The following is a 124,650-nucleotide window of genomic DNA, read 5'->3' as shown; positions in this document are numbered from 1 at the left end:
GCTTCAGTTCCCATCTAGTTTAAAATCAAAGGACAGTCTGAAGATTACATAGGTCTGAACAGTAGTTACTTGTATCTGAAAGTTAAAGTGAACGATACGGATGGTAGCTATCTAGATGCCGATGAGCCAGTAGCTCCTCCCAACAATTTCTCCTTGTTCAGCGAAGTAGATTTGTACTTGAATAACAAACTGGTCAGCAGCAGAATGGATACTTACCCGTATCGAGCGTACGGAAAAGAAGCCAAAAACACTCATCTGGATGCTTGCATGGTACGGAAACCTGACACAGCGGGCAAGTTCGATGAGGTGGCAGATAAAGATTGCACCAATAAGGGATTTGACGCATGTCAAAAGAAAATTGCTGGAAGTTTAAGTGTAGAAGTGATGGATCGCTTGCATTTGGACATGTGGTTATAAGAGAAGTATTTGCTGAACGGCGTAGATATTCGCCTGAAGCTGAATCTCAGCAGTACCACTTTCCATTTGATGGCTGGTGCAAACGATTACAAAACCTTCATCGAGGAAGCCAGACTCTACGTGCGACGTGTGGAAGTGTTATCAAAGGTGGGAAACGACATTAGTCACACTTTGAGCAGAACGACCGCTAAGTATCGGATACGACGCGTGGAAGTGAAAAAGTTTGCCATTGCCACTGGACTCCGATCCAAGATCATCTGTTCCAAGGACAGTTACCCAAGCGATTAATCATTGGTATCGCGAGCAATGTATCCTTCAACGGAGTCCACAATCAAAATCCTTTCCAGTTTAAGCACTACGACGTGTCCAAGATCGAAGTCAGTCGAGATGGCAAGACCTTGTGTACCAGACCCTTCGAATCTGACTTTAGTGCCAAGATGAATTACATGAGGTCGTACTTATCCATGTACGAAGGCACGGGACAGTTAGGAAGCAACACTAGTCATGGTATTACGTATGCAGGAGGCTAAGCTTTGTGTGCTTTTGATTTCGATCCAGACCAAATCAGGCCAGATTCGAGTGGAACTTAAGTTTGCTAAACCTCTACCTGAGACAGTGAACGTCCTCCTGTATGCCTAATTCGATAATACCATAGAAATCAACAGTTTGAGAGAAATCGTTCTCGACTATTAGAAGCCATGGAGGACTGTTAGCCCTCTTTACATAGTGGAGAATCTTTGGACAAGGAATGTGAGGAGCCTGTGGAAGCAGAATCCCAAGACAAAGACGAAAAGGACATCGTGATAAAGTCGAAATGGCCAGAACAAGAACAGTATTTAGTCTCCTGTTTTGCCAAACACTTGGCAGAAAAAAATTACGGAATTGATCAAGAAAGATTGCTATGGATGTCAAAACGATCATCCCAGTCAAATTCAACACGATAAATGTCTGATTCTGAGTCAAGAAGAAAAATTGGACGAGTATCTGGACAAAGCTTGGGGTCTCGTCTCGGAAGAAGCCGTGTTTCATCAGTGGTATAAAAGGCTTGTGTGAACACTCTTGGCCTCAGTTGACGCCTCTGGAGATCCGTCGCATCGAAACTCTCTTGGACCAGGGTACGAAGTCGGAGCTAATAGCCGTTTACTTGTTAGACATTTTCCAAGAGAAAGTCCAGATTGAATTGATCACTTATCATCACCTGTGAAGAAAAAACAAGAAAAACAAAAAACAACAACATGGATAACTGGGAACTGCATTACGTTTTGAACCACAGTTCATACACTGCTTCTTGGAATCCTGTCGTATGTGCTAAAGATGAACTACCTCATCGCAAACCTCAAGACCATCAAGCTTATGTCATCAACACGGACGACAGTCATCTCCCAGGAACCCACTGGGTAGCCGTCTACTTTCCTAAAGAAGGATGTATGGAATATTTCGATTCGTATGGATTGCCTCCTCTGGAAGACGATGTCATTGACTTTATGAGAAGAAATGCTCATAACACACGATTCAATAATGTGAAATTACAAGACACAGATTCCTTGGTGTGTGGACAATATTGTGTGTATTTTCTGCATCAACGCAGTCTAGGCTATTCTTTAGAACGTTTAGTGACTTATTTTGATCGTCATTCTTCTACAAACGATGAGAAAGTAGATCGATGGTTTTGTGACCATTCTGGTTATCTTTTGTCTCTAGCTAGGAAACCTAGTGTAAATCAATGACTTCCAACAGTTGAAATCTCAATTTAATTCACAACGTTGTCAACCATGTCCAAAATAAATGGTTATTGAAAAAAATGCTTGTTGTTGAATTGAATTGTTAATTGTTTTTTTCAATTGTTAATTGTTAGTTGTAAGTTATTTGAATAAAAAATGTTTTGAAAAAAATGCGTTTGTCGTTTGTTTGCCATTGTTATCATGAACCATGCTCTTTGACTTCTCTCTATCCCTCACATCAAAAACTATTTGAGCGTTCCGACTCAAAACCATATAGGCATGTTTTCGTTCATGTCCGCGCTTTTACCATAAAAGCGGAGGAGGCTCCAGTCTGACCTCGGCCATACATCCAGATCGCTAGGAACTAAATAGTACCTCGATCTGACGGCCTAATTAATAAGTGTTACATGAACACATAAAAGCCTGGGGGATGTGGCTCTTATTTCTTCCCCCAGGAGTAATTAAATAGCACGTTGTGCGTGCATTAAACAGTGACACATGCTCCATTGGAGCGAAAATCACTTTAATCCAAGTAAGTAAGTAAGTAAGTCTGACCACTCATTGTCGACTCATCCTCCTACGAAGATGTACTCAAGATTAGCCAGTCTGAACGAAGCTTACGTGAATTTGCATCGTGTCAGACAGTCTGATACCAAAGCCTGAAGAAATAGAGAATGTCAGAATGTTAAAAGTCACTGAAGACCTAATAGAAGAGCTCTTCAGAGAGAAAATAATAAGGGAAAATAAGAATGGACAGAGAAATACAGTCTTCAGAAACAGCAGAGAGTGCAGCAGGAACCTGACAGAGGTTTGTTTTTTCGACTGCCGTATCGACACTAAAAAGAGTTCTTCTTTTTCCGAAGAAGCAGACCCTATCCTGTGGGAAAGGCTGTCGCCAGACGAGGTCGCAATCTCAGATCATAAAAGATCGCCATAGCTCATTGTTCACAACAAACAGCCCTTTTCAGGGCTATCCAATACTAAAGAAAAGAAATAATCATTCAATTGCCAATGGTATGTTAGTCAGATAGAAAAAACAGAAGTACGTCTATAAGCACATTATTTATCTTGGTTAGAAAGTGTGACTCTAAGTCGTTCGTTTCAGTCGCTTGTCAAAAATGTTCAATGAGTGATTATTAATAAAAAAGTGAGTGTTTCTTTTACGTCCGCGCGTTTTTGGTGATAATATGGGTAATATAAATTTGGGTGTCACAGGATGTTTTCCTTCACGTCCGTTCTTAGTGGATATATAAAGAACGCTCGTCAGTCTGGCTACCCATTGTCAACCAGGCAAGATTGAAAAAATGAGCAGCAGAATCGCCATGTCAGACGACTCATAGAGGAATTAGCTATGGATGAGGATAAGGAAATGAAGTTAAAAGAGGAGAAAGAAGAGAAGAAGAAGAAGGAGGAGAAAGAGATAATTCTCTTGATAAGGCCCATTTGTAATGTCAAACCTATAAGAACAGAGAAACGACCGCCAGTCTTCGCAATTCCTAGCACAGAAGATTGGTATTGGGAACTGGAGCTGGAAGCATGCTGGCCCCAACACTAGAACAGACTTGAATTTTTAAAAACAGCCCTTTTCAGGGCTACTCCAAAACTCTAGAAACGAAACTATGCAAGTTGCCAAATGGTGTAAATTTGCAGTAGTGTGATTTATAAACACTCACTCTTTTACTGATGTGATTGTCAGAGTGTGTGTGTGTGTGTGTGTGTGTGTCTGTGTGTGTGTGTCTGTGTGTGTGTGTCTGTGTGTGTGTGTGTTGGTGTTGTGTATGAGCTCACGTACGTTTGTGTAGATAGTAGAATATTGGGATTTGTAAGCACTCAAGTACGTTTGTGTGAATAGTCGATTATTGTTATGTTTTTGCTTCTTTGCGTGTGTGGATAGTAGATTATGGTTATGTTTTTGCTTGTTCTTTTGTGTGGATAGTAGATTATGGTTATGTTTTTTGCTTCTTCGCGTGTGTGGATAGTATATTATGGTTGATTTTTGCTTGTTCCCCTGATTGGATAGTAGATTATGGTTATGTTTTTGCTTGTTCGCGTGTGTGGATAGTATATTCTGGGTTTGAGTTTGCTTCTTCCCGTGTGTAGATATTATATTGTAGTTATGTTTTTGCTTCTTCCCGTGTGTGGATAGTATATTGTAGTTATGCTTTTGCTTCTTCACTTGTGTGGATAGTATAATTGTGGTTATGTTTTTTTCTACTTCGCGTGTGTGGATAGTAGATTATTTGGGTTTGTTTATCTCCTTCCCGTGTGTGGACAGTATATTTTGTGTTTGGTTGTTTTTATTTACTCATCACCTCTGTGTGGATAGTAGATAATATGTGAAGAGAGAATTAGGGGATGTTTTCCTTCACGTCCGTGCTTTACATATAAAAACTCAAAGCTTTCGTCATTCGCGCCATTCCAAGGAATAAGCGAAAATAAGATGGTAGCAGTCACGTCTTAAAAGACAGTTGGTATTGGATGGTAGATGGCTATTATGCAGTGGAAAAGCTTGAACATGAATGGAGGCATCCAGTTACAAAAGACTCTGTGAGAAATCAAGTAACTAGCCTCAAGGTAGCCATGGATCTTGTGAAAGAGATAATAAAGGAAGAAGTAAAGAGATTAAGAGGCTTCATTAACCCACAGTATGTGAAAGTATGTAGCTTGAAAGAAGCCATTGATCATATCACGACAGCCAGGTGCTTCTTAGAAGATATCTTGGAATGGACAGAGTGGTCTTTTGTAAAGTGGGGAGTAGGTCAGCTCAAGAAAGCTAAAGAAGTGATGAGAAATGTATTGAGAGAAGAAGTCAAGAAGATCAAAGAAACCTGGACTAAAGATCAAACAAACCTGGATCAAAGACCAGGAAAAATTCAGAGTGATAGGCCATCCTGATTGGATGCCAGAAAATGAAGAAAAGAAGAAGAAAGGAATATTAGGAAAAGTCAGGAGCTCGTGGAAGAAGTGGACAAAGTAGAAGAAGACGAAGAAGCAGAAGAAGCCAAAGGCCCTTTTCAGGGCCACTCATAGGCCTCGAAAAGAAATTGCTTTCTTGCCTTACAATTTTTTAAAATAAATTTTGTATAAGTGTTTGTCTCTTGTCTGTTGTCTATTGTCTGTATTATATAAATCTCCCATGTGAAATTCCCATTTTCCCTAGACAGTCCCACCATGTTAAATTCCTATTGTCTCTAGAAAGTCCCACCATGTTAAATTCCGATTGTCCCCAGAGTGCCGGTCCTGTATTTCCCATGTTAAATTCCCATTGAGGCTATAGTGGCCCAGGGTGTACTTAAACGTCTTGAGGCTATACAGGCCCAGGGGGTCTGTAATGCTAATTCCCATTGAGGCTATAAATCTTGAGGCTAGAGTATTATCCCATTGAGGCTAGGGTGCCCCACTATGCTACTAACGCCACTGCCACCAGAACAAGCAGTGGCATCGCTAGGGGGGTGCGGACCGCACCGGGTGACACCATCTTAGAAGGGTGACACCAAAATGAAAACTTGCAAATTTTACAGAGCACACACTGCTCGATCTAGTCGGATTTCATAAGCGGATAACCGATCATAGTTAAATACATGACTAGCAGGCACAGGGTGCCACCATGCAGGTCGGCAAGTAAGTTTAATGTAAAAATAACTATAACTTAACGTGGTTACAGTTCTTAAATACTTTTACCTTCTGACCTTCAATTAATTTGTTTTTGTTCTTGTCATTTTAATACTATGGACTGATTTTAAGAAGAAGAAATCCATGGTGAAAGTCTGGAGGGGTGACACCATGAGTTTACCGCACTGGGTGACACCAACCCTAGCGACGCCGCTGAGAACAAGTAACAACACTGTTGGAGTTGTGCTTGAAGTACACATATTTTGCGTATTATGGAAGTTTCTACCTTCAAATATATGGAGCTGCTATTGGTTCACCAGTTTCCCCTATAGTGTGTAATTTGTATCAGGAACACTATGAGTTGTTAGCTCCCCATCCCGGTGTCCATGTTACTTATATATTGACCACACACACGCTAAGCAGACGGTAGAATATGTAACGGAATTTACAGACCACATTAATATCACTAATCCGGATATAAAATACACCATCAAAATGGAACAAACTGCTGGATTATCTTTTTTGGACACAAACACCGTCGGCACTTTGAAAATTGCGGTTTATCACAAACCTACGCACACCGACCAGTACCTTGATTTTGACTCGTACCATCCATTAGATCAGAAACTTGGGGTGGTTAGAACACTACATCAAAGAGCCAAAGTCTTTACATCAGGTCCGAAAGATTCAAAACAAGAACTAGACCATGTCCATGCTGCCCTCAGAATGGGCGATTAAAAATGTTTCCAATATGCTCATTGCTAGTCCTAATGACAATACCCGGGAAAGTAGACCAACTGGGAGAATAGTTTCGAAAGGTAACGTCATCCTATCATATGTTAAAAGGACTTCCGAATGCAGCGACACAAAATTAATGTGTGTTTCGAACCGTACCGGACTGTAAAACAGATGTTAGATCACCCTAAGGATAAGTCTGATAAGAGATATTTCTGGACCTATCACGTTAAGTGTGAAGGACATGGTGAAAGCCAATGGCACCACGACTATATTGGGGAAACTGAAAGGACATTGAAAGCGAGATTTAATGAACATAGAAGACCTAGTTCAAGTTCGTTTGAAGTATAACGGCACATCCACAATGTTTGCTGTGGCCATACTGTAAATTGGAGCTTAGTAAAAATCCTAGACTGAGAACAAGCCTGGTTTGAACGGGGGGTCGGGAATAAATCTATATCCGTGCGCACAAACCGACGCTGAACATGAACGGGGGCCGTTACAACCTGCCGCATATCCGGAACAATATGTTAACATCGCTCACCATTCCATCGAGCGATGTCAACAGTCAGTAGAGAGTGTATGTGGTTGAAAAGTTAAAAATATTGTCAAATATGAATTATTTCGACCCCAAAAGGTACAATGGTCTTCGAGATGCAGTGTTTGGTTTTGTAATTCTAATAGCAAATTTAATTATCTACAAAAACAAGTGATGGGATACATGTCCTAGTTCTTCTTACTCATTATACTAAAGACGGAACTTGGCCAATGAATTTATACGATGCCTCGCATTTATCGGGAGAAAATTATACGTAAGTTAAATATTTTGCACATTTTCCTCCGTAAATGTAGGAACTCACTATGTAGGATTTTTTTAGATCTACAAAGCAGTGAATGCAAATTGGAACATATTATTACCCTGTGAGATACAGAGATTATATTTACAATTTTAACATAAAATTTAATTATCTACAACAATTTTTTTTGGATGCATGTCCTAGTTCTCTCAACACGGGATTTTTCTGCTGGTGTTTGGCAAAGAAATTTACCGAATGTCTCGCATTTCATGGGAGTACGTTATACGTCAACTTATAATTTTTGGACATTTTTCCTCCGTGAACTAATGCACTAACCACAGTTGTTCACTTCGTTTGTAATAATAATAATAATAATAATAATAATGAGGACTTTGTATAGCGCCTAATCTTTAGAAGCTCTAAGCGTTTTACATTAGACAACACCTATAAGATAAAAAAACATATAATAATATTATTACAAAAACAAACACCATGAAATTAGAAAAACATTAAAAAATAAAAAACATGCTGAGGATATTTCAGGTAGGAAACATTATTAGGTCTTTAAGTTTGTTCTTGCAGTCAAAATAAGTTTGAGAGCCCTCTTGAATGGGATCACTGTGTCTTTGTGTCTAAGTTCAGTGGGCAATTAATTCCACGTTGCTGGGCCATGGTATGCAAAAGAACGCTGTCCATATGACTTTGTTTTCATAGTGGGAATAATGAGTATACAATTGTCAGAAGAGGAGTGTAAGTATCTTGCTGGTGTGTACACATGGGTGAGGTCGGATAGGTATGTTGGACTTGAGTAGCACAGAGAACAAATTTTGTGTTTGATTCTGGATCGAATGGATAGCCAGTGTAGGGTACAGAGCAGCGGGGAGGTCTGCTCTGATCGTGGTACTCTAAGTATGATCCGAACAGCTGTGAGTAGTATGGTGGGACGGTCTAGGGACTACGGGAGTTCCATGTTAAAAAGATGATATCCACTCTGGGGACTACGTAAATTTAACATGGGAAGCAATATCCACTCTGGGGACTATGGAAATTTAACATGGGAAAAAAAGACATCCACTCTGGGGACAAGGGAATTTAACATTGGAGAAAGGTAATATCCATTCTAGGGACAATGCCATTTAAAACAATAGAAAAAAATATCCATTCTAGGGATAAAGGCAATTCAACAATGGGAGAAAAAAAAATAATATCCATTCTAGGGACAAAGGCAATTGAACATGGGATTTTTTTTTTGTTTTGTTTTTGTTTTTTTTAAAATTTAAAAAAAAATAAAATAAAATAAAAAATAAAAAATAAAAATAAAAAAATAAAAAATAAAAAGGGGGTAGGCAATGAAAAGTCATTCTCTTTTCGAGACCTATGAGTGGCCCTGAAAAGGGCCTTTGGTTTTCTTCTTCTTTTTCTAACTCCTTAACTTCTTTATCCATCCCTTTATCTTTGCCAAAATTCCCTTCTTCTTTCTCTTTTCATTTTCCGGTATCCAATCCGGGTGACCCATGGCTCGGAACTTGTTTTGGATTTTCATCCAATTGTTGTTAAGCCGCTCAAACTCTTCCTTTTCTTTTTGTTTTCTTTTTCTTTTCTTTCTACAGTCCAAATGTCTTTTATTATCTTGACTTGTTATCACTTTCCTCATCATCTCCTCTGCTTTCATCATTTGGTTTAAACCCCATTTCACATAGGACCACTCAGTCCACTCCAAAATATCTGTTAAAAAACACCTCACTTCAATAGCATAATCAAGGGCCTCTTTCAGTTTACCTACTTTCACATAGTCAAGTTGTATGAAGCCTCTTAACTTTTTAACCTACTCTTCAATCATGTCCCCAATCAGATCCCTGGCAAGTTTTAGACTCGTCACTTGATTTTTGACAAAGTCTTTAGTAACTTCATGCATCCACTCCTTCTATAGCCTTTCCACCACATAGGCTGCATCTGTCATCCAGTACCAACTATCCTTTAGTTCATTAAATAGTTCAATACTCATTTTCTTGGGTTATTCCGTAGAATGGTGCGAACGACGAACCTTGTGGGTTCTTATAGTTAAAGTACGGACGTGAAGGAAAACATCCCCCTAAGACATAAAATTAATATTACCTAGATCATGACCAAACAACGCGCGGACGTGAAGGAAAACATCCCCCTACTTTCTCATTTCATATAATATACTATCCACATAAGTGAAGCAACATTTAAGAAACCCCAAATCTACTATTTACACACGCAAATCATTAAAACAAAATCCATAATCTACTATCCACACAATCGTGCCCAGCGAGTTTCAATTTATAGTGAAAGCGCGGACGTGAAGGAAAACATCCCCCTAAAAACATAAAATTGTTCTTACCTAGATAATGACCAAACAAACGCGCGGACCTAAAAGAAACACTCACTCACTTTTTTATACTACCCCATACTATTCTAAAAAAAAATTTTCATTAATCACTTCAATATACTATTCACATACGCAAAGCAATCAAACCCCAAATCTACTCTCCCCAAACCTCAAACACCAAAAAAACATGATCTTAATCTACTATCCACACCAACGTACGTGAGCACTTACAAACACATACTCTCACACTATAAAAAAGAGTTAGTGTTTATCTTCACACTACTCTACCTACACACATTGGCAAATCGATTGTTATTTCTTTTCTAGAGTATTGGGTAGCCCTGAAAAGGGCTGGGGTTTTTTTGTTTGCTATGGCAATCTTTTAGTTTCTAAGAATGCGACGTCCTTTGAGGATAGACTTTCTGACGATAGGTCTGCTTCTTCGGAAAGAGAAGAAAAACTCTTTGGTGTCGATACGACAATCGACAAAGCCTCTGTCAGGTTCAGCTTCTGCTGCTGCTGCTGCTGCTGCTGTTGTTGTTGTTGCTGTTGCTGCTGTCTCTGAAGTCTGTACTTCTCTGTCCATTCTTCTTTCTCCTGTTCACTTCTTCTCTGAAGAGCTCTTCTATCAGGTCTTCAGTGACTTTTAACATTCTCACATTCTCTATCTCTTCTGGCTTCGGTATCAGACTGTGTCTGACCCTATGCAAATTCACGTAGGCTTCGTTTAGCTTAGCTAGTTTGGAGCACATCTTCGTAGGAGGATGAGTCGACAATGGATGGTTAGACTGGAAACTACCCCGGTTCTTAAAGTCAAAGCGCGGACGTGAAGGAAAACATCCCTGTACGGTTTTCGAGCCGCAACGTTCAATGAGTGTCATGAGAGGGATAGTAAGAAGTCAAAGAGCATGAATCAACATTCTTATAGCCAAACAAACCACAAAGGCATTTTTTTCAAAACACAACATTTTTTATTCAAAAATCACTTAACACTAACCAACAACTCTAACATTTTTTTAACAATAATCCAACCATATAACATCAAACATTTTTTTTTTCAAATGAGAAACATTTTTTTCAATCCACACCCTACTTTAAACAGGGCTGACAACGTTGTGAATGAAATTGTGATTTCCACTGTTGGAAGTCATTAGGCCATTGATGGACACTACGTTTCCTAGCTTGAGACAAAAGATAAACATACTGGTCACAGAACCATCGATCTACTTTCACATCGTTTCTTGAAGAAGAACGAGGATCAAAATGAGTCACTAAATGTTCTAAAGAATAGCCCAGGCTGAGATGATGCAGAAAATACACACAATATTGTCCGCACACCAAGGAATCTGTGCCTTGTAATTTCACATTATTGAATCGGGTGGTCTGAGCATTTCTTCTCATAAAGTCAATGATATCGTCTTCCAAAGGGGGCAATCCGTACGAATCGAAATATTCCACACATCCTTCTTGAGGAAAGTAAACGGCTACCCAGTGGGTTCCTGGGAGATGACTGTCGTCCGTGTTGATGACATAAGCTAGATGGTCTTGAGGTTTGCGACGAGGGAGTTCGTCTTTAGCACAGACGACAGGATTCCAAGAAGCCGTATACGAACTGTGGTTCAAAAGGTAATAAAGTTCCCAGGTATCCATTTTTTGTGTGTTTTTTTCTTCTTCTTCACAGGTAATAATAAGTCATCAATTCGATCCTGACTTTTTGCTTGAAAATGTCTGACAAATAACCGTTTCTTCGCTTCGTCTCCTCACTCTGATTCAGGAGAGCTTCGATACGATCGATCTCTTGAGTGGTTAATGGTGGACAAGAATGTTCACGCAAGTCTTTATACCACTGGTGCAACACGACTTCGTCCGAGATGAGACTCCAAGCTTCGTCCAGATACTCGTCCAATTTTTCTTCTTGACTCAACATCAGGCATTTATCGTGTTGAATTTGACTGGGATGATCGTTTTGACATCCACAGCAATTTTTCTTGATCAATTCCGTCATTTTTTCCACCAAGTGTTTGGCAAAACAAGAGACTAAATGGGCTTATTGTTCTGACCATCTCGACTTCATCATGACAACTTCGTTGTCTTTGTCTTGGGGTTCTCCTTCCACGGTCTCCTCACATTCCATGTCCAAAGTTTCTCCACTAGGTAAAGAGGGATAACAGTCTTCCATGGCTTCTAATAGTCTAGAATGACTTCTCTCAAACTGTTGATTTCTATGGTATTATCGAATTCGGCATACAGGATGACGTTCACTGTCTCTTTCAGTGTACCTGCAAACTGAAGTTCCACTCGAATCTGGCCGGATTTTATAGGGTGAAAATGTTCCTCGTCACTGCCTTGGTCTGGAGTGAAATCGAAAGCCCACAAAGCATAGCCTCCTGCATAATCCTCGTACGTAATTCCGTGACTTGTGTTGGTTCCTAACTGACCGGTGGCTTCGTACAGGGACAAGTACGATCTCAAGTAATTTTTGTTGTCAAAGTCAGGTTCGAAAGGACTGGTACACAAGGTCTTGCCATCGCGACTGACTTCGATCTTGGACACGCCAAAGGGTTGAAAGTTGAAAGGATTTTTTTCGACAGCTCCGTTGAAGGCTGCATTCTCGACCATACCAACGATTAAACGTTTGGGTAACTGTCCTTGGAACAGATGATCTTCGATCATGGGTCGCTGTCCAGCAGGAATAGTGAAAGTTTTCACTTCTACACGTCGGATCGGATACTTGGTGGTCGTTCTGCTCAACGTCTGACTGATGTCGTTACCCACTTTAGGTAACACTTGCACACGGCGTAGGTAGAGTCTGGCTTCTTGGATTTTGGTTTTCGGATTGCCAGCAGTTTCATCAACCAATAAATGGAAAGCGGTACTGCTACGATTCAGTCTCAGGCGAACATCCACCCCGTTCAGCAAATATTTCTCTTGCAACCACATGTCCAAATGCAAACGATCCATCAGTTCTAAACTCTTTCCATTTTTGATTCTCTCTCTTCGTTCTACAAATCCCGCATTGTGTTCTTTCTTTGTATCAATTTCGAATTCTTCAAACTGGCCTGCATCGTCAGCTTCCCATACCACACAGGCATTGAGATGAGTGTTCTTGGCGTCTATTCCGTACGTCAAGAGATTTTCCAGGTACGCTCGATAAGGGTAAGTATCCATGCTGCTGCTGACTAGTTTGTGATTCAAGTACAAGTCCACTCCGCTAAAAAAGGAATGCATGAAATTGTTGACGGGAGCTACTGGCTCAGTGTATATAGCATTTCCATCCTTATCTTGAACATTGACTTTCAAGTACAAGTAACTGCTATTCAGATCGATGTAATCTTCGGGCAGTCCTTTGATCTCAAACTCGATGGAAGCGGAATCGGCCAGTGAAGAGACGGGGTGAAATTCTACCCATTGGGATTCTTGCATGGTCATCATGGTGGGTGGCATGGCAAACAGGTCCAGTTCCGACTTGGAACAAGCACAAGACTCTCGGTGCATCATTTTTTTGTTGCTGTTTCTCAATAATCGAAAACGTCTAAGTCTCGAACGGTTCTTCTTTTCTTGGCCTTTATAGCTTTAGACGTGTGAAGTCTGGTGAAAGGGTATTTTCTTCGTCGTCTCTTTCTGCCTTGTCCTTGCTGAATGCCTGACTCGGTAGAGTGCAGGGCATTTATAGGTGTTTCTGGGCGGCCCAAAAGGTCTTTACCCGCTTGCAGCAAGATATTTTTGCCTGCCTTCATGAAGGCTTCTTTGGGGTTTTGTTTGTCGCTGATGACATTTTGGAGAAATTCTTTGCCTTGCGTCAGTGCCGCATCTTTCAAGGCGTGCAATCCGCGTGTCACCATCGGTTTCAACACCGGGGCCACCGAACGAAAAGCCGATTTTAAGATATCTCCTAAACCGTGTCCTCGCTGTCGAGCAACGCCTCGGTACACTGGATACATGACTTACGAGTCGTGAGAGAACCGTTTTCGAAAATGGAGTTTCACCGTGACTTTTCCTTTGGTGAATGGAATATTTTGTCCCAGATCTCCTTTTATAGCAATGTTGACCGTGTCCAAATACGACTTGCTGACAGTCAAATAGTGAGGATGTACAAATTCGTGGTGGACGTGGTAAGTGTTTCCACCTTCCTTGTCAGCGACCGTGGCAGAATCCACTTTGAAAGGAATGACACGCAGTAACGGTACGGAGGTGTGACCCACCACGTTGTACTCCACCACATCGGAGTACACAAAGATCAAATTCAGTCCTTGGTTCAGTTCTACCGGGTTTCCAAAAGCTTTGCAAAAATCCATATTACTGTTGATCTTGGGGCTCCAATTGCTTGCGACCATTTTTGCATGTCCACCCAAAATTTCAAACAAACTACCATTGAACCTGAGGGACAACGTTTGGTTATCCTGAAATTTGATCAGTAAGCGACGAGCTACTTTATGGTACTCCAGGGTGACACTTTGATTCTGTTCAGGACTTTGCCAAAGGCTACCTCGAACCTGGAAGCAATGGTATCCACCAAATGTTGGCCACTAAAATAAAACCCTGGCGAAAATTTCAAGGTGTAGATACTCAAGGCTGAATTGTTGGCTGGTCTCGTGATCCCTGAAAACCCGATGTCATTCATGGTGCCTTGTAATTGTTGGTTCATGATTTCGACCTCAAAAAAGTCTTCAGTTTCAGTGATGTTTTCGATTTGTGTAGGGGGAATCATTTCCACTAAAGCCACTTCCCAATGGGCTTCGTGATCTAATTGGATGGCCTGAGGTAATTTGGCCGTGTAACAGCACATCGTGTTCTTGGGAAACACCTTCATGGAGCTGTCACTAGGTAAGGTTAAGTACAATTGGTTTTGGTGACTCATAATTCCAGAGTTCTGTGGCTATCCGAGGGGTTACTGGAAGTCAGAGGCGTGTCTCCGCCTAAAATGGGGTTCTGGTTGTGGTTGTTGTTCGAGTGGTGACTGACACTGGCACTGGACACAAGGTTCCCGTGGTTCCCGTTCGAGGAGAATTTCAGGGAGGGATTAGGAAGCAGGTAACCGATGCAACTGCTCAATAAAATGGTCCACAGTTGTTTGTCTCTTTGTTGCAAACTCAAATTGGCGATGGCTGCTCCGATGACACAATACACCACGAAGATTTGGCAGAAAAGGACGATTTGTGTTTTAGGCACACGTTCTCCACACCACACCCACAAGGGTTGTTTTTGTAAATCTTGCACAGAAGAACTAGATGAAGGAGTGGTCGACGTAGCTGCGTCTGTGTGAAAGGGCATGATGGTCACTTCTTTTTATAGTCGATGACTTGCGAAGCGTCGATCCAAGAATCAAAACTGGGTGGATATCCTTTCCAACGCACTTTAACTTCTTTGATACGTCGTTTGCCCACTTTACGGGTTCTGCGTTCGAGAATGCTTTCGATGTCGTACACGTCGTCTTCTTTTTTGGTGACACGTTGCAACTCGGGCAAATAAAACGTTCCTTTGAGCACTTCTCTGTTCATGTCCTCCAATTTATAGACGGCAGGATGACGGCCATGCACTCGTCCAGTGACGCGAAACAATTCGGTCGTCCAGTTAGGTAAGTAACCTTTGTCGAAAGTGCGTTTGGTTTTGCCAATGCGCACCCAATCTCCTACGGCCAACTCTTCACTTTTCTTGGGGACAGCCCTCGTCGGGGACGTACCAAACAGGCGCTCAAACACCAACACTTCGTTGTCGGGAGTCACTTCTTGCGGGGCACGTCCGATGCTTCGATGGTAAGATTGGTTGTACGCTTGCACCAGGTGCGGTAAGATGCCGATGTACTTCAGAGTGTGGTGATGCGTAAAATATTTCCACATGCGTTCTTTCAAAGTGCGTTGAAAACGTTCCACGATGCTGGCATTGGTTTCGGGATTCTCGGTGGTAAAAAAATGAATGTCACGTTTCTTTAATTCTTTTTGGAAAGCTTGGTTCAGAAATTCGGTGCCTTTGTCCGTTTGCCATCGAAGAGGGTGACGACCGCTTTGTTTCAACACCAGTTGGAGTAGCTCGCACTAACTCGTTGCTGGATTTGGAAGTCAAGGGCACGACCCAGGCAAATTTGGAAAAGACGTCGATGGCACAAAACAAATATTTGTAGCCACGATTGTAGCTAGCCAAATGAGAGACATCGGCTAAATCGGCTTGCCATTGATGATCGATGCCTTCCACTCGGGTGCGACTTCTGGCAAACTTGCATCGAACGGGTTTGTGTAAAGTGTAGGTAGCTTGTTCTTGTAACCATCGTTGCACTTGAGGTAAACGGAGACTTTTCAATAGAGTTTTGGCAGCACGATACAATTTTTGAACTCCTGCGTAACCTGCAGGATGGGAGGGGTCGTAATAAATGCTGCTAAGTCTTTTTCCATTTTTGTGTTTGTTTATGTGTTAATAAGTCACCCACTGTTCGGTGATGCTACTTTGGGTGGGTCGAAAGGGTGGTTTAGAAACGGATTTACGTGTCCGATGGGCTACGGGAGTAGAAGTCGAAGGTAGTGGTGGTGGAGGTGACAAAGGAATGGCTTTGGTCTTCTTTTCTTTTTTCACTTCTGGTTTCCCTTCTTTCTTTTTCACTTCTGTCGAAGGAGGAGTGGACATGATCTTTTTAACCCAATCTTTCATTTCTTCTCGTTGGGGTGTGGGGGACGGGGTCAACAAGGATGCTGCAATCTTACTCGAAATGGGAGCTGCTGACGGTGTTGGAAACACTTCTCGCATCTCTTCTTCCTCAGGTCTTCGTGGGGCAGCATCTCTGGTGACCCCTGGGGATGGTAGTAGTGATGGTGGTGGTGGTGGTGGTAGTGATGATAGTGCAGGACTTTTCATCAAGTTCTTAAAATCTTTCAGAGTGGGTAGAGCTGTTTCGTCTAAAGCTTTCTGGTGAAAGAGTTGTAGTCGTTGCAAGAGTTGACCGTACTTTTGAGATTTTTCTGTTTCGGACAAATCTTGGCGATCCATCAAGGACTGCAATTCGTGTTGTAACTGGGACATCTCGCTCAAATGGGGATTGGGAGGTAAAATCGGGGTGCGTTGTTCTTGCCAACGATGGTATTCCATCCATCGTTTGTAAGGCACTAAAGCCAGTTTTCGTCCTTCCATGGGGTTGTCAGGGGTCGATTCTGAGATCTTGGGACTTCCGAGGGCCTTTTTATCTTGCTCCCACCAGTCATCCCAACATGGTTCCCAACACTCCTTTCAGTAAGGGACCTAACAAGAGGGGTAAAATGCCTCAACGTTGGACCAACATCTTGTTCTTTTGACGAATGGGAATTTTCTTTTGAACCATTTGGCTAAGAACGTGACGATGTTTGCCTAAGCATTGTTTCTGGTGTTTGGACAAAGGGATCGTGCCTTTCAAGACGTTCAAACAACATTCACAGACGGTATTGATGACCTCTTTGGAGGCCGATTGAATGAGTTTTTTTCGTAGAGGTGGAGAAGCTTTGCACAGGATAGATAACATGTCCCCATGTTTGACTAAACGAGGAGGCAGTCCTTTCCTTTTCTTTCCTTGGGGTTTTCTGGAGGGTGACATCTTTGAGTCTTCGGCACCAAAAACACTGATACCCCCCGACTTGGTCACAGGCCTTTTTTATACTGGAACGCGTCGCCACTGATTGTCTTTACGGCGTATCAGTTTGAGGACAGGCATAACGCGTCGTGCAGGGGTACGCAACGGACTAAATCGAGCCAGTTCTTGCTTGGACAAATCCAGTAAACTTTGTAACATGCCCGATCTCTCTTGGACTTTGATTTTGGGAGAAGGTATTTTGTGAGCAGCAGCCACTGCCGCTAAATTGGAGGGTCCTGCCACTGGGGAAGTTCTTTTTGGGGTCATCAACGGAGAAGTTCTTGGTGTGATCAACGTCTCCAAGTACTCTTCAGTTCTTGGTGTCATCAACGGAGAAGTGGATGAACGTGAGGCTGCCGGAGGCGCAGTCACCGCCGTGGCAGGTCGTGGTTTGCGAGTGTAAGGTTGCGTCCTGGCCGAAGAATTGCCTCTCTTGCGACTAGTTTTCTTCTGTGGACTTTTCTTTTTCTGGGGACTTTTTCTCTGTTTCTTTTTCTGGGGGCTTCTTTTCTTTTTCCGGGGTGGTGTCTGGTAAGAGGAGGGTCCCGCCACTGGAGAAGTTCTTCTTGGGGACCTGGTCTTTTTCTTCTTCTTCTTGGATCTTCGTTTGACATTTTTCTTGGGGAGAAGTTTGGGGGCATTAGGATCCCATCTTAAGAGAGAGCGAATGATGACCCCTCCTAGAGTACCGCTCCCTCCAGGTTTCAAAATGATTTGTTTTTTGGTTTGAGTGTCGATGCGGGGATCGGCCAGTTGGATCAAAGCGACTTTGTTTCGATCGAAAAAGCGTTTGGTTTGATGAGGAATCTGAATGATCCCTTGGAGTAATTGACGTGCCGTCACCGTGAACCATCGTAAGACTTCTTTAAGACTAGCTTCTAAGACACGAGCTTGTATTTGTGGATTTTTTTCTCGACTGATGCCATACAAAGCATGAATCAATTTGACGGGAAGATGCAACTGAAGGGACGTCATGTTCAAAATGTGTGTGAGACAGACGAAAAGGGTCTGAGGTTTTTATAGATTTTTTTGTGGAATGAAATTAAGTCGAGGACGGAGACGTGTACAGGACAGGCCGTCCGTCTTGGCACCAGTGGTGAAACAAGTGGGTACGAAATGGCAAATCATCGGGGGTCGTAGGTTTCAAATCGACGAGTAAATAGGCGTGTGGAGTGGCATCGTCGTACGCCTGAGTCAGCCAAGGCGTTCCTAACTGTTTGGCTAAGACTTGCACTTGCGATTTATCTCGAGGGCTTTTAAACAAGACCACGTAATGTGCATTGAGACTAATGGTGCGATGGGCTTTACTTTGTTGAAACAAATTTTGGGTGATGTAAACGACACTGGCATTACGGTGATGCCCTTTGCGCGTGAACCACAGTTTAATTTCTTCTTCGTCTTCTCCTAACATGTCGTCAAAAATGACCAAATGGGTTTGACTGCAGTCAGAGACGATGACGTCGTCTTCTTTAGGAATGCCTTCCACAAACACGATGGAATCGCCTTGACTTTCTCGCAAGAGGCTGTACGCCGATTGCCACTCTTTGTAACACCACACGATCCGCTGAGGTGGCCGATCGATCAAATGATGTTTATGTTCGATCAAACGTTTGACGAATTCGGTTTTGCCTGAACCGCTAGGTCCAGCAATGAGCATGTTAAAGGGATGGCGAAGATACAAAGCCTCCCAACTGGCACGATCTAAGTGTTCGTCGATGACTTTGACAGTAGAGGAAGAGGGAGCAGAGACAGCAGAGGTAGCCATAGTGTCAGGAATGTCACTTGTGACACGAAAACAAACAAGACAAGAGTTTATATACTTTTTTCAGAACACGTTTATTGAATGTTTTAAATATGAATACGAAAGACAAAAATACATAAAAGCCAAAGGCTTAAGTACAACGATAAAAGGCACATGATACCCATTAACGTGGAATAAACACAATTGTCTGTACAACATGTTTTGGATAAAGTTCTGACCAGTGCTATAGTAGGGGGTAAGGTCACACAAGTGTCCTCCCGAAAAGGTCTTTCAGGCCTGTCCACGACAGTCCTGTCCTGGGTGACGGGTTCTTCTGGCACCGTCACTAACACGGGTTGAAAAGTAACTTTTCTCCTTGAACGACTCTCGTGCATACTGGGCCACTTCTTGGGTCCAAGCCTCAAAATCCCATTCTTTCCAGGCACGGACATCTGTCCAATTGGAGTGTAAGTCACAAGCTACACACACATCGTCATACACGTCTTGGCTAGCTAAAAGTTGACGAATCTTTTTTTCCCGTAGAGGTCGAGAAGTATCCAGATGAAACCGCAAGGCTTTGAGCAAAAGGAGTTTTTCGTGACCATTTAAGGCCATGGGGGTGTGGTAAGTACTGATCGTAAAGAGTCCACAAAGAATCGGCTGGTAAAGGAAATCCCAGAAAACAAGTCACTAAGACACACACCACTTGTCGACCCAAATTGAATGGATACAGTTCTTGTAATAATCGATGGTAATGATCCACGGTTTGAATATGGTCATTGAGTTCCTTCCACGGAATCTCTTCAATAACATGTGACATAATCCGTGGCATGGCAGCCTGATTTTATAGTCTCTTTGTTTCGGAAGCAATAAAGGTAATTTCTAACTAGACATCTTCGTTCTCCAGTAGGGAATTTAAATGTTGCATACTATAACCGAAACGTCAGAGTTTGTCTAGATGTTTCGTCTTCCGCTAAGCAGATTCCACGTAAAATATGTTGGTAATCCTTTACCTTGTCTTCCTCAATACGGTGCAGTAGGTGAATCTAGAAGTAACCAAAATTACGAACGTTTAGTTCATTCACTAACTGAAAGTGTTCAACAAGGTCTGACCACTGAAACAATTTCTGACGAATCAGTCCTCTTATACCATTCAGGTACCAGTGGTTAAAGATCTGGTGACGTAACGGATGCAATTGTTCTTTACGTTTGACTTGTATTTTCACCAGCTCTCGGTAAATCCTTTCTCTCAACTCCTCAGGCAAGCCCAAAATGTTCTCTTGTAAAGTATCCATAAGTATATACACTGTTTTTGGAATCACTGGGTGGTGGTCAATAGCCTCGATTACCTTTGTGCCTGATGTAATATCCACTCATAATCAGTCTTCTTATACTTTGGAACAGAGCATAAAATTAAAAACGGATGAATAACTCTGAGTTTGCGTTTCACTTGTATTTTGATCAGTTCTCGGTAAATGCGTTCTCTCAACTCCACAGGCAAAGCACGAATGTTCTCTAGCAAAGTATCCATGAATAGGTCATACTGAATCCTCTTTTGTCTGACACAAGAAATCTACCGTTTGCACAGACATGGTTTTACTTCAATGTCGAATTTAAATCGTTTAGTTACTAATTTACACATTACAATTCGTTCAAAAGTTTCCTCTTTCACTAAGTTGACATTGTGTACAAGATGGTGGTAATTCGTTAACTCTTCCTCTGGAATTCGATGCAGTAAGTTTACAATGAAGTAGATAGAATCATCAATAGCAAACCAATCCGTTTTAAAACTAGGGGATCGTTGATCAGTGTCTGTCCAATGGAACACTTTCAACTGAATCAGTCCTTGTATAGCATTCAGGTACCAGTGGTTCAAACACCGGTGACGTAACGGATGCAATTGTTCTTTACGTTTCACTTGTATTTTGACCAGCTCTCGGTAAATGCGTTCTCTCAACTCCACAGGCAAAGCACGAATGTTCTCGTGTAAAGTATCCATGAACAGATTATGGTAAGTTACTTCAATGGCTCGGTCCCACTAAGGGTAAGTAATGACAATTCGGTGACCATCGAGCATGTTCTACTTAGGCCGAATCTTGCGGTTCCCAGTGGTGAAGTGACACACCGCAACTGAAGCATTTGACTTTATCTCCTTCGCCCAAGTAGAAAAATCCGGCTCTGGCTAATTCTTCGGGGGTCGGGCCTCCCAGATACTTAGGCCATTTTCCTTTGAACGATTGAAGACGATTTTCAAAGTCGCAGTATTCTGACAAACGCACAGGAAACGAATATTCGTCTTTCACAGGTTCGTTTCGATGAAGGTTGGGTGACATGGACAGGAGTTTGCTCAGAGCTGGATGACATCCGTAGCGGGGGGGACGTGAAGGTGAACATTCCCTTTTAAAACGAAAGCCAGTAAAATGTCCAAGAGGACGAGCGGAATCGCTTTCGCATCCCTCAGGTTTGACACGCACAGCATCACTTTCCATGATAGGGGTAGTGAGAACAAAGTTCCCAGGATGCTTTACGGCATCGCTAAAGTCACAACGTACAGCATCGTACCCATCGCAAGGCTCACAATCGCATTCCACTTCCGAGGCCCCACACTTGAAGTGAACCTGTCTAAACTTGTTTTGTGTTTCTCTGAAAGTATTCATCTTGTTCGCTCGGTCTTGGTAGTCCCAATGAACTATCGATCTTGCCTAGGGTTCCTTTTTATATACAGACCAATACCGACGTGTCCATACGGTAAGGTGAAATGATTGGGAAGTCGCACTCGCTTCTGGTACACGATTTGATAGACTTTTTCCAAGGGTCGACTGACGATGTGGTGAGTGGGTAAACGTACAATCTTGTTCGGTCGATAGGTGGTCACTTTAAAGTGTTCATCTTTTCCAGACTGCAAGGCTTCTTTCAGTACCCCAAGGTTGACCACTCGACTTGTACGATAATTCAGAGTCAATCCTTTCACTTTACACGTCGTGTGCACTTCTTCTTGTGGGTCGCGGTATTCGTAGCCGTAATTTTTGGGACCGCCAATGACGAAACTTAGAATCTTGTCATCGGGATGCTCCTCTGTCCAGGCTCCTAAACGGTCTCCTTCGATATCAGGGTGCTGTTGACTCAGGTGATGGATGTAAATGCAACTGTCCGTGTCAAAGTACAGGACGCGTTCCCCTAACAGTACTAAAGCTTCGAACAATTTTAAGCGAGCATGAGCTGTCACGTAAGCCGCAATGATGACATTTCCGAAGGGGTCGTCTTGTACAAAGTCCAGATCTTCTTCGTAATTGACCAAGATCAAATTCTCTCGAACGACGTCCACGTGTTTCATGTATTTGGTTTTGTTGTGAATCATCTGGAAGTAGCGGGAAGGTTCTGTCAAATATTCCGTCTTGGGTAAACACGGTCGTTGTGCCATTTTACCCCACAAGCAATTTAACATCACTTTGGCAAACGATCGCCTGTCTTCGTTTTTCTCCATGTGGTCTAAAGAGATGCCTTCTTGTTCATAGTATTTCTCTTTGAATTGTATTTGGTCTTCGGGAGTGTGACACCAGGACGGATAGCCACTGGCTTCTTGCTTCAGTTTCAAAAAGGCATCCACGTAGTCGGCGAAAATGCCTTTCTGAGTAGGGTCACCCTTGTGGTGTTGTTGTGTCTTGGGAAAGTGGCAAATTTCGTACACTTCTAACAGTTGGTATCCCATGTCCAGAGCTTTGAACAATTCTACGCTGACCCAGGTTCCCGTCAAGGCACGTTCTTCCTGGGTGTGCTGACAAGGTTGGTCTTGGTTGCACGTTTCGGCACAAGTACGGCACAAATGAAACATCAGTTTGCCTTGGCAATGGTGAGGTAACACGGGATGGTATAGGTTCGTGGGAGGCAAAACTTTACACTTGATCAAGCCTTCGTATTGTCGAATGTTTTTCAGGTCGATGTGTTCCGTGAACAATTGTGGGTGTCCTACAGGAAAGCGACAATATTTGCACACGTAGGGATAAAGCGAACACACGTGCAAGTATTTGATTTCTTCTCCTTTCTCTTCGTCGGCTTGGTACAGCAAACAGGTGGCATTGGTCCTTCCTCCGTACAAACTATCCCTCGGGTTCAGGGAGTCCATCAGCTTGTAACTTTCCACGACACGTTTAAACTCGGGATCGGTTTTCATACGGTGATCGTACTCGTGTTCCCACATTTCCACCACTTGGTATCCTTGCTGTTCTAACTTTGGGCGTCGCTGACAAGTGTCCTGGTACAGGTCTTCCATGGTTCGTTGTAAAAACTGATTTTTAGTGCCACGGTTAGGGTAAAAGACCGGACATCCGTGAAATAAGCAACCGTTAAACTCGTACACGATCTTGGGGTTTTCTAAGTCCCAGCCATCGACCGAATGCGTTCCGATGGTCTTTTCGCCCCTCCGTTGCGGGCATGCTGAATCCACTTGTCTTCCTTGTCGCACAAGTAATGTATCCAGCGTAAGGCTTTGACCGAGTATTGACGTTTGACATAGTGGGTCGTTTGAGGACTGATGACTGCCACGGTGTTTTCAGGCATGAATCGTTGTCGATACACTAAGGAACACGCTTTGGCAATGGTGCAAGCTTCTTTCAAAGGATCGACCCCTCCGTGTTCCATGAACAGTTCTCGAAATTTTCCACGGCAACGCCGTAAAATGTCCACGTCGGAACGACAATACTTTAACATTTCTTCCTGAAAGTCGAAAGGGTCGGAGGCGTGAGCCTGGTACCAAACGTAGAAAGCTTCTCGTTGTTCGGTACGCATGTTGTCGGGGTCGTAATAATGAGCCTCAGGTAAATGGGGTAGAACGGCGTGTTGATTGGCTTCCGTATTGAAAAAGTGTGGAAAGTACCCTTTAGCCATTTCTGTCATTCCAAACGTTTTAGGCATTCGACTCAAAGGCATGGCCAAATAGCTCATCGAATCTTTAAACTGTACTTGTCCCACTTGCATGAAAATGATTTTGGCTCCGTTCAAAGTGACTTTAGGAAGTTCGGTATAATGTTCCGTATAGTACCTCAAAAGAAACTGTCCATCGTATCCGGAGAAATTGTGAGCCATCACCGTGGCATGACGATGACAATCTCCGTAACGTTCGATGTCCTCTTGGCTCCACGTCTTGTCGATGGGGTCTAAGACCCATTTGGCAAAATCGGCTAACGTGTTCGGTCCTCGAAAGATTTTTTCACGTCCTCCGGGAATCTTGCTGCAGTGAGGGCAATGACTGAAGATAGGTTCTTGAATGCACTTCTCGCACGCTCGATGAGCCACGCAAAAATTAGGAATGTGAATGCCGGTCTCTTGCATGCATTCGAAATCAAAAAAGATGAAATTGCCTTTCTTCTTGTGACCGTCCTCTTTCTCTGGTAGGGATTGGTATTTTTGCACGTAGCATTCGTGTTCCAAGTCCACGATGTGGTGACAAATGTGACATTTTTTCTTTCCTGAACATACGTGTGTCTTGGCATTATTGGTACGTAGGCCTTGTCCACACCTAGGGCACAATCTCAGCAGTTGACAAGTACATTTCTGCTGTGAACCTTGCGTCTTCAGATGTTGTTGGTAACAGGCAGGGCTGACAAACGTGCGCAGACAAGCAGGACAATGTACTCTTTCTTGTCCTTCGCTCAGACAGGGTGGAGAGACCAAACATCCTGAGCATTTCCATCAGCAATGTTTGTGTTGCTCTCGATTATTATAGCCATAGTCACATTTCTCACAGTAATATTTGTATCCCAGGAATCCGGTGATAGTGGTAATGGTATCGAAATGGTCATCGTGATGATAAAGGTGAATGTATTTTCCATCCTTAATGTCTTGGCCTCGAAACAACAGAGGCCCGCGCACTTATTGAGGGTGCACTTTCAAGGTGTAGAATGGAGCTAGGACATCTTGCAATGTTTGCATTTCAGGAATACCGCAGGGTGTGTCTTTGGACAGGCCAGCTTGTTGTAACAGGAGTTCTGCTTTACTTCGTTGTTTGGCTCGGTTCGATTTTCGAATGTTCTCCCAGGCTCTTTTCCATTCTACAGTGTCGTTCTTGTCAGCATAGGTTCGTCCCACTACGATAACCCTGGCTAAACACATCTGGTCTTGAGGGTTGTGATTTCGGACGAGGCTCGTTTTGGTGATGCGAAGGTCGTTCACTAATAACACCTTATTGCGTTGTCCGGTCCCTTGAGGAGGAGAGACGTGGGTCATGTCCAGTGTGGCTTTTCCATCGGTGATGTCAAACTGGTCATTAGATTGTTGCACGTGTTGAATCTTGTCCATGACTTTGGAAGCAGTTAGTTCTGCGGGTCTGCTAAACTCGATCCAAACAGGGGATTTCAAACCGTCGTGTTGTATGGAAAGTCTCAAGCGATCGTCTTCTTTGGGTTGACATTGTCGCTTGAGTGAGGTGAGCAAAGAATCCCACACCCCAGTAATGAACCCGTCTGCTTTCTCTAACGGTACTTCGGACTTGAAATCTTTAAACTTCACTGAGCATTTGTAAGCCGTAGTTCTAAATTTTCTAGAGGAGCGCTTTTCCGTCTCTCGAATGGAATAGTACTTTTCAGGGTTAACTAAGGGTGGTGAACTTGGTTTAGAGGGTTCGGATTCTGGTTCACTCATGTCCTCTTCAAAATCACTGGCATGAATTTGTGCCAAGACTTCAACCCTGGTACGATGCGATAGATCACGTTTCTGCCTCTTATTTTCTTCTTCTTTCTTCTCGAATGAATAGGATCGTTTCATCTTGAGTGAGAAAACGTCAAATGACTCAAGTTTAAACACCATGGGCTAATTTATAGTCATGGCAGACCAGCGTATATAAAAGGGTATGTGTCTTTGTCCTTTCACTATTCATTTCACTCAAACCGAGCACAACGATGGAAGAGACTAGCCAAATCGAACGTTTCATCAGAGCTTTGCGAGGGGTCATTAGAAAATTCTCTTCAGACCAGCCGACGGACTACTCTCCTTCCTTTCGAGATAAAAGTGAAGATACTTGCTATATCTGTCAGAAGAAAGGGCATTGGTCTTCAGAGTGTCCAGACCGTCAAAAAAGAAATAAAACAGGGGCTAGAAAAGACAAAAGTCAAGATACCTGTTATTATTGTCAAGAAAAAGGACATTGGTCTCCAGATTGCCCAAAAAAGAAACAAGAGGATTCAGAAGAAAAGAGGGATTCTTCAGAAGAAGAGAGAGATTCTTCAGAGGAAGAAAGCAGCCAGGTGAAGAAAAAGAAACAGGAGAAGAAAAGAAGAAGGGAAGAAAGTGAGGAGGAAGAAGAGGAAAAGACTGTGACGGTGAAGAAATTTAAAAAACAGAGAGACTAAACAATGAGAGAGAAGAAGTCTATGAACTTTTTTAAAGTGTTTTGTTGTGAATTGTGAATTGGATTGTAACTATAGATAAAAGAATACATTAATTATATAAGGTAAGTGTCTTTGAGTTTTGATTTTAAAATAAGAACGTACACTCACGCACTCATATACACGTACTATGGGGTAAAATGGGGGGGGGTTGTTGTTGATTTTTGAGTTATTGGCAATTGAAAGTCTATCTCTTTTCGAGAGAAGTGGGTGGCCCTGAAAAGGGCCTTTGGTTTTTGGTGTAGGGGTGAGTTTAAGCAATCAACTTTAACTGCCTTAAGCCTTTGCCACGGCCAAGGCCTACTTCTGGACTGCGTACTGTTGATGATGTTGATTGGGTTGAAATCACTAAGGGTGGTACGGTAGGCTTAGTCACAGGGTTGACGTGTTTAGCTCCGGAAGGTCGTATTCTCTTCGGTCGTAATAAAGAAGTCTGATACATTTGTTTCTTTGCTGCTACTTCTTGTTGTTGTTGTTGTTGTTTTCTTTCCTCTTCTTGCTGCTGTTGCTGTAGGAGAAAAGCTTGTTCCGCTTCCTTTTGTCGTTGTATAAATTTCTCCAATTCTTCTTTCTGTCTCTGTCTAAAATTCTCCAATTGCGGTAATGAAGGTGACGAAGGTTCCGGAACAAATTCTTGCGAGGTAAGAAAATCCACAAAATCCCAATTTACCTCTTCTGAAAGTAAGTCCGGGTTCCCTTGGGCGGTCTCCACTGCTGGTGCACCCCAATGAATTGTTTTTTTTTCTGAGTTTCCGTCATGTTGAATCACTGTCTCGCATCGATTGATTGCACACAGGCGCTAGCGAATCTATATAGACCACGTGACGTCACAGACTGTTCTCTTCGGATTGGATGCGGACTGACTGAATTTTGTAACGCGTGTTTGGATTGGTCAATGAACTCAATCCGTTTCAATCCTTCCTCTACCTATAAATAAGCGCAGTTCACTGCATTGATTCACCTGTTCTCGTCGCCTCAAGATGTGGATCACAGTTGAATCATCCACCCTTGTGTCTTCAATGATGTTTAGGACGGACATGCTCATGTATGTCCGATCCAAGTGGACCGTTATCCACAAGTCAGACACCAGTCTGTGGATACGAAGAGTGTACGTGGAAAGACAAGGTTGCCTCAAGAGGACTCTGATTTATGGCCCTACACTAAGACGCAGCTTGAGGACAAGAAGATGCCGCAGATGCCCTTTTTGTTAAGGGCATATTAACATAAATCCAAAGGCCCTTTTCAGGGCCACCCACATTTCTCGAAAAGAGAATGACTTTTCATTGCCTACCCCCTTTTTTATTTTTTATTTTTTTATTTTTATTTTTTTATTTTTTATTTTATTTTATTTTTTTAATTTTTGAAAAAACAAAAACAAAACAAAAAAAATCCCATGTTCAATTGCCTTTGTCCCTAGAATGGATATTATTTTTTTTCTCCCATTGTTCAATTGCCTTTGTCCCTAGAATGGATATTTTTTTCCATTGTTTTAAATGGCATTGTCCCTAGAATGGATATTACCTTTCTCCAATGTTAAATTCCCTTGTCCCCAGAGTGGATGTCTTTTTTTTCCCATGTTAAATTTCCATAGTCCCCAGAGTGGATATTGCTTCCCATGTTAAATTTACGTAGTCCCCAGAGTGGATATCATCTTTTTAACATGGAACTCCCGTAGTCCCTAGACCGTCCCACCATACTACTGCTGTGTTTTGAACTTTTTGAAGTTTCTGGAGTAGATATTGAGATGAACCAGACAGAATTGAGCAACAATAGTCCAGTCTTGAAAGGACTAATGAAAATACAAGTGTTTTAGAGGCATCAAATGATTTTGGCTTTGCCTTGAGGTCAAAGTTTCAACAAACGTGTGGATATGAAAAGGCAATGCTCCCTGAGACAATGGCTATGCGTGTGGATATGAAAAGGCAATGCTCTCTGAGACAATGGCTATGCCTACGAGGACTTGAAACAAGGCAGACAATATATGTAACAACAAGCTTGATCAGTGTTGACAGTGTTATTCTTGCCTTGTTTCGTTTAGTTTAAAGCAGGCGAGACAAGTATCACTTGCATAATAATATAAAATTCAGATTTTGTTTTTATTCTTTTGGAAAGCCTACTTCTATTAATTCTGATTACTCTATGGGAAACATGTGCAGATAATATTTGTCCAATGATAATTAAATGTGCGAAAAATCTTTCGCAGCGATCAACTTTACACCAAATACTGAAAAAGTTTAGAAATTCATCTTTATCTCAAATTCATCACTGCACTTTTAACACGCGTTAAAGACCAATTTGGACACAAAAGTCCTTTAAATCCACAAACTGTAGGCCACATATATTCCACGATGTCCTTGCAAAATACATGTCTTGATGCAAAACTTAAGTGCACAAAAACATGCACATGTTACCATAACAGTTCACTTCTTGCCATATATGCAATTACATTCAAGAGAAAAGAGAAGTATACGGTAACCTAAAAACTGTATAGAACAGAGAAGCAAGTTAATAACTTAAGCAAACGTTACTGGTCCATTAACGAGATCTTTTGAACCTTACTTTCCCTTAAGTTTAATTTCAACAAAATGCAGAAAGTGTACATAGACTCAATCGATATATTAAATGATCATGCAATATGATACATCATTAATTAAAATCCATGCTATGAACCGAAGATTGACGGGTAGAAAATAATGACTGCATTACATTAATGCCACAATCACGTGTTGTTTGTAAATGTAAATCCCTTTATCTGCAATGGAACATCTGAACTCAAAAACTAACATTAATATACCTTGCTTCTGAGACTGGATCATAGCGATCGTCTTGTCAAAACCATCTTATCAATGAAAAAAGGAAATGCAGTGATTTCAGTGAATTTGTGTCCCATGTATCCATAACTCTTGCATCTGCATTACATACATGAATATGCACCGCAATATGTCTTAACATCAACAAGGAAAAAGCTAGATACATCACGCGGAGAGCACATGTCAACACAATAGTCACGAGATAACAAGAAAATAAAACCCTGTTGACAATTGCTCTCCGGGTGATGAATCTGATTTCTGTGTTGCTGCGACAGCGACACATTTCTGGCTTTTCTTTTGTACAATACAAATATTGAAAATTATTTGTCATTGATGTTTCAGTTTTGCAAACATTGCGTAACTTTCATTTAATGTTTTCGAGGTTTTTTGTACAACACATTTGGAAACGGGCTTTTTGTTCGTATTATGTGACCTGTTGGACCTCTGACATGTGGATATATATTCAGCAGGATTTGGGTAGTCATGTAATTACCCATGGAAAATGAGCTTACCTGGTCAAATTTCGGACTGATGTCCATTAGGCTATTTCATCTTTGTACCATTGATATCGTATAACAGTCATAAAAAAAATCCATTGTGCACATAACGACCCATGTTCTTGTAGTTTACTTTGCATAAGTTTAAGATCAAGGTCTTGACGGGGTTAAATGATTGATTCCATTTTACTTATGGGTCTGGACAGAGAAGCAGAAGGGATCTAGATGAAGTAGCGTAATGTGTTATTAATTCAGAAAATGGACATTTAAAGGTGAATGGATATTTTTCTCATTATTTTCCTTTTTCAATGACTAATAGGAAAAATGTATTACTTGGTCATGAAAACAGAGAAACAACAGTGTCTGCAGTATAAACCATAATTATATGCATATTCATGCGCATTGGATGAATCACAATTTGAATATACCCACAGTGTTGACATATCATATTGCTTTACGCCAACACTATAAAAGCCAAGTATATATATATATATATATATATATATATATATATATATATATATATATATATATATATATATATATATATATATATATATATATATATATATATATATATATATAAATGCAATAAACTGACTACGAACAGTGCAAAACTAGTATCTATCTAGCATAAGCATTTTCGACTCTTAATGAGTCTTTTTTAGAGGCAAATAAAAAACATAGACAAGACAAACAAATAAAACAGACGAACCGTTGTCCTTGTAAAACTTTACATGACTATGACTTGTTACGGATACTGAAAGATATTTTAAATTGACCTAGGTCAATATATATCGTAGTTCGTAGTCACTTTATTACGTATGTCTATATATATATATTCTTATGCATATTTAATTTGCATTGTTTGTTTTTTTTTTCTTCATTTTATCATGAGTGTTCTATAAAATTGTATCTTGTAGCTGACCTTATTATTATTATTATTATAGTATCTATTATCGTATGCTATGTGACTGATCACAACGCATAATTAGTAAAGATATTGACTTTTGTTCCAATTATATGATATTTAAATAGTATATATCCATTTTATCATGGTCTATTAGCCCTGAGTCAGTTAATAATAAGCAATTTACGATTATTACATCGAATGTATAAGACACATATATTAAACATGGAACAAGATTCCTTTTCTAATTCTTTCTATAATTTCTTATGTGTATTTTGTCATCTGTTTATTCTTCTTCTTCTGCTTATAATTATTCATTATTCATTATAAATATTATTATATTTTATGTCTCGGAATTGTATAAATCCTTTTATTTATTAAATACATGTACTCAGGTTTCGTTTTTTTTTTTTTTTTTTTTTTTTTTTTTTGTGTACAACGATACCCGAGGGTGAGTTATATATATTGTAGAATATTTCGAAACAGTGAGTTCGGTTCATTCTATGCCTAACGTGCAAAATTCTTTCGATGGGAATAACCGAATACTTCCAGCGCACAGACTATGTATGGCGACATCGTCTGTGTATAAATGCCTCACCGTAAGACTAAATCGACACATGACGGAACGTCTTGTCAGTGAGCGGTCTACTTTAAGGACTTGCACATCTTCAGCTATAGAGGTATGTGAGTTATTTATTAATTTCTTGTGTATAAGTTATAACTATTGTACTACCACGTTTATTTTTGTATATTTTCTATGTAGATTCTGCTTACGTAGTATAATGCAAATATTTTCTATTCTTGTTTGTGACTTAGCAAGAGATTTGCATTAGCAAGATAAAGTTGCATTTTTAAGAAACGTGCGTGTGTGTTTGATTAGGATTTTTAACGTAGCTTTAACAATTTTTCAGTCATATCGCTACGATGTCTGCAGTGTGGCAGTTTATAGTGATGTCTGGCACTGGGCATCATGTTGCAGACATGAAGCATGATGTCACACCCAGTCACGTTATCCTGACACTAAGCCGACACATCCTAACACTAACCTCTTAACGCTGAGCGCCAAGCGAGGCACTTGTTAGTACCATTTTTGTAAGTTTTTGGTATGACTCGGCCGGGGTTCAAACCCACGACCTCCCGCATCCGAGGCGGACGCTCTAAGCACTAGGCCACAGGCGCGGTTTTAAGAAACGTATAGTACCGTAGGATTCTTATCGGGCACGGGTATGTTTACTTATGAACCTGTGTATGGTTTTGTAGTTATTGTGCCATATTTATATTGTGTGTATGTATGCATGTAGGTGTTTGTGTATGTATGCATGTATGTTTATTTCAAAATTATGATTTGCTTGTCATGGAAATTGTTGTATGTGTTTATATATTTATATTTATACTAATTTCCCACCTCCCAATTGTAAACTAGTCAAATTCGGTTAGATAGAGCATAAAATTGAAATCAAACTTACAATGGCGGTTCAATATAAGAGACACTCTTCTAGATGGATATCTTTGTAAAAGTCGCTTTGAGACCTGATTATTCAACAAAGATCTGTCTTTTACCTATGGTGATGCCATTGAGTTTGAATTTCATCTCCTCGAGCCCGATCGTTCGGTAGGCGACACGTGAAAATAGATCTAACCGTTCGATAGAAAACGTTTTTAATCGACGATTTATTTTAACATTGGAGGGGGGGAGGCTTCAAAAGACGGTTTTCTTAAGATTACGGACGAATGGACATGACGAACGTCGTCATTTTACTTCCCAGTCGCGTCTCATCAAGCCCGATCTACTGGTATCTTGCACTTAGTGATAGTTCTAGCCGTTTGGCCGACACAATAAATTTGCACATTTGTCACCAATTCCATTCCATTTCCCTGCCAATGGACGGTTTTCTTAAGATAACGGACGAAAGCACAGGGCGAATGGGACCGGGTTTTCACTGGCAGAGGTGTCTCATCGAGACCGATATGAGGGCGTGTAGTACATCCAGATCGGTGTCATTGTTTAGGAGAAAATGGCATTGAAGCCATTTTTTCCCCACGCTAAAGACATTGCTATGTTATTTGGTTTCTTCGTCATACGAACGAACGGAAAGGACGACTTTCATACGGTTTTCACTGACAGAGGTGTCTCATCGAGGCCGATATGGTGCTGTTACAGTATATATGTATGCATTTTAAGTACATCTTCATTTGTCTCTGTCTGTGCGCCTAATGCCTTCCTATGCGAGCGTTTTCCATACAGTTAAAGAAGTCATACCAATCGTAAACAACCACCAATTTGGACAAATGTGATATAAATCTATATTTTTCTCATCAGTCTAAATCGATATGTGCCAACAGAAATGTGTAAATATGTAAAATAAAACAGTTGGTATTTTTGACTCAGTATCGCTTGCGACTTTACCGATCTTCATATCTTTGCTACATGTCCATACCATTGCCGTTTTGCGATGGTACAACATACTTCGATGCTAATGCTATAGATATGAAGCATGGAATTAAAATTATACAACTGTATATAACATGTGTATGTATCTTATTAAGTACGTCTTCATTTGTGTCTGTACATGCGCCTAATGCCTGCCCATATGGGCAAATCAGTCATACCAATCGTAAGCAACGACCGATTTTGGATAAATATGATATCCGTTTATACGTTTCTCATCAGTCTAAATCGATCTGTGCCAATAAAAATGTGTTTAAAAGGCAAAATAAAAAAGTTGGCATGTTTACTCAGTATCGCTTGCCACTCTACCGATCTTCATATCCTTGCTACGTGCCTCAACCATTGCCGTTTTGCGATGGTACCACATACTTCGATGCTAATACTATAGATATGAAGAATGGTGTTAAAGCTATACAATAGTATATAATAGGTGTATGTATCTTATTAAGTACGTCTTCGTTTGTCTGTCCGTGCGCCTAATGCCTTCTTATCATTCTTCTTCTTTAATTATTATTATTAGTAGTAGTAGTACTAGTGGTATAAGCATTCTCCAAGTATCTGTTATTGTATGACATGTGACTGATCACAACGCATAATTAGTAAAGATATTGACTATTGTTCCATTCTAAAATATTCAGTCAGTATATATCTATATTATCATGGTCTATTGGCCCTGCTGGCGTGAGTGCAATAATCTACGCTTATTAAAACGGATTTATAAGACTTGTACAGTAATTACGGAACAATATTCCTTTTCTATTTCTTTCTCTAATTTCTCATGTGTACTTCGTCTTCTTCTTCTTATTATTATTAGTAGTAGTAGTAGTAATAGTAGTAGTAGTGGTGGTAGTAGTATTTATATTGAGAGTGCACATCGCATAATTAATAAAGATATACACTACTGTATCATTATAATGTAACAAATTTGGAGTATGAGCATTTGGTTATAGCGCCCCGTGTTAAGGAATTCTTAGATTTGTGTGATTACTTGTGTGATTACTGGAATTCGGCGCAATGGAAATATCCCTAGCCCGAAATAATTAGACAATTACTAGGAGCAAACGTCACGGAGTGAAGTGTTAGTGAGTTTTCCATGATGCCATGGTTCACTAGTAGTGAATTCAGGCCAAAACAGAATGAATGTCCTCGTCGTAAGATAGTCCATATTAAAATCTAGCGGTGTACATTGGTGGTGTGACTCCAGTGTCAGTATTTACAGTAGGAAACCGGTAAATTACACACGGAAATAAATAAGGGACTTGGCAGATACCGTTTATGTCGCCATGGGGGCAAATATGGTGCAGGTATATTGGCGAAATGTACATGGAAAACATATATGGTGACGGAGTTAAAATAGTTCCCAGTGTTAGGGAATACGCGTATATTTTCTAAGGCGTGAACGGTTGGCGGTACGGAAACATGATGAAGATAAACCTTGCAGATGTGCGGTTGATAGATATTTGCCAGGTTGTTTTATCTGTGGTCTTGCATTAATTAGAGTAAAATTTAGGTATAGAATGGACACGTCGGGCTTTCTAATTTACAACTGAAGTTGTATGGAAGTCTTTGGAAAGTTGGGATAAACTTATAACTTCTAGCGAGAATCGTGCATGGGTTTGACAACCGCTCGGTCAGGTAAGGACCCTTGGCTTGTAACAATAATATATTCATTTAGTATAAATCTACATTATCAGGAAAGTTTTTATCCTTCGCCTACACACACAGGCTTTTTAAAACGCACGTGTGTGTGTGAGACAATAGTCTTTGCACGCTGCAATGAACAATTTTCATAATATGTACTGACAAAAAAAACAGCTACCGTGCAGAACTTATTTCAAATTTCTCGGGTCCATTTATGTCAACTATAGTCAAGTTTGCAACCGACATTGGCTCCAGCCAGGCCCTAAGTTCAACCGACATTGGCTCCAGCCAGGCCCTAAGTTCAACATTATGACCGACATTGGCTACAGCCAGGCCCTAAGTCCAACATTATGACCGACATTGGCTACAGCCAGGCCCTAAGTCCAACATTACGTTCATTTCTTTAAGAAACTCTATCATAACCAATTTGTTTTAAAAATGGCGACATCAGTAAGCATTCGAAAGAACTTACAAAGTGACCCACCATACTTAGTACCTCATGTACAAAACATATAATGTTGACCCTCTATGTTTGTTTGAGTAAAATACGACTGCATGAAAATTCGTTGGTCAACTTCCAACTTAAAATCTAATATGTAGTGCAGAAAACTAGGTCATATATCTATCAAATTGTAGAAAATTTAACAAATATTAAATTTTATGAATCAACAATTTTGTTTGCTAATTGAGGCAGTGAGTTCATATTGATAAACAGCCAAGTTTTATTACAGCATTCCTGATGTAAAAGTACTATGTATGTCTATATCGTGTGCTTAACTTTTGTCCATGATTGTTTTTAAGATAATGGTCACTTGTCATCAACATATGTACATAGCTAAGGTTTATCCATGATTGTTCTTTAAGATAATGGTCACTTGTCATCAACATATATGCATAGCTAAGGTTTGTCCGTGATTTTAAGTTGTAAACAGCATGTTTATTTAGCAATAGTTTAAGGATAGTTTTGTTTTCAGTTCGAATAGGTTTGTCTGTTTAAAATCTTTCCATTATATTACGTTATACAATAATTTCAATAAATAATTCCTCTCGAATCACAACACAACTGCAAAGGATTCCAAAAGACTGATCTTAAATCAGTGATGAATTATTTGTTTATCAAGTCCCTTTTTATAACATTTTTCACTTGACCTACAACTTAACATAATGTGAAGATTTAAGTAAAATCAACAAATACATTATTTTGGAATTACTGTGAACTCATTCAAAGACACTCTGGATTGTATCATTGAGATACATCAGGACATTCAAGATCATTGGAATTCATTCAAAATATTCTATATTTTTGGAATTGTAATACAGCAGATATGAATATTTGGGATTAAATTCACACTACTGCATGTGTCTTTTGAATTTTCATTTTGTATTGTATGGAAATAATTATTTTTTTTTGTATTTTGCTTAAATTGTAGGCTTCACTTTCTTTATGTTACTTATCTTAAGACCTAGTATATATATATATATATATATATATATATATATATATATATATATATATATATATATATATATATATATATATATATATATATATATATATAAAATTGCTACAGTGGCCTAAATGATAAAGCGTCCTCCTCGGATGCGGGAGGTCGCGGTATGACTACAATTGTTAAACTACGTTAAAAATAAAAAGAGAAAATAAATATAAAAAGAGAACATAGACTCTCTCTCTCTCTCTTAAAAATGTAGCTATTTCCAAAATTATTTTGTATCTATCCCTTTATCTGGTTGCATAAATGTACGTGTGTGCTTTGGTTTTTCCAAATATATCTGCATTTGAATTCTTTCTAATCTACATACAAGATCTATCTACGTGTATTATTTACATATATTTTTCGATAACATTAACTATCGGCATATGGTTGTAAGATGCCACCAAACACAATGGAAGCAAAAGGTTCAGTAAACATAATGCGATTTCGTTAAAATATGCCAAATTTTCTTTTGTTGTTTTACTCATGTTTCGATTTTATGTTTGGAATTATTGGTAGCTTTTTTTTAACTCCTTGCTTTCTTCTTTGTTCATATCAGATACTGCACTTATAATGTCCCACACTGAAGGACTCCCGGGCTCCACTCTGCCGCTCCTCTCCTTAAGTCGCTTCTTCAGCATGCGGAGTGGAGTTACAAGAGCGTTCAAAAATCGGAATAAATGTATTCTTCTGCTAGCGATGCTGCTGACTTTGTCATCTTCGTGACGATGTCCCCACCTGTCATTCCAACCAGATCCTACAATTATGTAGCATAAATGAAGACCAGTATCATCATCATTAACAGCAGCAACGATAGTAGTAGTAGTAACGAAAGTAGTATTAGTAGTAGTAACGATTGTAGTAGTGACGATAGTATTATTAGTAACGATAGTAGTAGTAGTAACAATAGTAGTATTAGTAGCGATAGTAGTAGTAGTAGTAGTAGTAACGATAATAGTAGTATTAGTAGTAGTGCTGGCAGGAATAAAAGTAGTAGTTACAATAACAGCAGTAGTGGTACTAGAAGCGGTTATGCTAGTAGTAGAAAAAGCAGTGCTTGTTATAACGATGGTATTGGTGGTGATGGTGGTGGTGATAGCAGTTTTTGCTGCTTCTATCGTTATCGTCGTTGACGTCTTTTGCTCAAGAAGGATATTGATGGAATAACAAGAGCGATATCCAGTTTTGCTTTTAAAAGTCTACGATTTAATCAAACTATACGCAAGTATGTTTCCTTTCAGACAAACATAATTACATTGTATGCATTTAAATAAACATAGTTATATTCTACTTCAACAGGTCAAAGTATACATCTGTAATGAAAAGACACAACAGAAATATCGGATGAGATAAAAATTATTTACCGAAGGGGTTGTCATCCCAAAGCAAATCAAACTCCTCTTCTGTGGTCTTTTCGTCGTCTGTAATAAAAAGAAGAAAGCAAATATAAAATCGACACAATCTAAATATTATTGGTAAGTTGCCATCCTACAAAGGAGTTTGTGTTAATTATTTTCTTAATTATTACTTCAGAATGAATAATATCCTTTAACTGTCTTGTATATATATATATATATATATATATATATATATATATATATATATATATATATATATATATATATATATATATATATTTGATTATACGAGAAATTGTTACTGAGATAAAATGTGCATTCAAATGTTCTTTTTTTTATTGCGAGAGGGAAATGACCTTCACCATTGTAGATAAGCCAAACATAATTTTGCCAATAAACATAGTTTTTGCAATACAAACAATTATTTATTTTACAAAGTCTGCAGAAATGTTTTTTTTTATTGCGAGAGGGAAATGACCCCCACCATTGTAGATAAGCCAAACATAATTTTGCCAATAAACATAGTTTTTGCAATACAAACAATTATTTATTTTACAAAGTCTGCAGAAATATTTCAGCCACAAGTCAGCAAAACTTGCCCAACGTTTGCAATTTACAGGATGGGGGTATTGACAAAATAGTTTTAAAAATTCTTCAGAGCACATATTTTTCATATTAATGGCAAATAGCTGCATACTTTCTGGCATATCAAATCGGTGATAAAAGATATAGATCTACTCTCTACGTATGCATTTCAAGTATTACTAACATTAGTACTTAACATATCCAGATTTCCAGTCGTGACTATCACATCGTAACAAGCTAGATATTATTTTTCTAAGAAAGAAAGATAGAAATAGCAAAAGTGTAAAGTTCCGGAAATTTGGTTGCATAATTAGGTATCTACCCCATTAGCAACCTATTCCCCTTTCCCGACCCCATGATCTGTTACATCAATACATTTTAAAATACAAGTATGCTACATGGCAGGAAGTCGGTATACTTGAAAGTGTTGAAACTTATTATTAAATAACGGTCAAACGCAAGCCACAAAACTTTCATTTAAATAAAGCATCTGACACAAAGCACAACGCAAACACTCATAGTGAATCACTCCCCAAACTAACACATGATGGCTGAAAATGACAATATTATATACTGACACTTCAAATAAACAGTACTTCTTAATTGGTATATGTGAGGATTGTTATGGTTTTGGTGGGGTGCTCCCAACATTTTTATTTAAACTATTATAGAAGTCCCACCCAGGATCGATTTCGGTTGGAAGGTAAATTAATGAAAAATGTAAAGTTCCGAGCCCCAAGTCAACAATGCCGAGGGTTGGATGGTTAAATATTCAAAAAGGTTTGAAATTCAATGAATAACAATTTGATAACAATTAAATAATCCAAATGGTTCAGATTCCCAATTACACTCTTTCTGCTCGACCCTTTAATAGCCTATTGCATCACTTGATTAGCGGTGTGAGATCGATTTCCATCTGTCCTTGTATTCTACTCATCTGCGGTATTCTTCTCTCTCCTATTTCTCCCAATTCATTCTCCTCTTCCTCCCCGACTTTCTCTAAATTCCTTCTCCTCCACGATTTCTCTTTACTTCTTCTCTTCCTCCTCCATTTTCTCCTCCAGACTCCTTTTCCTCCTCATCCACCCTCCACCTTCTCTCCACCGACTAGACTTCGGTAGACTTCGACTGTTTCAGCTAGTCTCACTTCCGTCTCCAACTCTTGAACACTCGGGACTCAATCAACCCCAAAGTTCTGTGTCCCTTAAAAAGCTTCCTTTTCGAAGTTTTGTATTTCCTTAGAATCTACCTCTCAAAGTTTTACCGCCAAATTACGAGTGGATCTCTCGGACTAACCCTATTTCTCAGCAATCTTCCCATGTGAAACTAACTTCGTTTACGAGATATGAAAGTTATAATTCGTCCTGCATTGTAATCACACGAACTATCTCAATTCCGATTTGATATCGCTGTGAACCGATCCAAACAAACTTAGCGGACAGTGTCTCTCGCTGTCTGTCAACGTGGGTACTGATCAGAACAAGCCTTGTTCACCCCGCGGGCTTCCCTCTGATCTTAGGACTAATCTGTAACACCTAGGTGTGAAACGGCTAGCCTTTGTCAAATTATGCGAGTTGTCGCCTTCGCCAACTCAGGTTTCCGGTCTCTGGCGGGTCACAGTAATATTGCGCAAGAGTTTAACACTAGCCTGCGGCAATCATTACACATCAAACACACGGCCGCAGTAATATTTCCAAGACAGTAGATTATAGCTTATACATGACTTTGTAGCTGGGGCTTAGCAAACATGACAGTATTGTTGGGACTATTACAGCAAAAAAGTCGTTAGCGACTCCGCTCGAAATAACTGATCTAATGCTAGTAATACTACATCTTAAATGCGGACACATGTATGTTAAGAGTCTAAAAAAATATTTCACAGTACTAGGACATACTCGTTGTTTAGTTAATGACTTGCTAAGGTTGTTGATTTGGATTTAACGCCATTTCTCAACGCATGATAGGCTATACATGGCGCATGGATAACTGGTGGAGGAAGAAACCGGGAAAACCCAGGTAAGAACCAACATTTCACAGAAAGCTGCTCCCAGATTTTTCACATACCCACATCGGCCGAGGCCGAGACTCGAACTCAAGCAGTGTTGACATGGCATGGAGAGCGCTTTAGACCACTCGGCCGCCCGTGACCCCATTTGCCAAGGTCAATTTATTATATGTATTGAATGTAATGTGAACTAAGTAAAATTATTCGCCAAAATAGTTTAATATATGCTGTTGCAAAAAGTAAACTTCCCCTAGCTCCTTGGATCAATTCCGTTGTCAAGTCTCGAAAGTGAGTAACTTCAGCACGTCGTCAGACTTTTCATTTTCGGTGATTAAGTAAATCTTGCATGTACACCGCAAAGTTTGACATACTCCTCACAGTGGCTTACCACCTTTAATTAGGATAATACCACAACAATATAAATTTGGTAGTAAAATGTCACCTTAAGAAAACCGTACATTCTGATAACTGCATCACACTAAATATAGACTACTTTTGCCGCGATCGTTTATGGACCATGGCTTTCGTGCAGGAATAAAACGATTTTCCCCACTACAGAAAAAGTAAGGAATTCTTTATTTGTAGTGGTGGAGCACCAGGCTGATCACGTTACAAGGTAACATTCGGCAGACGTCACAGTATACCAGTGCCGTCACAAATAAAGAGCATTGGGGCCTCCATACTTAGGATCTTTTTGCAGTGTGTGTGTGTGTGTGTGTGTGCGTGTGTGTGTGTGTGTGTGTGTGTGTGTGTGTGTGTAAAGGATTTCAGTCCGTGATAATCGATATAGGATAATGTCCAATCAACGCGCTCTTGTATCATTGTTCGAAGTCAATGGAAGGTTTAGATGACCCTGGGATAACAAAAAAAAAAAAATCCTTATGGCAGCAATATATTCTGAAAGTACAATGAACGTGTGCACGAACAGTGGGAAGGGCGAGGAAATCTGCGGCAACCTAGAGATCGGCAGTTTTGAGAATACAACTCATGCATTCAAGGGAATGTAAAAAAAAAATATGCCTGAAATAGAATGCTCCATGGACATCCTTCTTCATTAAGACATATATTTTATAGTTTATGAGCAAATACATTTGCAATTTTATAGTGTCGGCTTAAAACAGATTTGTGCAAATTTTTGTATATATTGTCATGTCATTTTATGTGTTCATTCATATGTTTCAATTATGTTAGCACTAATAAAAGTAAACTTGTAATGACCTAGGTTTCTTGCTAAACTGGCTATGCCGAGAGTTTTGGATTATGTTCTATACAGGCGATGCAAGCGAGAAATCATTCTACAGAATTTCCTGTTGGCATATACGTTCAAATTTGGATCCAGTCATAAGCGTGACAGAATTTTGAATTTATGTTTCATGCAATATTCATGTACTTTTCTAAAGTACCAATTCTATTTTATTTTAATGTTATGAGTGAGAATCATCCCTGAACGTATAGGATAATAATTGGTCTGAATGTTATTATAATCTTCAGGTAATTAGATTGCACAGGAGAAGTCGCTAGAATGAATCAAGAAAACCAGCCTTTCACCAGTATAGACTGGCTTTCATATTTGACAGTAAATGTTCGAGTTATATATGTTATCTCGTAAAAGTCAGTATTTTCAAAGAAAACCATTCTTCAAATAAGATAATTGCATCAATTCATTCAGTTATCAAAATTCAAGGACCAAATTACAACAATATCATCTTGATGTGTATAATTCGCACATTGAAACATTTTTACGATAAATAAAACGGTTCCTAAAACATATCATTATTTAAAATACGATAAATAAAACGGTTCCTAAAACATATCATTTTTTTAAATACGATAAATAAAACGATTCCTAAAACCTATCACGCTATTTTAAATTCAAAAAATAAAACGGTTCCTAAAATCTATCATGCTATTTTAAACCCTGAGCTAAATATTTTCTAAAACATGTTTTCAACAAGAACACTGAACGAACGAAAATGTAACTTCGTATTAAATGATATTCAAGTGGCAGAGGGCTTAAGTAATAAACAAGAAAATGAAATATCTTTATTACATGCTCTTTTTATTTTCTCCATTAACTTTACATTCTCAGAATCGTGCAGTATTTTTCCATACTGAATGGCTACAAACTACAAAATAAGTGTGTCTAAAAATAGTATCGTGTATTAGAAACTACTTTGTTAACAAACCATGTACAGATTTGTTCGCGAATTAACTAAACAAGCTGTTTCGTCATTTGAAAGTAAAGATGATAAAGTTAACGATTTGGACGAGTTTACTGATGATCACGTGATACTTTCAACCAGGCAAACAAAGGAAGGTGATATTCGCAATATCCACAGCAAACGTGAGAGATGCAGTATTGACAATACCAATCTGATCATTCAAACAGTTATTTAGGAGAAATGTTCGTACCTTTTCGCTAATAGAATGGCTCAGACTATGACCAGTGCTCTCTGATGTCTATAAAAATAGCATAGATGAGCATACTGTTGTCAAGGGATATCGCTTATCTATCGGAGAGGTACCATTGTGCAAGTTAGTCAGAACATTAAATTCGAGGAAATAATGCAACTGAAGGTTTTGGTAGAAAGCTAAGAGCCTTATAGACAATAAGCCAAGACGACAAAGAAGTCTTATTTTTCCTGGCTAAATGAACTGTCATACAGCAGCTGCGGTGCAATTTTCCCCGTTTAATTTTTTTTATACAATGCTAGGCTTGAGATTGAAGCCAAACAGGTCATGAACAAACATGGGTTCCCTCCAATAAAGAACATTCAAGTGACAGGGAAGAAGCGTGTCTTCTGTATCTGGTAATAAGAATGGCAATAAACATACTTACATTTTTGCATCTTGAATTTCTTCAAAATGTACTTTCTTAGTTTGTTCTGCAAATCCAAATTATATGACCCATGTCATGGGTTCCAAAACTCCGTACAACCTGCGAAACTGGACTGTAATTTCGACTACATTTCCAACATAAATCACGTTCTCCTTACTGCACTAAAAACAAAGTGAAAGTGATATTCCATAGCGTCTTTTTGATAAGTTCAATTAAAAGAATTCATGTTTTTACCCACATTATAATTCCAAACAATCAGTGATAGAACAGAAACACAGGTGCAGTTGATCCTTCTACATTGGTCCCTCCACTGTTGAAACACATGTACACCGAACACAATTGACCCATTAAATCCAGTCCATCACAAGAAGAAAAGCAGAACTGAGTTGGATTGAAAGAAACACAAAATCCATCCATTCTAGACCAAAATGCAAAAAAAAAAAATTGTTTTAATGCGGATTCCTTCATAACATAACTCAAAATTTCAAATTTAAGTAAACCGATACAAGAATTATTTTTCAAAAACTAATGACGAAGTTCAAAGGTCGCTGGGCGGTGCTAAGTGCGCATTAATATAGTTACTGTGTATTGATGAATCTACGGTTGCTTTTAGTTTCGAATGCAGCATAAGCTAAATTAATTAAGCATGAACTCGTTTTTCAGAGTAATAATGAACTGCCAAGGTCGTACAGTATCGCTCAGAAAATCTCGTTTATATTTCCCATACTAATGCAGTAACCTATAATAACCATACTGTTTTACTCAGACCTAGTCTCGGCTAGCCCAGATCGTATCTGTATAAACAATAGCAAACAAAAATTGGGGGTGGGGAACGCCAAACCTACGTTCCCTTACGGTTGGTTTATATCATACAGGCGGATACGTTGTGTTCTCATCTCTTGATATAGTGCTGACATCATCCATATTATAACCTGATAATGTGCATAACGCCAAAATTGTTCATACATGTTCTTCCTGTCATATATATATTTCTTTTTTTTAACCCGAAAGTTGTAAATTATTCTTAATTAAAGTCATTTACCATAATCAACATTTACAACGTATTTGAGTGCCCAACATTTTGCACGCCTCGTTTAGATTGTTGCTGTGGGGGTTGGGATCAAAATTAAGATTGTATATCAACCACCGTCAATTTAAATTCCTCGTAAAAAAAAAAAAAACCCACAAAAAAACAACAATATTCAAACCCTATAATCATCTGAATCATTCAAGGTTTTTCAACTTACTGGTATCCAGAGTATGTTAGGTATCATTGTTGTGTCATACAGATTGACTGTATTGACACGATCAAACTGACCAATCAAATTACGGGCGAAAATTCCGTCCTATGACAGAGCTCAGGACTTATCCTTGCTCATACTGCTAACAGTCGGTTACTTCTTGCTAGCAGAATAATACCACTGTCATAATGCTGTAAATTTAGTCATAAAATGCCACCTAGAGAAAATTGTAGGCTCCAATAACTGTATTACACTACAGTTAATCTGCATTTGCTCCGATCTTTTCTCAGATATGACTATAAAAGAGTTTACCAAAACGTAGGACAAAAAAAAAATCAGGCTGACAGTGAGAGAGCACAGGTCTGATAATGTATGTTGAGAATCTCAAACCGGTAATGATGTAATACTGAATTTATGAAACTCTTTCACTGCTGCCCTGCTTTTCCTCGCCATGGCTCGTAAAAGATGGACATTATTCAAGGAGTTTCAAAAATTAAATCATTACCCATTTGAGAGTCTACGTATTACATAGTTTTATTGCAATGGAAATTATGTACAGGGAAAGAAAAAAGGAATAATAGTGTTCATTCTGACTAAGACACTTCACCTTTCATCTGTTGCCCGTAACTGATAGTCCTAGACGCAGTTCTACGACCATATATCAACATCTGCAGAATCTCAGCTTGGTAAATCAAAATTAGTTTTAGTGTTCGCATTTTTTTAATACAAAATAAAGATTTGTTTCCCAGAAAATTATAGTGATTTATTATTTTCATTTTAATCTTCTATGGACATTTTCCCCTAATTCATAGTTGTAATATCTTGTTTAAAAGTGAAGAATAGTTGATAGATTTCCGAGCGTATTTTATTTACTTAAAATTAGCTAATGGTTTAAATAAATGTACATCTAAGTTATACGATCTTTGATCAAGTCTTTTTTTATTTTGAGCATGGTAATTTAGCAGCTATTTCGCTTTCCTTTTCTATTTTCTATGTATCCACATATAATATTTTCATAATCAATAAATCCATTTTTTATTTATTATGCACTTTGAGAATAATATACCAAATTTTTAATTACCAATTTTTTCTTCTTATAAATCTGCTCACTCTCTTCTTGCATTTTTTATATTTTAAATTAAAAAATAAAATGAGAATAACTTATTCTGGAACCTGTTACCATGCCCACCTCTCTGTTGTACTCGGTAATTTTCAGATCAAATTCTTCATGATTAATTTTATGGCGCTCATTGCCCTGCTCAACATAACACCAATACAGTTAAATTACTAATTTCAGGGTTTACTATCTAATCGTGTGTTTAAACGTTTGCTGTATATGAGCTTTTCCTTTAAAGTTTCATCACAAACCACCTTAAGGTCGCACCAAACTCTCTAAAAGCCAGAGATTATTAATCCTGTTGCTTTTCCTACAACTTTTTTAACCAGTAACTGCAACATCCGTCCTACCTGAAAAAGTCGCTAAGCTAACCTCAGCTTAGAAAACATACTTGTTTTTTATTTCTTTTTGTAACGTTTGGCCACTTTTATCAAATTATTTTTAATTTCACTGATCCTTAGCAACAGAAAGGTTATACCATTGGCTGTAGGCGGTTTATGGTGATAATTTATCTCCCCTTTATACGTATTAATTAAACAATTTATGATTTGGATTTGAATTGGTGTTACCATGGTTGTTCGGATATCTGTTTAAGTTCTAGCTCTACTGATTTTGGGAAGCACACAGTTTTCTTAGGTTTAATTTTTAACACTGAACTTTGGTCATGCTAGGACATTATCCTTAATATTCACTGTTTCCGCATTTTGATTGCTTGATTATTTTGTTTCGTATAGGATCCCTTTTATCATCAACTAGTCAATCGTAAACATACTTCATGAAATTATAATAATCAACTGTATGACTTCGTTAAACTCTATATTTCTTGGTGGACAGCTTTAACATCTTTTTTAAAATACATATACCTATAAGAGCTACGTTATCGTCACATAGTAAATAGTGTTATTTATATTAAATCACACTTGTCATTTATTACTGTAAAGTTTCGCTTTGCTTGCTATATTGTTTTCTTTCCCCACGACCTTTTGGGATTGGGAATAAGATTTATCTTTTCTGTTGCTTTTACTTTAATAAGAACTAATTTAACTGGTTTTTCTTTATGTGATTTATTAATTATTAAAGGTTTCAATAATTATCCACCTATTCTCTTTGCATACATAAATACAAAATAGACACCAATACTTCCACATATCATTTACAACATTTTGTTTGTGCTAAGTTAATTTCTATAAAATTGAGATGCTACAGTTGTAGTTCGTTACTGTTTTAATTTCTCTCTAATGGATCTTTTAAATTCTTTCGCAACGTTTCACATGTTCCCCTCCAATATCAGCTCTGAATGGATTTTTCTCTTTTGTGAAGTTATCCTCATTGTGATTTGTCAACCTTCCATTTTGTTTTATAAACATTCAAAACAGCCGACTTTATCACCGATGAGAATTTCAATCCAAAGTTTTATCGTTTTATCTTTTATTTGTTTTTCTGAAAAATGTAACTTCTTAATACATATACGCTCCGGTAATAACTGTAGTTGTTACATCCGTGGTCAGAGGTAAAAATGAATTGATAACAAAGCATCCATGGCACATTTTTACCATTATTTTTAACTCCTTGTTATCCTCTGTTAACTTTTCAAATTTTGACATGTTTGAATACCATCAGAGTACCATTCAATACCATCAAAATACCATTCAATACCATCAGAATACCATCAAAATACCATTCAATACCATCAGAATACCATTCAATACCATCAGAATACCATCAGAATACCATTCAATACCATCAGAATACCATCAAAATACCATTCAATACCATCAAAATACCATTCAATACCATCAAAATACCATTCAATACCATCAGAATACCATTCAATACCATCAGAATACCATCAAAATACCATTCAATACCATCAGAATACCATTCAATACCATCAGAATACCATCAGAATACCATTCAATACCATCAGAATACCATCAAAATACCATTCAATACCATCAAAATACCATTCAATACCATCAAAATACCATTCAATACCATCAGAATACCATTCAATACCATCAGAATACCATCAAAATACCATTCAATACCATCAGAATACCATCAGAATACCATTCAATACCATCAGAATACCATCAAAATACCATTCAATACCATCAAAATACCATTCAATACCATCAAAATACCATTCAATACCATCAGAATACCATTCAATACCATCAGAATACCATCAAAATACCATTCAATACCATCAGAATACCATTCAATACCATCAAAATACCATTCAATACCATCAGAATACCATTCAATACCATCAGAATACCATCAAAATACCATTCAATACCATCAGAATACCATCAGAATACAATCAGAATACTATTCAATCCTGATAGAGGTAATTCCAACTTAAATTATAGAACCAGCGAAGTATCCAATACCGTGTTGGTGTCATGTACTCTTCTTTTAACCCCGTAATTCATTCAGTTTATCAGTGGGTCCAAATTTACTCTTCAGATATGCTACTGCAAGGATGACAGCGTCTGACAATGACGTCGATATTTTAGCTATCTCACATTTACAAAGATCTCATAAGTTTTCCTAATTTGTTTTCTTTTGCCCATTTTTCAACAATTTGTCAATTCAAGTTTTACCAGTTATCTCCAAATTTGTACCGTTTGCTATACTAATTTTTCATTCCTGATTGTATGCCTTAAATTAATGCTATTTTTATCGTTATCTTCTGTGAACCTCACTTATTTTGTTTTTAAAAATCCATTTAAAGAGTGCACAAATGACAGAAGGTGGTAGAGATTTTGATATTTTGTGATAATCATGCGATCGAAGATGATCATGGCTAACCCATTATGGGTAAAATAAATTAGGATCATATCGATTATAATGTCCTGTTGAGGGATTTGAAACTCCTCAACAATGTAGACTTACATATTTAAATGCTCACCAGCTAAAGCAAACATTAATATTAATAATACTTATAATGTGGGTAAATTTTCATCAAGAATAAAGGCAAAATACAACACAGGAATTGAATATTTAAAAATAATCTCGATCGTGATTTTAAAGATTATATTGAAAAATAAATTTACAAGTTAGAAAGCGTTATCATTAGGTAAAATCAGAAAACACTTGTTTAAAGAGAAGGATCGGACAATAGATATGGGTATGATTTCAGATGCTCTTGTTTTGTCCACAGCAAAGTTGGTAAAATGTTTAACAGGAGGCGGAGGAGGAACTAGTGCTGGAGGAAGTGATCCTTGACAAAGTAATATAGAGTCATTTATCGACAAGATCAAACGAAACATGCAAAATATTGCCAACTATATTATCTAGAAAGACAGTAGCCGTACTGTCTGATTGTGTGTAATAGAAATCAGCTGGACGGGTTGCTTCTTTCTTCATCGATGCTGTAATTTTGTCAGATGGTTTGTTTGAAGTTTTAATCAGAGTTGCAGACATGGCAACAAAAAGGATAAAATGTTAATGGCTTATTACAGATGATAAATATAGTCAGCGCTTGCAACCATCACAATTATAAATGATCGTTTATTTCTTTCATGATCTATCTCTGTGCAGTTGCAATTACAAGATTGTTGCAAAGTTTACCCTTCTTAATGCATAGTTCTTACCAACGTTCTTTTCTTTTTATTGCGTTATCTATCTTCTCATTAATTGTTATACATTATTTATCAGCTGACAATATCGGTATTTATAGTAGTATTCGTCCCAACTTTAAAGCTATCCAGTGACTGTTTCACATCGTTGTTGTAACAATCCTTCCCATTTTCATCACCACATCATTCGAGAATAAAATATATACCTTCAACAGCAATACCATGATTTAGTGTAATAAATGTAAAGTAAATTGCTGAAATCTTATCGTGATATTTTCATCTGAGTTATATCATTCAAACAAAATTTTAGCAGTGTCTTGAGCTGTGGAAACAGACTGTGTTACAGATGTTTTATTTTAAACTTGAGCACCTAAATACATATCACACAAGACCTGATACTTAATTAAATCTGGTTATTCTGTCTGACCTGTGTTATCTCACAGAAAGAAAAAAGCCCATCCTATTTTTCATCACTTGTTATCAGTGAGTTGATTCCGTCAGCCAACAATTTTCTCCGGTATTTCAACAATACATGTACCATAGTTGTAATGTTGTTTATGAGCGTATAACACATCACTCGATGTAGGTTCCGCAAAATCCCGAGGTACCGTTTTATGTTCTTCTTCGGGTCTATTATCAATTAATTATTTATGTTTTCCATTAATGTATCTCCAGACGTGATGTGTGGAATGTTACAGTTATTACAGATGATGTTAAATTGTTTAACATCATTGCTGTTGTTTGTTGATTATAGAGCTTGTTGATAAAGCAATGGCGTTGCACAATAAGACAACAGGTTACGCAAAAAGGAAACTTCTCGATCGACTTTACCAACCCTGGTACATTTTGGTCTCTTAAATACCAATAAGATATTCCACCTTTAGCTGCTGACATACATACTCCCAGTTTAATAATTCTGCCAGAATTTTTTTATCTCACTGTGCTCTGTATCTATTAAAAGATTCATCACTGTCAACTTTTAAACTGTGGTTATAAAAACTGTTTAATGACATGTATGTGCAATAGTCATTTTTGTGAAGATTTTTAACTTCAAATTTCTTATCTACACCAAATATGCTATATAATAAAATCTGTTAAATAAAGACAAGTTATAAAAGCAGCCAATTATACCCCAATAGGATCGATTTTCTCTTCTGTCGTCACTGTTTATTATAGTATGCTCGCTTGTATGCGAAATTGTTTATTTGAGGTTTTTAATGCTTGTGCGTTGTTTGTTGTGTTTTTTTTGTAGTTGTTTGTTATATATATATATATATATATATATATATATATATATATATATATATATATATATATATATATATATATATATATAGTTTTATTTTGTTTTGTTTTGTTTTGCTTTTTTTATTTGTTTGCTTTGGTGGAGGGGGCTTGAGACTAAACTTCAAAATCCTGTGCTTGAAACAGACTACTTTGTTACTTTGTTTCATACAAGAATAGAATAATCAACAAAAGTTCTGTTAGCACTACATTTTCTTTAAAACATGAAAAATATGGATTCCCTACCAATTACATAGATGTAAATATAAAATAATGGAGAGAAAGGACAAAGGTCACATTGTCTTGCTGATTTATTCGCTCAGTATACCTTCATGGATAAGGGCTCCAAAAGAAGCTGATATAAACGATGCAAGAATTGTATCTACCAATTTAGGCCCATAAATGAGCAACAAAAATGAAAAGCAAACACGCACAAAAAAAAAGCAAAACAAAGAGTAGGAGAGACGGCGGAAGGGAAATAACTCCTACAGAACTAAACCTAATAGCCCATTGGCTACAGTCTTAACATCAGAATATATTTTGTGAGGTTATGCTCAGTTTAATGACCAACGGGGAAACTTTTATAGTATACCACTGGCACTATGTCCAGATACAATGTCTTGCACGGCATCTGTCGAGATTGGTGGTGGTAACATAAGTACTGAAAACGTATTTTTGAAACTGTTTTGAGCATAAAAACCCAACCTCAAGCAGTGACTTGTAAGCAATTTGTACTTGAAATTTAACTTGCAACAAGGTTGCTTATAATATTCGCTTACCCTCTTGTTTGTTGTATCTCCTACCAATTTAAAAACGAAAGGTAACAATGATACAACAATAAACAAAACTTAGTCATTTCATTCATAAATTATAATTTGTAGCATGAATGTTACCATGTGATCCGTTACATTGTCATCTTCTGCGCGTTTCAAACCAAAATGGGAATTTCTTTAATGACACTGCGCCATTTGTGTAGGCCAATATTTTTTACTCTTCAGTCAACAGATAAGCTCATGTTAGTCTTTACATTTCCGTGACTTTGGGAGCTACATCCCTTAAAACACGTGTAGGTAGGAGTTAAACTTTATTACTTTGTTCAATTCTTTTTAGAAATATTAGAATTGGACATTGCAAATGCTGGATGCAGACGTCAGTTTTTCCAAAAAAGAGTGTAACAGAAACCGGAAAAGTGTCTATCTGTTGAAACACGAACAAGATGACAATGTTAGGGGCCACCCGGTGACCATCGGGTTAGAAATTGTTCTGAATATTCTTCTCTTATATCATTCACGCTTTTCGTTTTTACAAATTGGTAAGGTGGAGGGTCTACAAAGGAACGGTACGGTAAGCAAATACTGTAGAATACAGGACCTGGCCTCATATTCAACGACTTTCTAGACTGAGGCCTGGAATAGATCTAAAAGTTTGGATATTAATTTCCTCAAAGCTAAAAAAACAACTGTGGTATCACTTTCTGTGTTCAGATGAAATGATCTCGTAAACTTGCAAGAGCTAACCTTGACTGAAGTAAGACTTCCAAAAACAAAGGCCTGAGTTTAAGACCAAGAATTCTATTAGAACAAACCTAATGATTTTTGTCTCAGGCCCAATCTTACAGCCATTAGAGAAGCACTGTAACTGATAATTCTCCCCCAAACAGTAAGACGGAATGACATTTAGACAAGTATTAAAGCGGAGGTAATATACCAATATTTGTTAAATACTTACGTGCGTGTACCATAGCATCATGTAACGAAGTCGGTAAAGAACGGGATCTCTCCATGGATAAACAAAGGTTACCTTCTTTGTCTGAATGTGTAGACACGCATTATTTCTTGTCATATACTTTCAAGGTAATTTCTGGAGAGACAAATGAAAACAGTTGATCAATTTTCCAATATGTTTGACCTCCTGATTAGACAAAAGTTCTTTGGGTGTATACTACCTCGCTTCGAGGCTACATATGTGACAGGGTCACATACATGTACTTACAATCAGAAGAATTTTCAATATATTCGAAACATTGCTCTTCTTTAATTTTTCTTCCTTCCTACTTATTTCATGAGATCTTCAAAAGACGAGAAATCAGTTTAAAAGTTAACGTGAAAGCCAGTCTTTCCTAGTAATTATCTTCTATGGCATTTTGTTGATAGTAAGTTTCAGTATTCCTATCGTGGTGTACACAACGAGAAAAAAAAGCAATACTTTCAGCCTGTTTGCAGACTCGAGACTTAGACACTCTATAAATTCATGCTAAAATTGTCTGAAATCTGGCATTAGCATGTACTCTTTGTCAATATATGCTTTGGGACCCACCAAAACGGAATGTAAATGGTTGTGGAAGTATTTACAGAATCTGCCCTAGGATTCCAAAATTGATGGAAATGGGTAATAATTGACAGAGTATCATAGTTCACAATACTTTTATTTAAATATGACAAATGACTGTGTGGAATAGTTTTCACTAAATGGTGTCAGTAAAAGGAACTGTTAGATCCACTATGTGCTCCTATCCTCACCCATCCAGACTTAAACAGGAAAATCTTAATTCTCGCCACTATTCAATACAACACTGGGGGCCCCGAGTGGCCGAGTGGTCTAAAGCGCTCACCGTTCCGGATCACTGCCATCTCACCTCTGTCTTCGTGGGTTCGAGTACAAGGCTCGGCTACGGTGGGTACGTCGGAAAGACTGCCGGTAGCTTCTCGTGGGTCGGTGGTTCTTCCCTGGGTTTTCCAGGGTTCTTCCTCCACCAGTTATACTGCCCGCCATGTATAGCCTATCTTGTGCTGAAAATGGCGTTAAACTCTAGAACAACAACAACAATACAACACTGCAATCGCTCACGCAAGATAACCATTGACGACATTACCAGGCCATAGGTGAAGAGACAAGGGTGTGCAAAAAAGGTTAATTGATACTGTGGAACGAATAATGTATGTGTCTTCTTGCGCTTCTTTCTTCTTTTTCTACTAGGACAACAACTCATATGTGGGCACAGCTTCGCCATGTTTAATGCCAATGAAATCATTTAATATTAGTATGACTTAGACCATGAAGAACAATAAAATTCAACTAGTTTTGTACTAGTGTTGTGGACATCTCAAACTGTCCAGACGAACAATAAATTCAACTAGTTTTGTGTCAGTGCTGTATTCGTATCACGCTGGAACAATAAAATCGACTAGTTCTGCGTCAATGTTTTAGACGTATCGTGTTGTTCAGCGGAAGGAACTGTTTGCAACTTCATATTTTAAACCCATTTTAGTGGAAAACTTACCATGCGATTAAACTCATTTTAATAGAAAACTTAGTGGAAAACTTACCATACGAATCTCTCCTTACAAACCTGTCCTGAAATCTTAACTTTACGTAGTGACATTTGATAAGTATTAAACATTTATCTGCTGTGCGTTCTTGAGAGATGTCGGATGTACACAAGGAAGTATTATGATGTGTCCAGACAGAAGCTACGGATATATATCACGCCGACTGAATGATGTCACAATAATATTCAGCATTGGTAACGGTGGGGGAGAGTGTAATCGCTTTCAGACAAAATACCTCTTTGATAGAAAATAGTATAACAAACTTTTACCTCATCCAGACTAGAATCACAAGGTTCAAAGTTAAGACTGACTGACAAAACTCTTTGAATGAAAACTCAAGAAAATTTCACGCCAGTAATTTTATGTCATTTATTTATTCTTTGAAAGTATGATGAAGGTATTTGTGCAATATTTCTAGTCTGATAAATCACACTCATCCCCACCCGACACACATCGTGATGTTTCTTTACACGCTATAAAATGTGAATACAATTAGTCACAATATGAACAACTGGGGGTGGGGGGATCGACCAAAAGGGCGCCGGAAGAGTCTTCACTAACAACAGATTTTCCCCTAACTTGATCATTTTGTATGTATCTCTCAATGTCATCCTCGGCGTCTTTTATTTTACATCATCAGACGCATTTGTTATGTCTAAGTATCTTTTCAGTGCACGATACTTTCTTCCACCACAAACACACATAACTGTGTCTTTCACTTAAAGCTAACTCCGCAACTTAGATATGGTTTTGGACCCGCACTTTCACGTCGAACGCTCTGTAAAATAAGTGCACAATAATCATTGCGACAATTTGTTTCACATTGGATAGCTGACCTCATCATTAGCCACTTATAACTATTATAGTTCTGATCTAACATTATACTCTCAGCATAAGTCTAATTAGATGAAAATTCAATTAGACATAATGTATAAGATATATTAAAGAAAAGTAATTGTATAGCATGGGTCGATGGGACGAAGCTAGATTACTGCAGCAAAAATATCAAGATCTCACCAGTAACAAAATCACATTACCAAAATCAAAAACGTATTTGAATCTCATCAAACATTACATTAGATCACTAGAAGTAACACAAGATGAGCTTAAAAGGTTATACACAGCTGAGCCAGAGCACATCACCAAATGATATTCTGACAGATTACCGGGTAATAGAAAATAAATACCATATGAGTTACAACTGTATTATTTTATCAAACAAGCAAAGAATAAATTTATCAACGATAGTACGTCTCATGTTTTTTCAACATTTAAGATTGATGGCGATGGAATATTGATTGATTCGACAATGGATGACAAACGAGCATCTGCTATCCTCAATAATCTTGTTGATGACAGCAAATACATATTTAGAATAAAATTTATTGTTGAACATGTTAATGAACGTGGTGCAACTTGAATTATTTGTGATAAACAAGACACTGTTAAGGAATCACGGCGACATAATGTCGTAATAGATTAAAAAATTATAAAGCAGGTTTTTCTCACCGGAATTGACAAAAAATGTTACAATAACGCATATCCAGTTTCCACAGTTGTTTATGCGCTTTATCGTTTGAATGAACCAGACATAGCTGTTCTTGCTCCGATGAGGACAGGCTTGCTAAATTGCATGGCTCAATGTATCATTGAGCATTTTGTAAACTCGTTATTTTGAACGATTTGGGCACCCACCACACGAAATGACACGAGTTGCAATAAATGGGCCACTACCAAATATCGATCTTTCTGCATTTGCCGAGATTGAATCTTTTACGTTTTCAGCGAGTATTCATCCTGTGATACCAATTTGGTTTGGTAGACACTTTAATAAACCGGATACCAGTGTCAATCTCAACGACTGCTGCGCAAAAAATCAGAGTGGTTGGGTTCCAATAGTGTTATTACGATACATGCTCGATACTAAGATTCTCATATCTTTGACTGTAATCTCTGCGATAATAGAATACCAATCACAAAAATCTGTCTGGTTACCACAAGAAGATAAAGATATCTGCAGAAAAATTATCAGGGTTCATCATCTGATAATGCACGTCGTTGCACAAGATTATGCCTGGATCCAGCCGAATTAGATTTTTTTGTTGTCAAGAACACAGCAGCGCGAGGTGTGTTAGTGTCACGGATAAATGCAATCATGCAAGATGGAAAAAAAACGTCGGTATAATAGTTTTCTACTACGAGGGCAATTCCTCTCAGTTTACTCATTTGAGATCATCTATGTTGGCATATTCAATAATAAACCTATTATCGATGATCAACAGATTTCACACTGTTGGAGTTGCCACAGATTCTTTTTATATTAGTCGTTGTAAAATGTATCTTGTGAAACCATTTATCGACGAAGACATAAGCGGTGTCAACTGGGGTTCATGGTGAATAAAACGTGAGCAAATACGTAAATATTCAGAATCGGCTGACGTTAAAACACCAGATGTTTATTATCGCAAGGATAATTTATCCGAACCATCATCATCACCGTCAGCAAACCATCCAATCTTGAGATATAGTACGGTCTATCTGAATGATCCAAGTGGTTCTGGTAAATAAAATATAAAAAATAAAAAAAAATATACGTGCGATAGAATTATTTAAAAACTCTGGCATGGTTGTGTTGACGCCAACACACCGGCTTGCCAGAGAGATGAGACAACGTGGTGTCACCGCATGCACGTATCATAGTTTCTTTAGATGGCGTTTTTGGCGTCGGAAACGCAAGTCGTTCCAAGACTAAACCCATCGCGCTGAACGCTGCGATATGCAATAACAATCCATTCGTCTTAGGGATTAACAATATCAGATACCAATATCCGGACTGTCGATGATCGCATCGAATGGTCAAATTTAGTTTATCTGACTGTGTCTAGAGTAACAAAACATCTCAGTTACACGGGGTTGACTACATGCTGGAGCTGCCAACAGCGTCACAAACAACAACAGCGTCACCAGGAATTATCAACGCAGTGATGAAAAAACTGACAAATTATGCACGAGATGACAAAAAAATTACGCCAATTTGATCATAATGTTGAATTTATCATGACGGTGAAACAACGACAAAATCATCACTGCGCCTTCTGTAACACAATAATGTTGTGGCAGTATTTTCCTAATGACGTACGACAATTTACCATGGTCGGAATCGATAGTAGTCTCGGTTACACTCCGCGAAAATGTCTCTCTGACGTGTCTTGAATGTAACAGACGTAGATGAGCTTCTTTCCTCAACGAGTGTGGCTGTTTTTAGCGTTTGTTGTTAGCGCGTGTGGGGAGTCTCCGCTAGCGTCTGCAACGTCGTATCCAATCTGGTGGTAACTGGGCGTTCTTATGAATCACCTGTAATTGTTAACGTAAACTTTAACGTTATGGGACAATTGAATATAGTCTGTATATTGGTGGCTGCGTTGTATATCTTACCACGCTGGAAATTTTATGTGTTGGTACACTCCATATCGGATTAGTTACCCTTGCTGCACCACCCTCAAGTTCACCAGGTTCATATAAATTTCTGACTGTTTCTTTACCGCCCAACACCGGTTGTTGTAGCTGGTTTTGGTGTTTTTTGTCGTGGTATATGTTTTTTTTCCAACTGCATTGGTAGATTTTATATTAATTCCGCTCGTGACCTCGTTGTTTAACGCGGCCACCAGATGAGGTAGTCTCGCAGCCCATTCACGTGACCTGTCCCGAACGTGCAGTAATTCTTGGGCATATTGACGTCCAAAAAGTCGCTGTGCAAGTGTTTGATTAAATCGCTCAATGATTGCTTGATCGCGATGTATCGCGGTTTGTCTATGTCTGATCTTAACGTGTTATTGCTGCATTAGCGTTGCTACTGCACCGAAAACGTCTTTGCTAGGATCAACCTGTAGAAATTGTGGCCAGCTCAACGGTCCTCACGCATAAATTCGTTTAAACGCTTCTGCGACTTCAGTTGCTGTTTTAGACGATAACGGTTCATCCTCTTTGTATCTAGCTGCATCATCTACGACAGTCATCGCGTATTTGTATGAGCGCCGTTTGTGTACGTCTGTGGTAAAAACAAGATATCTGCCTGATGAGCTTCGTTGGGTGTGCTGACATCAAACCGTCCATGCTGAATTGTTTTGGGACGTGAAAGATAAATTTGCCATATGGCCTGTCGTGACAACCAATCTACGGCTACGGCTCTTGTGCCACTTGTTGAATCGGCGAGTTTTTTAATTGCTGCTGTACCTATCCAGTATCGAATTAGACTATAACAAACCGACTCCATTATCTAATTGTTTTTATTTAATTGCCATCTCCCAATACTATTTTACCTTTCATTGCCGATCTTATCAACCAATTCGCCAATGATTCTCATATGTTTTTATTTTTTATCGAATTCAGCGTGTAAATCAGTTTGGCATATGTCGTTGTTGTAGATCTAGATTTTTATACGCGACATCATGAACATGGCACACTTGATCAATCACATTTACCGGAAATTCACCTGGTTTTAGTTGATTTTTTACCCGTCAAGTCTAATATCAAGGCGAGTTCCAGAACCACAATACTTATACCCTGGAAGATGTTTTTCCCCAGGATACTTAGCCCAAGGCGTTCCAGGCATTTTCCCAAGTGCCTTAGCAATATTGCCACCGTTTTATGCAATATAAATACTCACAAACTTATTATTTTGTGTGCCGCATTTTACACATTTACCTGTAAGTGCCGGTGTGATATTTTTCAACGTGGTTAATCCAGAAATATTGTACTAATGCCTGTCTCGCATCGAACACAATATAAACTCATGATTATAAATAATATTATATCTGTACAATATGAACATGATTGACGTTTCAGCGACACGTGAGCAAGCACCGGTCAAGCATCATCAAGTGTTACCAAATTCCATTGGAGCTGTTGTAATTGGTCCATCCAGATCGGGTAAAACCCAGTTGTTTCTCAACCTGATAATGAGGTGGCTCAGATGGGACGAACTTTTTTTAGTAGCGCCGTCCGTGGATGACCAACAATGATATAAGTTTCTTAAGGAATTTAATGAATCTGCTGAGGCCGAGGACGTTGTTATAGAATTTATCAAAGACATCGATGAAGCGCCGTCCGTTGATGATCTCAACGGGGATATCAACATTCTAGTGGTATATGATAATGTCATGCTTGACAAACAAGCGAATCCAGCCAGAATATTTTCACGGGGCAGACATCAAAACACAGATGTCATTTACGTTACTCAGCGGTATATTCAGATTCCCAAAATGATCACAGATAACTGTAATTTTCTGGTTATTTATTACGGAATCGTTACACATATGCTTCGAAATATTCATGCGACATGGTGTCCCGGCGATATGATCATAGGTAAGTTTAAAGACTTCTTCGCACATGCTCAGAAAATGCCGCATGGATTCAACGTGATAAGTTTACACGATCCAACAACACGTTATAGAATTGGTCTCGATAAAATCTTTTATTAAAGAAATACATTTGTTGTATAATGAACCAGGAAAATATGAACGAGATTATCTCAATGATTGAACAATTGCAGCAAGATGGTCTCGCGATTCAACTCGATGTTGAAAAAATCAAAGATCATTTTGTGATGACACAGTAGCGACGTGAAGAGGGCATATATACACTAGAGGCAGAGTATAGATTTATCAAATTACTCCAGCGCGAAACAGAATTGTCATTGGCAGATTTACACGAACAACGTGATATAGCTAAATTTGTTAAATTGGCAAGCGCCATTGAGAAAATACGATCCGATTTGTTTCGACATTATAAAACTCGAGCGGCTGTAAGTTAACGTGTGAGACAACTAAAGCGACTTGTGTTGCAATCTATTTAGGTTGCCTCAGAATGAGAAAAATAGCCACAACAACAACAACAACAACAAAAATTAATGACAAAAAAGTTATTTTTTTCTCTGCCTGAGAGAGGCCTCATGGTCTGTCACGCACATACAAACTAATGATCAATTCTTCACTACGTGTGTAGTATAAATTACCGTCTTTGTCGGTTAGACGAAGATGTATTCGTGACAGCGATGGATTATGACGTCGTAAATAAACAGGATTAACGGACACCGACACAGTGAAATGACCCGGCGGGACATCCGGAGAAAAACTGTAAAGAACATATCCCTGCTGGGCCTGCCCTAATGCTTGCCCAGACGAGGTATAGCTACCGTCGACTCTATCACAGACTAGATTTACAGAAATCGTCTACGTGATATTGGCAATGCCAGGCGACACATGACGATTACAACCTGTTGGATCGTTGTTATGTCGGAGAATGTCTGGAGGGCCTCGTAATTTTTCCCAAGCGACATAGATCGTTGGAAAATATTCGTCAATTATATCATTGAAATTCTTCTCCATTTCAGCATTATCCAACAACCCGGGTATTCTGAACGTACTCAATTGGTCTTCGGTGATCTTAAAATAATCAAGAAATAACTTGTTATAATCGAGATCACTAAGGACTGTCCTGACAAACTTACTTGTTAAACTCTAGTCACTCACCATAGTCAGATGTTTTATTGTGTTAATGACCTTGTTTTTAAGGTCATTATTCGGATATTTAATCACATACTGCTTAAGTAGCGTTCGTAGACTGCACTGTGTATTTTCATTTTTCTGCGTAATCATATTGGCAATTTTTTCTATTTGAGAAACTGGTATTCCATTATTCCGACTTGACCATCCAGGGAAGAGTCTATCGTACTCTGTTTCTCTCATATAACCAAATTCTCTCAGCGAATAATCAGATCACGCTGGTTGTGGTAATCCCGTATAAATCGGTGCTGATGGCGGCCATCCCAGCACCATTCTGATCGACGACTTGTATATGTCAGTGGCGTAGTCCGGCGTCGATATTTCAATGGCGGAGCTCAGCGTTTGCTTATGTACCTTGATAGCGATTTTTGATTCTTTTCCTGTTACTGATTTGATTCTACGCTGAAGTTCATCAAAGATTTTTTTTTTCATTTGATATGATTCTGTTGGGGCGCTGACAACTTCCCAGATTGGGACAGGTTCGGCAGTTCTTTCAGTGGTGGTTTTGTATGAGAATACCAGCGAATTACTAGCGTCTAATCCACCAAATGATTTTTCTCTGATATTAGGCCAACTTTAATAAAGATTTTATCGGATTTGGAAAACCAATATCGACATCTGGCCGTGTTGATGTTGCTGATATCATTGTGGTAGTCGGCGGTGTTGTGTTCGCGATAATCTGCTACATTCGCATCGTTATTTCTGCGGTCGTTATTATCCATACGGAGGATTCTTAATGTGGCGTTAGTCTTTTTGCGTTCTTGTGATATCGATAACAAATATCCCTAATTGCGGAAAAATTCATTGAATGACATTACACATCGTTAACCCCGCTGACAGTATCGATGATATATTTATGCACGCATATGTCGCAGGGTAAGTCATTTATGTGTGCTCGTGCAATTCAGTGCAGGTACATGTATATTTTTTTTCGCGATAATATTTAATATAACAGCAACACCGACAAGAACAACGAGCGAGGAAACCACGTATACAGTATTGTCGATGACGATGATTCGTCTGCGATATTTGTTTCTTTTGTCATGTGCTCGTCGAACCGTAGCTGCACGATATTTATGGACAACCTTCTGAATTTCTATTATTTCGTTTCATATCTAGGAATTCACGAGAGGGTATGTCAATGTGACTCCCCTTTATGGTAAAAATAGATCGTAGAGGCACGAGCACAAAAATAGCCAGATATAAATATTGACAGAAATAAATGAACGATAAAGCCAGAAATGCATATGGAAAATCCAAAAGCAAAAATAGACCTCATTGAAGGGTGCCCCATGAAGGGACCCCATAGAGACAGAAATTAGAAAAGTGAGAAAACATCATTGAAGGTACCCAATGAATGAATATAAACTAGTACAAACAAAAATAGACGGCAATGAATTGGCAACTAAACTGGCACAGACAAAAAGCTCGGCTTCTAAAGTCTATATTTTGCTTTTTTTGCTGCTTAAAAGAATATAATAATTAACTGTATAAAATGATCGGTTATTGAAATAGAGCTTTATTTTCACCCCCTTGCTATGTTATTCATATCGTGAATAATTGTATTAACATTTTATAGCACATAAAAAAACATTTTGATGAGTCACATATTGTTTATGTTACTGTTCGTTGGTCATTCCAATGGTTCCATGTATAGATATTGCAACACTTGTCAAATGGGAAGAAACCCCAATCAGAAGATACCCAATGACCATCTACAACTAATTCCTGTAACTGATGAACCATTTACCAGAATAATGGTTTACTGTGTCGGTCTCTTTCCTATGACCAAGTCAGGCAACCAATCCTTGTTGACCATAATGTATGCCTCCACAAGATTTCCCGAGGCAATTTCTTTTAGAAATATTAAAAATAAAACCATAATATAGCTTTGATAAATATTTTTTTATACACTTGTTCACCTTTCCAGATCTACCTGGTCTGATCAAGGTCAAATTTTATTTCTGGACTTTTCCAGCAAAGTGTGCATGAATTAGGCATCCCATAGTAAAAATCTTCTTCCTATCACCCTGAAAGTCAATAAGGTTTGGGAAGATTTCATCAAACTTTAAAGACTATGATTCTATCATATTGTTTTTATACAGGAAAGGATAGGGATGAGGGTGTTCATTTACTTTTATTTGCTGTTAGGGAATCATTTAAAGAATAATAGAGTTTAAGTCCCTTTAATCTAGTTTTGGACATACGGTCCGTGGACCGTTCAAGTTATTAAAAGAGAAACTTCTTTCCAATAAAAATTCACAGATTAGTCTTCTTTATTATGATTTTGACTTCCAATATAAGTTGTCAAAAAACCAAGAAATGCGTTATATATTACTTCCTCAAAAATAGATAAAATTAGGTATGACGGAAATACACAGGAAAGAGGTTTTCACCATGGTGATAGAGTTCTGGATCTCTTGCCCATGCCTCAAAATCCTCACCGGTCTATATTGTTTGATCCTTATACACAATTGAAAAGAAAATAAAGGACTTACATTAAATCAATAACACTCATAGGAGCCGGAAATTATAACAACTTTGTCATATAAATATGTAGAGGAGTATTGTGGTAGAGATAGCTCATTTAAGCATTCAATCAATTTAGTCGTACCTGTCTCACACAGTGATGATGTAAAAGATGGAATGCAGCGTGACTGCAACGACTTTGTTTAACCAATCATTGTAATTCAGAAATATTAAATATATCAGAACCAGAAAAGTTCACATCTACAACCACAAGAAAAGAGTGAACTAAAACAGCTGCATATGAGAACTTGTTTAATGGTGTTCCAGCACGAACAAATAAAATCTATCATAATGTTGAGATTCTACGACTGTGAAGCAGCATCCTTACATGATAAATCCTCTCATGCAGAAATGTTTGATAAAAGAAATTTTTTATTTGCTGGGGAACGATTTGTTAGATTTCACCGTGTATTCTTGTTCCTAAACCATATATTACATTCCGCATGTGTACTGACTATATAAAATTCAACAGTGCCACGAAAACGGATTAGTATTAAATGGCTTCATTTTCAAAATGAGAAATGCAAAATATGTCACCAAGTTGAACCTGTTGAAAAAATTATGGCAAATTCCACTAACAGAAAAGCAAACGAAGGCTCTGCATTTGGAATTTGGAACTTCAAATAGGTTTTATGAAAATAAAATGATACCCTTTTGGTATAACTAATTCTCCGTAAACATTCCAGCATTTGATGAACATAATACATCTGTCCAGAAAAGTGTGATGTGGACATGGATGACATGATCATCAACAATGATACCTGGAAAGATCAGTTGGAAATCATTCGGAAATTCTGTGATTGACTCAATGATGCAAGTCTGACAGTTTAGGTAAAAGTGAGTTTTGTCGTGCTCGTGACACATATTTAGGGACAAGATCGAGGTAAAATTGTAATAGTTATGGTCAACTCTATCTCTAAATTCCTAGTTCCTATTATTGAAAAGCTACTGAATTATTTTTGGGGGTATGGCTGGATATTATCGGTAAATTGTGCTCAAATTCTTGAGATGAATCCATTGTTTAAATTATTAATTGGAATTACAAGGTGCTCGTTGACTTTTAAAACAAAAAACTACAACACTACTTTGGGATTATAGAGGACTCATTCAAAGAATACTGGTTTGTATTTTTTGTAGTACATCAAAACATTCAAGACTATTGGTACATCAGCAACTGAAGATTACTGGTATATCAACACATGCTTGACTTTGGTATATAAGCACACCCAATGCTATTGGAATTCAATCGGAACTTTCTATACCTTTCGACTTGTGATATGATTTTTAGGATTATTTGGGATTTAATTCACGATCTGCGATTTTTAAAAATACTATTTGTTGCTTTCTCGTCTTTTTCTTACATAGTTTAAGACCATTGAGTAGGAACAATATGTTCCTGCTTTGTTTCACATTTCCTTTTAATTTCCCTTCAGTGCACATTTTCTTCCCTGACTGCAGATACAAGTAAAGATTTGTCGCTTATCATGTTTCGTCACACCGATGTTCAGAACTTCTAGTTGTGTTTAATAATAATAATAATAATAATATTATTATTATTATTATTATTATTATTATTATTATTATTATTATTATTTCCTGACTCTTGCGAATGACCTTTCAAATCTCTGTATCGAACCTCGCTTCCAACTTACTTTTACTTTACAAAAATGGCATCTGCTTGTACTGGGAGTGTTGACTCTTCTAACAATAACTTGCATAGGAGAGTCCAGCGGCACATTGCTGGTACATACTTGAAACAGATAGATCCCGGTAATAGTTTGTTCCTAATGTTTCTTCATAGTTGTTTTAAAATAGATTGTAATCTCTCAACAATTTTTATTTAACGTGTGACACCTATTTTCGTGAGAGATGACACTTAATACCATTTTCATTAAAGCTTGATCAAATGATTATCTAATTCGTCTGTTATCTACACCATAACAGCGACAGTTTGAAAGCGCATCTGTATGTAAGTTTATCTGTCCGTTTCTCTCCATTGTTTCGAAATCAGTGAAACCGTCATTGCAAATTACATATAAATTACGGGAAGCTATTTGTACGGCTGGTGCAAATCATAATCTGAGCTGCGAAATATACTTATTTTTATAAGTGATTACCTTTGATCCTAGATGTGCAAGTCATTCTTGCAAAAACTTGTACAGTGTTCTACTCCTTCACCTCCTGTATAAAAAAACGTTTTGAGTGAATCTTACGGTAAGATGTAGTCCTACATGTAAGACATAGCGCATGTTGATTATTTTGTTTAGGTGCTATGTCTTACTATCCAAGTAACGGTCATGTATAGCGTGTTTTGATGTCGTTGACATCGGAATGAGTAATCAAAGTTTCAGGAACATCTCACACACTTGGCAGCTTATACCGACACTTTTCCACTAATTTATGTGTAATTAATATACTTACTGTGCTGTCTTTATTCTGGTGGAATGAAATTATGACACTAGTAAATGGACGCATTTTTACGTTCCATTGACATACATTTGAATTTGTTGCAATGCGACGGTAGTCGAGGTATGTCGAAGTAAGCTTAAGTAGGTTCATCTTGGGGATCAGTTTCTTGAATGAAACAAAATGTTGCTTACAGTTCCAATAGGCATAATATATTTTTTATTCATTTCGTTAAAGAATAATATTTCAACTTAACCCGATTTCGGCATTCTCTGCTTTCATCGCTTTCCAGCCAACTGAAATGTAGGCCAACGAAACTTGAAAATAGGTCCATTTCTTTTGTGAGAATTTGAATTTATTAGAGAAAAGGCATCAGAGTAAGTAAATTCTGACTAAAACATTATAACTTTACTTTGTAGAAAAGCGTCTTTATTTTAGTTGTCAGTTGTGTGAAATATTCCTGACAATTTTACTTTCGTAACTATGTTAGTCGACATCTAAACACTCTACACAGTGCCAAAAGTTAGGCTGTAAGACCTGATGCCCAAAACATAAATATCAGCATCAGGTCTTACATGTAGGACTACCCCTGATACTGCCTAAATAACGGTGCAGTGAATCATGTTCCGAGGTCGACTGACATTGGAACGAGAAGTAAAATTTACACAAATATCCTTACATGCTTGGCAAACCATATAGATGCTTTTTTACAAATTAAAGTCATATTACTTTAGATGGACTTTACTTGCTCTGATGTCTTTTTTTCTAATAAATTCAAATTCTCACACAGGCAAATGCCATATTTTAAAGTTCCATTAACCTAGTCCTTGAATGTAAGATGTACCACATGTTATTTATGTTTTAGTGCTACGTCTTACTGCCCATATAACAGCCTTGCGAAGCATGTTCAGATCTTGGTTGACATTGGAACAAGTAGTCAGAGTTTTAGGAATATCCCAAGCTTGGCAGCCCATATCGACACTCTTCCACAAATGTATGTGCAAATAATGTACTTACTATGCTGTCTTTATCCTGGTGGAATCAAAATTTGACAATAGCAAATGGATGCATTTTCATGTTCGGTTGACATACATTTGAATTTGTTGAAACACAGTGATAGTCGAGGTATGCCAAAGTATGTTCATGTGGGGATATGTTTCTTGAATTAAATAAAATTTGCTTACTGTTCCAATAGGAACTAAAGACTTATTTTTATTCATTTCGTTAAAGATTAATACTTCAACTGAACCTGATTTTGGTATTCCCAGCTTCCATCGTTTTCCAGCCAACTGAAATGTAGGCCAATGAAACTTAAAAATAGGCTATTGGCTTGTTAGAGAATTTGAATATATTAGGAAAAGGACATCAGAGTAAATAAAGTCTGACTAATACATTATAAGTTTAATTTGTAGAAAATTGTTGATATTGTCTGCCAAGTGTGTGAGATATTCATGAAAATTTTACTTTCATTACGATGTCAGTCAACATCAAAACATGCTACAAAGCACCATTGTTTAGGTAGTAAGACCTTATGCCCAAAGCATAAATATAAAGGCCAAGGTCTTTCATTGTCAGACTACCATTAATGTAAATTTCAATGTGCTGGAATGCAATGGAAGCAAGGAATGCCAAATTGGATTAGGTTGAAATATGTTTCTTTAACAAAATGAATAAAAATATTCTAATAAATAATAAAGTTTTTAGATAGTTTCATTTTATTTAAGATACTTATCATCTGCTTCACTAAATCTCATGGGTTAAAAACTCCAGTATTGTCACCCATTGAACTTTTTGCATTTTTCACTCAGAACACATTTTCTTCATAGTTTCTTCAAACAAGTTGGCTACTTAAAGTGTGGTTTAAAGTAGGACTTCCTTAGGTCTGCTGTTTAACATTTATGTTATTTAATGTTTTGTGTATATTCACATGGTAAATCTGAGTAACATAATTCTTTCTTAAGTCAGACAATTGATTATTGGGTCCTCTCCTTTATAATTAATATGTATGGTGTCCTGGATGACTAAGTGGTCTAAATTGCTCGCCATTTCTGATTATTGCCATCTCACTGTTCTCCGCATGGGTTTGAGTCTTGGGCTCAGCCAGTGTGGGTATGTGAGAAAGTTTGTCACTAGCTTCTGTGGGTCCGTGGTTCTTACTGGGGTTCTGTGTTCTTGCTCCACCATTTATTCTGACCATCATGTATAGCTCATCAGGTGTTGAGGCATAGTGATGATAAATAATATGTACACAAAATACCACCATAAATTCTGTAACAAAAATATCAATACTGAATGCATTTAGTTAAGTGAAGTAAATAAAATGAAAGGAGGGAGATTATTTTTTCTGTGTTAATTATGTATTGAATCTCTGTTTATGCTATTAGTATGTCATGTAGGAATTTTTAATCATTGTTAGAAGTCAGTCTAAAAAAACTAAAATTTCACTTTGACTTTATAAACCTTAAAAAATGAAAAAAAAAAACTGAAGAAACCTAAATAAATAATCCCCAACAATTTGACAAAATATTGTTATAGGCTCTACCTTGACCCCATAAAAATACTAATTTTACAGGTTTTTTTGTTAGGCTAGCCTGATGGTTGACAATTCCTTGGTTGATTTTTGTTTTTTAATTATTTATTAGTTTTAACTATCTTTATTTTCATTTTATTTTGAAAGAAACTCAAAGCATACTTTATCAGATTTTTAATAAATGTCATGCTGACCATGGAAATAATCTTGTAGCTGCATTGTATCTTGAAGCTCAATTTTCTTTTTAAAACCTTGAACAAAATGTAAACCTGCCATCAAATTTCAAAGCTTAATTTCATTTCTAACCCAGTTTCTGTATTTTTCACTAAAACTAAACATTCTACTTTAATTAAAATAAATACAGTGTACATTCACATTATTTACCTTGTTTAAAGCAAGAAAAATGTTAATGTAGTTGGTATTGACAGTTTATGTTAGTAATATAAATCGGTCTGTGTAGTTCTCTATGATGGTAATAAGTAGCCTTTATTGCAAAATATGCAAATTACTAAGAAGAGCTCTCTTTAAGTCTTAAACATTGGGAGCCGATGATCCTTGGTCTTTAGAAATGAGGGGTCCTGATAGAAAAGTCCATGTGAGAAAAGAACAAGAATATTAAGGGGCATAAAATTATGACATTTAAGTAAAATCAATGAAACTGAGGGATCCACACAATGCATGGTCTTAGAACACTGTAGGTCCAGGGGCACCGGAGCTGTTTTGAGATTGGGATGGCGATGGACACCCGTGTGTGGAAGGGGGTTTCCCACTCCTGGTGGTGGGGGTCCTCCCCCATTTTTTTTAATTAACACCAAAAATTATGATTTAAAGATGAATTTAAACAATACATTTACATTAGCACAGTATCACTTCACTTTTGATTCAAAACTTCTTTAGTTTTCGCAATATCATTTACAATAGCATGTTTGTCCATACTGTCCATCTGTGAATGTATATCATTGTTAATGCATTTAGGCATTTCGTATTCATGCATATGTGTAGATGTTTTTATTCTTTGTAATGTGGAAAACCATCTTTCACTTGTGGCATTTATAGATGGCATTACTAAGATAAACTGCAGCACAGTCACAATTTCTGAAAAGAGTTGGCAAGAGGCTAGTTTGATCTATTGTTTCAACAATATTCTGTACAGTGAGTCTATTCACATTCTCAGCTTCACTTTTGATGAGCACTTTGAATAACTGTAGCTGTGCTGCAAGGTTTATCTTGTAAATGTGATCCTTGTAGAAGGCAAAGACACAGAACTTATCTTCCCTGAACTTTGCGCTGTTGAACACATTTCAGAAGCATGTCTTGAAGATGCTGGTAAGACTGATACCCTGGCTGGTCAAATCTGTCTTTCACATAACAGGCGCATCATTCACCTCAAATTATTTCTGCCGGTACAGATCTCTATCCGTTGATGGATGTTTGTTAGGCACATCTCTAGGCTCAAAGTGTTTTAGCATCTTTCGACAGCATGGCAAGATAGGCTTATTGACAACCAAGTTATCAAGTTTCCCAGTAATAATGTCCTAGAACTTATCATAAACATCATCATCTCTCGTAGTTTTCAATGTCGCTATGGTGAACTGTGCAAGTCTCTGACCTTCAGATGCTGATATGTCTTGGTTTGACAGTATTTTAATCAGACTGTCTGTATGATGAAGTATTTCATGGCAGTGTACACACCAGACAGGCAGTCAGAGTTGCTTGTTTGGGTTTGTACACTGAGTATGCAGGCATGTGTGTCAGTGTCCTTTACCATTTCATAGCAAGTTTCCCACAGAGATTGAAGCACACTGCACAAGCTTTCGGCTCTCACCGTCCACTGCATGGGACACAGTGCACTTATTCCTGATGTGTCCGGGCTCATTTAATTTTTCATTAATTCAAACTTAGTATCCCTTCTAGGCAAGCGTTTAATTAATTTTGACATCTCATACATAGTGTCTAATGAGTCCCTCATTATTTTTTAACCCTTCTTCTGTCGCCAATATTGTAGGTTCAGAGCAATGTCATAACAGTGGGCATATACAGACCTTTCCTCCTTCCTTGATGTATTTTTGGCCACTCCTTTCTTAGACCCAGACATGTTGCTTGCCCCATTGTTGCACTGTCTGCGGCAGTTATTCAGTGTTATGCTCATCCTCACTAGCGTGTCTTCGATGATACTGTTAAAGTTTCGGAATTGAAGGAGGGAACCATGCAATGGCCAGTTTCCAGTATTGGCTGTTATGACCTAGGTGACAAAGAGCATATGATATATATGTATAGTTCCTTTTTATTCATAGCAGGTAAATAGTGGATTATAAGCATAGATTTATTTTTATTTTGCCAAATTATTAGGGTAGTGAATGCCACCCTGCCATCCCAGGTCTGACTTCCCAGAGGTTCATGGTTACTTATTAGGGGTTCTGCAGTCTTAGAACATTATGGGTCCAAAATGAGAAATTGTAGGTATAGTGCATATAGCGTACTGGGTTCGCAGTTATGTTATTTTCGTCAAAGGGATATGATTTTGTTTGTCCTCTGATTTCGAAGATCACATATTGGTTTGGTTTCTGTGAACATATTAGTGGTGGATTAGGCCATTTTGTGCTTTGAACTGTTTATGGCACACTTGACAGGAGATGCCACTTGGGTTTGCTTAAGTAATAAAGGATGTAATGCATTTGAGAGATTTTCAATGCTTGTGCTTCTGCAGTGCTTATGTAATTCTCCATTTAGTTTTTGGCTCCAGTATGGATGAGACTGCCAGGTGGGGTCAGTGTTGAAGTGTTTCAAGGATGATTTGAATCAACCTTTGAAGTGTTTCTTCTGGCCACCCTGAGATCAGTTTCTTTCTTCAGCTTGCCCTAGAAGATCTTGTTTGGTAGTCACTCTTCTGACATCCTGGTGACATCTTCTGACCACCCTAAGATCAGTATCTTTCTTCAGCTTGCCCTAGAAGGTCTTGTTTGGTAGTCACTCTTCTGACATCCTGGTGACATCTTCTGACCACCCTAAGATCAGTATCTTTCTTCAACTTGCCACAGATGATCTTGTTTGGTAGTCACTCTTCTGACATCCTGGTGACATCTTCTGACCACCCTAAGATCAGTATCTTTCTTCAGCTTGCCCTAGAAGGTCTTGTTTGGTAGTCACTCTTCTGACATCCTGGTGACATCTTTTGACATCCTAGTGACATCTTCTGACCACCCTAAGATTAGTATCTTTCTTCAGCTTGCCCGAGAAGGTCTTGTTTGGTAGTCCTTCTTCTGACATCCTGATCATGTGGCCTTCCCAGAGTATGGATTTTATCAGCAGTGTGGATGCTTGGAGTGCCTGCCAGAGCGAGAACCTGAAACTCTGTCCTGCCATCATATCCTTATCAGTTTCCTCAGGCAGCCAAATGGTTCCTCTACACTATCCAGTTTTTGCAAGCATACAGTAAGGTCAGCAACACAAAACTTTGTAAACCTTCACTTTTGTTTGTAGACTGTACCCCCTTCGTCTGATCACACATTTGCATATAGTTTGACAAATGGGCACACTTGCCTTAGCAATTTTAGCATTGGTTTCATCATTGATGTGTGCTTCACATGACAGTGTGCTGCTGAGATAGGTGGACTTGTGCACTGCCATCATGGTTTGGCTATTTATTGTGATGGTAGGCTCTGCCAAGTGTCGGTTGGTGCATCTCCTCTGTCAAATTAATACTGATTGAGAGACCAAATTTGTCACAAGCTAAAAGATATATTGTCTATACTCTATTGCATGCCAGACACAGATTTCAGGGAAAAGTTCTCAGCAAATATATCATGAACAGTCACTTGCTCTTTGTCTTCACCTATGGTCACCACAGATTGAAGAACTTGCTGCCAGTCTGTTATCTGATCTTAATCCTAGTGTCTTAGTTACTGAAGGCATCAGTAAGCATTGTAGAGAACATAATACTTATGAGGGTTGGGGCCAGCACACAGCATTGCTTGACCCTGTTTGTGACTGGGAATGTTTCAGATGACTGAACATCATCCATGACACAAGCGAGCATGCCATCATGGAATTGCTGAACCGTTAAAATGAATTTCTGTGTGCAATAACATTTTTGCCATGATTTTCCAAAGGCCGTATTGGCTGACTGTGTCAGAGGCTTTTGTCAGGTTGATAAATGTCATGTACAGGTTGGAGTTCTGTTCCTGGCTTTCCTCCAGGAGTTGACAAGCTGCAGACACCGTTGGTACATTTAGTACCAGGTCCTTTCCCAAAGCCACACTGACTCAGGCAGGAACCCATGATTGATGCATTGCACGAGGCAATTTAGCAAAACTCTGGCAATGGTTTTGTCACCTATTGACATCAAGGCTATGTCTGAATGGTTGTGGTAGGATTCTCTGTTGCATTACAGCTAGTATAACTGAACATTGGATGCCTAGTATAACTGAACATTGGATGCATCTTTGTACTTGTGGGGTATAGTTCCTTGAGTCTTCATGCACTGGAAGAATTGTCTGTTTCTGTTCCATGTTTGAGCCTCCAACTTTGTAAACTGGTATAGCATTGGCTCCAGGTGCTTTGCCATTTGACAGAACTTGTTTTCTGTTTCAGTCAGTGTTGAAGGATGGGCAAATGATGTGTAGATTTCCACTTGGGGCATTTGCCTCCTCACTGATAGAGAATTGTTGATTAAGGATGTTGTTGAAGTGTTCTGCCCAACTTTTTCATATCTTTTCTTTGTTGGTCAGCAATGTGGTGATGTCAGCACTCAGTTTTGGAGATGTTCCTGATTACTATGGTTGTTAGATTCTATTGCCTATGTACAAATCTGCAGCAGCTATAGCTCCCAGTGTATGAACACCTGCTGCTTTGCTACTTGACCATTGTATGCACACCTGCTACTTTGCTGCTTGACAAGTGTATGCAGACCTGCTACTTTGCTGCTTGACCAGTGTATGCACACTTGCTGCTTGACCAGTGTATGCACACCTGCTGCTTGACCAGTGCAGCAGGACTTAAAGGCATCTGGTGGAGGGGAATAACATGAATGTGAGTTGAATTTATGTAAGGGAAAGTTGTGTAGTCACCCTTACTCTCTTGTTCATGTCTGAATACAGTGGCATGACAATGTTGAGATGTCTGGAGACAAGTCCACATACGATAGATGGCCATCAGTTATTGCTGCACCTGAGCTGATGCCCAGCACACAGCTCTTGCCATCTGCCTTCACAGCTGAGGGATGTGCTTGGCCACCTGATCCACCAGAAAGGACTTTCCAGAGAAGCCAGGTTTGGCTGTCTACTCAGGGTCAACGGGTTGTATCCTCTGCATTACTTATGGTAATAGATGGCCATCAGTTATTGCTGCATATGTGCTTGGCCACCTGATCCACCAGAAAGGACTTTCCTGAGAAGCCAGGTTTAGCTGTCTACTTTGGGTCAACAGTTACAGGTTGTATCCTCTGCATTACTTATGGTAGCAGGTATAGCTTAACCTGACCCAAGGATATAACTGCAGCTTGTCAGCAGAAATATAAATTCTGGGTACCATGTGTTGAAATGCCATTACTTCTCTTTGAGCACACTTTTAACATTCTCCCATTCTATGGGGTGGTTGAAGGTTAGGGTTAGGGTTAGGGTTTAACATTCTCCCATTCTGTGGGGTGGTTGAAGGTTAGGGTTAGGGTTAGGGTTTAACATTCTCTCATTCTGTGGGATGGTTGAAGGTTAAGGTTAGGGTTTAACATTCTCCCATTCTGTGGGGTGGTTGAAGGTTAGGGTTAGGGTTAGGGTTTAACATTCTCCCATTCTGTGGGATGGTTGAAGGTTAGGGTTTAACATGCTCCCATTCTGTTGGGTGGTTGAAGGTTAGGGTTAGGGTTTAACATACTCCCATTCTGTGGGATGGTTGAAGGTTGTGATCTTGAGTATGTGCATTACAGCTGCTGGAAGTTTTGATAAGTAAGATGTCAACTTTCCATGGCCAGCAAGGCCAGCTCTCATGGAGATCAACTGGCCCTCCCAATAAAATTTAATAATGACTTTGGAAAATTTAACTGGCCCTGTGGGCAAGTAGCTCTCATTATTAACTGGTCCTCAACAAAACCCATGGGTCAGCTGCTATATCATTATATAGTCTGTGTTTACACACTTAATTATAATTTTATTTGATTCAGGTGTAAATTGGCATTGGTAATATCATGCGTAGTCAAGATGAATTTTTTTCCTGCAATTAAATTCATTTCCTGAAGTGGAAGAAAGTTTAAGAACTAAAAATTGGCAGATACTCTTGCAGGTGAGTCCACATCTGTAATTAATGTATTGAGGGTTTTTAAAAACTTGAGATCTTAAGCCAGGCTTTGCCCAGTGAAACCAGGTATTCACTGTGCATTTTAAAAGAGGCATGCCAGTAAGACTTAAATGCTGCAGTCATCAATCTGCAGATTGGTACAGTCTGTTTAATGTATGGACAAATTTAAAAGGAGATTTAATAATGTAAGCATTGTGCACACATTCATCCAGCAAGGTTTTAAACTGATGAAACTATTTTTCCTATATTATAAAAGAAAGAAAAAAGCCCAAAGTGTTTGTATAATGATTTCTTAAATAGAAGATACATATTTCACTAATATGCATTCCTGTGATTCATTAGAACCATAAAATCTTTGTAAATTTTGTCAAATCTCAGTTTTGACACCTCAGGAAAGGTAGTGGGTATTAATTTTGGCCCTGACTTCACTTACAAATCATAAGTACACCATAAGTCATCAGATCTTGATGTTAACTAATCAGATAAAATTATTTCCTTGCTATTCATTTTTTATATTGTTGATGAATTGCTATTAATGAGTGGATTTGCATTATAGATGGTGTGTACCTCGATGATGAGTTCAAAGATAAACTGCAGCAGTTTAAAGAGCTTGATCCAGATAAGAAGGAGAAATTTGACAAGGAGCATCGGAAGTACAGAAAAACAGAGTCACCGTACAGCATTCAGAATGTCCTTTGGTTGATAGCATCAATGGCCACCTTCTACTACTCTGACTTCTATTTGGCTGTCACATATGACCCTCGAGTCAACAGGTGAGCTACTTGCTGTTAAACAGTACAAAAGTACACCTACTGGTTTTTTATTTATTTATTTGTTTCCCATTCCTGGCACTCATTGATTTATCACCATATCAAGCTTTTGTACATGAAATAGTTGTTCTGTTTTGTCATCTATATATATATTAGCGAATATCTTTACCAAATCTCAAAATCTCAGTACACTGTAAAAATGAAAATATTGGACAATACATGTATTTTGGAAAACATGGATGTCAGCAAAACAAATTGATCAACATGACAGATTACTTTGGAAGCCAGGCTGTGACAGTATTAAGGATACACAACATCAAGCAGCTAGTTCAGTGACACAAATACACTACTACTATGGCACAATGAAGACTTCATGGGCAAGTGGTCTGGATGGGCATTTATTCGCTGCATAGCTCTAGACTTCTGGGTATCACCACTTAGGACATACCTCAGCCAGAGCTACACAACCAGCTTTGAAGTACATTCCATCACAGGCAGTGATCAATGTTATGAACAACAACAATCACTGTTTTAAGTGGGTCATTATCTCTGCATTATATCTGGTAAACTATACTGAGCATCCATACAGGCCTGGAAAGTCCAGCCAATATTAGAGTGAGCTTAACTTCTCCAGAATCAACTTTCTTTAAAGATGAGTGACACTGGCATGTTTGAATGCCAAACACCAAGCTCTCCAAGGTCTTTGGCTGGAAAGGCAGGCTGTGCCACATGTATCAGCAGTGCAGTTAGGCAACATGTGTAGATCTGCTGTTGCTAAGAGATTAGAGATCATTATGTTTGGATCAAGAAGTTGGGAAGTCATATGTGCAGGCAAAGTTGCCATAAGATAAAGAAACATGTATTTTGCCACTGCCTTCATGTCTTCAGCCAAGCCATCCTACTGGAAGCCCACACAAGACTGTTGATGCATTTGCAAATAGCTGCAATATGTGTCCTTGACAGAGTGAAACAAAAACCTTTTGTGCGATCCAGAATCACCACTACCAGATGTGTTCCCCCTGCATCATCTCTGCAGACTTTGATGCACTGTATGTGCCAGTGGAAGGCCTGTCAACAATTCAGCACAACGCATGGCTCTCAGACCTGAGCATCGAGGTCAAATACATGAAAAATTCGCAAAGAACACACCCTTTAAGGCACTGAATGTGCCAGTGGAAGGCCCTGTCAACAATCCAGCAGAAAGCATGGTTTTCTGGGTCCAATACGCGTGCTTAAAGGATGCACTATTTTTCTCTGTAATGTCCCCATGACATGCCTCATTTTCTCACAAGATGCTTCCCATTTTTATATTTTTGTTACCCATGGCCATAGCTAAAGGCTTGTCATAAGTAAACTGGTAAGAAGCCTGTGTGACTAATTAACTTTTATTTCTTATCACTGTAACTATCTTGTGTAAAGGACTGAAGGCTACTATGACATGGCTTAATAGAAACCACTGATCTGTTGAATGTGTTTGAAAGCACCTGCAATTGTTTGGCAGTAAATGATGCCTTTTTATGTTGTAATGGAATTTAAATTAAATTGGTAATGATACAAAGATAAATCATGAAAGTAATCAAAGTTTCTCAGAGTATGGTTTGGACAGTGTTGTCAGATCATCAGTGTGCAATAATAATAATAATAATAACAATAATAACTGCTAGTTAAGTACATATGGTTTAGACTAGGGCACCATTAGTAGACACTTCTTAAAAGAGTGCAGAAAAAATATGTTGCCTCATTAAAATGAGTTGGCAAAATCTGTTTTCATTTTTGTGGAAACAGACTTGTGATGAAATGATACAAATGCTAATAAAGGCAAAAAATAGGCAAACATTCCATTTGACTGGTGCTCTTATTGAGTATCAGCACCTAAAGATAGTGTGAATTCATCTTGACAACATCATAACTGCCAGGTGTGTTTTGAGGTCCCAATGAGGTTTACTGTATGTCACTAGGAATAAGCCTAAAGAAAATGATTGGAAATTAAAATCTGAATAAAAGAAAAATAACTGTTTCCTTCAAAGCATTTAATATACAGTACTGACAAAGAAAGAATATTTGGTAGACTTAGCATTGACAGATATCATCACCATACACATGTACATACTGTATATGCAAACTAATATAATTACAACCACACTGACATGAAATAAACATTTACATCCAATTTCTATCATTAAGATCCAGTTGGATAGCAAAATATATGCTCAATTAGATGCAGTCTTGTCTGTTGTCAGTAGTTCAGTAGGAGGTTTGAAGGTAATGCATGTGTCATTAGTGTTAATCTTTGCACTCACTAGATACTGGATTGTACTTTGTTAAAACTTCCCTACTGCATTCTCTGAGCAAATCCTGGTCCAAAATAAGTTGTTCTTTTGACCATAATGTTTGCATTGACCACAAGATATGCTTGCCTCTGTAGAAATTGAACATACATCATATTTCGGACTGACCATTTTTTGGCGGGGAAGGGGAAATACTATTTTTATGTTTAATGAGAACTTTACAGGTAAAACAGTCAAAACACTGCCATGGGATTTGGGAGTTAAAAAAATCTTTATTTTTGCATGGCACACATTATGGCAGTATGCAACAGTTCACGGCTGCATTATGAAGTTATTAACAAATCTACACCACTTCCAACTACCTTCTCTCCAGTCGACCTTCCGGACATGTTTGCAAATTTCTTCCGTGACAGAGTACAAACCATTAGAGATAACACCACAATTTCAATTGACTCAACATCACAATACAGTCTGGATACAGTATTTGAGCGGCAACCATTAGCAGCATTTGAACCTGTCTCTATGGATTTCATACGTACAATCCTAACAAAGAGTGCACCAAAGTCATGTGAACTTGATCCAATTCCAACATCACTGCTGCTTGAGTGCTTAGATCCAGTATTGCCTTCGCTAACTGATGTTATTAATACCTCTCTCTCATCAGGGGAATTCCCGTCATTTTTCAAAACTGCCATTGTAAAGCCGCTGCTGAAGAAACCAACACTAGACCATAACGATTTAAAGAACTACCACCCAGTTTCTAATCTCCCATTCATATCAAAAATCTTAGAAAAGGTTGTTCTATCCCAGCTTGTATCTCATCTGAATTCAAACAGTCTTTTTAGCACTGTACAATCTGGATATCTCCCTTGCCACAGTACTGAAACTACTCTTTTAAAAGTAGTTAATGACATTCTCTCTGCTTTGGATAGTGGAAAGATTACAGTCCTCACCCTCCTTGATTTATCTGCAGCATTTGACACAACAGACCATGATATATTACTTCACCGTCTCCATGATGTATTTGGCATTCATGATACAGCCTTACCGTGGTTCAAGTCCTACTTGGTCAACAGGACACAAATTGTGTCTGCAAATTGAACACACTCCAACCCAGTTGATTTATGTTGTGGGACCTGTTCTCTTAATTATATACTTTCAGCCGCTCTCAAGTGTCATAGATCATCATCCAGTGTCTCACCAGTTGTACGCTGATGACACCCATTTATACAAATCTAGCCACCCAAATGAAGTTGATGCTACCATCCAAGGTGTAGAGAGGTGCATTTCTGATTTGATATCATGGATGACATGTAACAAGCTGCAGATGAATGATGATAAAACTGAGGCCATTCTGATCACAACACAAAGACTTTCTCATTCACATCCTTTACCTCAAACAATAAATATCAACAACACCAACATTAAATTCACACAATCAGTACGAAACATAGGTGTTACTCTGGACAGTACTCTCACATTGCACCAACATGTCAGGAACATATACAAGGCTGCATATCTTGAGCTGAGACACATCAGCTCCATCCGCAAATATCTTTCAGTTGATGTCACTAAAACACTTGTGTGTTCATTAGTATTTTCAAGACTGGGCTATTGTAGCTCAATTCTTCTGGTTCATCTCAATATCTACTCCAGAAACTACAAAAAGTTCAAAACACAGCTGCTCGGATCATGCTTAGAGTACCACGATCAGAGCACACCTCCCCGCTGCTCTGTACCCTGCACTGGCTATCCATTCGATCCAGAATCAAACACAAAATTTGTTCTCTGTGTTACGTTTCACTGATGGACTCCAGTGCAACATACCTATCCGATCTCACCCATGTGTACACACCAGCAAGATACTTACGCTCCTCTTCTGACAATTGTATACTAATTATTCCCACTATGAAAACAAAGTCAAATAGACAGCGTTCTTTTGCATACCAGGGCCCAGCAACGTGGAATGAATTGCCCACTGAACTTAGACACAAAGATACAGTGATCCCATTGAAGAATGCTCTCAAAACTCACTTATTTCGACTGCAAGAACAAACTTAAAGACCTAATAATGTTTCCTACCTTAAATATTTTCAGCATGTTTTTATGTTTCTCATTTCATGGTGTTTGTTTTGTAATCATATCATTTTTATGTTTTTTATCTTATAGGTGTTGTCTAATGTTGTAAAGCGCTTAGAGCTTCTAAAGATTAGGCGCTATACAAAGTCCTCATTATTATTATCATTATTAAGATAATTCATCTTTTTTTATAGCACTTAACCCACTTTTATTCCTTTTAGTGCCATTTGTAATCCCTAACCTGTGATACTACAAGGGTCACCGCCTCATGAAGGCCATTGGGACAGTTACAGTAGATAGATTAGCATCATTCCTATCAAGAAATAAAAATAGCATTTTCAGAGGAGCAACTGCGGTTTATGGATAGCATGCATTTTATGAGCAACAGCATGGAAAAAATGGCTTCCAACATGCCTAAGGAAGCATTTTACATCACCTGCTACACAAAGTGCAGTGCTGACTTGCCAAAAGATGTGTACCCATATGAGTATACTGACTGTTGTGGCACTTTGAGGAAAAACAGCTGCCACCAATAGAAGCTTTTTATAGTCAACTCAGCCATATTAGCATTGATGCAAAACAGTACATTTGCACACAAAAAGTGTAGCAGTCATTTGGCTGCCAAAGCTTGGTTGATTATAATGACCTGTACCTCTAGACTCGTGCTCCTGCTGACAGGCATGTTTGAGGAGTTTAGGGCCACCTGTCTCAAAAACGATGGTCTTGATCCTGCCCACTATTATAGCTTCCTCAGGATGAGCTGGGACACCTTCCTCAGAAAAAAACCAGGGTCGAACTGGCCAACATTGATCAGCACCTGTTTGTTGAGAAGGGCATTCATGACAGAATTTCCATGGAAATGCAAGGGTGAACAACCCAGTGTGTTTAGACTGATACCAACAAAGTGCCAACCAGTATAACCTATTTAGAATAAAGCAATATATACAACAGAGCCATGCTGCAGAGCCTGAAGACCAGGGACTAAAATGGGTCAACCAGTCCACTGCCCATCTGAAAACAATCACAGTGTATGCATCAAAGGGCTGTCTTGAGGTACTCCCAGCTGGCCCCAGAGGCAGTGTTCACTATTGGAACCTCAATCTCTACACCAGATTAAGGATGCATATTGCCAATTTCCATCTTGCGCTGGAGTTTGATCAGAGCACACCTGCTTTGTATTGACAATGACAGTCCACTGCTGCAGATGCCAAACAGTCTGTATGAGGACAAGGTTCAGGACAAGTGACACAAGCAACTACCCCACAAGGCTATTCCACAAAGCATGGCATCCAGATTATGGACCCCTGGGTCAACCAAAAATTCTTGTGCTAATGGCCCACAGCCTATTGTATGCCTTTTTCGAAGCATATGGTAGGACATTGATGACAGTAAAAGTGAAGTGGTCCTTGAATGCTGATTCAAGCAACTCACAAGCAAATATGCTGTTTTTGCAGCTACAGTGACCAACAATCAAATGTGTAATTTGTCATTTCCAAATGAGGTGTCATCCTGCATGTACATGTCAAACCCTGAGCAGTAGTTGCCAGACCTGCTGTCTCCCTCTCTGTTGCTATTGATGCCTGCAATGCTGCATTTCACATTGCTATTAATGTGAAGTACTTGTGTCAGTACCATATTTCACCACACAAATGCTGGCACAATGACGATATATGTTGTACTAACCAATCCTCTTGTTGGACCTGTGGCTTCAGATCAGGTGATAGGCACTGACTCAAGTAGGCGTGTAGCATGCTTGGAATGGCATTTTGAGTGAACTGCATAAAAACATATTTGATGTACTCATGCCAACACACTGCTTGTCTCAAAGCATTCTCAGTTACAATGTAAATACACTCCTATGAACATTACAAGCTTTCATGCCTGGAATGTCTGCAAACTATGGCTTAGGAACTTGATGGGTCAGCATGATGTGTACTGCTCCAAACCATCAACTATGTCTCCCACATTATTACATCGCAGGATGCAACACAACTCAAACTAAAATCAATCTTAGCACTTTCCAAGGGTGATTGTCACTCTCTGGTGACCAATTTTGCTCCTCCAAAACATTGTCATCAATGGCAAAATCATTTTCAGTTCTTATCCAGTGTATCTTCTTTGCTTATTTTAAAGCTCACCTTGTTTGATATTGCACATCATATTTTAGTTCATTACATATGTCGGCTATGAGACAGCTTTGTTCATTGATAAGACGATCCTCCCAAAGCTGCCATAGGTTAAAAGGAATGTTCTCCAAAGATTTTTCAAAGACTGGTCTTCATCAACCCAGAACACTTTCTTAAGGGCTTCAGGTCCGGAATCATCAAGATATATTTGGTAGTCTTGTAATCCTGACTTTGAAGGGTTTGTGGTGATGGCACCATCTGTGTAATTCTTATGGGTTTAATTTTTCCCATATCCATGGACCCACTTGTCTCAAATTAAAAATCAAACCATTGGGGGTGGGGAAGATTTTCAGCTCCAACTCAGAATATATGGTACCAAACTTTTCAGCTTCTGCTCCAGATATGGGGTAACAAGATTACTATCTTTTACTAAGTTGGATGAAATGTACAATACTATCTTTTACTAAGTTGGATCAAATGTACAGTACTATCTTTTACTAAGTTGGATCAAATGTACAAACCAGTTTTGGCATATCACTACTTACGAGGATTCACATCCCCATTTTACATCTACTGTTTTTAATACCGTATTTCAATCTAGTAATTTCCCATGGGAAGAAAGTATTGTTTGTCTAGTACACAAAATAGGTACTTTAAATGATTCTGACAGTTATCACGGCATGTCATTCATTGATTATCCAGTCAAGGTTACTTCACGAGTGTGTTGAATAACATTGAGCTGAAAAGGAAATCAGTGAAACTTAACATGGTTTCTGAAAGGATTACTCCTTTTTGTTTAAATATGTTTATTCTTTAAACTTTGGTACATAAACATTTAATTAGATTTTCCTTGGCATTTGATTAAATAGACCACTCAAAACTTTGACTTATTAAATGTTTAGTGATGGATATTGGAGATGACTTTTTACAGTTCAACATAGCATCAGTGTAATAGTCTTTGTACATGTTACCAAATTAATATTCAGTGTCAGTACCAGATTTTGTTGAAATTTTAAAATTACAATGAAATAAATTGTGTGCATATTCTAAGGTGAATGTGTACAATAACCTCTCTATATTCATTACTTTACAGAATTTTAATAATTAGTGGCTAACACTGACCAGAATTAACACTTATAAAAAGTAAAATGTTACAAAAAGTTAGTGAAACTTAATGAAGCTGGTCAAATTAACTGAGTTTCAAAAATCAAAGCTTTATTTTATACATATGCTTTTGGATATGCATGGATCTCACAAGTTGTAGGTGAGGGAAGGCGTTTTAAAAATCTTTTAATGAATATTTCCAAGATTTTTTGTTACAAGAATGTGAATCAGATATATCGCATTGTAAGAAAGCACATCATTACAGACATTGTAAATCTCATATAAATATTAATTGTTATCTTAGTGATTGGGGGCCCTGCGTGGCTGAGTGGTCTTTAAAGTGCTTTCCGTTCAGGATCACTACCATCTCACCTCTGCCTGTGTGTGTGAGAAAGCTTGCCAGTAGCTTCTCGTGGGTCGGCGGTTCTTCCGGGGTTTTTCCCAGGTTCTTCTTCCACCATTAATACTGGCCACCATGCATAGCCTATCGTGTGCTGAAAAATGGCGTTAAACCCCACAACAACAACAACCATAGTGATTGCTCAGCTTGGATGTTTGATGCATAATTTAATGATTGAAGTGGAAGAAACAATAAAATACCTGTAAATAAAGATGTGATGCCTTACAAATAAAAGACGAATTTGGTCATTGTCTGTCTATTTTATTTAATGCTTATTGAGGTGCTCGTAAATATAATTTGTAATAGTGCTCGTAATATGGGACTGTGGTCCTGAATACTATAATGTCCATTTGTTGCCAATTTTAACTTTCTCACTTATGAAATTATTGAATATAAATTGTACAGGGAGCATTTTAATGTGCATTTGTTATTTCTTGACCAGTTTGTAATGTGTATGTGTTATTTCTTGACCAGTTTTGAATCCAAATAAATGCCTTTGTTTGACCTTATGTCATCTTTTTGCCAGGTGGGCCTGGTGTTATAGAAGTATATTAACAATAATGTAACAGAATACTATACCAGCACTGGCTTCCAAAGAGTTGTAAATTGCTGTCACCATACTTTCCTATTGGGTTTTAGCTTTTGCAGGTGCTGGCAGCAATGTACTTGGATTTAATTCTTGACACTCATATTCTAAATGTTGTAACTTACTCTAACATTCCATTTCAAGCCGACAGCATTTCTATACCATTTTAAAGACCGTATATCTTTAATTTCTGTACCATTTTAAAGACTGTATATATTTAATTTCTGTACCATTTTAAAGACTATATATTTAATTTCTGTACCATTTTAAAGACTATATATTTAATTTCTGTACCATTTTAAAGACTGTATATATTTAATTTCTGTACTATTTTAAAGACTGTATATATTTTATTTCTGTACCATTTTAAAGACTGTATATAATTGAAAGAGCAATATCTTGTTACTTTCAGAGCGGTTTCAATAATATTTTGTCAAATCCTAAATTAAGGAACTTGCTCAAATTCTTATTTGATCTTAAACTTGTAATTCTGGAGAGACTTATTTGTCATGACTTATTTGACAGGCAATTTCTTTTCCTGTAAAGCTTCCCAGGGGAGAAATGAGGTTTGAATCAGAAATACTAAATCACCTTTGGTGCCATATAATTAGAGTAGGACACATTGATATTACCATGTTTCTCAATATGAGACCCTCAGTTGCCGACACTGTAATCCACAATTTCTATATATGCCTTTAGATCATGGCCTAGATTCTCACACTTGTTTGAGCACCAAACTCGATCTGTATGTTAATGCGTTAGACATATTATGCTTTGATCTAAGTTTTGACATCAGTTTCATTGATAAAGTAATTCTGATTCCAAATTTCAGTGTTTTCTCTGCTTTAGGCTGAAGTTTTTGTGTTGTGCTTATTAGGCTTTTAGAATGCTTTACACGTCATTATAATACAGTACAGGTCATTAGAATACAGTACAGGTCATTATAATATAGTACAGGTCATTATAATACAGTACAAGTCATTAGAATACAGTAAAGGTCATTATAATACAGTACAGGTCATTAGAATACAGTAAAGGTCATTATAATACAGTACAGGTCATTAGAATACAGTAAAGGTCATTATAATACAGTACAGGTCATTAGAATACAGTACAGGTCATTAAAATATAGTACAGGTCATTAGAATACAGTACAGGTCATGTTTAGAATACAGTACAGGTCATTAGAATACAGTACAGGTCATATTTATAATACAGTACAGGTCATGTTTAGAATACAGTACAGGTCATGTTTAGAATACAGTAAAGGTCATGTTTAGAATACAGTACAGGTCATGTTTAGAATACAGTAAAGGTCATTATAATATAGTACAGGTCATGTTTAAAATACAGTAAAGGTCATTATAATACAGTACAGGTCATGTTTAGAATACAGTACAGGTCATGTTTAGAATACAGTAAAGGTCATGTTTAGAATACAGTACAGGTCATGTTTAGAATATAGTACAGGTCATGTTTAGAATACAGTACAGGTCATGTTTAGAATACAGTACAGGTCATTATAATACAGTACAGGTCACATTTAGAATACAGTACAAGTCATTATAATACAGTACAGGTCATGTTTAGAATACAGTACAGGTCATGTTTAGAATACAGTACAAGTCATTATAATACAGTACAGGTCATGTTTAGAATACAGTACAGGTCATGTTTAGAATACAGTACAAGTCATTATAATACAGTACAGGTCATGTTTAGAATACAGTACTGATCAGTGCTGGTTATAATCAGCCCCACAATCATAGAATGAAAAATATTCAAATTACCTGGATTACAGTACATGTGACCTCACTTATCAGATGCTACTGTTTTCCATTGAACAATATATGTCACAAAACAAAGCACAATAAATGAATGAACATATAAAAGTTATGTAGATATGCATGTATACAGACACACATGTATAAAAGTAGAAAAATCAAAATACTATCTTTTAAATTTCAAGGACACAACCTCATGACAATGTGTATGCAAATATTCTCCTAGCTATGTCCCATAAGGTGGGTGGGGTATTGGCATAGTTTTAGAAGCAATGGAATATGACAATAATCTGAGCTGTTAATCAGCCTGATTTAAGTGACTCACTTGTGCAGATAGCCAGTGTAGTTATATAGTGATTGGTTCTATTAATGTTGATCATTAGTGAGACTGACCATCAGTCCAATACTTAGGTTTATGTTCATTACTCATCTTGGCAATGTTCAAGGGAACTAGCTCAAACCCAGGACATGGACTACCTTGTGGTGATCCTTAACCCCATTCTGATCACTGACATGGCCAATATTTCCATGGCATGAGGGGAAAATGTCAATACTACCATTCTGATAACTGACATGGCCAGTATTTCCATGGCATGAGGGGAATGTCAATACTACCATTCTGATCACTGACATGGCCAATATTTCCATGGCATGAGGGGAAAATATAAATGCTACCATTCTGATCACTGACATGGCCAGTATTTCCATGGCATGAGGGGAAAATATAAATGCTACCATTCTGATCACTAACATGGCCAATATTTCCATGGCATGAGGGGAAAATATAAATGCTACCATTCTGATCACTGACATGGCCAATATTTCCATGGCATTAGGAGAAAATGTCATTACTACCATTCTGATCACTGACATGGCCAGTATATCCATGGCATTAGGGGAAAATGTCAATACTACCATTCTGATCACTGACTTGGTCAATATTTCCATGGCATATGGGGAAAATGTCAATACTACCATTCTGATCGCTGACATGGCCAATATTTCCATGGCATTAGAGGAAAATGTCAATACAGTAGAACCTGTCTTGAAAGACCACCTCTTCTGCCAAAAAATATTGGTCTTTCAAGACAGGTGGTCTCTCATTACAGGTAATAACACTATATAATCAATAAATCTGTGCATGGAGATCCTGGTCTCTCAAAACATGTGGTTTCTCATAGCAGAGGTCTCCCAAGACAGGTTTTACTGTACTACCATTCTGATCACTGACAATGCCAATATTTCTATGGCATTAAAGGAAAATGTCAATACTACCATTTTGATCACTGACACGGTCAATATTTCCATGACATTAGGGGAAAATGTCAATACTACCATTCTGATCACTGACATGGTCAATATTTCCATGACATTAGGGGAAAATGTCAATACTACCATTCTGATCACTGACATGGCCAATATTTCCATGGCATTAGGGGAAAATGTCAATACTACCATGATCAGCATTTTTGCAGGGTTGTTTTTCTTGTATAAAATAGAAAGGTACAAAATATTCACAAAAATAAAGTAAAAAAATGCAGACATGAAATTCAGACATTTTTGACAACAAAACTAATCAACTATGGTATTCACCATCTCACCAAGACACCAACTTTGCTTTTTACATTTCCCACTTAATACCTCTTTACCCTTATTTTCTAGGTACTCACCTTTAAGCGTCATACATTTGATATAATGTAAAATCTATCACATTTATGATAAATCTTTCTGAAATGATTGCATATTAAAAATTTGTTAGAAAATATTTGAAAATCACATTGTAATTGCAAGTATGATTCTCCCCTTCTTTGCTGATGGACCACATAACTATGGAGTTTCATAAATTTCCTCCAATCGGTTTAGAAGGAGCTGTTGTAATAGATGGATAGATGGTAAAAAAACAGATGAATTTACTATATTTTTCTGCTAAAGATAACAAAGGTCCAGAAAAGTCATACATGACTTAAAAATATTGCTGGCCACTGCCTTTAATGTGAACACATAAAATGCAAAGTATGTGTGTGTATGCTTTTGAAAGATTGAAATACACAGAAAGCAAGAACAACAAATGCTACAACACATGCCACACATGCCGTGTGTAATGCTAAGACCAGGAATAGCCTAGTACATATATTGAAATACTTGGTACTAATAATATGTCTTAAAGGGACCAACAAATCATTCCTGCATGGGCAGGTGTCCAGTATATAGAGGTGAAATTATCAAAATTAACCAATGGTGCTCATACTGTCCATTTTAAGCAGGTGCCCTTTTTATGGCTGCACAAACTCCGGTACATTTCAGTGAACATAAAATCTTGTGACATTCATTACATACCTGCATAATGAATGAGTAAAAACTTCCACCTGCATAATGAATGAGTAAAAACTTCCATTCATAAAAAAAATTGCTATAAACATTGGCTCTGTATGCCCTTTAAAACTGAGCCAGGCTACTGGTGGAAAGAGTACACTGATTTTTATATGCATGTCTTGGAGTGCAAGCTAACCGACTAATAGGCACTCATAGGGTTAAAGTAAAAACAAGGACAAATGGCTAGTACTTGCCCATATTTCTAGTTAGTTGTTTGAGTGTGTGAGTGAGTGAGTGTGCTGTGGAATTTCTGGGTTGCTTCTTTGCTTGAGAGGGATATATTTAACAATGTGAACATATTTATTTGGTTTGTTTTACTTTCTTTTACAGACTGTGGTTCAATATAGGAATGTTGCTGGTGGGTGTCACCATCGGTATTGCAGTGTTTCTCATCATTTGGCTTTCCTACATCAAGAAGATAGATTCTGACAAATGGGAGAAGAGTTACCCAGCAGCAATTCCCATAGCAACAGCTAGCTTTGTACTTGGTGCAGTTGTGTAAGTTTCATATTTTATGAATTCAAGGTAAAGTTTACTAGATCAATTGTAATGGCTTGCCATTGCAAATCCCCATGCATTTTATGGTACATTCCAAAAACCTAATACATGTACCCAGAACAACCCCAGAAAGTGACCCATGGGTCCTGATGCAGAACCCGTAACATTTACATGATTTGTTCTAGTCTGCATCCTTGTGCTAATGACTATTTTTATCTTTGGCATTCCAAAGTTCCTGTATGGTACCCTTAGGGGACATAAAACCCCAAGAAAATAAAAATAAAAGATCATTACAGTTGATTTTTAAACTGAACTGAGTACATCCCAGGCTTCCTGAATTGAGTGTACTTACTGCCAAAGATGTTAAAGACAATCAATTTCATTGGCTGACAGAAATGCCTTACTGATTTTGATTAGCTTAGGAACCAAGTGCACATGTACCATGGTCACTAATAGAACATGTAAAGAAAAAAATTAGCAATCTAAAGTGAAAACACTGCTGCATATATTTCCATACTGGGAGAAAAAAGTAATGACTCAAATGTTAAACATGTATTCTAGAGGGGAATGGTTACTTGAACATGTTGAATTCAAGCCCCAGTTCCAAAGGCAGTTGACATTAAAGGCTGATAATGATCACAGGCATTTAGGTTGTGGTTTTATTAACTTTACAATAAATATTCACTTTTACAGCATATATACTTTAAATCAGTCTTTGTTTAGCTAGACTAGAGCATGGCTTGCTTACAGTTTCCATGTCAACTAAGGGACCAACTAATTGATGTTAGTGGGGGGGTAACAAATTTCTGGTCATCGGATGGCTTGAAACAAAAGTGTATTACTGCTTGATTTATATAAAAACAGCCTATTACAATAAGATAAAAGAAAAGAAAAATCCAGACTCCAAAGAAAACCCTAGCCCTTCTCCCCTGCCCCAAATTAAATGGGTGGTCTCTAAAATAACCATGACCTGAAAAGTGGACATGGTTATTATAGTGGACAAGTAAATTGTAGAATTTCAGACATGCAAACACGCCCGATTTAATAAAGAGTCTTCCGACTGTGTGCAGAAAACCAGGCAGTCCCAAGCAAGATCGAATTCTCCTTATTAAAATAAAATATCAAAGATAGATTTTTCGAGTTGTTCAGAGTTGACAGGAAGTTACAGGACAATTGCTGTATAGATGAATCAAAATATCTTGGTTTTTCTTCTTTATATTTCTGAGTTGTTCTGAGTAAATAGGAAGTAACAGGATAAACTTTTTATATAAATGAATTGAAATATCTCTTCTTTTTTTTCTTCATATTATCCAAGTCAACAGGATGTGACAGGACATCTGTCGTATAGACCAATCAAAATATCTCACTTTAATATTGTTAGAGAAGTACTTGTAAAGACATCGAAGAAATGCTTAACACATTAACCCCCTGGAGGTTTTTGCCAATTTTGCCAGAAAATCGAGTAGGAAACACATTTTGAAAGCTATTTCTGAATAGACTCAAAAACACCAAATCCCCAGTCATCTTTCAATAACATACTGCCTAGTTGTGTTAGAAACATCATTTTTTGTTGGCTATTTGACTCATGCATGAGCAGAAGCGTAAAAGTTTATTTTTGTATGGAGACCACTCTTTATTCCAAATGCCCATCTTATCCTACTTTTTGCAAAGGTTCATCTGTCTGTTTGCAGTTCATACCAGTTTGCCTTAGATCTGAGACCAAAAAGTCTAAAATCCGGACACAAAATGGGATTCCGACCACGGGCAAATTTTGCGTCAAAAAAAGTCGGGTCCAAAAAATGAGGTTTTTCTATCTTTTGTAGTGCAGCTAGATATTCCAGATTATTTGGTATCATTGTAGAGCTAAATCTGTCTACCTTTCTAAAATACCATCCACTTTAGTGTATCATGCATGACCATGACGCTACAGAGCTCGCCAGTAGGCTACTACCTCCTGCCCCATAAAGTCGTTGCTAGGGGTTAATGTGTTAAGAGAACAAATTCGGATAATAATTCTCTTCAACCAATAGAGCTGTGAAATAGGGAAAAATCTTCCAGCTAACAGTTGATCTTAATGATCGGTTACCCAGGTACCCGATCAAAGGGAAATTGAAATAAATATGTACATACCTGAACTGCTGTTATAGGCTGATGCTGGCAGAAAGAGAATGCAAAAGTGTCTTTTTTTCAGTTGTTGAAGTTTAAAATTTTGAGGTCAGATCAGTATGAAGGGGTGACTTGTTTTCAGTCAGTCATAGTTGCATTTTGGAGAAAAAAAATAAGCCCAACTAGATGGATGGATGGATAGACAGACAGAGAGACAACAAAACTGTGGAAAATATGCTTGCATTATTTATTGGAATATGTCTGAAATAAACTAACAACATAAAATTGATTCTAATTAAGTCCACTAAAATTCACAATGCTGGACAAATTAAATCCATGTATGTGATAAATCCATGAATTCAATTATAGGTCGTGTAGCAGTATAAATATAGTTCGGAATGATCTGATTCACAGTATCCCATAATATGTTAATTCTATGTTAATTCCATTCATCTTCCAAAATAAACTGAAAAATCCACATTGTTTTAGTTCACAGTGTCCTATAACTGTTACTATATGATGTCATCAAGTACAAAGTCCAAGAATTCATCCTAATTTTCTGATAAAGTTTTGAAATCCTCTATCCTTGTCTAGTAAATCATCATGATCTAGTCATCATAAATATCATCTGACTCATTTTCCTTGGCCTCAGTGTAACATGCAGGTGTTTATATAGGGACGGAGCTTGGTAAGTAACACTTTTCCACAGTTTGTGAAATATATTAAAGGTTGCAATTGAAAACGTGTCAGTTGTGCAGCAAGATCAATTAACCACCCTCTGTTACTTGCTGCTAAGCAAGTGTCACTCATGGCTCAATCAAATGGTTGTCGTCATGTGTGGAAAACAGCTAACAGCTTTAGGTTAAACATTCACTGGAAGAGGCAGAACTCATCATGGCACTGAACAAATACATGTACATGTATTATATTTGCAGGTCCATCAAAAAGATTGTCAACTTGAAAATAAAATGAGTGCTGCCTTTACACTGCACTGTTAAAAAACTTGTATATAGTAAACAGGAACCTGGTGGCTCATCTTATTACCTGGGTTATTACCAATGGTCTGGTACTTGAGTACCCATGTACCCATTTATAGCTCTATTTATTCACCAGATGGAAAGAAAAAAAAATATATGTGAATTTAATTCTGCATGGACAGTGAAATGCAGGCATATAATGAAAATCAAAAGAAAAGGTGACCAATATACATTTTGTATAGTTTGCAATTCTGACTTTGAAATATTTTGTGGAGGAAAAACGATTTTGAAAAGCATTGAAAGATTTCAGTTCCTATAATTATTGATAAAATGGCCTGGTCAACGCCAAAACCTACAAACATTGAGGTTATTATTTTCTGAAAAAGAAAAACTTTAAAAGAATGATGTCATGAATAGATTATTATGGTTGTGGGCAAGTCTCCCGTTTTAAATGACCAACAGTCCCACTTTCACTGCCATAAAAGTTGTCATGTCTGAGTTCATTGCTCTAGTCTGACTTCAGTAATGACTGATTTGAAGAATATAATGCTGCTATGACTGTATATATAAAGCTTGATTTTAAAATATTGGAAAATGTTGTTGTAACTGACATTTTTGTATATCTGAGTTTTGACTTCCTCCTCGGGATCCTAAGGGTAGGAGCCAAGGATGATCTTCTTGCAGTGGGGAACATAATTACAAACTTGATGAATTTTCACCATGTTGTTTAGGAGGATATTTGGTAATGGGTAGGTGTATCACAATATATCCCCTGCAAATTCATTTCAATTTAGTTCTGGGGCCCCGAGTGGTCTAAAGCGCTCGCCGTTACGGCTTACTGTCATCTCACGTCTGTCTGCGTGAGTTCGAGTCTCAGCCTCGGCTAACGTTGGTATGTGAGAAAGCCTGCCAGTAGCTTCTCGTAGGTCGGTGGTTCTTCCCGGGGTTCTTCCTCCACCAATTATACTGGCCGCCATGTATAGCCTATCTTGTGCTGAAAAATGGCGTTAAGCCCCACAACATCAACGTCAGTTTAGTTTGGTTGTATTGTACAAAACATCTGTAACAGACACTGTTAAATGTGATGAAAGACAAATTAATAGAATGATTAAAATGATTGTGCATAATAAAATATATGGTGGCAGATATATACATGTAGAACATAACTACCTTGGTTGAAAACTGGAAATGTTTTCACTATCTCTTAAGTTTGAGCTAGGATAGTCCAAACATTGACTTGGTTCAAAAAAAAATTTTATATTGACGTATTTCAATCCCATGAGTACAGCATTTAATGTAAAATCTGCATGATGATATTTGGTAAATTTGGTTTTGTTGGCAGAAGGGGCAGTCTCTTATTAGGGTTTTACTGTACAGTTATAATTGCTTTGAAATTGTGTCCTGTCTGCCCTCAGTTTTTTTTTTTTTACCATTGTGGCCATTACAGTGAAATTATCTATATTCATGATCCATTAGGATGATTCTGCCCAGATAATGGTTTGCCTAGATAATGGTTTGCCCAGATAATGGTTAGCCTAGATAATAATTTGCCTAGATATTGTGTTTGCCTAGATAATGGTTTGCATAGATATTGTGTTTCCGGAGGATACTTCATAAGTCGTGTCCTTCTGATCAGTAAGTTCAGAAACTGCATGTTTTACCATAACCTAGTAAACTATGCAGATTTTCATGTATCATTCCATATTCCAATTGAGAGCCTGTATCTGTTGCCTCAATAAGCAGGGTCTCTTCTGGGATGCATTATTGTGGGTTTCACACAAATATTTGAATACACATTCAAAAATGTCAATGGACTGTACAGATATCTTAATGTTATTACTTTGTTAAATTCCTCCAAACTTCCGAACATTATCCCTTTCTTTCTTTCAAATTGAAGGTGAGGGAATTCCCCTCTAAATATTCAACTCTAGAAATCAGACCCTGATAAAAACTGAATAAAAAAAACTTGTCAAGAAACTGGAAAACATTGTAGATAGGACTTTCACACTGCACAGATATTCATGACAGTGTTTCTCACTCCCAATAGGGAAGTGGTTCATTGCACACCTCTGCCATGAAAGCATGTTGCAGGTCTCCTGTTCAGAGAATCATGTGGCTCCCTCTCAAATGCATCATTCCCAGCATCGTAAGGGTAGCATGTCATGCCCCTGAGATGGGAAGGATCAGCACCACATCCTTCTGAATCAGTTCAGAATGAGGTATTCTCTGATTATCACTCATTGAAATCATTGTATGGGGGATAGGGTATGGACTGAGTACCCTCCCCTACCACCCATCCTGTGCATGACTGGGAATCAGGGATTATATCATTATCAGGCTCAGTCATTGGTCCTGTATGCCCCTGTCGTCTATTGGACCCAGTCTGTCCACACAGTTGAAGTGATGATGCAGTTTGTGTCCTGCCATCACCAGGTCAGATCAACCATGAGGTGTCACATCATTCAAGGCAGATAGAGAATCTTTATCCACTTGACCTTGATGCTACAGAACTCGGCAGTAGGCTACTGCCTCCTGCCATTAAATTCGTCACCAGGGGTTAATGTGTTAAAGGAAGAGGTTCATTTCCTTTCTTCAGAAGGGTGCAGTAGAGAGCGTGTTAAAAGACCAATCTCTGGCCTTCTACTCTTTGATATTCCTGGTTCCCAAGAAAGGGAGAATGTCTCATCTAATTATCGACCTTTCTTCCCTAAACACATTTCTGCTGGAAGAAGCATTCAAGATGGAGACCACAGCCTCAGTCATAAATGCCATATGGCCTGGGATTGGAGCGTATCCATCAATCTTCTGGATGCATACCTTTACATCCCTATCTTTCTTCCATGCAGGAAGTACCTCCAGTTTCACTTGGATGGGGAAGTCTTCAAACTTTAAGCTCTGCCATTTGGCATCTCCTGTGCATTCAGAGCTTTTACCATGGGCAGTAATTGCAGCCCATTTAAGATCATAATCCCAATCTTCAAATATTTTGATGACTGGTTGGTCCACATTAACAGTCTATAGTCGATGAGACTTGACAAGTCTTGTTGGTCCATAGTGACCAGGTTGGCTATTTTACCAAAATTAAAGAAATTAGAGCTCAATTCATCTTAAGATTTTGTCTGTGGGGATGAATTTCCTCACAAACAGAATGTTACTCCATGTTCCTCTCGACAGAGTAGACAAGATCATGTCCCTGTTGTCAACACTGAGTAAGGGCCATGATGTCAGCATGTCTTTTTCTCTCCCTGCTGGGGATTTTGAACTCTGCAATGGACCAGGTTCCCCTAGGCAGACTGCATTTGTGTCCTCTCTAGTTTTGCACTGTAGCTGCTTGGAAAACACACTGGGTTGGGATTTCTACCATCATATCAATTGGTTGACAAATCGGGGCCAGTTTCTGCCCCAAGCCACCATGCACCTCCCCACTCCAAGCAGCACTTTTACCTGATTGCAGATGCATCAGGTTTAAGGTGGGGCACTCATCTAGAACCAGAGGGACTGATTTTTCAGTGGTCATGGTCTCAAGAAGTATCTGCTGTCCACATCAGCAAATTTAGGGCAATGTTTTTATGCCTTTGAGGTGCACCCGCCAAAAAAGAGGTCACGACTTGACTTGGAGGCACCTTCTCGCTGCATATTAGTTTGGAACCTTCTTTATTGGGCAACTTTAGATGGAATATTCCTCCATGTTTGCCACATTCCCAGCAGGAAAAACAGTTTGGCAGACAGTCTGTGAAGGAAATGGAAGATCGTCCATATGCAATGGTTGCTCAAACCAGTCTGTAGCAGACTCCTTGTTCCAACTTTGGTAAACTCCCTTGGTGGGCTTGTTTGCCACCAAGCTGAAGAACAAGCTCCCCTTTTATGTTGCCATAATCCCTGACTCTTTCCAGGCTAGTGTTGAATCCTGCTTGAGACTGGGAATCAATGTATAGACACCAGACAGGAAAGGGGATCAGATTAGCATCCCCACTTTTCTTTAATACCACTAAATCCTTACAGGATGTGGGTCCTTCCATTGCAGGAAAGTGTTTGATCCTTCCCCTGTATGCAGCAATGGACTTTCAAGGCTTTGGTCCCATGGTAGAGAGGTCTATGGTCAGTAGATTGGGCTGACATTGCCCTCATACAAAGTGGGATCAAATCAGAAAATGTGTTAATAACAGCTGTTCCTCTAGGAGTATAGTGGCCGAGTTCTTCTCTTCCTTTTTGAAAGAAGACAGTTCTTGGTTTCTGCTTCTAAAGGCAGCAGTCCAACCCAACACACTCATAGGGCCTGGCCATGCATATGGACTCTTACATAGCAGACCTATTTGGAGCAGCAGAGACCAGTGACTCACTCACTAATGCTTAGATGGAATCTCTTTGGGGAAGCTTTTTTTGAGAATCTTACCTTCTAGACTATTTTATTGCTTTCTGTAACATCCTTAAAGCAAAACTGTGTATGGTTCAGTGGAAATTATGAGTTAATTTTTCTCCTCTACTGGCCTGGTTTCTTAGCAAAATATCAGCTTTTATCAGTTGCTCCACTCCCGATTGAGATCCCTAGTACCAGTTGCTTCTGTGCAGGGGATGATCAAGATAGACTTTTATGCACAGTTAGGGCTTCATGTTTTTATTTGGCAGCTTCTAGGATAGAAAGCACCTTATCATACCCCTTATTGGCTTTGCTGATTTTTCAACTTACACCCTTTCAAGGTGGATTTTCATAGTATGAAGGGAACTGATCAGTGCTGTACTGGGAGAGGATTAAAGCCCTTGAAGTTTGAGCCATTGCTCCTTCATGGACCTATGTAACTCATTCATTTCTGGAAGATGTAATGAAAAGCTGTGTTTTTGTGGTGATCTCACCTGACGTCCTTCCTCTGCCTTTCCTTGTTGGCTCACCAAAGTGAAGGATTATTTTATTTGTTGCCAATAGTTGTAGCACAAAAAGTGGCCCATATGGATACCCTATGATAGTAGTCTACACTTCTACAATAAGGCCATATGGATACCCTATGATAGTAGTCTACACTCCTACAAAAAGGCCATATGGATACTCTATGATAGTAGTCTACACTTCTACAATAAGACCATATGGATACCCTATGATAGTAGTCTACACTTCTACAATAAGGCCGTATGGATACTCTGTGATAGTAGTCTACACTTCTACAATAAGACCATATGGATACCCTATGATAGTAGTCTACACTTCTACAATAAGGCCATATTGATACCCTATGATAGTAGTCTACACTTCTACAAAAAGGCTGTATGGATACCCTATGATAGTAGTCTACACTCCTACAAAAAGGCCATATGGATACTCTATGAGAGTAGTCTACACTCCTACAATAAGACCATATGGATACCCTATGATAGTAGTCTACACTTCTACAATAAGGCCATATGGATACTCTATGATAGTAGTCTACACTTCTACAATAAGACCATATGGATACCCTATGATAGTAGTCTACACTTCTACAATAAGGCCGTATGGATACCCTATGATAGTAGTCTACACTTCTACAATAAGGCCATATGGATACCCTATGATCTACACTTCTACAATAAGGCCGTATGGATACCGTATGGTAGTAGTCTACACTTCTACAAGAAGGCTGTATTGATAACCTATGGTAGTAGTCTACACTTCTACAATAAAGCCATATTGATACCCTATGATAGTAGTCTACACTTCTACAACAAGGCCATATGGATACTCTATGATAGTAGTCTACACTTCTACAACAAGGCCATATGGATACCCTATGATAGTAGTCTACACTTCTACAATAAGGATGAGTATTCCTTGTTTTTTCCTTCACCAGAGATCATCGTCCTCCCTCTGGAATGGCAAATTCAGCTATGCAGTTGCAACAGATTATGTATTATTGATATTAAAAGGTTTCTTTGTGGGGGGGAGGGGTAAAATGAATTTTTATGATGTAATACTTGCCTGTTGCAATTGCTGGATTTATTATTGGATTGCAACCACATTTGTTATGCAGGTATTTATTGAAAAGACTTTGATCGACTTCAGCATTCTGTGTCATTGTTTAGCTGAATTAGATCCACTATACATAGATCAACACGTCAATGCACCATTCACATTCCTTTTGAGGTATATGACACATTCACAAATAATTTTCTTATTCTTCAATGAACAAACTAAAATAAACACCAGACCACCACTTTTATCCTATATTGATTATTTTTCCATGTTTATAGTCTTATCATTATTGTCTTCCTTTACTAATGTACATTAACTCATTTACTTTATCATCATTATTATCTAGTCCCTTCCTCTATTAGTCTACACCAATCTCCCTCCTTTCTACCGAAAGTGGAGGACGTCGGATCCTGAAACTTTGCTGCTTCCTGTATGAATAAGTTGTGGATAATAAGTGATTCAAGATGCACTTGTCAGAGATATACATGTTTGTCACATTTGTCCTATATACTCACTTATAAGTCAACTGCAAAACAATGTACTAATTACTTACAAACTGCAAAACAATGTACTAATTATAAGTCAATTGTAATACAGTGTACTAATTACTTATAAGTCAGCTGTAAAACAATGTACTAATTACTTTAACGTCAACTGCAAAATAGTGTACTAATTATAAGTTAGTTGTAATACATTGTACTAATTACTTATAAGTCAACTGCAAAACAGTGTACTAATTATAAGTCAGTTGTAAAACAATGTACTAATTACTTATAAGTCAACTGCAAAACAAAGTACTAATTACTTATAAGTCAGCTGCAAAACAGTGTACTAATTACTTATAAGTCAGCTGCAAAACAAAGTACTAATTACTTATAAGTCAACTGTAAAACAATGTACTAATTATAAGTTAACTGCAAAACAGTGTACTAATTATAAATTAATTGTAAAACAATGTACTAATTACTTATAAGTCAACTGCAAAACAATGTACTGATTACTTATAAGTCAACTGCAAAACAATGTACTAATTATTTATAAGCCAGCTGCAAAACAGTGTACTAATTACTTATAAGTCAACTGCAGAACAATGTACTAATTACTTGTAAGTCAACAGCAAAACAATGTACTAATTACTTCTAATAAATTGCAGAGATCTGCATGTGCATTGTTATGCAATGGTAGATTGTTGTCACTGTATTTTGCAGTTGGACTTAAGTGAGTATTATGGTAATTTCACTAGATATTTTAATTTACAAATTCTAAAACAAAAAACAGTCCATACCATGCCTATTTAATGTATCCGAGTTCCCAGCTGTTGTAAAGTAACTGGATGATTCCACTTGTTGGATGTCAAGAATAGAGAAATACAGAAAAAAGATATGGTGGACATTCTTTCCTCTGTAGTTATATATCTATCTATATGCACGTGCAAACACACACACACACACACATTAGTGATGGACAGGTGGGAAAAATATATTCAAAGCTGTTGATGATAATTACATTATGTGTAACTTGGGTGCTTGCAACTTTTATCCAGTGAAATAACTTGGAAAAGTTAAAAGCTTTAGCATGAGTGGATCAGACAAAGAAATTATATTCTGAATGTAAAATAGTTTACAATTCAAGTTTTATAAATTCCAGGAAGGTCAGAACTCAGAAATTTTTGTATTGCTCATAAACTCATCTTCAGTTTTGTAAAGTGGTTTTTCATGGACTTTTAGCCCAACAGATTTTCAGAAGCATCTCTTGGAAGCAGATCTGTATAACGTTTACATCCTTCTATCCTTGTTTTTCAGTACAATCAAAACTACATAGAGTACATGCATGATGCAAGAATGGTACATTTTACACCAGCTCACACTTAATAGTTCTTTAAGTTTAATACTGGCAGAGCATTGCTGGCTCTGGATAGCACTGACCAATTTGGTTTCTCTACAATAACTTCTGTTGTCCGCTATCTACAGTTTCCAATTGTTGTAGATGATGTGCACTTGGGGTATGGAAGAACCGTATCAAAGTTCAAGGTCAATGAATAAAAGCAGGAAAATGATTTCTGCACAGTAACTCCCGTTCTCCATAAACTATATATATTTTGCGTATAGAATGCACATGGGATATGGAAGAACCCTATCAATTTCAGGAAAGGCAATCAAGGTCTTGGTCACTGACTGAAAGAAAACAAGATTATTTATTTCCACACAATAACTTGATCATCATCTATAATTACCAAGATTTGTGTATCTTTTGCACCTGGTATAACGAAGAACCATGTTAATTTTGGAGTCAAAGGTCAAAAGTTAAGGTCACTGACTTGAAAAATACAATAAAATGGTTTCTGCACAATGACATTAGTTCTACATGAGGTATGTTGACAAAATTTTGTGGGTAAAGGAAAAAGCCTGCTGATTTTGGGGACCAAAGGTCAAGGTCACTAATATTTTACATGACAGACCTGGCCCAAACTTTGCTGATAGCTAGCACTTAGGGTAAGGAAGCAGCATGTAATTTCAAAGCCAAAAGGTAAAAGGTCAAGGTCACTCTGACTGAAAGAAGAAAAATTGTTTTGACACAGAAATTTAAGAGGAGTAATAAACATAGAGAAGGCTTATATGTTATTCACAGTATTCTTGTGTTTTAAATCAGTTTTTCAGTTTAGTCTTGAAATCTTCATAATTACATTTTTTAGTATTTCCCATCAGTTGAAGGTTTCTTCTGAGTTACATGACATTCATGAAAACCAGTAAGTGATGATCAGGTAGTGGACTCAAGGGGTTAATTCATTAAGGCAGAGTACACAGCAGGACTCAAGGGGTTAATTCATTAAGGCAGAGTACACAGCAGGACTCGAGGGGTTAATTCATTAAGGCAGAGTACACAGCAGACTCGAAGGGTTAATTCATTAAGGCAGTGTACACAGCAAGGCTCGAGGGGTTAATTCATTAAGGCAGAGTATACAGCAGGATCATTAATTAAAAAGGATGTAATTTATACATGAAGGGATCAAGAAAAAAATCACCAAGTTTTAATAATAAAATTCGTAGCTTATTATTTCAAATTATTACTAACAATTTTTAGAATTAAGATTTATCCAAGGGTAATGTTCTCAGCAAAAATGACAACTTTTTTCTTGTTATAGACAACCAGTTTTCTTCTGGTTTTGAGTAATTTCAGTGTAATGACCAGAAACCTTCCATTTTACTCAGATCTTTTGATTAGCATTGATTTTTATACCGATTGCTGTCTTTTTCATTAGTTGTCAATCTGATGAGATTTTCACAAGAAATTATTTCATTGAATATGGAAAATAATATCCTACATGTACTATGAAACTATAAGAAATCTTTTTTTTTTAGATAAAGAATTCTTGTAGTTACATAATATAGGGACCATAAGAATTCAGTAAAGAAATATTTTAGGATACACTCAGTCCATTTCATGCTCCAACAAAAAAAGTCCCATGGTCACAGAAGAAGTCGACCAAATGTGGACAGGGCTTAGCTTGGCAGTTTAGGCTGCCACCACTGATACCTTAGTTTTCTGTAAGTACTTGTATGGATACCTTTATCTTTGTGATACCTTAGTTTTCTGTACTTGTATGAATACCTTTATCTTTGTGATACCTTAGTTTTCTGTAAGTACTTGTATGGATACCTTTATCTTTGTGATACCTTAGTTTTCTGTAGGTACTTGTATGGATACCTTTATCTTTGTGATACCTTAGTTTTCTGTAGGTACTTGTATGACTACCTTTATCTTTGTGATACCTTAGTTTTCTGTAGGTACTTGTATGGATACCTTTATCTTTGTGATACCTTAGTTTTCTGTAAGTACTTGTATGGATACCTTTATCTTTGTGATACCTTAGTTTTCTGTAAGTACTTGTATGGATACCTTTATCTTTTTGATACCTTAGTTTTTTGTAAGTACTTGTATGGATACCTTTATCTTTGTGATACCTTAGTTTTCTGTAAGTACTTGTATGGATACCTTTATCTTTGTGATACCTTAGTTTTCTGTAAGTACTTGTATGGATACCTTTATCTTTGTGATACCTTAGTTTTCTGTAAGTACTTGTATGGATAACTTTATCTTTGTGATACCTTAGTTTTCTGTAAGTACTTGTATGGATAACTTTATCTTTGTGATACCTTAGTTTTCTGTAAGTACATGTATGGATACCTTTATCTTTACCACTCAGCAGACTAGGCATTTTCTTATGATTAACAGTCCTACCAATTTCATTGCTGACAAAACAGTGTCATATTTCCAGAAAGGAAAGAAGCGTAATGTCTGACACTTAGAATTTAAAGACTTGACCGGAATATTACGTTGAATGTGACTAGTTATAAATTAAAACCTTTCACCCCTAAATTAACTTCAGTAACACTGATTAAGTGCTAGAAGATCATTTTCAAAAATTTGTGAGGTCTTGCTTTAACTTGCCAACAAAATATTTTCTCTTTTGGACCCAATAACAATGGTATACATGGGTTAATCCTTAAGCAGAATCAATACATATAAAAATGTCACATTCAGATGGAAACTTTACATTCTGCCATCATACTGATGAAAACAAATAAAAATAAAGACTGATGGTTTGCATCCATTTACTAAAATGAGGCATTCCAGTGTATGCTCTGGACAGACTTTAAGATTTTTTGTTGGGATAAAATAGCTTATGAATTCACTTGCCTTCAAAATTGTTTGACCCCTGCTCTTTATGTGTTCACAAAGTTATTCAAATCTATTTTTGAATGCCTGCACAAAGTTGGCCTTTGTAATGTAGTTTACATTGATGAATTTACTGCAGGCAGACACATATGTTGTCTGTGTAAAAAATGTGCAAGAATGTACATTTGGTACATCACTTTACTCAGTCATTATTCAGGTTATCATGTCTGTGGGTTTCATTGTTAATTTTGTTTACATGACTACGTTCCTCGCCCAAGAAAGGGCTGCAATTGGATTCAAAATGGGCATTCACTGATCACCCTGTCTCTCTTCACCAGCAGATATTATTTTCGTTAGTGATATTTTATATATTTTGGGGTAAATTTTACTCCGATTTAGCTTACAAACAGAGGGACATTGGTCATCAGAAGAAAGACCATGCCACATTAATTTCCATTAACTAAAAGCAGGTCTTCGTTTGACAGTGCTACTGTTCAGAAAATAAGGATCAGGAAGTAAGACTACTTATGGACAGAACTATTGCCCTTGAATTGATTTGAAATATGGTAATGATGTACAAAAAATAAGTAACTGGCTCAGTGCTTGTCATCTGCCAGGCACATAGAAAATGGAGGATGATCTTCTATCATGCAAATTAAACCATGAAAGCATATTGAGGCCTGACATTTTCCAGGAAACTGAGCATAATTTGGTAAATATGATATTGACCTTTTGGCTTCAAGACCAGATTGTCAGCTGCCAATATATATTTCATACAAGCCACAAGAATGTAGTCACATCGAATGTTGACATTGTGGTAAGAGACCTACAGTCACTTTCTCTGGTTTGTAAACTTCCCTTGAAATTTTCCCCATACACATTGGTTTTGCTTCTGTCATTACTTTCTGGCCAAGAGGGCAAAATTAACCCTTCATTTGTTTGACCATAGATGTAAATAAGAACAGAGTTATCTTTATTATATTAGGTGATCTTAAGCTGTCATTTCTTGAGTTCTCTTCATAATATGGGATCTTGAGCTGTCATTTGTAGAGTTATCTTTATGGTGGCACTCTACAGTTTTGTACTTTGCGTAGGGTTAGGATTTTAAAGAAAAAGAATTTCCCCGGCTTTCCTCACTGGTTATACTGGCTATTTAAAAAAGACCTTGTATATCTTAGGTATAATGCAAATAACCTTTAATTCCCTTTATTTTGGTGTATGATTGATGGGTATACTATGGGTTATAGAGTATACAGCTTGGCCTTACTTCAGATGTGCACCTTTCAAAAAAGTGCTAGCCCTACTTGGTCATTTTCACTTCCTGAACTTCAGAGGTAAATTGTATTAAAAAAAGAGCCGATAACTTTTTTTTACATTTTATGTATTTGGTAATTCATTCATTGCACTTTCAGAAGCTGGTATTGTCTATTCTGGCAAAATTCATTTTCCCTATTTTAATAGCTGCTATGTATAGTGTACTTTAGACTAATTCAGGCAGATTTTTTAACACAAGGGAGCAGTCATTTTAGTTAGCAGTGTGCTTAAATCATGTAAAATTTCCAAAAGTACAGTATCCAAAAGAAATATCATCCACATTACATTAATGTAGCATGGAGGTATGCCAACATTCTCTCCATTGTGCATGTTTTAAATGCGAACTACTTCACCTTACATACGTCACTCTCTCAAAAGTACATATTATCTGGTGAGCGCCCCCTATAGTAAGGTATCTTCAGCAGTCATTTATAGTTATCTTTGTAATAGGGGATCTTGAGCTGTCATATATAGAGTAATCTTTATAATAGAGGATCTTAAGCTGCCATTTCTCAAGTTATCTTTATAATAGGGGATTTTGAGCTGTCATTTGTAGAATTATCTTTATAGTAGGGGATCTTGATCTACCATTTCTCGAGTTATCTTTAAACGCGCTCCGTTATAACGCGATTCGGATATAACGCGGTCGTGGCGTGGCTCCCGAAATTTCATATACATGTATTTTTCTTGTGCACAAAAAAAAATATTCTTAAAAAGTACGAAGAAAAAAAACGTAAAATGTTGTTTATCATTTTGGGATTGAGATTACGTATGAATAAAAATGCAAGACGATCGTGGCTTGGCTCCTGAAATTTTATATGTATTTTTCTCATACACGAAAAAGTATTTTTCTCGTACCCGAAAAATTATTTTCGCATACACGAAAAAGTACTTTTTCTTCTTAAAAGTAAGAAGAAGAAAAAAAAGTTTATTCTGGGAATGTTGCAAACTTGGATTGTTTTTCCTTATTGGCTGCAAAACATACCATGTGGCTTTTTTTATTTGTTGGCGACATTGTTAGCTGTTTAAAATTTTATATACAACCATTGGTTTGGAGTGCAGAAATTCAGAGGCTCCATGAAAGGAAACCGCAAACTGGATATAAAATGCACTGAAATTTGTCTATTGTTACATAAACAAATTCTTTGTCTATACTGACAAACCATCTAAACAGTGCATTGTTATATCATAATCCGCTTATCCTGACATCTAGCATGAGTTCTTATGTTGTGAAATATCCGCTTTTTTGTCGTTGACATTTCTGGTAACGGAGATCAACTGGACGAGGCATTCTACCGTAATCTGTCTTTCATCGGATTTTCGGCCGCTCGCTAGTAATTAATATATTTACAAAGACTGGCATTTGTGTGTGGATGGTTAGTAAAATTCCTCTTCTTTTCACTCAAATCCTTCAGAACGCTCATGTTTTCTGTAATAATCCATGTCATCAGAACACCTGCGTCTCTATCGTCCGTTGACCCTTTGTTAATTTTCAGACGCATGCTTTGAAGGCAGCATCACGCTGCTACCACAAATGTAAAAAAATAAATTAAAAAAAGTCTTATTGGTTTATTCATCAGGCATGGAAGGACAGTAACTAGAATAGTCTAAAAGACGGCCAATTCCTTTTAAAAATGTATCCAGATAAAACAGTTTGCTGAAATTTCAAAGGAAACAGATTACCTTTGAAGCACCGACTGTTATGAAAACGTACTCAGCAAATGGAAAAAAATCCCCGTCTCAATCATGTAATACAATTATTTGATGTTGCCGCCACAATAAGAAATGGACATTCGTTTGGTTCTCCAAAGCTGTTCTTTAGCGGCGACTTCAAAAGCGCATGCACCCTTCATCAAAGAAAGCCGACTACAATCTTTCAATAACAGCAAAGAAGTTTTCTTCAAAGGAAGTCAGTACCAAACTTAAATAAAAGTGATGGAATCTGACGGCTTTTGCATTTTCCAACGTGACTGGAACACTTTAACTGCGCTGTGAAAGTTTACTTTTTGTAGGGAAAAAGTTAATGCCAACGGCGGCTTGAAACGCAACTAACTTTTACTGACTTCAAGCGTACTTCAAAGTAAATGTGCTTCGTCATTCGTTACGTGACTGTGCTATGTTTTTGCACTGAATTCAGACCAATATGACCTGTTTATAAAATTAATGAATATTTTAAAGCTGTGTATGCATATTTTCGATGGAATCATTTGTATTGTGGATTCAATGTATATGATGAGGTTCGCAGGTGAGTACACGGTGCTGATACTATATTCATGCTATACATTAGACATGTATATATAAACAGTATTCACGTATATGTACCAATTCATGGTTCTCTAAATAAAGTAAACTATTATATGATGTCTTCTCTCTTTTCACTACAGGTGTATTTCTCATTTAATATGCATTAATTCAAGATAGCAACTGTGCCGACGAAGCACGCATTTTACCACCCGCATTTATTTACCCCCCCCCCCCTTTTTTGGGGGGGGGGGTACATTTTCTTCGACTAACTGACTTGGTTGCATATAACACGGTTCGGTTCATAACACGGTCGGATTCTATGGCTCCCAACTACCGTGTTATAGTGGGGTCCAATTGTATCTTTATATTAAGGGATCTTGATCTGCCATTTCTCGAGTTATCTTTATAATGGGGGATTTTGAGCTGCCATTTGTAGAGTTATCTTTATAGTAAGGGATCTTGAGCTGTCATTTCTCAAGTTATCCTTGTAATAGGGGATCTTGAGCTGTCATTTATAGTTATTTTTATAATAGGGGATCTTGAGCTGTCATTTATAGTTATTTTTATAATATTTGATTTGAGCTGAGATCACACATCCACCCACCCTCTGTCTCTCATCTTGCATCCTGGTGATCATTTCATTGATCCTATGGTACCCTTAGGAATCACACATTCACCCACCCTCTGTCTCTCATCTTGTATCCTGTGACCTTTCTAAAGACAAAGGCAACTTGGATAAGTTTAGAGATCAACATAACTTTGTGTTCCAGTTTCATCATAGATCCAAATTATAGTAAAAAGAGCTTTGAAAAGTTAAGTGTTATATTTAACTTTGAAGTTTTAAATGATAGTACTGTATAGAATTCTTAATCACCTTATTGAAAAGAAACATTTTGTTGTGGGTAGAAGTCCTTTGTCTCATTTTGCTGATGAGATTGGATAGAAGTCCTTTGTTGCATCTTGCCAATGAGATTGGATAGAAGAATTTCTTGCAATTTGCCAATGGGATTGGATAGAGTCCTTTGTTGCATCTTGCCAATGAGATTGGTTAGAAAATTTCTTGCATTTTGCCAATGGGATTGGGTAGAAGTCCTTTGTTGCATTTTGCCAATGGGATATGGGTAAAAGTTCTTTGTTGCATTTTGCCAGTGGGATTGAATAGAAGTCGTTTGCCTCATTTTGCCGATGAGATTGGATAGAAGTCCTTTGTTGCATTTTGCCAATGGGATTTGGTAGTAGTTCTTTGTTGCATTTTGCCAGTTAGAAGTCCTTTGTTGCATTTTGCCAATGGGATATGGGTAGAAGTTCTTTGATGCATTTTGCCTCTTGGTCAAGCATCACTGACAATGATGGGTCCTTTCTTTGTGAGCGAGAGGTACTTACTACAAAAACATCATTTTCTGCTTGCCTTTTCATAACCCTTTTGGGAACCTTGGATGCTACTGCTGATCTGGTTCCCTTCGGATGTCTCAACATGCACCTGCTTCAGTTTCTTTTTCTCACAAGATGGAAACTGTACAGAGATTCTCATACTGACAAGGTGGAAACTGTACAGAGATTCTCTTACTGACAAGATGGAAACTGTACAGAGATTCTCTTACTGACAAGATGGAAACTGTACAGAGATTCTCTTACTGACAAGGTGGAAACTGTACAGAGATTCTCTTACTGACAATTTTCCACTCTTTGGGAGGATTTATTCTCATCAAATGGTTTTTCAGCATAAAAATGTTAAAGCTATTGAATAGTGATGGATTAGGATTACATAATTCAAATCAGTTTTACAACACCCCAAAAAGTAAACGTCCCTTAAGATAACATACAAGGTTAAGAACCACTTCCCTTGGTATTCTTGCAAACATATGAACTTCATTGAATGTTTTGAGTTAAAATAAGTTTGTTCTGCCTTATTGATTCCTGGAGTAGATATAATTATGTTTTGGATTATGTGTTAATAGCACCCATTTTTTTACCTACATTTATCTGCAGTTTATAACTTGGAGAAGCAAGAAAAAACAGAGGTGTTTTCAAGTGGTTTCTGCAGTCTGATATTTGATAACTTGCTGTGGTCATAAAGAACCACCTTAAACCCAGCAGGAGCCAGAGAGATAGGTAAAAATAGAAAAATCAGTGATATTGTACGGTAAACCACACATTTTTCCACTTTGCTGTGACACTTGGAGTTGAAATGTCTCCAATCTTGTTCTTTCTTGGTCCCAATTTACGCTTGAGCTACAGTAAAACCTTGGATTACAAGAATAATTCATTCCGGAAACGTGTTTGTAATCCAAAGCACTCGTTTATCAAAGCAAATTTCCCCCAAAATAAATAATAATGGAAACTCAGATGATTCATTCCACAACCCAAAACTATTCATATAAAAATGATTAATACAGAATACCTCTTTATATTTTTATTATTTAAATTTAATCGTGACTGGTGTGAGGGAGACGAGAGAGGAGAGGAGGCAGAGGAGGTTTATTGTGTAGAACGACTTTCACTAACGGAATCACTGCTATCTGTTGGCTCACTGGAATCTTTTTCTTTTTGTACAACTTTAACAAGGAACCTATCCAATGACACTTGCTTTTGCCGCTTTTTGATGATTTCGCGGAAATGTAACATTGCATTGTCGTTAAACAGATTCATCACTGGCACTGCTACAGCCTTATTCTGGTGGTGCATTTCTACAAAATTTTGCACTGTTTCCCACATTTTACACATCTCCCAAATCTCATTTGAAGTGAGGGGTTCTGCCGTCTTTTTCTCCTCCTCCTCAGACAAGATCTCCTCGTATTGCAAGACCTCGCTTGTTTATGAAGTTAAAATTTATAAAAAAATTTTGCTTGTATTGCAAAACACTCGCAGACCAAGATACTCGCAATCCAAGGTTTTACTGTATATAAAATATGGCTTGGATGTTGTGGTATAAAGCAACCAGTCCAACATTCCATGGTGGTGACCTTCCTTCAGCTGCCATTTGACATGCTCCACCAAGTATTGTTCTCTGCTGATCTGATTCCCAGTATATGTTTTAAGTTTTGGAAATTCTTTCTAAATCATGTGTACATTCATGTGATAAAGAAAATTTGTTGTATTATATATTATACAATTTTTAATATTCTGTGCTTTGACTTTAAAAAAGTAATCTTCATATTTGAGGCAAATCAAAGCGATGTTTTGTAATTGTTGTAGGAATAAGTGACCTGTATTATTTCAGATTACATAACTACTGATACCAAACTAATGCGTCAGATGAACTAAGGGTATTATGATAAAAAGATGCCAGTTATGACATGAATGACTGCACAAGGAAGATTGCACTTTTTGACATAGATACTTGACAATTCATCCATTAAGTGTTTCTCTATCATTTCAGTTTAACAGTTGCTCTGTGGCCAGTATGGGGAATTCTGACTCCAGTCATCCTGTTCATGTTATTTATGGGATTCATCGTCCTTATTGCCATGCTCCCCAATTTCTGATGCTGCCGTCCATCTGATGGCTACTGGTTGACCAGCTTGTTTCATTTGAACAGCATGTCTTGCCAGTGAAGTGCTTTATGATGTGTTGCATATGAATTTAAAAAAACTACGCCACGGAATCTTATTATGGCTGTCGATGATGCCGTTATTTCATGAAGTTGATATGTGTTGTGCATTTTTTGCAATCACAAGTATGCAATAAGTTGTGGAAAATTTAAGAATTCAGAGGCTGTTATAAGTAGTTTCATAATGGGACCAAGCACTTTTTTCATGTGATGTTCCAAATAATCAAGTTATTGCTATCTCAGGGCTGAATAAAAAAATCTTCAAAAATATTTTTCTTTGAAGGTCACATTTTCATGAACAATACACATTGTATAATGATATCATCTTTAATACACAAAAATTGGTATGCAAGGTCTTTTAGTCAACTTTTCTCAAATTACCATCTCCTCCCCCTGTACCTCTTAACAGCCTTGCTCTTATATGTCAAAAATTATACATATTGGGTCATATTTTAAAATCCAGTTGGTCAGTTGATGAAGATATGATCAGACGTTAAAGATTTTTGTGTACTCGAACATAAATTTAGAAATTGTTCTTTGAATATCAAAATTGGATTATTCAAAGCTTTTTGCTGCATGGTGTTTTGCACTCTTCTATGGACAAACTTTAGTGAATGTATGAAAAGAAAACTAATTATTGGTTATAATAATAGTCTTCATTTTCTATTAAGCCATGCAAGATGAAACAGTTTCTCTAACATGTTTGTAAACTATAATGTATTCAGTTCTGAATATAAATTGTGTGTTCTCAGTGATGACAAGACTATCTAAATGACATTTGTTTAAATTCTCATATTATAGATAAGATGGAACAAATTACTCCACAAGTGTCTTATATAATTTCATTCTTAACAATGCTGGACACAGTCAATTGCTGTGAATGTGTATGTGTATATTTGTACATAAGATATCTGTGATCTTTTATGTTTAAAATACTTTTATTTTATATTTATATTTTAATTAAGATGTATGATGCTATCTGAAATAAAGAATTCTTATATGACTAGTTCATGTCTGCAGTAATATCCAGACACATAAACTGGTACTCAAGTGGTGAGCCTTCATCCTGTGAAGTACTACTACTATTCCCTGGTATAACAAGTAGGGCACAGTGACTATTTTTCATGTTTTGTACTTTTGTCATGCTTTTGCAGCAAGCGTTATTTTGTAACATAATTGGATGCACATTAATATTGTGAAGGTCAGAGGGTACCATTACCATAACCTTGTACTAAATTAGGTCAGTATGACCTGCTTTTCAGCATCCACTTAATTTCATCCATGAGCAGTACCTTAGAAAACATGGCGAACATTTTCTTATCACTGAACTCATCTTGTAAAGGTGATATTTTAAAGTAAAATTGATTGAAATCAAACTCCAACAGAAATATGGAAGTTAAAATATTCTCCAGCCATTGGGTCCTTCAAGCTGATCAAGAGCCAGTAAACTCTCCAGCAGACAATCAAACTCTACAGATCATCTAGTGTTGCAGTCAAGCTTCACAATAAATGTAGTTGATATTGAACAAATGTATTGAACAAATGTGTGGATGTTAGAGTGTTCACAAGCCTTTATAATACCTCTTCTAGGTTGTCCATTCACCCAAGTAATGGGAAACATTAAAGATGTACTTCAGCAGTGTAATTCACTTTATGCTCAGGGACATTTAGGTTTTTCATTTGTGTTCATATTTTAGTCTTGTTGCCAGCTATTTCATGTCATTTGCTGGGAGGAGCAATTGGGTCAGCAAGATGTATTCTACTTGAAATATGCTACTGTTGCTTAGGAAATGTCCTGCTCATGGTATATCATATTATTCAATTCTTTCTTTTTTTAAATTTATATCCAATGAACACTTATGTGAATTCCACTAGAAATTTACCTCACTTATTAAGTGATTCACAATAGCTTCCATTTTAGGACACAGTACATTTGGGATGTCCTGAGGAATGAAGGTTGACATGTGGATGCAATGAATGCTATAATGTTGCCTGTAAAGTAGCTTCTTCCTCTCAGAAATGCAAGCCCAAAGCCAAGCATTGTAGAACATTTTGTGGCAAATTAATGCAAGAGTCCCACAAAGAGGCTGATACTTTATGGCTAAAAAGAATTTCCAGGGATCTAAGATAAGACTTTCTTCTTTGTGGCTGCTAAGTATTGAAATCTTCTATTATATTTTCAAGTGATAGCAAGATTTTCAAGATTTCCACAATGGTGGCCATAATGGATTCAAGATCAGCACCATATTCATTCTGGACCAACTAAGCATCACAAGTTGTTTGGAGAAATCTCTGTGTGGATTTGACCGGAGTAATCTCTGTGTGGATTTGACCTTACATTCGGAAGTAGCAAAAGCAAGATTTTTAAGATGGCAGTCATGGTGGCTGTATTCGATACAAGATCAGCAGCACCATTTTCATTTAAAACCACCTAGAAATCACAGGTCTTTTGGTGAAATCCCCATGTCGATATGACTATTCATTTAGGAAGATTATTGATAGCAAGGTTTTCAAGATGGCCACAACAGAGGCCATATGGATGGCAGATAGACAGATTTTTCTATAAGACCAACTTGGCAACTTAAGTCTTTTGGTAAAATCCCTATGTGTCTATATCAGGAGGAGTAGCAATAACAAGATTTTAAAGATGGCCACCATGGCAGCCATATTGGATGTTAGATTGGCACCATTTTCATTTAGGACTGTCTAAACATTGTAAGAAGTCTTTTATTGAAAACATGTCAGTATGACCAATCTATACAGGAGGAGTTGTGATAACAAGATGGCCGTATAGGATGTTGGAGCAGCATCAATTATATTATGGAATCCATCAAGCATGGGCTCAAAGAAGAAAAATGATTTTCACAAAAGTATTTAAGTTCTACATTATATGTTTTGACCAAACCCTGTAGAAGGCATGCATTTGAGACAAAGAAGACACATATTTGTTTGGCGGTTAAAATATCAATGATCAAAGTCAGATGGCTCCTAAAAAGGAAGACTGTTTAAACAAAATTTAAGTCCTATGTCACAAACCATGACCAAACTTTCTGGATGACTGACATTAGAGACTGGGTACCTGTTGATTTTGGGGTCGATAAGTCAAAGGTAAAGGTCACTGAGAATAAAAGAAGAAAAATGTTTGGTTTTTTAAAATAACTTGAGTTATGTATTTTTAACCAATATTTTATTGTGTGCATTTGAGACAAGACACATTGCTTACTGATCTTAGATTCAAAGTTCATGGTCACAATGATTGTAAGAGTCAGTTCTAATCTCCATTCCGAGGACAAAAGTTCATTAGTAGCTTGCATTTTGGCAAACCTTGCATATGAGGCAAGGAAGATTCATATTGATTTTGTGGTCAAAACATCAAAAGTCAAAGTTACAGTGGCATGATAACATGAGTAATTATATACTATATCTTACAGCTCCCAGACTTTCAGACCACTGAAAGAGGGTTTTACAAAATGTATAATAATAATATTTACCACGTGACAAGTGTGTAAATATACTATTTACAGTACTTTTGTTGACAATTGTATAAATATACTCTTTACAGTACTTTTTTACAAGTGTATAAATATATTGTTTATAGTACTCTTGTTGACAAGTGTATAAATATACTGTTTACAGTACTCTTGTTGACAAGTGTATAAATATACTGTTTACAGTACTCTTGTTGACAAGTACATATACTGTTTACATTACTCTTGTTGACAAGTGTATAAATATACTGTTTACAGTACTCTTGTTGACAAGTGTTTAAATATTCTGTTTACAGTATAATCTTGTTGACAAGAGTATAAATATACTGTTTACAGTACTCTTGTTGACAAGTGTATACATATATTTACAGTACTCTTGTTGACGAGAGTATAAATATACTGTTTATAGTACTCTTGTTGACAAGTATAAATATACTGTTTCCAGTACTCTTGTTGACAAGTGTATAAATATACCATTTACAGTACTCTTGGTGACAAATGTATAAATAGACTATTTACAGTACTCTTGTTGCAAGCAAGTTTATTAGCCTCTACATGATTTTTCTCTTGTAATTAGTACAGTCCCAAATGGCTAAAGATATATAGATCTTACACAGCAACTTTAAACTCGAATTTAGAATTACTTGTGGCAACTATATTGCCAGTTTGAAACCAGACAAATAAAGTAGCTTTGACAACTTTTGTTCTAGAGGAGGGATGCCACTTTTTTTCTAAGTCTTTTCTAACTAAGTAAATGCCCTGGAAGTTGACCTTGCATCATTGGTCCACACACAGTTGTCCGCATATTTTTTTCCTAAGGACATAGACTACAAGTGTGACATCAGTGTGAGGTAGGAGTAGTGAATCTGGCTGGAGCAAGAGGTAAATATTACATCATTAAAATTACTTTTACCCCCCCCCACCCACCCACATTTTAATATCAATAATATATTACCATGCTGTTATTGTGTAGGTTAGTTTGCCATTTCATTTGGAGGCTGATGACAGTCAAAACTGGTAAAAGAAAAGCAAGAAAATATGGTAGAAATGTCCACTATGGTAATTTGGTGTCCACTTTGGCCTATGTTTGTTCCACAACTATAGGCTTTAAATAAAATGTGCCCTGCATTGACATGACAATTAATGATGGTAATTAACAAAAATTTTCACCTTTCGGGGACTAGGAAAATCTGGGAGTAGAAAGCCATATATAGACGATTGCACACATTTTCTACTGCATCCTTCTGTATAAAGGAGTGCATCTCTTCCTATAAACACACTAGATTCAACTGGTGGAACCACATGGTAGTCCTTAGCAGAGGAGGAAGTTCTGAGTATTGAAACCTGTGTCCTCTATTTATGATAGAGAGAACCCATCTGCTATCTATTATGTTTGACCAAACCTCCAAAAGACATAGCCTGGCACCAACAGGACTTGGAGGAGGGACAAACTGCAGGAAAGGCAGTGAGTCCCTAGGGTGCACACCTCCTTCCTTAGTAAAGGGAGAAGGGCCCATATTCTGACCCTTTCCAGGATTGAGGAGAGGTTTGAATTTGTTGATTTTTGGACTGGGCCTTATTGGCTTTGAATAATTTTGTTAACAGCCTGTGGGGTCAGGGTTACCCTGCTTTCTGGTAAGTTTGATGGTCCAAGAGTGGATGCAAAGAATTGGTGTTGCACAGAAATCATGGAGGAAATGAGACCTCTGAAGAGGGTCTCTGTCTCCTCAAGAGCAGCCCACTGTAGGTTTTTACTTTACACCAATAAGAACTTGGAAATGTCTATAGCAATATCTCTGCAGAGGTGAAGCTCTGCTGATAATGCATTGGACATGGACAATGCATGCTGAGAAGTTTGGGCAGTTGCCTCCAGAAATCAACGAAGCTTGGCTGGTAACAAAGAGTCTTCCTTCAGCAGGCAGCTGAAAAAAGATTGGCATGTGAGGCTATAGTTACCAGTCACCTAGCCTTAAGCACCTAATGCCTCCAGTGTCTTGACTGGAAGGCAGGCCCAGGACCCTATATATTGGTGATGTTCTGTCATCCAAGGCAGAAATGTGAACCTATATCTACATTCAGAGACCAGAGATCTCAGTATAGAGAGAAGGACTGACAACCCCCTTTATTCTGCCTAGAAAAGTCATGGGCCTTACTAAACCTTTGAGAGAGCTGCTTCACCTTAGTTTCGAGGGTACCAAGAGATCTGTGTGGGTGGTAACTCTAGAGAGTCAGCAAACTGATTTTTTGTATCCTATGAGCCTGAGGAATTGGGACACAAGCCCAATTAAAAGACAGTATACTTCATTGACCACCTTGTCATAGAACTAGATCTCTTCACCTTCTGGGGGTGGATGGCTTGGAGGAGAAGGGGGACCAGAAGGGAGGGGCTCCACCTCAGCCTGTTCTACATTGAACTCATGAGAGTCCACGTTTGACATCTTCATCCTGCTCTTACTCCTGGGGTGATGAACTTTATGGTCCAATATCTCTGGTGTGTGGGAGACATTGGAGTAAGGGGAACCTTTTCACATTCTCCTAATGTAGAGCATGGTGACAGACTTGGCACTTCTTGGTCATCCTGTCATTTGGAACAAGAGGACCTATCCCTTCCAGACTTTTAATCTCCATTTTGTAAGAGGGCGATGTTGATCCATTGACTTGTAGCATCGAACAAGGCCAAGACTATGAAGTCGATGTCTGCATAAAAGGGAAGGACCAATCTCTTCTGTGCATTGGAAGATCCCACATCTCGTAGGGATTGAGGGGAATAATAAGAAAGGGGTGGGGCCAAAATGATCGCATTACCTAGCATGGTGCCTGAAAGCCAACTCTCGTCTGCAGCAGGATTCAATAGTAGTATGGGCTCCAATAACTGCTGACCAGTACTCACATATTGGTGACTTGTTTCCAGTGACCTGCCGTTGATAGTGACTCTGATCTGTAGGAAGACAATTTAGCTAGTCTTATAAACTTTGAACTTAACGTTCCCGTTACATGGTGGCTTGATCCTATTGTCACAAATAAACTTAGGGTTTTCATAGGGTACTATCCTCACTTAAAAACGGGAGGTAAAACTCACTCTCAGCCCTGTAGGAATGCAGGAGATGCTGTTCTTTCTTCATGGGGCAGCACAGCTCGCTTTTTCCTACAGGAATGAAGAGGGTGCCGCTTCTCCCTCACGCGGCGATGGGCGATGGCACTACATTCTCTCTGCCTTGTGGGAATGGAATGATTGCGGCTCCCTCTCCACCTGCTTATCCCTTGCTGTGGGAGGGGTCCCCAAACCATCCATGTGCCTTTTTGTCTGCAAAAAGACTTATCAGACGTGGTCCTGGAATCTAGGTGGGCTCAACTGCCAGGAAGAGCTAGAATTAAAATTTCTCTCTGAGACCCATGGGACTCACAGATGGTAAAATCCGAAAAACTCCAATGAAGAGGAAGCCCCCTTCTTCCTTCCTTTATATGTCCGCCTGTTTTCAGCAAGGTCACAGACCTTGTCTGACCAGAGACAACAAAAGGACACCATCAGTCCTTAAACAGATTTTACATGCACGTGGGGTGGGTGTTGTGGGTTGTGTTGTATCCACATTTATCCCCAGTTTCTTTCTTAAACATTGTTGAAAAGGAAACTTATGAAAACAAAAACAGTAATCTTGTATAAAGAATATAATCTATGAGTATTTGCATGGGACCAAAAATCAGTGAGATTTAAGATAGCATGTAAGATGTACCTGCCCAAGAGTCTCTTTATAATACGAAATAAAACATTAACAATGCTGATATCTCTGTTACAATGACATCAGCAATACTTGCTTCTGGGTACTTGAAATGAAGAATAGCTAAAGACCGGTAAGGAAATGTGAAAATAATAAAGAGGAATATTGTCCTTCACTGAATATAATAGAACAAAATGGGTTTTCATATCATTAAACACATGAATGTAAAGGCTGGTGTCCTTGAGTAAAACTCGATATTAAGCAACTTTGTGGAAGATCAATTTATCGATGATACATACTCAACAAAAAATTAATAAAAAGAGGTCACAAACCAATTTGCCAAGGATAGGGAGACAATATACGTACCCAAACTGTAAAAAAAAAGTGTATTAAGTGACAATAAAAAACTACCCAACCGGGGTGGGAGGGGTGTTGGGTTGTTATTGTAGGGTTTTAAGCTATTTTTCAGCACAAGATGGGCTGTGCACGGTGGCCAGTATCAATGGTGGAGAAAGAACCACCGACCCACGAGAAGCTACTGGCAAGCTTTCTTACATACTCACATTGGCTGAGCGCAATACTCTAAACCACGCAGACAGAGATGAGATGGCAGTGATCCATAATGGTGAGCGCATTAGACCACTCGGCCACTCTGGGCCCCACCCGGGGGGGGGGGAGGTATCTAAAAAGCAATGTTATGAACTTAACCCAAAAGGAGGCACACAAAAAAAACTCTTGAGAGAAATGATTAACATATTACAAATGCCAGAATTGTGAATTATGATGCACTTTTCTGAAGAGCATAGAATGCACCACATAACAATGGTGACGTCCTGAAAAAGACAAAGACGACTGCACATTGACCAGTGACACAAAGCCAACTTCCAGACATTTCTGGAACTAACCTTTTGGATTAATGAATTCTCCTGAACCAGGCGAGGTTAATTTCTGTCTTGAAAAGCGTAAGCTACACAATAGCAACAGGTGATGTAGTTTTAATACATGTATTAATTTAAAATTGCCAACAATTTTTTTAGTATCAGTATTCAGTTTTACCTGTGACCTAAGCAGGTCTATGGGAACAATGGGTTGTAGTTCTTTGTGGATTTCCACATTTTTAACTCGCGTTTTCAGTCAGGCCTAGTTTTATTTATTTAAAAAAAAAGGAACAAAAATCTTTATGCTATGGTACTTTGTCCCACGGATCTCACATTCAGAGCTAAACACCTTAAGCCTAAGCTTGAGACCATCACTCGGTCACTGCCACTATGCCACGAACTCCCCTACACTCACAAACCCTCAGGGAAGGGGGACTCCTGGAGGAATTTCTCACAAACCCGTCAAATTAGCAGTTTGAGCAAAACATGCTGCTAAGAGTGAACATAGGATATACTCACTGAGCAATACTGGCATTGTGATTTTATGGAAAAGCATGTTTCTGCAAAATACCCATGCTGTGTGTGTTTCTGCATGATACCCATGCTGTGTGTGTTTCTGCATGATACCCATGCTGCGTGGAAAGCAACTTGTCATGCACATATTAAAGCACATACTGTAAATATTGACCATCATGTGTCTCACTCAACATCAAATCCAGGTACAGAAGGAACTGCTCTAAAGACAACCTCCAATTACCCACAGCATGAAGCTAAATACATGAACAAATACTAAATACAGCAGTCACCAAACTCTCAATTAGTCTTGTCATGGAAATCAAGAAGACCAAGCAATGCATCTGAATCCCCCAATTGTCAAAATCAGCAACATAGTTAAAGATAGATCTCTTCTCATAGGATCATCAATAATCAAAGGAGAAAGAACAAGAGGATTATATAAAACTGACGTAAAACCCCACAGAGGTGTAACTATTAATACTATTACAGAAAAAATGTTGAAAATGGATACACCACCATATCATACTGTAATTCTTCTCATTGGTGGCAATAGTTACAGTAATGGCCAATCTTTAAAGGGCATTGAGGATGATTATGATAGTTTGATATATGCCATCAGGTCCAAAAACACAGAGTGTAAAATAATCATCTCAGGTCTATGGCCAAGAAGGGATGTACTTATGACTCAACTAAATGACACCCTAAGTATGTTGTGTGAAAATTTCCAAATACTCTTTATTCCGCAATACACGACCTTCTTCAAACACAATCGAGTGAACCAACAATTATACCAGTGAGACCAAATCCACTTGTCCAACAGAGGTACTGCCTTGCTCCTTAGGAATATAGACCAGTACATAAGACTTGTAAAAGGGGTTAGGCATGAGTCAGACAACTGCTTGTATTATGGAAAGCATGGTCATGTAACACAGCAATGTCTGCATGGAAAACAGATTCGTTACCATGTTTGTAACGAACTAGGGCATAAGCAAAAGTTGTGCAAATACTATTAGGTAGAAGGCAATGATGTACAGGCCTATGAAACATATCCAGCAACAAAATGCATTAGAATATGTGTAAAATTTTCAGTGTAATAATTATAATTCTATAAACCAGTTTCAGGCACTATCTGATTTGTGTACAAAGTGCAACTTGTTAACATGTAAACAACAGTGTGATACTGTTCAAGTTACTTCTCCCTCTGAGGCTCCTCAAGTGTCTAATATATCAATGTCTTCTTGTATGTAATTGTAAATCATTCTCATATTGAACATTCTCATGTATCCACTACATGTGGTCATGATACAACAGATGGATCTTGTATGTTATCTTCATGTGTTTATGTAAATAATCAAGGTGAAGAAAAGAAATCTGTCAAGTCTAAAAACAATTCATTGCATATTACCTTCTCTGAAAATCAATCCTCTGTTCAAAATTGTCATGTCTTTGGCCTCTTCAAAAGAGGTCTGCAAGAAATCAACCTAAATATTCAACACATCCTCCCAAACCTGAATGAGATTAAGTTAATAATACAGCAAACTAGATCAGTCGATATTCTAGGTCTATGTGAAACCTTTCTTTCTGATGATTTGACTCTCCAAATACAGGGGCTCAACTTTGAATGAAAAGATAGGGAATCCATGGGAGTGGGGGTGTTTTTGTCCATATAGACAGTTCCATTAGTTATAACAGATGTGTTGATCTAGAGACTATTAGGGTAGAGATTATCTGGATTGAAGTAACCCTTGCACAATCAAAGCCTTATGTTCAATTTACAGGCCACCTAGTTTGGATTGATAGATATGAGGTGCAAATTCAAAAAACATTACTAAAGGAAGATTTAGAAATTATCATATTAGGTGATTTTAACATTGACTACATGAAAACTCCACCATTAACATGGATAAGTAACTTTGAAACTTACAACTGTACTCAATTAATTAACACCCCAACTAGAGTAACAGATAAAAGTGCTACTATCATTGATCATGTCTATACTAATAAACCTGAAAACATAAGTGAAATTAATGTGCCAATGAACGCACTGAATGACCATTACCCAATCTGTATAACTAGACATGTTCCGAAATAATCTAAAAAGGGTCAACATGTTGAAATACAATACAGGGACTTTAAACAGTTTGATGAAGAAATGTTCTTAAATGATTTAGTTTGCAAAACCTTCCAATCAGACTGCAATATAGCTGATGTCAACACTGCCTTAGACAAATGGTATCAGATGTTCCATGCAGACTTAGACAAGCATGCCCCAATTAAAACAAAAAGGGTTAAACACCAAATTACACCCAAGTGGATTACCCCTGAGATCAATAAGGCTAGGCACCTAAGAGATAATTTCCACAAGAAAAAAAGACATGAAAAGCTATAGAAAGTGGAGGAATAAAACTAAGCACCTGATAGATAAGAAAAAGAGAACTACTATAGTTTTACCTCTAGACTTAAGCAAAATGAGGATATAGCAATATCTGTACAAGACATTGTGGAAATGTTCAACAATTTCTTCATAAGCATCTCCAGTAACAGCATTCAGAACCAGGCAAACAACACAATTGAACTTGATGCTCTTCTATTATTTATAAGAGCTAAAATTCCTGACAATTATTTTTCATTAGCAAATGTTAGTAAAGCTGATGTTTTTGATATGCTAATTAAGATGAATATTAATAAATCATCTGGATTGGATGGTATTGGTCCACGAATTCTAAAAATTGCTGCAGCAGTAATAACAAAGTCTTTAACGCTTATCATAAACTTAAGTATGATGAATGGTAATTTTCCAGAAACACTAAAATGTGCAAAGGTTACACCTGTCTTTAAGAAAGGAGAAAAGGAGGATCCAGGGAATTACCAACTAATATCAATTCTACCTGTATTGTCAAAATTATTTGGAAAGCATGTAGCCATTCAGGTATATAATTTTTTTGAAACACTCTCTATTTCATAAAGCGCAATCAGGATTTAGAAAGTACCACTCATGCCAAACAGAACTTACCAAATTAATTGATCTTTGGCTGAAGGAAATGGATAATGGACATATGACTGGGATTGTTTTCCTTGACTTTAAGAAAGCCTTTGATCTTGTTGACTATGAAATTCTGCTAAAAAAAGTTACAGGTTCAACAATCCACTATTAAACTGGTTTAGATTGTACCTAAAGCAAAGGTCTCAACAAGTAAGCATTGGCAATTTTAGCTCTCAAACTCGCACTGTTCATTCAGGGTTCCCTCGGCTCAGTTCTAGGCCCTCTTTTCTTCCTTATCTATATCAATGATCTACCATCAAATAATGAATCCACGAATACAGATTTGTTTGTAGACGATGCAACCATGTATATATCTAGATCTAGTTCTGATACTTAATTCGTCTAGTTCTGATACTGAAGTTATCCAAATGATTTTAAACTCAGACCTTATTAGAGTCCAAAACTGGGCGCAACAAAATAGGATGGTAATTAATGAAGGTAAAACAAAATGGATGATTTTGGGGACATCACAAAAGCTATACAAGTCAGGGAACCCAGAACTATCTCTTGCAATAAATAATCTTCCGTTAAAAAATGTCAAACATGAAAAGTTTGTAGGTGTGTCCGTAGATAATTTATTATGTAATGACCATATTGATAAGGTTTGTAAAACACTGTCATCCAAAATTGCCCTTCTCAGCAGAATCAAGATATATTTACCAATGGAAACCTGCAATCTATACTACAAGTCATATATTCTTCCAACAATGGATTATTGTTAAAATGTATGGGGAAACGGTGCTAAATCTGAGCTTGACAGGATTTATAAACTTTAGAAACCAGCAGCACACATAATTTTAGATGCATCTATGATCATCCCTCAAAAGCATTGTTTACAAAACTCAAATGGTTCACAATAAATGACAGGATAGATTTTCAAAAGGCAGTTATTTTAAATAAAAATGTCTACATGGAACTGCACCAGAGTATCTTCAGACTTATTCAGGCCTTTTTCAACACAATACCAGCAGCAGGGGGGGCGAATCCGACATTTTGTCCAATCGTTATTTGGCTTAATTAGTACTTTCTGCACTCAGCGGATCCGGTGTCGTCAGCGCCTGGTAAAAAAAAAACGACGTCGTCGTCGAGGGGATCGTCCGGACGTCATTTGGTTTAATTAATACCTTCTGCGCGCCGATCCTAGCGTCGTCAGCGTCCGGTAAACACATCGACGACCGCGTCGATGTCATCGCCCCCCCTGCTGCTATGATCTTACAAACAGAGTGATCACTAACTCCTCCTCTTGTAGGTCAATTAGGTTATTTGACTGATCGGTAATTCTAAAATTAATTCTCGTTAAAAACCGATCATGGCATCGCATATAGACCGGATTAATCGGACTCTCAATGATCAAAAATCCCGGAGGGGCTGTTGGTGAAAACGAATAAAGGATATACCCCTGTTGAGCTTGATTTGATTGCTTGGTATCCACCTGGTAACTCCCTTCGATAACATCGCACACTAGATTAATCGCTATCACCGATGCAATATTTACGTTGTATGGAGCAATATGCCTACCACCATCTCCGTTATCGTATCTGAGGATAGTTGATGGGGGGGGGGCGTCCGCGGGTGGATTCTTAGGCCATCCTAGTATGGTTCTTATTGAACTGTTATAAATATCAACCATATACCCCGGTGTGCTTATTTCAATCGTCGACGATAACGTCGGTTCATGAACCGTAATAGCGATTTTTGATTCTTTTCCTGTGATCGATTTTATCCTGCGTTGAAATTCTTTATTGATTTGCTCTATTTGGTATGACCCAGTTGGTATTGTAACCTCCTCCCAGTTTGGGGTCCCATCGGGTTTATTTGTCCGTGCAAAAACCAGCGAGTTATTAGGTTGTTGTCCATTAAATGCGTCCGCTCGAATATTAGGCCAACTGTGATATATTCGCAATTTTGCCAGTGCTATTTCCTTCACTGGAACCGGCGACGGGAAGTTCACACTGAATTCGGGTTTCGTTGACGTTATCGATATCATATTTGTTTGTACCGGAGTGGTGTTCTCCGCGATCCGTTGAAGCAACTGAAACCCTTCGGGGTTCAGCGACATTATTATTATTCGTTGTCTTTAGTGTCTAATTTCAGCAACCAGGTGGTTCCGGCTTCCAGTTAAAAATCCTCTATTTTTGACATCGCGGAGCTATACAACTGGACCATCGTGGAGAATTCAACATCGGATACGAACAAATTATCAATCGATAATGAGATCAACCCGGATAATTTCGAGTATGCGTCGGATACTATTTGATGTTTTACTGTATACTCGTTGAGTTTTTTCTGAAAACACGATGATATCTTTCTAGTGATTGCGTTGGCGACTCCAGCAACTGTTGTCATCGCGGAGACAGCGATTGGAACAGCGATCGGGGCTATCGTGGTCACCGTGGATAAAATAACACCGGTGCCAGCTACTATACCCGACACCGAGTACACGACCGCGTCGATGGCGGTTATTTTACGACGGTATTTTTTTATTTTTGCACGGTATCGTTCGGAAAGCGTTTTTAAGTTCGCGGAGAATTCTTTTGCGGTATCGAATCGATATTGATGTGACGTCGGTGATACCTCTGATTCAATTACCCTGGTGGTCATTTTATTCTAAAAGAGCTAGTGTTTTTAATTACTTAGATTCGCTACAAATTCCACATACCATGTGTTGTTTGCCCGGGCTAAATTTCCATCAACGGCATAAATTGTAAACTGTTCAGTTGCGTTCTTGTCTATAATTGTTGATATTGTATTGTTAAACCCGGATGAACTCGACGATAATATATTAAACTGCATCATTGAAACCAGTGTCAATCGATAAATGCCCTTAACAGTTGCGGTAGTATTTACTGTATTCTGTGTAGGAGTCCAATCGAATGATCCATGCCGAATTGTGTATACTGTGTTGATGATGTTCTCATGAGGAATTTTTATTTTTTCGAATTGCTCTGCTACTCTCGGTAGTCCGTCTTTAATCGCTTCAACATCAGTTCCGATTATTTCTATTCTCCGCAAATTCGCGTCTATATTATTCTTGTTCGCTGCAACCCTAGTAATGAGTATATCTATTTCCTGTATATGCGCGTCCACATCTTTTTTGTTCGCTGCAACCTTAGTAATGAGTGTATCTATTTCCCGTGTATGCGCGTCCACATCTTTTTTGTTCGCTGCATCCTTAGTAATGAGTGTATCTATTTCCCGTGTATGCGCGTCCACATCTTTTTTGTTCGCTGCAACATCAGTTTTGACTGTTTCTATTCTCCATTCATGCGCGTCTATATTATTCTTGTTCGCCACAATATCAGTTTTGATCGTTCCTATTCTCTGTTCATGCACGTCTATACTTTTTTTATTCGCTACAATATCAGTTTTGATCGTTTCTATTTCCCCTGTATGCGCGTCTATATTTCTTTTGTTCGCTGCAACATCAAGTTCGATTGTTTCTATTTCCCCTGTATGCGCGTTTATATTCCTTTTGTTCGATGCAACATCAGTTTTGATTGTTTTTATTTCCTGTCCATACACGTCTATGTTTCTTTTGCTCGTTGCAACATCAGTTTTGATCGTTCCTATTTCCCCTCTATACACGTCTACACCCTTTTTGTTCGCTTCAATATCAGCTCTGATTGTCATTATGTCCTGTGTATGCGCGTCTATATTCCTTTTGTTCGCTACAATATCAGTTTTGATCGTTCCTATTTCCCCTGTATGCGAGTCTACATTATTTATGATCGTTGCAACATTAGCGCCGATTATTTCTATTTCCCGTTCATGCACGTCTACACTCCCTTTGTTCGCTGCAACATCAGTTTTGATTGTTTTTATTTCCTGTCCATACGCAGTGATATCATTTATAGTTGTTGTGATTTCATCCAGCTTGGTATTTTTTTTACCAAAGAATTTATCAAAGTTGTCATCGATCCTGTTAACATTTTTTCGTAACGTGTAAAATTGGCCCGACAGCGTTGTAAACTCCGAAATAGTATTTTTTATTGTTGCAAGATTCGGTTCGGTTACCGTCGGGGTCCCGAAAAAACTAGCGGTAGTGAGTTGTATATCGGTGACAGATTTTTTCACCTCGGTGAGAGATTTTTTCACCTGCGCGTCAAGTTCGGTCACCGATCTATTCAACCTTATAAAACCGTCTTTGACTAATGTTATCGTCGACAGATGTTCACCCGGCTTGAGTCGTCCGTCGCTGGTATACAGCGCGATAGTGTCCTCGGCGGCATCACGCCGTCGTGTTAAAACGTCATCCAGCGACACATTACTGGATTTCAATTTACCCTGGCGGTCTTGAAATACAACTATTTCACCTGGGTCAACACTTGTTAAATTCAACGTATCAGCGATTTCATCCTCGATTAGTTTTTTTATGTCATCGGTGGCGG

The 124,650-nt window shown here is 37.8% G+C and overlaps 2 protein-coding genes across 3 annotated transcripts; one reads left to right on the top strand and one right to left on the bottom strand.

Moving 5' to 3' along the window:
- Positions 1 to 30,956: 30,956 nt before the first annotated feature.
- Positions 30,957 to 53,623, bottom strand: LOC149795638 (uncharacterized). Its single transcript, XM_089965467.1, has 4 exons — positions 53,486 to 53,623; positions 51,888 to 52,019; positions 37,508 to 37,564; positions 30,957 to 36,900 (listed from the first exon to the last, which is right to left on the bottom strand). Exons 2-4 carry the CDS (start codon positions 51,940 to 51,942, stop codon positions 36,653 to 36,655), a joined length of 360 nt encoding a protein of 119 aa, XP_089821593.1. The 5' UTR covers positions 51,943 to 52,019; positions 53,486 to 53,623; the 3' UTR covers positions 30,957 to 36,652.
- A 10,568-nt stretch (positions 53,624 to 64,191) lies between these two features.
- LOC149795637 (transmembrane protein 128-like) lies at positions 64,192 to 109,627 on the top strand. Of its 2 annotated transcripts, XR_016422377.1 has the most exons (5): positions 64,192 to 64,350; positions 74,361 to 74,577; positions 87,645 to 87,812; positions 107,061 to 107,183; positions 108,451 to 109,627. XR_016422377.1 is itself a non-coding variant. In XM_089965466.1 (4 exons), the coding sequence occupies exons 1-4, from the start codon at positions 64,248 to 64,250 to the stop codon at positions 108,554 to 108,556; spliced, it is 594 nt and encodes a 197-aa protein (XP_089821592.1). In that variant the 5' UTR covers positions 64,192 to 64,247; the 3' UTR covers positions 108,557 to 109,627. The 2 variants fall into 2 exon arrangements, 1 of the variants encoding a protein (XP_089821592.1); XM_089965466.1 differs by lacking the exon at positions 107,061 to 107,183.
- The last annotated feature ends 15,023 nt before the right edge of the window (positions 109,628 to 124,650 follow it).

This window comes from Sinohyriopsis cumingii, chromosome 7 (assembly GCF_028554795.1).
Source record: "Sinohyriopsis cumingii isolate HCF-2022 chromosome 7, ASM2855479v2, whole genome shotgun sequence".
Taxonomy (NCBI): Eukaryota; Metazoa; Mollusca; class Bivalvia; order Unionida; family Unionidae; genus Sinohyriopsis; species Sinohyriopsis cumingii.
This window is presented reverse-complemented; position numbering and strand designations above follow the sequence as displayed.

What these genes read in the sequence shown, in the direction of transcription:
- LOC149795638 (XM_089965467.1), bottom strand. Translation starts at nt 51,942, where the DNA reads ATGGAGAGATCCCGTTCTTTACCGACTTCGTTACATGATGCTATGGTA. An exon ending in TGATGCTATGGTACACGCAC is followed by an intron (nt 37,565 to 51,887) that starts GTAAGTATTTAA and finishes TTTTTATTACAG; the next exon opens with ACGACGAAAAGACCACAGAA. An exon ending in TTGGGATGACAACCCCTTCG is followed by an intron (nt 36,901 to 37,507) that starts GTAAATAATTTT and finishes ACATAATTGTAG; the next exon opens with GATCTGGTTGGAATGACAGG.
- LOC149795637 (XM_089965466.1), top strand. Translation starts at nt 64,248, where the DNA reads ATGGCATCTGCTTGTACTGGGAGTGTTGACTCTTCTAACAATAACTTG. An exon ending in CTTGAAACAGATAGATCCCG is followed by an intron (nt 64,351 to 74,360) that starts GTAATAGTTTGT and finishes TTTGCATTATAG; the next exon opens with ATGGTGTGTACCTCGATGAT. An exon ending in TTTGTACTTGGTGCAGTTGT is followed by an intron (nt 87,813 to 108,450) that starts GTAAGTTTCATA and finishes CTATCATTTCAG; the next exon opens with TTTAACAGTTGCTCTGTGGC.